Genomic DNA, 138,076 nt, shown 5'->3' with positions numbered 1-138,076 from the left:
AGACTTAATATTTAGAATTACTTTGTTAAAGCTTTTATTTTTTTAATGTCATTATGTATGTACACATTATTAATTTAAAATGATTTATCTAACTGATTCCTTTTGTTACCTGGCTAGCAGGGAAAAGGGGTCGAGGCCGGTCCTGACCTGTTACAATGAAGACTGACTTGCTATGTGGGATTACACCAGAAGCTTGCAGTGGAGTAATGGTAAGGAAATCAAGCAACCTTAACTATCTCGGCTGTATAGGAGCATATTCTATTGCAGAAGACCTTCCTATGAAGATCATGGAATCAAATACAGGACATTGAACTAATACTTGGACTTTGATATGAATTTCTTTAACAATTTTCTCTGCAGTGCAAGTTATTAAACTAAAGCTACTCTATTTTCCAAATGTGTTCCAACAGAAATTCTTCATAACTTCTAGCATGATATCTTAATAAAGAATAAAGTTCTTCTCTTTAAAAAATCTGCTCTAAGTAGATTTTTCCCCTGTTTTTTTAAATTAAGGATCCCAGCAGTGGTTTTCTGAAATATTCTCTTGAATTTGTGCATTTAAATTTTATTGCAGTGGTATAGATGAATGCCATTGTTGGTATCCTTAAATTTTATTTCTGCTCACCAAGGTTAATCATGATTGTCTATATCTTTTTTATAGTAATCACTTTTGAATTGTGTTCAGATATGCAGTTTCAGGTGTAATCATCAGAGCTGGTTAGTCAGGCATTCCAGATAGTGGTTCTTTTCAGAACCTTTTTTAAAGGGTTGGTTAACTACCTCAGTAGCAGAGGATTGAACTATACCCTGTCTGTACTGTACATAGAAAATCTTTGTAGATAAAAGCAAGGCTTGTTAAATGATATGAGGGTAAGATTTTAATATACCAAATGTAACATTCTTAGTTGCCTTTAGTTTCAGAGGCTTGTAAGACTTCCTCATGACCATCATAACAGGCCTTGCTTTTGTCGTATTTTGTGGCTGAAAAAGCAGCCTTGCTTCTTCAGATATTGTAGTTATTTGGATGTATAATAGTTTAGCAAGATGTTACTTTTGTAAGACATCAGATGTTCAAAAAAAAGTGCATCCGAACTTGTACTAAATACTGCAGTGTCCCTTTATAAAAAGTCAGACTAAAACTGACAGTTGTACAGCAAAGCCTGACATTTGGATATTTTGAAGTTTTTTCATAAATCATAGAGATTAGTATATGGCTGTAGTTTAGCTTTTTAGGTAAAAGGTATGTTTCATTAGTGCATTTCTTACTGCTGATCACTGTAAAAATGTGAATCAGCTTTCCATTTCTTTATGCAGGTCATGATAACTTGTAGAATAGAGTACAATCATTTGTGCTATGTTTTTAATTTTCTAAAGCACCTTGATGACAGTGAGTGTTCAGTGGTGAAGCATCCTCTATTGAATCACCCTCAAAAATTTTTTTGTCAAGTCCTAAATTGATAGCTTAAAGTCAAAAGTGGAATTATAGTTTAATTAGGACTTGGTATAAAGAAGTCCCTTTTCCCCTTTCCCAAAGGGATACTGCAGTTATATCACATACCCAATAGGCACCACAATGAAGATCAGAGCTTATTATACTTAATTAAGGTTTTATACACACCAGTTTCCCCAGTAAATGCAAATTTAACAAGAAAATTAGAAATGTCATATGTTCAAAATGCTCATGGCAAACAATCATTTTGCATTCCTGCAAATAAAATTGTTTTATACTGTAAGCTGGAGGCGAGTGTAACTTATTTTTGTAATAAAGTTTTTATTTTTTTTATGTGTCATTAATATAAATGTGTGTTAGTATAGAAATATTCTGGTTTAAAAACTTAGAATTGCACACATTTCAGTATGTTTATTTGTACTTACATAATTTTAGAATAGTGGTTGCCAATAGCCTGTATGTTTCACATTAATTGGTTTTTTTTTATGTTATCTTAATAAACCATTTTAGTATGTTGTATGTCAGTTACTGGGATAGCTGGGACATAGAGTGTAATTTAAAATTTGTCAATAAGTATTCATTGGAATATATGTAAATGTGCCTTGCCGGTTATTGAAACTTACCTACAAAATGAGTATGGGGTGACAAAAATTAGTTCCTGGTGCTTAATGAAACTTTCTGCCACTGATTTTATATATTACCCCGTGCTTTTTTAAAGTGCATCTCTCTCAAATCTTAGTGTAAGTTTGAGGGCTACACAAAACATTTACATTTCATTCTAACATACAATGAGTATAATAGGTTGTGGAAAGTGGGTAAACTAAATGTAGCCTTCAGTAAAATTGAATCTCAGTGTAATCCTTGGTGCTGGCATTTCCCAGTTCCAAGGAGTTAAATGATCCCATCAAAGAGGTCATTGCCATGCCTATTGGCACTTTACTGTCATACCCTTTTTAAGGGACACTGTCAAGGTGTTTAAGTTAATTCTCAGAATTATTTGTTGGGATTTTAGGATGGGTTTGTTTGGCTTAAGTAAGAATTGCTTTTCAAAGTTGAAAGATGAACATTTTTGTGAGTTCACAAATGTGTTCTTAAAACATTAAAATACGGAACTGTGGGTGTCTAAGACTATTTGGCATTCTTAGTTTGGGGATTTGGGAGGGAAAACTTATAAAAAGAACTTGGGAAGAATTGATGGGTAATGTAAACAGTGGTGATGAAATGTACACACTCAAGTGAAATTACTTGACAGTGTTCATTTGAATAACTTTGAATTCAAGCCATTATAATTTAAAAATTAAATATCATTTGCACTGTTCTGATAATGGGTGCAGTTTTTGAGCAATATAATCAGAGCTAAATATGCATGTAGTGATTAGTGATGTGAAAAATTAAGTTGAGAAGAAATACTAACTGGTATTTTCAAACTTAAATTTCTGTAGTAAAATCAGTATCAAACTTATCAGAAATCAAGGAAAACAGGCAATGCATATAAACATACTTTTGAATGTTGTGTGGCCTATAAAGCAATAATGCAATTTATATGGAATGTCATGGGATATGAGAAATGGAAATGCAAAATAACTAATCCTTTAGTAAAAATGTCAACATGTTAAAAGGGGAATGTTAACTAATGTAGGTTATTGCTATTTGTGATTTGTTTATGGGTTCTTGGCTTTGACAGCTTCAAAGAATGGACAGATGACAAGTTAAAGAAATTTTGTACATTTTGTCAAGGAATGGGTCTTAAATCTAAGAGTCAAGTCCCTTCCTTGGGGTGAAAAATGTATCCTTAAAGCATTCTGATTGTTAAATAACTTGAGTTACCTAACCAAAACAGACGCAAGATTTTGTTTCTGCAGACTACTTGACGATCAATAGTGATCATCTCTTTTTAATCAGTTTTCAGAAAGTTGCTTTGTGAGAAAATTGTGTTGAATATATTATCCCAGACATACTTTTTATGAAAGATTTTTCAGCCATTGCAGCTGAACCAGATTTCAGAAATGAAGGAGAGATTGAGCACAAAGAGTGGTTGCACACTCATATTGACAGTTGACGCATCTTGAGAAATTTACCAATTACTGCAAGTCTGATTTAACAAAATATATTTTCCTCATAAAATATGAACAACAAATGGATTGATGGGGTGATCTTGGGTATTCACTTGTATATAAAATAATTAAAAAGACTTATTTAATATCAGGGTGAACATCATGCTAGGTGGGCAAAATTGTCACATTCAGAACAGTTTTTTTGACTACTATGCCAAAAGTCACTTGATCAGAAAAAGCAAAAGATCACCTTGTTTTAGACATGTACCCTTTTAATTAAGGGGAGAAATTTAAAAAGTATAGAAGGACTTCATGCACATAAGATAGGGAGATAATCCTAGAGTTAAATGATTGCTCAGGTCCTAAAACTTCCAAGAATACCCATCATGACCATTTTCTCCCCAATGATATATAACAAATTTTTGTTTTTTTTTTTTAAATCTTATCACAGTGGCAGGTATAAAATGAAAAATTAATACATAAAATGAACAGACTTGTGGGGATGGTATATGGTATTAATTAACTCACTAATCATTACCACTCAATAGGGCATGCCACTACTTTTTTAAAGATGCTGATTATAAACCAATGTTCAAAGATTTTTAACTGTGGGCAAATTAGTAGGTGGACTTTTTGGTCTGTTCCTTTTTAAAAAAATACATGAGATACAAGTTCTGTTAGCACCACAGTCTGCCTTCAGTAATATACCTAAAATATTTTTTCAGGACTTGAAGCATTCAGTTGGGAAAAAAAATCTTTTTTACAAATGCAAAACAGTATTATAACTAATGCTCTGGTCCAAGATTAGAGTTTTAATGATATTAACAGTAAGTAGTCTGACAAACATTTAGAAGTCTGGCATTGAGAAACAAAAGCTTGTACCTGACTAGTATTTTTATTTAAAAAATAATAGTTCTGTTAGCTTATTTAAATTGTCTTTTACATTTATTTATCCATAGAATTTATATTTATTTCATTCCTTTCATTTCCCTGAAAACTGTCTGCAGGCTCTTTGATTTGGATTAGATGTGTGAAGTACTGTCTTTTGCCAAAAACCTCAAATTACCTGTTCTTTTCAACATAGTGGGTTTGTGCTTGTTTGGAGATCAGTTCAAAAACTATCTGTACTATCTGTACTGCCTCTGATGTTAAGATTTTATGTATAGCATAAGGAAGCTAGCTCTGACTATATTTTCCTAAGAATAAAGACCTATTTTTGTAGCATGTCTTAGGATCTCCAGGAGTCCAAGAATTATTGTGGGTGTCCTCCATTTCGCTTTTCATTTTAACAGCTTTTAAATAGACACTTGGAATCTTTGGAGCTCTTTCACCTTTTAATTATCCATACATTCAAAGTAACTAGCCAACGGTAAAAATAAATTCCCCAAGAACTCTTATTCAAGCACATAATGGGGCGATGTATAGAGTAAATGTACAATGTTGGTTCTCACTTAATCGATCATGAAAATATTCTGTGGTCACATATGCCAGTGGACTTGATGAAGCTGATGGTAATTTACATGCCTCTGCAGTGCAGTATTCTTTCATTGTCAGTGTCACTTGCTGAAGGGTTTGGAAATGAGATGGAGGTTGCAAGTAGTTTAGGAAAGGGGAGTGAGTAAATGTGTCTATTTAAAATGTTGCACATTTAGATGACTGCAGTTGAGGTTAGGTAGGTGAACTCAGTTTAAATGTTTCATTAAGCTAACCTGGCAAATCATCAAAGAGTGGGGAACTTGTGAATGTATTTGTGGGTGGTGGTGGGGGAGTGGTGGTTGGCTACTAGCCCTTGGGTTTATTTAAGGGAGGGGCAGTAGGGGTTGTACTGGCCACTTGAGGACAAAAATCCTTTTAGGTCACTTAGTACAGAGTTCATTTTGTATTTAGGATTACCAAAATGTATGCTGATTAATGAAAAGCCTTTGTCATTTCAGAACAGTCACAGTTTTATGCCAGACAAATTAACCATTAGGGCATTTTGTAAACCATTGATGTTGCCTACGCAGATGCCAAACTAGTACTTTTTTATTTGTTGAAATCAAGATTGCTGAGGTAAGACTTTATGGCTGAGAGAGAAGTCCTAATAAACCACAATGGAAATCAGTTCTTCAGGTGTTACCATTTCCTAAAATGTAAGATCAAGATAAGGGCATTTTACAAGCTTCAGTGAACATCTGATTTTTAATTTGACAATGAAACGCTTTAAAACGGGTTGTAATTGGAGGGAAGTTATGTAGGCTGCTATCTGTAATGTTAATTTTCATTTCTAGACTTTTTGGCATTTATCTGTGTTCTGAACATATTTTTATAACTATCAACTTGTTTTGGAGAGAATTTTAGGATATCTAAGGGAATTGCTGTTTTCTGTCACTTGTGAACTTTAACCAGTTGTACTTTTTCAGGGTAAAAGGGCAAACAAAGGTTTTGATGTGGATGAGCCATTACCATAGATTAACTAATGAAGAATATAATTAGGGCTTTTTCACAATAATACAAAATCTGTAAAAGAGTCTTAGGTTCCAAAATCCAATCTTTTAAAAAATTTTAACAAAATCTGGTCTAAGTTTCGAAACATACCAAAAATAGTAACATCACTTCTGATGTGGTTCTTAAGTTTACGGAAATTGAATATTGTGTAACAATTTTGTATTTGAACTTCAGAGTCCCAATTTTTTCATATAGGAATTATAAAATGCCAGTATTACATCATTTGAACACAAAGTTACTAAGACTAGGTGCCTCTATTTTGTTAGGAGTAAAGAAACATTTCATTTAAGAGTATCTTTAGTATGTTGACATTCATGTTGCTTCACTTGGAAGCATCAGGAATTAGGCCTCTAATAGCTTCAATGTGAACAACTAGAAAAGCATATATATTAATTGTATTTCTCACTATAACACTTGGAATGAGCTTGGAGGAAAATCAGAAATAACAATATGTCAAAGGTCATCTATCAAAATTGACGGGATACACTTCAGTTTTCTGCAGCCACACGTAATACACCAGTTTTGGCAAAATTTAATATCCCTTTTTCCTTGAAATACATGAATTTGCAGAAATTGAATTTTAGGAGTCCTTCAACACTGACAGGTGTAGTTCCCTGTAGGCACTCCATCTTCACATTCATTTGTAAATGAAATTAAAACATGATGAAAAAGCTTTTTCTAAATCTGAGTTGCTCTTTTGGTTTTCTGAAGGTGCATTTAGCATTTAGGACAGCATCAGCAAAATTAGGGGCCCAGCAGCAGATTCTGTAGGTTTTTTTGGGGGGCTTATCCCTGGTTAGTGTTTGTCTTTTGATCAGTCTATTTAAATACTGCTACTCGTTCTTTAAAGTTATTTGATTTCTCGGTTTATAATGGAAGCTCCTCAGGGCAGGGAAATAAGTAGTACTAGGCTGACATTTAAAAATATTCCAAATATATTTCAGGTTGGTGAAAATTTAGTTCATCTGGTGAATTAGGCTGAATTGTGGCATTTTAACTAGAAATAGGAATCAAAAATTTTGAACTAAATTTATATGGAAAGCTTAAAAATTAGGAGCATGAAATAGTTATGTTTTAAGTTAATCTGAAAATCCCCATTTAAACTGTCCATCTGACATTTAAAAAAAATTGTTTTGACGTTAAGGGAACAGTTTGTCTTGAGATCTCTAAACTGCTTTGTTTTTTGTATCTACTAATTATAATTATTAAAACAACCCAGCCCAGCAGTTTTCCTTCATGCTGATGTTCAGCTTAATTTCAAGCTGCTGAACGTAACAGTACTGACCTATAAACCCTGTTTATACTCATTTCTGTATGAGAAAGGGGTACTTCAAGATTAATTCTTGTTTTGCTGATGAAGAATCTAGGTTTTGAGTGCATAAAGTTTGTGTAAAGTTTTTTTAGAGCGCATTGGTGAGGATAAGTAATGAAAGCTAGATAATTACAAAGGCAACAGCTATTACTAAGAGTAATCCATACTGTATTCTTAAGTAACTTAGAGCAATGGTAGTATGCATATGAATAGACTATGTACCTTCCAGTTGGTAGGTGGTTGAAGTTAAATCACTTGGAAAGGGAAGCTCTGAATTTAAGCCATTTGGTTCACTATAATATGTATACCTCCTAGTCTGAATAGTGATGGGAAAAGGTTATTTTTTATATGCTTAGTTGATGTTTTTAACTAGATAGTACTTTAAAGAAATCTTGACCTGGAAAACAAGATATGAAAAAGCATTCAAATAGTACAGGATATGAATTTCTACTCTTTACACCCTAGTCAATTCACAGAGATGATGACTAATTTTTAAAGTGGTTACCTCTTAAATTTCTTTTAATTACTAAATTGAAGCAGTGTTTCTCTACCCTTTGTGAGGAATGTAGTTTATACTAATCTGTTCTTTTAAATTCAATTTTTACTTAATTTACACTTAAGCCTTTACTTAAATCAATTTTAATATTTTTCGTGTCTCACTATATAAGATGAGGAAGCAGCACACTTCATCTCCCAATTTCTGTTAGCTCCATCTTTTTTGTTGTCAGGTTTATGACACTCTTGATTATATTTTGTCTTTAGATTGAAGATAGCCAAAATGTAGCATTTATAATGAGTACTTAGATTCACAGATAATCCTAATTTGACCAATCCTGTGGCCTTTGAAAGGTAGAGATAATTTTTTTTTTTAATGTTCCTTCATTTGCTTAGATTCATGCTGTTGCTAAAATGTGAACCCTAACTTTGATCTTTTTGCGTTTCTAATTACCTTTTTACTGAGCTCTTCTGGTTATTTAATCATATTTAATGCTCTGTGTACTCCTGTCATCCTAGAATTCTTTTTTTTCTCATTCCATTCCATTTCTTAGGTTCCCATAGCTTCCTCTTAGATTCGCTGTGTACTTGCTGCTGCAGTATATTCTATGGTAATATTTTCAGAAAAGGGTACATGAACTGTTAACAGTCTTGCATATGGGAAAATAGTTTCATCTTCAGTCACATCAGAACTTGTGGAGGTATTGCTCCATTGTTTTGTAGTGTCCTGTGTTGCTTGAAACAGTCTGATTTGAATGTAGTTTTTCCTTTGTGAGTAATCTTTTTTCTTAGGTGTTCAGAGTTTTTTGTTAGTTGGTTTTCCAAAGTTGCGTGAGGCTGCGTAGGTCTTTATTTATTTTGCTTTTTAACGTGAAGTCTTAACAGGTGTTTCTTCATTGCTGAGAATTTTACTTTTCACTTTTTTCTGCTCTCTATGGAGCTTGGATTGGAAGAATTGGACTGGATTCTTTTATGTTTAAACTTTGCCCCTTATCCATCACTAGCTTTTTATACTTTATAGAAAATGTCACCTTTTTCTTCCTTCCAGGGCATATACTGACTTTAAATTTCAGCAGTAGAGCAGTCTGTTGTTTTTTATATATGGACTGTCTTGCTCTTTTATTCTGGAGATGTTTTGAGGTTACCAGTTTCTTATAGGATGTATTGATATATTCGCTTTGGTTATTTAGTCGCGTTTTTCTGATTTTTCTCAAGTGTTTGGTGACTATATTTGTGAATGGAGATTGATAAAAGTAGTCTGGTGTTACTGGGCCTGTTCACCAGGATGGCTAAGTTCTTTTGTGCGTGTGAGAACAGGACAGGCGTTAGTTTAGCTTTTTAGGGGGAACAGACAGGCAAGCAGGGTACCTCTTCCAATACCAGAAAGAAAAAAGCCCAACTGCAGGAGCACCGATCCCCCCCAAGCAGATCGTTTCATTCGAAGAGGGGTGGAACCCTGAAAATAGTTTTACAACCCTCAGTCACCTCAGTTTCTTCCTGTTCTTGAAAACCAGAGGTCTTGCGCTTTGCTTCTCACTCATCCCTCCCATGAAAAATGGCTCCTGTTCCTTGCTAGCTGTAGCCATGAGTGCAAAATTAATATGAGCCTCAGTTTCTCTTTTGTATCTAAATTGTGCAAGTAGTATAAACACTGCTAGTTTTTAAATAGAGCTGGGTAGTAAAATACAATATAGTGTGCATTATCTTGAATTTATTGGAAGAAACCACCTCGATCTGTATTATCACTTTCATGTCATGGCTCATTTAAAATAGTCTAGGGAAAGTTGAAGAACTCTTACTTGAAAAGAGAACAGCACCTAGCATGCTGATGGGTATATAGAAGACATTTTGTGAGTAAGGATGCAAATTTAGTTTAGATATTTAATGCAAACGTACTTCACTTGCAAAACTTACTTTAAAAGGCCTTTTTAGGAATGCTATGATAGATTTCGTTTTAGCATACAGTTTCCGAACATTTCTTTTTAATGTTCCCCCCAGCTCTCAGCATTTTGTTTTTTTCCATTTACATTTAGTACAGTTACCTTCTTGTATACTATTTTACCAGGCAATGAGACTACATTCCTTATTTGGCAGGGATCTCAGATCTGCTTCCTCCAGATTTGAGTTCTGGGATTTGATGAGAATACACGTTAATTGTGGAGTATATTATTTTATACTTTTGTCATATGCTCCTTTGCTGATTAGAGAGTCTAAATCCTTAAAAAAATTTTCCACATACATTTGACATTTCAAACATCCAAGATTATTTTGGCTATTAAGGACTTACTCAGGTATCAAAATAGAATTTTTAGTTAGGGTTTATGATATTAAAATTAATTAGCTTATATCAAGAGAGGAGCTGACTTTCAAGGTTTTTGGTACCAAAAATCTTGGGTTATTTTTCAGTAGCATCTGGACACACACACTCGGAAACTGAAGAGGAAAGTTAAGCTTATTAACTAGTATACCTAGACCCATTCAATTAAAATTGGTGGACATAGAAGGCATACTGATAGGGCTTTCCCTTTCTAATAAGGCTGATATATAATGTAGCATGTGTGTGTGTGTGTGTGTGTGTGTACATTCACTTCATATAAACAAGCGTAAGTTGCTAAAACAATGCATTAATACAGCCACAATTTCAAAGACTTAGATACTTTTTATTTCTCCAATAGATAAATATTTTTCTTATTTAGGCATTTAATGAAAGAAACTATACAAGCAGAAATTTAACCTCTTTGGTCCTGTAAAAAGAGAATGTTAAATTCTGATATTTTTCCCCCCAGCTCTCAACATTCTCTGACATACACCCTGTGTTTTTGGTAAAATTCTGTCTAGAGGATTATTTTCTTCATACTTTTATTGTGAAGGCTTAGTTTTACAAAATACAGAAAGTTACATTAAAAGACTTCATTCACCCATAATACCTTACATGTATGACTATTTCCTGGTCTATTATTTTTGTGATAGTTACTTTTTGAGCGAGAGCAGGACAAATATTCCTCTTACAGTTATGGAAATAGACATCTGTATATTCTGAGGAAGGAAATTGTATCAAGCATTCTAGTTATTCTCAAATTCCCTAAACTACTGTGTTAATATTTCACTTTGACTCATCTGTTATGAGTCAACCTGCATAACAGATGCCAACTAATACATGAGCAACATGGATTGTAGTTACTACTGTTGTAACTACTTTTTTTAATTTTTAGAATTAGTGTTCTTTTATTTCTAGTCTCAAGTTCTGAAATTCTAGGCAAAACTCATTTGGTAGAACGCTAATATACTAATGAACCTGATCAGGAAATAAAAGGCTAAATAAACTGCTACACCAACCTCTCGGATTTGCTTTATTGCTAATCAATTATTTTCTAAAAATTATAGGGCCAGTTAATAATCCAAAATAGCACTAACTGTTCTAGAAGAACCCACAATATCTTCCCCCACTCTCATACTGTTTTTAGGTTGAAACGCCACGTACGTGTTTCATTAGGATAAATAATTTTATTGCACCTTTTCCTAGACAGCTTGTTGGTTTTGGAAACATGTCCGTTTTAAGTTGATTTCCCTCTCCCTCCCCTCTTTTCAAGAGCTGTTCACAGGATAGTAGTAACATTAATTAAAAGATAGAAGTTTACTTAAGACATTTGTTACACTGAATCACTTGGAAACTTTCCTTGGCACTTTGCTGGTTCTCTAACCTGACTACCCTGTTCTTATCTGTCTTTGTTTCCCCCCTTTTCCTCTATACTTGTCTCTGATCTCACCCACACTCACAGCTTCTTATCACATCTATGTGGACCACTGTTTAATGTCAGGGCTTGAGCTCTATTCTGTGCAGGTCTATTTCAGCTGTTTGCTGTTTTAAGAGCGCTCTGTTCTGGCAATGATTATATCCTGTTAATTTATCACAGCCCGCTAGCTACATTTGATCATTTACTAAATAGGCTTGAAAACGTCTTCTCTATCCAAGTCCTCCCCTACCCTTTAGGAAGTTCAGGTCTAGATGAATTTCATATTTATACGTCTCTTAAATGGTTCCTAACCAGATTTATAAGTGGCACATTCAATTAGAATGGCTCTCCATATCTATCTATAGAGTCTACAACAGTGTCCCAATAGAAACAAAATGCAAGCGACATATGTAATTTAAAATTACATATTGTAATTTAATATGTAATTTAAATTACATATTGTAATAAATTACATATTGTAATTTAAAATTACAAATCCTTATAGCCTTACTTTCCATTGATAATGTCTATAAACAAACTGCTTGCCTTGTCTGTCTTTGGCATGCTTCACATGTCTGGTGTCTTAGAGTTTGACCCCATCCCAAGCCAACTCCGCAAACAAAAATCCTCTTCAGTCAAAGTGTTATAGTCTTGCTATAGGTGCATTAAAACGATCAACAAAAGTATCCCTGAGGAACACATACAATTAGGAGAACATCAGGATAAAAGTCCTGACTGGCTTTCTGGGGTGTAATTAAGACCATTAGCTGATTTTTTCTTCTTTATTCCTTGTGCTTTAGATTTATAACAGCTATGTACATATGTTAAAAACCACAAATCAACTGCTTAAGATAACTTTTGGAGCAAAACCATGGTTTTAAAACGTGACAACATTTAAAAATCTGTTATTTTTATGCTTTGTAACTGCAAGAAGAATCCAGAACGAATTATATTCATGATGCTACCCTTCAAATTAATTTTGTTAATGGTGTATGTGATAATTACAATTTCCCGTCCTACACTGTGATCGGTAACAGTTTCATATGCTGTTTTACATAGTAGAAAGCTATGAAATTGGTAGAGGCTGAATTAAACCAATTTAGGAGTAATACATGATATGTTACCAACATTTGAAAACTCAATACATGAAAAGGACTATTTAGATAGGGATATTTGTTGGTTTCTTAACTCTGAAGTCCTACAAAATTTGCTCCAATCCTGCCATCAATGTTTCCATGAGCATTCTTGGAGAAGCCTCAAGAAATAAAGAACAAACTGAGTTGACCTTTTTAATTAAACGGATTTTTTTTTTTTTTAACTGAGAATAGAAGTGACAGAACTGCTCTGAACAGCTGGGATAGAATTCTTAATTGAATAAAGATCTTGAACTGTTCACAGAATTGAAGAGTGTAGGCTATATGGCTTTTTGATAATGCTCAAAATTCCAACAATTTCAATATGTAGGGGAAATTTTCCAATAAAATATTTTTTTAATAAAAATTTCCAAAGTTTTCTTATTCAAGATTTCTACTTGGATATACTGTACTGAGTTTATTATAGCTGGAATCAGCTTACCAAAATAGGAAGTTTCTCTTCAGTGAACATAAAAATTGAGGTTGGTTATTTGGAAGCAACCTTATTAGAATTGGAATTGAAGTACCAATATTAGTGATTTTTACAATTCTGAACCAAGCCTAGTTGCATGGTGGTTTATATGTACCATGTCCAAGTGCTTTTGCTTTTACACTTGAGAACAGGAGTCCCCAACCTCCAGGGGGGCGGGGCGGACCGGTGCCAGTCCGTGGCCTGTTAGGAACTGGGCTGCACAGCAGGAGGTGAGCGGTGGGCAGGCAAGCAAAGCTTCATCTGTATTTGCAGCCACTCCCCAGCACTAGAATCACTGCCTCAGGCCCACCTCACATCAGGCATTAGATTCTCAGAGGAGCACTGGTCTCTATTGCAAAAATGTTGGGGACCACTGCTTTAGAACATGCCACTACCAGGAGTTAAGGGGAGGGACTGCAAAGCCTTTTCAAAAATATTTTCAGAAGTTACTAAAGTTAGGTGAAAGCCATATTTAAACACCTGAATATAGTTAGCATTTTTCTTTTTATAAAAGAAAGCCATTGCCCCTATAGTTGGAAGAAATAAGGAGGAAAGTTTTACATAAAAGGTAACTTAAAAGTAGATAAGAAAACATTGGCCGTTTTACACAAGATAATGGCGGTGTTAGATTATAAGTGCCTTTTCCAATCTTTAATATTTATCAATGGGCAGGAGACTATATTTTCAGTTTCTACTCAGTTACTAAATAATTTATATTTTCTGGTTATGACCAACTATTTCTATGAAAGTGAGGTTTGAAAGAATCTTTATTCCATCATATCTTTGAAATGACAAACAAAAGCTTAAGTTTTTGATGCTGAGACCAGCCAGAATTTTATGGTCAAAACAGCTTTTATTCAGAGAGTTTTCAAGTCACTGGTTGTACAAAATTGTAGTTCTTCATATCTTCTCATTTGAGGTTTTACTTCATTGCCATAAGAGGGGGAATTAAATATGAAAGCAATAGATGCATTTTGAACATCTCAAACTCCCATTCATAAAAATCCTTTAAGGATCTTTCTTGAATTACATATTTTCCATTGTAATAAATTCCTTTCTTGAAAATCAAAGAAAGGAACATTTCTTGAAGTAAAGAAAGTAGTTCAATGGTTCCTCTAACAGGTGGTATTTTCCAGAGGTAGATACATAGTGATAGGTTGTGGGAAGAGGGTGCTATGAAACAAGATTAAGACTAAAGATAACATGAATGTCACAAAAGATAAAAATGAACCTTGATGTTTTGAGACATAGGGGAGAAAAACAAGTTAGGAAATGCCAATCCTGTGATAGGAGAGTATGCTCTAAAATTATAGAAGGCATCTATGAGGTGGAGGGGCAAAAAATGGCTCCTAGGGTAGTGTGTATTCACTTATTTTCTTCCTGACACTCCCATGCCTTACACATAATGGTTCTCAACAGTTAAAATGGGTATATATCAGGATCATCAGAATTAAGTAGGCCTAATTACTGGTACTCAGGTATCAACCATCCTTTCATATTCCTCTACCAGTATAAAAAGCAATTTGTCCAATTTGCTGGTTGTGTGTGTGGGGGGGCAATCAGGTTTAATTAGGTAAATGCATTTTAAACTTAACAATGCCTAGTGTTATATAACTTCTGAAAATTAAGTGAAAACAGATAAATACTAGTTTTCACTTAAAATAGTCTTCCCAGAGTTTTAGCAGTTGGAAATTTCTTTTGCTATCACCTGTGATTTAAAAAAATTCTGTTGTAGTTCTTATAATATGCACTGTTATACATTATTTTTTATGTGACACGTCTCCTGCACTACGTTGTAAGCCTTTGGAGGTCATAATAATGCATCTAAATCACTGTATCTGCCACTACATGTAGTACAGTGCCTTACACTTATTTGCTAAATCAATAAATAGTCATTAAAATAATGGAGGTATTATTGGATTGTAGTTTGTTAGTCTTTTAGATGAATGCATTATCAAAGTTTTACTTTTTATAGTTTGAAAATGTACTAATACAACTGTGGCATTTGTCAAAAATTTCCATATTTAATTTTACTGGCTCTCCACAGTGAACATTAGTCTAAACCAACACTGTCTAGTAGAAATATAGTGCAAGCCACATATGTAATTAAAATTTTTCTAGTGTTACATTACAGAAGATGCATGAAGTTAATGTTTTTTTAATCCATTATTTCTAAAATATTTAACATTTAATCAAGTTTTGAAAATTGAGTTTATATTCTTGTTTTCATGCTAAGTCTTCAAAATCTGGTATGTATTTTATACTTACAGCACATGTTTATTTAAACTAGCCACATTTCAATAGCCAGATAATGGCTAGTGGCTACTGTATTGGACAGTGCAGGTCCAGAACTTCAGAGCAGGTGATAAAGCTTTTTAGACCTTAGTTTCCTAACTCTGATTTCATGTCATTGTCATTTTAGGTTATAATTCAAATAGTTAATTGGTTTGGCTTGTTTCGTCATATTCATAAATCCATAAAATAAAAAGCCTTTTTGTATTGAACATTGTACAATAGGCACTTTCCATCCAATATAACTTCTGAAACTTAGGAAGATATTACTGTTTTAGAGTTGAGGACACAGGGGTTGAGGTAGAACAAGTAACCCTTGCTTAAGAAATATTGCTAGTAGAAAGTGGAGCTGGTTTCAGAACCAAGATTGATTGAGATTATCCCATATCCCTACTAGAAGTTCAAAACTTAATAAAAGGTTCGAAAAAAATTTTCAGGATCTGTGTTAAAGTGGATACCAGAACCATAAGAGAAAACATTTTAATGAAATAAAAATTTTATCTCACTAAATGATGTCTATATTAATAGGAAACTTTTTCTTTAGGTGTGGAATTTAAAGAGTTTAAGGGAGAAGTTTATTTTTATTTTCTCTTTTTTTGAGTGTAAGAGTGATGTGAAAACTTAAAATTGCCTATTGTCTGGAAAATCATATGGGAAAGAGGTCATAGTTGGATATTGTAAAGATGTAATATGAAGAGAACAGAAAACGATCTTTAAAATGTTCTGGTTCTCAGAATAGGCCTTTAAGGAGCAAATGAACAGAAAAAAGACGCAATATAACTTCATGGACAAATTTAATATATTAACTTACCCAATTATAAAGTAGTGAAGTCTGTAGTAGGCACTTGATATATGTAGATTAATTAATTCAACACACCTCTTTTATTTGTACTTCAGTATAGCCCTAGAATGTTCATATCAACGAGGGGTTATAGATAATTCGGACTAAAAAAAAAAAAAAGGCTGCAAAAGGCTTAAATTAATGTTTAATTAAATTTGTACCTCAAAACATTAAAAGACACTAAACTTCCCAATGATGTTATGCGGTAGTCTTTTAATAGTTTAATCAGAAGTGGTACAGCATGAGTATATTTGTGATGTTAATTTAAACAATACCTAATGACGAGGATCAGTGAAATGGATGCTTTTATACACCACTGTGGCATTGGTGAACCATTCTAGGAAGAAATTTGACAGTACGTACCATGATCTTAATTGTATTGATGTTGATGCTAAAGAAGTTCTTAGAAATGTGTATGTATTTGTGATCAAGGGTGGTAATAATTACATTAATGAAATTAATTGCATTAATAGAATAATTAAAGGTACATTCTGACGGAAAATAATGCATCATTAAAGATGATCTATGTATTCGGAATAACATGGGAGATATTAATGAAACTACACATACACCATTTAAAAAAAAATCATTTCCGAGGAACATGTCTCCGCACTTCGGAGGGTAAGATGGAGGAGAAATGACAGCAAGAGCGCACCAGGTTTGGGGTTAGGACGGCTTCAAATCTCGGTCTCACTAGATGTATGATTCTGAGCAAGTTACTCTCTGCCTCAGTAATACAGCTGTAAAATGGGAGAAACCAGAGTACCTACACGATGAGGTGAATGTATGAAAGTTAATTGAAAGTGCTTAGCGCGCCGCCCAAATTTTACTGATTACGATAATGTCCTTGGCATCTCTCAGAATAGCGGAGAATACAGAAATTAAAATTTAGGGATGTGATTAGTAAAGTGAAAGCCCCCACGAGACTACAGAGAGTTTTAATCTAATCTGTCAATCCGCCTCATCCAAATACTTGGACTTTGGTTAGGCCCGCGGGGCCGTCAAGAACTGAGATCTACCTCAGCAAGAGCACGCAAAAGATGCTCCCTAGCAGGAGCTGCGGCCCGGTGGCTTTGACTCTTCCGTAATCCCGGGCTGTATTACAGGCGGCCCGTGCAAAACTAAGACTCAGAGACGTCCCTCCCTTACCCCCTTGGGCGTCACGCGAAGTTCGGACCTGTCTCCAGCCCCGCGCTGAGTCTACGGTGAAGAATAGGCCTGGGGAGTGGCGGGGGAAGGAAGCACACGCTCCATCCCTCCGCGGGTTCGAGACACATAGGCCACAGTCCTCAAGCGGCCCCGAGAGCTCGGGGTATCCCACAGGCAGGTACCGGCAACGGCGAGGCTGTAGTTTCTCTTGTGTTCGGGCACAAACCTCTCTCTCTCTCCTCCGCAATACAGGCCGTTACTGAGTGCTGCAGTTTTCCCCGGATTTCCGAAGAAGGTGGGTCGCTGGTGGAGCTGGATCCAGCGCGGAAGCCTGGCGCGCAGCTCTGGCTGGGAGGGAGGAGCGGCGGGACGCCAGGGGTGTTGCGCGGGGTGACGACCTCGGGGACGTCGTGCGACCGGCCCCTGGCCCACGGCCGCGCACGCGCGGCGGGGGCCTGGGGCGGGGCTTTGGGCGTCCGCACCCAGCGAACAGTCCGCCGGTGGGCGGCTGTGTGAGTCGGCCGGCGGGCCGGCGGGCCGGCGGGGCGGAGACGCGGGAAGTTAATGGCGGTCGCCTCGATCTCAGCCTCAGGTGGTAGCACAGCTTCGGACACGCCAGCTGAGATGGCGCCCTGGGTGCGGACGATGGGGGAGAAGCTGAAGCAGCGGCTGAGGCTAGACGTGGGACGCGAGATCTGCCGCCAGTACCCGCTGTTCTGCTTCCTGCTGCTCTGTCTGAGCGCCGCCTCCTTGTTCCTCAACAGGTAACGCCGCAGCGCTGAGTCAGCCGGGCGGCGGGCGGCCTCTTTCCGAAACCCGGGTTGCAAAACCCGTGTTGCTTCCCTTTGTGGATGCTTCCCTGGCTGCGAAGCTTGGGGACTTGGAGCCGCCTACGAGGCCTCTGCGGACAGCGGCCTCGGGGAGCTGGACGGAGCGTCGGAGTCCGGAAGTGCGGGTGGGGGCGGGGGTCGGATTCAAGTGCCGCCTTTCCTCGGGCCGCATCACATCTCCCTAAGCCAGCCGGCAGCGATTCTTACCTTTTCACCCACTTCTTAAAACCTGGCGCTCCATCATCATTGTTTTTCAAACGAGTGAAATCTCTGCGTTGGACCAATTTGAGACCGTTCAGGGCGGTCTAGTCAGCTGACGGGGGAGGAGGGTTCAAAGTCCTTTCGCAGCCGCGGTTTTAGGCAGACTCTCCTGGCTCTCACACCGCACATACACACGGGCACACACAACACACAGCCTTACAGCTGAAGCTGTCCTGCATGCAGTGTTTATGGTTAAACGGATGACCAGAAAGATTTGTTGAACCGAAGTCAGAAAGCAAATTAGTGCCCGTCTGAACATCTCTGTAATCTTAAAGGGAAGACCGAAAGTTAAAATTGGTAAATTCAGTTGATATTTTGAAATCGGAAGGTTCTGCCCCTGAGCTAAACTTGTAGATTTCCTTCATTTTGTTGTTTCTATAAATGGTAGCATTGAAATAGGCAGTAAAGGAGAATTTTTCCTTTAAAATTATTTCCAGATTTTCTTTTGGTGGAATTGTCTGAGCCAGTTGTCGGCAACAGCATCGGCATGATGTTTTTTCTGATGTGAACATGTAAGCATCCTTACTCTCTGTTGAGGTAGTTGATCCCCAAGTATAGGGAAGGGAAGGCAGTCCGTAGCTATTTGGTAACTTAATTTTGCCCTAAGGTTAACCATTTTTTGTGATTGTTGAATTTGGGTTTCTTCCCTAGCCACTTTGCTTTCTCATTAGTTTATTGTGGGTTTATATAATGTTAAGCTTAAATAGCGATTGATATATTACTGGAAAATATGCTTTGATTGTGATGGTAAGATGTCTGTAGGGGTACGGAAGTGTGGAGTCCTTAAACAGAGTGTAAACTAATTATTAAGCAATTATTTGCTTTTTGTCATCCGGAAGGTATTCCAAGCTAGACTAACAGGTTTAGTGTGAAAGACATGCATACTTTATATCATTATTAAGTTTTTTTTTTTTCCCCAGGGATTTACCTATCTCCTTTGGTAGTTGGGTCATTTTAGGTCTCCAGGGTAGGAAAGACAACCATATAAGAACAGATTGAACTAGATTTCTGAGGTTGCCTACTTAAACATAGTGATTTATGTTGTTAAGAAGTGCAAGGATACTTTCTGATTTGTATGCCATATGATCCATATCCTGTATCCTTGTCTGTATTGTATTATACAAAGAAAGAAGGAAATAACTCTTGATAGTTATCTCTGAATTGTCGGGTTTCTGACCGAAATTGCTTTTGCATACATTTGTTGGTATTTTTTGTTTGTTACTGTTGTAATCAGCAAAAGTGGTTTTAACATTAGTCTTGACTAAAAGAATGGGTAGACGCTCTTTTTTTTTTTTTAGGAAAAAGTTTTTGGAAGGTGTAGAACAATGTATATAGTGTGTTTTCTGTGTATTGTGTGATTTTCTTTAAGTGTGGATTCACATGTATGTACAAACATGAATGCTTATGTATGTTTAGACTATCTTCGGAAGATTCTTATACAAGAAAACATGGTCCCTTCTGGGAATGGAAAAGTGCTAGGCACATCTATTTATAAATTTTAAAAAAGTATGTATATATAATATATAAAAAAACATTTGGGGCATAAAATGGAAATAGAAGAAATGGGAAGATATGCTCAATATGCACTTTCAATAATTGATTTCTACTCAGACACTTTACCAGTTAGTTTTTAGAAATAACTTTAAAAGAAATTTTCAGCTTAAAATCTCCACTAGTTAGTATGAAGATTTGAAGCTTTCCCTCTCTGTGGTTAAACTTATAATAATACTCTTTTTTGAAAAATTTCTCTTATAGTTTTGAAACTTTAACTCTTTCAAGGTATTATTTAGCATATGCATATGCATTTTTTAAAAATACGAATTAAGATTATGAATCTTAGCTGTGGAAAGATAAATGGATATAAGCTTTGGGCCATTGTAAGTGATTTATGTATAGAGTAGAGTAACATACTTCATATATTTCAAATTATTTATAATTTCACCTTTACAGTATTGCTAAGACAAATTAGGAGCATAGTTACAGTTATATAGATTTATTTGCCAATCAGTGTTGAGTATTTGAATGTTAGAATAAGGAATATTTTAAGTTAATCCCAATATTATTGGTAATAGTAATAATAGTTAAACACTTTGTAAGTGCTTCGTTTGGCCCCAGCACTGTGTTAAGAGTTTTCATTTATAACTGAGGCAATTTATTGTTGTGATTGAAAATTTTGAATCTGAAGCTTAACGATAAGAATTCAATTCTGACTCCTTCGTTTACCAGTTATGCCACTTTGGATAACTGATCTGACTTTTATCTGTCACAGTTATCTCATCTGTAAAATGGGGATAATACTAGTACCTACATTAAATGGTTATTTGATGATTAAGTGGGTTAATATGTATAAAGTGCTTAGAATGTTGCTCAATAATATAGAATGTGCTCTCATTAAATATTAATTATTTTTGTCATTTATACTCACAACACTGTAAGATAAATACTATTATTAGCTTCAGGTTTTTTTTTTTTGAGATACAACTTAGATTAAAGTGCATAACACCTAATTGATTAGTTCTGTGAATTTTTAAATGTGGCTCCCCACGTAACCACCCAGAATAAGATATAAAATATTTCTAGCACCCCAGTAGGCTCCCTTGTTAACAACTTTTCTCAGTCATCATATATCAGTTTTGCTTGTTTTTGAATTTTGTGTAAATGGAATCATATGTTCTTTTTGTATCTGGTTTTTTTCTATCAACTCTTCTTTTGAGATTTATCCATATTGTTACTTATATCAGTAGTTTTTCCCCTTTTGTTATTGCGTAGTATTCCATTGGGAATATGCCACACATTGTTTTTCTATCCTACTCGTTAAAGAGCAGTCTAGTCGTTTACACTTTTTGATTGCTATAAATAATGCTGCTGTGAATGTTCTTATATATTTTTTATATATATTTCTTTTGATGGACATATGTACTTATTTCTTTTGAGTATATGCTCATGAATAGAAATGCTTAGTTACAGTGTATGCATTTGTTTGACTTGAGTAGATACTGCCAGTTTTCCAGAGTGGTTATAATTTACACTCCTTTCAAAAATGTATGACAGTTCTGTTTGATATTGTTTGTAGGTTTAATTTAGCCATTTTAGTGAGTGTATAGTGGTAGCTCATTGTAGTTTTAATTCGTAATTCCTTGAAGGTTATTAGCTCCATTTTACAAATGAGCAAACTGAAGTTTAAGTTGTTAAATAACTTACTCAGGCTCATCGATGCTAAGTAGCAGAATGGGGTTCTAATGTAGGTCATTCTGATTCAGAAGCTCAGGTTTTCAGAAAAATTACATTAAAAAGACATTAAGAATAATACCAATTATTAATAATTTTCTACATAACATTAATTTATATAAACTAAAGAATTCAGGAAATACAAATATAAATAAGATGTTAAAAATCATTCATAAATTTGCTATTCAGAGATGACTACTGTTGTTAACATTCTAATCACTTTCACCTGCAATTTATAATTTTATTATATAAATTGAGATTATTCTGTGAATATATATGGTACTTGTTTTTTAATGTGTTTTGTGTTTTGTTATTATTTATTATTTTTTAAATTACCACAACTGGCTTACATACACTTAACTTAGTATGTGATGGATTTTTAGCACTTTTATGGACTTATTTAGTCATCATAACAACCCTGTGAGTTAGGAATTATTGTTGCCCCTTTTTGTACAGGACCAAACAGGAGTCAGAGAGATTAAGTAATTTGCATTGTGTCATAGTCAGGATTTAAATCTAGACAATTAAGACACTAGAATGTTATATATTTTGTTCCCAAATTTCATGGTCTTTCACTCTATGTTCTATTTTTTTTTTTTTTGGTCCAATTTTAGACAACAACAGTACCAGATTTTTAAAAAACAGTAGTGTTATAGTTTTGTAGTATGTTTTTACATCTACTAGGACAAATTTTCCCTCTTGGCCCATCTTTTCTAGCAGTTCTTTTTGAACCTTTATTTTCACTATACATTTTAGAATGAATGATTTCTTAAAAGATTAAGTTGGACTTTTGATTGTGGTTTCTCTTTTGTTTATATATTGTCACATAACATATCATCCACAAATTTAGTGATTTAAGGCAACAGCAATATTAATTTGTTCACAAAACTGCAATTTGGCCAGAAGTTGATGGGTACAGCTAGTCTCTGTTCACTGTGCATCAGTTGGGCGCCCTATAATTAGGAGGCTAGAATAATCTGTTGGTTTGTTCATTCATAAGTGTGACAGTTGATACTGGTTGTTGGCTGTGATCATACCTGGGCTATAGGCAAGAATATATACGTATGGTCTTTGTAGGTGGCTTTTTTCCCAACATGGTGCTAGATTATAAAAGTGAACATCTTGAGAAAGCCTGGTGGAAGCCTTACCCTTTTTATGACCTAGCTTTGGAAGTTAGATTTCTGCCACATTCTCTTGGTTAGAAGTGAGTGATTAAGGCTAACCCCCATTCACTGGGAAGGAAATTAGGCCCCTGGTTTTAATGTGAAGAGTGTCATAAAATTAGCAATCATATTTAGTACTGCAGTTTTAATTAATTTGTAAATCTGGGTAGGATTGTTATCTTTACTATACTTAATGGTTTCATCCATGTACAGAAATATCTCTCCAAACATTCATTGCTGCTCTTATGTCGTTTGAATATTTTTTAATTTAAAAAAACTTTGTTTTGAAAAATTTCAATATACACAAAATATAATGAAACCTGTAAGTACCTATCACCCAGCTTCAGAAATGACGAGATCTAAGTCAAATATTCCCACCCCAATTATTTTGAAGCAAATCCCACATGACACATATTTTATCTATAAACGTTAAACATTTCATTATGCATCTCTAATAAGTTCTTTTTTTTTACATAACCACAATACTATTTCATATTTAAAAACAACTAATTTCTTAACATCATTAAATATCCATTCAATGTTCAGATTTACCTGAATTTGTTAGAACTTCCCCTCAACACTTTATGATGAAAATTTTTAAACATATAGCAATGTTGAAATTTATATTAGATAACCAATTATTTACTGCCTAGATTTTACCATTAATGTTTTGCTTTATTTACACGTTTTATTATGTGTCTGTCTATCCACTACTTTGTCTATAACGTATCTTATTTATGAACAGCTTTTTTAGTTAGTCAAATTAAGATATAAATATGATTTTTTAATCTCAAAGTTGCCTCTCCTCTCCACCCACTACTTTTTTTTTTTTTTTTTTAACTTTGCAATTTATTTTTTGAAGAAACTGGGCCTTTTGTTCTGTAGAGTTTTCCACAGTCTGGCTTGCCTGATTGAATCCCTGTAGTGTTTTTGGACATGTTCCCTCTGGGTTCCCTGAAACTAGTAGTTAGGTCAAAAGGCTTCATTGTTTTAATTTTTTCTCTTTTAGTCCATCATGGCATAGATTTAAAGATGTTGAACCGTTAAAAAAATATGCCTTATGATGTATTATTTATTTTATGATATACTGATAGTTTTAGTTAATATTTTACTTAGTACTTCATATCTGTATTCATAAGTAAAGTAGACCTAATGATTTTCTTATATTGTCTTCATCTGATTTGGGTATTAAAATTGTATTAGTCCTTTTAAATTAGCAATCTTTTCTCATTTTTCTTTTCCAAAGCTCTCTGTATAAGATAGGGATTATCTGTTTTATGAAAGTGTGGTAAAACCATTTAGGAAAGGGGCCTTTTTTTTACAGGCAGGTCTCTTATTATGTTTTAATTTCTTTGATGATAATTGCTCTATTCAAGATATCTAGTTCTTCACTTAGTAATTTCTAGCATTTTTGTCTTTTTAAAAAAATTTGTCATATAGGTTATCCAATTTATGAACATGTAGCTGTTCATAATCTTATTCTTCATTTCAGTTATAGCTATTCTTATTTCTTTTTCATTCTGCATTTTGTGTATTTCTTTTTTATTCCTTTATCTCTCTTGCTAAATCTTTATATTTTTTTATTAACTTTTGATTTTGGAAATTTCTAAACATATATGGAAAAAAGAGTGCAAGAAACCTCCAAGCACCTATCACTCAGCTTCAACAATCATCAATATTTTGAATATTTTTTTAAAAATCTAACCTTCCTCCTTTTTCAGAAACACTTCTACACAAAACCAGAACCATATGAAATTATCACTTGGTTGATATCATCTAATAACCAGTCTATAATCAAATTTTTCTCATTATGTAAAAATTTGTAGTACATTTGTTATAATCAGGATCCATATTAGGTTCACTCACTATTAATTAGATTTCCTAAGCTTCTGTACATCTCATAATCTAGAACAAGAGTTGGCAAACTTTTTCTATAGTGTAAGATAATAAATATTTTAGACTTTGGGGCCTGTGTTGGGTCTGCTCCACATCCTTTTTTAAAAGAATGCTTTTAAATGTAAAAACATTTTTAAGCTTGAAGGCTGTACTAGAGCAGGTGGCATTTGGCTCACAAGCCATAGTTTGTCAACCCCAATCTAGAACATTCCTCTACCTGCTTCCCCCCGCCCCTTGTCATTGACTTGTTGAAGAAACCGTGTCATTTTTTCACATTATGGATTTTGCTGATGGTTTCTTTATTATGTCTTATTTTTATCCTCACCGTCATTTTTTTTTTTTTTTGTAGACGTAGTTAGATCTATCTATAGGCTAAGTTAGATTTAGATTTTTTTAAGGGGATACAAGAATGCTTCAGTGATGGCGTACGTATCCTATTATATCTCATCAGAGGATAACTCCACATAAGATGGAGTAGCCTCACTTTTCACGGATTCAGGTAGTGATAGCCGATGACCTTGCAAAGTAAGGTATCAACAAAATTTTCTAAAAACCAAAACTTTTTTTTTCATTTTACCACTCATTCTGTGAATCAGTTACCTCATTATAGATTTCAACATGATTATTTTCTCATTCTTTTATTCCTTCTGTAGTTTTAAATCTGAATTCTTTATTTGTTTGTTTTTTTTTTAATAGAATTGCTTTACTCCATGCAGTAGGTATATTTAGTTACAATGAAGGGTAGCTCTAATTGGAAAAGTAGGATAAATGCTTATTCTTTTCTCTTAATTATCCGTGTTTAAACTGCTGCTGAGCTAGTAACTTCCAGTGGTTTCCAGTCAGAAGTTTGCTTATTTTATTAATTTTTCCAAAGAAGCAACTTATATTTTATTATCTCTTGTCATTGTTGTCTACTTTGTTGATTTATGTTCTACTCTTTACTGTTTCCTTCCTTTTCGTACGTTTGAATTTGTTTTATTTTCTCCCAGTTTTCTGAATGCTTAGTTTTCAGTATTTCTTTGTCTCTGGTTAATGCAGGGTTTCTCAACCTCAGCACTATTGATAATTTGGGTCAGATAATTCTTTGTTGTGGGGGAGTGTCCTGTGCATTATAGGATACTTAGCAGCAGCCTTGGCCTCCAGCCACTTGATGTCAGTAGTGCACTTTCCCCTCCCCCCTTCACGTTTGTGGCAATCAAAAATGTCTCCATATACTACCAAATGTCCCCTGGAGAGCAAAATCACCCTTAGTTGAGAACCACGGGGTTAATTCATTTAGAGCTATAGATTTCCTTCTTAAATGATTTCTTAGTTATTGTTTGCCTTAGTAATAGCCCACACATATTGTAGTGTTTATTGTCATTCATTCTAAATACAGGTCTGCGATTCCTAATCTGTAATTCTGAAATTTAAAAGCTCTGAAGAAGTAACTTTTTCCCTAAGTTTGGCACCAATTACATTTTATGACAAAACCTGACCTGAACAGACATATTATATATAGTATTTATTTCATGTTTTACTACAGAAATATTAATATCTGAATATAGAGTGCTGCATCAGTTCTCATTGGGTGTGTTATATATAAAATATGTACTATATAACAAGAATCCTAAAAATTAGGAATTCTGCGTCATATCTGTCTGGCTCAAAATGATTTTTAGTAAGTGGCTGTGGACATGAATTTTATTATTTTCTCTGTGAATACCTCTGTTATCTGAGTTAGCTTCCAGACTTAAGATTTTTTTTTAAGGCTTGATGCCAAGTATACTGTTTTGATTAGATTGAAGCTTTGTATAAAGGAATGGGAAGAAATATGGGTATAAAGTATAAATGTGAGTTGGGACTAGATCGAAAGGGGCCATAAACATTTAAGGGTTTTATATTTCATTCTGTAGGCAACTTTAAGCCATGGAGGTTTTTTAAGTGGGTGGCAACTATGTTTATGTTTTTAAGTACTGAATGAAAACATTTAATAGAGGTATGCAGTCAAAAGTTCTTCAAGTATAGAGCCTGGGGTTGGAGGCAATTTCATCTGGTTGGGTGGCTCAGCCTTTATTTCACAGCTTTTGTACTTACTTGGTCACTGTCAGCAATTTATAAACTCCTCTAATCATCAAACTTCTCTCTTCTTACTGCTTGGTGCTGTATCCCCAATTCTGCACTCTCAGGTCTTCACAGTATCTTCTGTGACTCTTACTATTCCATGATACACTTGAGAAACTGTCCCTAGTCAGAGACTGGGATGGACGAGAAACTAACTTATGTGCTTCTCTTCCCTTTAAGATTACAGTCTTGTCCTGCTTTTTGTCCTTGCCTATAGACAGTTACTGCATATGCTTTGTCCAGTTTTATAATTGTTTATGGTGGGAAGGCAAGTCTGGTACCAGTTATTCTGTCAAGGAAGCCAAAATCTCTTACTCTTGGAAACATATGTCTTCTGTTTTCTCATATCTGTCTACAGGTCACTTGTACTCATTTAGAGAATATTTTGGCCTCCAGTTTATAGACTTTCTCTCCATTTTATATATTGCCATTCTAGGTGACTTCAGTGCTTCAGTTATTCTAGTCCAGCCTTTTTGGCTCCAGGGACTGATGCTCCTATGAGAATCTAATGCCTGATGATCTGAGGTGGAGCTAAGGTGGTGATGCTAGTGATGGGGAGCAGCTGCAAATTCGGATGAAGCTTTGTTCGCTCTCCTGCTGCTCACCCCTGTGTGGCCCGGTTCCTAACAGGCCACAGACCAGTAGCGGTCAGTGGCCCTGGGGTTGGAGACCCCTGCTTTAGTCTGTCTCGAGGTGACTCCTCTGTAGCCTTCCAGTTAATCACTATACAGTGGCTCTTTCATCACCAAAAAGAGCTCTACTTCTGAAATCTTAAAAATCACATATCCTACTTGCTGACCAGTGTCTGATTCAGCAGTGTACCTGCTTCTTGACTTCTTAGCCTCCTAACTCTTCCCTCTTCTGCTGTCACTTTTCTATGCAATTTAGAGTCAGTCTAGTCTGGATTCCACAGTCTTATTACTTCAGCCACTTTATTGCCATATCTTTACCGCCCTTCCATTCTATTCCACTATCTGACAAAATCCAAATCTTGGATTAGTGACGCTTTTTAGTGTTTGTATTCCTGGTTATTGAATACTGCTAGAGAAGATCCCACACCTGTAAATTTAACTCTTTAGCCTTAATACTGCCCAGCAGTTCCCCAGGATACCTTTCTCTTTACTTCTCCCCAGAAGCTGTTTCAGAACTTCCCCAGTCTTCTATAACTTCTGATCATGCCACCTTTGCCTTTTACTCTCAGCATCTCCTGTTTTACTTAACGGCTATCATGCGGCTTTTAATTCTTGTTATTAGATCTACAGGCTTAATTGTATTCTTATCCATCTATTCTTTCTCTATGGTATTGGGGAAGAGATGTCCTTCCCTTTTAGGACTATTTCTTCTGTTACTCTCTGAAACCCGACTACTCTTACCTTCTCTAGGATATTATCCACTCAATTTATCAGTTCTCTACCTCTTTTCCTCTTCTCTCCAATCAACATTTAAATGTGATCAGGTTTTACTAACCACCTTCCCTCATTTTCTTCCTCCAGCTACTACTTTAGCTCTTCTTTCCTTTAAAAGGAAAATATCCACATTGACCAATTCCACACTTCCATCTCACTATTCATCCACTGCATTCTTTTGCCATTCTACTAAAATTGCTTTTGTTAGTTCGTCGGTGCCACTTGTTGCAAAAGCTAATGGACACTTCTCAATCTGTCTCTTTTGTCAACCAGTGATTCTTGGCACCAATTCAACACCAACAGGAATCCCCAGTTTGGGGTGTGGAGAGAAAGGAAACTATATTCAGTGCAAACAGATCAATTGTGATACAGCATGGTTGTGAGGACAGCTTAATAGTGATAACACTATTAGCTCAGTTAAGAGACAGCGTGTCAGCTCTGCTGTGCTCCACTCTAGTTTACTCCACTCTGCCCTGCTCTGCCTGCTCTTCTCTACCTGGTCTTCTCTGCTCCAGTGAGACGTTGTCAGTATTTTGTCTTCAATGTTTCAGCTGCAGCCAAGGAAACGCTGTCTACAGTGGAAAGGGAAAAGTGTGCTTTGTGAGCCTGCATGGAGCAGCTGATTATATAGACAATCTTTGGTTGGTCCATCCTCACGTAAATGAGGACTCCAGATCTTCGTAGTTTGATTGATCCAAAGGTCACTGTCTTGATTGGTCAGAATGGAGCCACTCTGATTGATTGGTGAAGATGGGGGTTTATAGCTGTGCAGCTCCAATTGGACAGGGAAAACCTCCTGTTGGTTGAAATACAAGTCCAGGAAGTCCTTTATAAGGGCTGGCTCAGCTATCAAGAACACAGTGCAGGGAGGCAGGTCAGTGTGGGAAGCAGCCATTCAGTGCAGGATTCTCCCTGAACTGTTTGCATGACAGACCCCTGTTTAAAAACGGCTTCTAGGCTCTTCTTTTAAATTTGAGCCCAAGTCTATGGCCATGCCACCCTGAACATGCCCGATATCATCTGATCTCGGAAGCTAAGCAGGGTCAGGTCTGCTTAGTACTTGAATGGGAGACCACCTAGGAAGACCAGATACTGTAGGCGTTAAAAAAAAAAAAAAGGAAAATAAATTTGAGCCCAGTTAGCAACCGGGAACCCTTCTCAGTAGATCTTTTCTTTCTCAGGGTCCACACTTTATTTTACAAGTATTCGATTCTGGTAACTGCTTTATCCCTGTTGACATATTTCCTTCCTTTATCCCTTTCTCCCACTCTTCCTTCTTTTCTTAATTAATTAATTTATTTTTTTAACCTTGACAGCCTTTGTGACTTGTCCCTTGGGTTTTCCTCCTAGCTCTTCTAATTAACATATTTGTTTCTAGATTTCTCCTGCTCTGCTTATTTCTTACTTAAGTGTCTTATATTCCCTTCTTTTTTCACTGTGCAGTTTCTTCCTAGGTCATGTTATTTTTTTCTCCATGACTTCAGTGATCTTTATGTTGGTAATTCCCAAATCTTTATCCTTAGACAATATTCTCTGCAGAGACTTAAACTAACCAGTATTTAGCTGCTTATGGGACATTTCTACTTAGACCCTGAAATTTAGCATATCCAAAGAGAATGGATTTTTTACTTCTCCCTACTTCTCACATCTAATCAACTATGGAATCCTCTTAATTCTTCCCTACAATATCACAAAACAATCAGCTTCTTTTTGTCTGGTCTCTTCCCTAGTACAAGCCATCCTCTAACTCTCTTAAATGACTTTCAGCAGCTTTCTAATGAGCCTGTATATTTCCAATTTAAGCCTTTCTCCATATTGCAGCCAGAGTGGTCTTCTGATTATATAATCTAATGATACTTGAAAATTCTTAAAATCTTCTTAAAACTCTTTATTGTCTCCTGGGTATTACTCGTGACTCTTGGTAAATGACAGGAACTCTACATTAGGTTTGGCAAAGAAGGAAATCATTGGAAGGTTATGTAAGTACAGAAAGAAATTGAGTGTAGCTTGGGCCTCAGAAATATATAGAACTAGGATTTGGAATACTGCTAATACTTTCTTGACCTCCCTTTTCCTCCTCTCTGTGGACTGGCCTTATTGTCTTCTCACTATGTAGTGACTCGTGGACTGAAAATCTAGTACCAAAGTTTGTACTTCATGTATTTATTCACAGTTAAACATAATATAGACATTGGAATTTGAACTGTGTTGTTGGGGGGCTAGTGCTTCACAAAATCATGGTAACTGAAATTTATACATATCAGAACTGTGGAATGTGAGGACTGCTTGTATTGAGACATCTTAATATGATTTATATGACACTATATCATCTGGTTTCGGCTTGGTTTGTTTAGATTTATCTCAAAGCCACTTCTTCCTTGTAACTATACTTAGATCTTAGCCCACGTAATTCTCTCATTTGAATTCCCCTGCCTTGTCCCCAATCCCTCATTACTTTAAGCTATCCTCTTTTTTTTTCTCTTACTCATTCATGCTTTCTCTGAAAAAAGGACAGCTTTTCTGTCCTTTCAAAGTGTGGTTGTGTATTCTGCTTGTGGTGTTTTTATATTATGTGTACTTTCTCTGTCAAACTATAGGACACATGATCACACTATATTGTATTCATTTATTTCTGTTATACCTACCAGTTTATTCCATGCAAATAGAGACCATGGCACTGCTTTTTCCTACTATATCCCCAGAGCCTCGTACTGTGTAGCATGACATAGGCACTCAGTAAATTTTTTTTTAATTTAATGAAAAATAACCAGAATTTTGGTGAGATATGACTAGTACAGTATCATTAGAAGGTATTCTGGAAGAATGTAGTTATAGGCTAGTTAAACATGACAACCTATGTACCAACTTATGAAATATTGAGAATTTATACTTCTTATACTTTATTTTTCAAGCTTTCCCTCCATTTTGTGTATTTTTAAAATTTATTTCTCAATTACATTGACGATACAATATTAGTTAGAGGTGTACGACATACTAGACATCTGTATACCTTATGAAATATACTTTCTTATGCTTTTGATAGCATACATTCAAAGATTCTTATAGTTAATAAATACATTACAGAAAATCATGATTGGAGAAATTGCTTCAGTCTGATATAGTAGTTGCTTAATAAGTATTTGTTAAATCAATGAAGGGACAACTTTGTTGTTGTTTTTTTGTTCTAATAATAATTTTAATTTATTTCTAAGGTATCTTCATGTTTTAATGATCTTCTGGTCATTTGTTGCTGGAGTTGTCACATTCTACTGCTCATTAGGACCTGATTCTCTCTTACCAAATATATTCTTCACAATAAAATACAAACCCAAGGTAAAACTTATTTGTTATTATTTTTAAAAGTCAGTATGTATGGACTCTATGCTGTTTGATATTATTATTGAAAGCATGTTAAAGCAGTGATTATTTTTAAAAATTCATCTGCTATTTAATAATGGAAGACATCAGAACATTTTCAAAGTAAAATTTACAAATGTTTATATTTTTGAGGTCTGCAGTTCCCATAAGAGGAGCTATAAAAAGAAAATATGAAATTCTTGGAAGGTTGGAATCCACAATTTTAGAGTGTCCTCTTAACTGCCTATTAACTATGAAGACAATAAATTAAAACAGCGGTTCTGAAAGTTGGTTTTACAGTAGAATCACCTGGGGAATCTTTAAAATTAAAGATCCCTGGGTCCTACTACCAGATTTTGATTGCATAATTTTAGGTTAGGGCTTTGTGATCAATACTTGTTAAAAGCTTTCTAGGTGATCCTGTGGCACAGGTACAATTAGGGAACTCTAGGTTAACACTGTTCATTTCCTAAATGTCTCTTTGCTCCACAGAGAAATAATTACTCAATTTGCTTTACCAAAATAATATGTATTTTTGAAATTAGATAAACATGGTAGCATATTGAATCTATGGTAGGCAAAGACCCTAGTGTGTAGATCAGGATTTTGTGGGCTATCTTGAAGTCTTATTTGATAATTCTTCAAGTTGATGCAGTCCCTCATCCCAGATTTGTTGGTATTTCTACTTGAAGAAACACAGCTCAAAGTGGTGCTCATAACCTCATTAGTTGTCACATATCTTCTCCCTCATTGAATTCAAGGTTTTGGAGAAATAGAAAATAGGTTTTTAAATATACGCTTGCAATAGAGTATTTTAAAATATACATTGAATTTTCTTTCTATAAGCGAGCAAGAAAATTGAATCATAAACTTGGAAATTTGGCTTAGGTAGCACTGGTCCCCAAACCTTGGGCTGCAGAACAGTGCCAGCCCATGGCCTGTTAGGAACCAGCCTCACGGCAAGAGGTGAGTGGCTGATGAGCAAGAGAAGCTTCATCTGTATTTGCAGCCACTCCCCAGTGCTCTAGCATCATGGCCTCAGCTACACCTTAGATCATTAGGGATTAGATTCTCATAGGAGCACCGTTCCCTGGTGCCAGTAAGGTTGGGGACCATTGTTGTAAAGGATTTCATCAGGCATTTTTTCTCTGTTGTCACTTTAATTCAGCAAATATTAATTACAAAGAATGGCTTCCGTATTAAAGCGCGCACACACACACACAAAAGTCCTTTGAATTCATACATTGCATAACAAGCTTTTAAAGAATTGATTCTCTTTAGTAAAGATAATATGTAAAGACAAATCTCCCCCTCCCCTGTTTTCCTTTTTTAGCAGTTAGGACTTCAAGAATTATTTCCTCAAGGTCGTAGCTGTGCTGTTTGTGGTAAAGTGAAATGTAAACGACATAGGTGAGTTAAACGTTTTCTATTTGTTGATCCTTCTAATTACAATTTGGATTTCAAGCTGTTTAATTGTATGATTTTCTTTAGGCCTTCCTTGCTACTTGAAAATTACCAGCCATGGCTAGACCTGAAAATTTCTTCCAAGGTTGATGCATCTCTCTCAGAGGTAACTAATTTTGCCAGATATACTGAAGTAGTAAATATTAAATACCTATAGAAAATTTAGTTATGAAGCATCTTAATATATGCCACCTCATCAATTCTTGGCTAATTAGTTGATTCGATTATGATGAAATATGCAACTTAAATGGTAAGCTAGAAATGTTTTTTGGATCCCATGTCTAATTTAAGTGGGCATTTTAGCCAAAGGAAGCACTGTTTTACCTAGTTATCGCTTATCTCTTATAAAAACAGCCATTTTTATGATAGAGCAGTAGAAATAACCATTTTGTAATTTCAGAAAGAGGGACCTGAGCTGCAAGGAGCAAATGTATATTACTGAATTATGTATGACCTCGGTTTTGACACTAACTGAAGAGTAGAGCAGAGAATGGAACACTTTTCATATTTCTGCATAATATAGGAATAAGAAGCATATTCTCTTATCTTTGTTCTAGTCACATTTTACATGTACCTTTTTGATAACAGATTGTATATTTTAGTTATTTTTTTAAGAGACTTGTCTTCTCCATTGATTTGACAAAGCAATCAAGTCCTGGAAGGCAGGTAGTGGGGTCTCATTTGTTTCCAGCACCAAGTGCAGGGCCAGATACATTATTGGTAGCTGATAGATATGTACTAAATTAAATTGAATGCCAAAGAATTAGTTAAAGAATAGCATTAGACATCTGAATCCTGCCTAATTATCCCTTTTCCCATTTTGCATCCTTCTGTGGCTAAAAATATGCTGCATAAATGCCAAACTCTTGGCTCTTTTCATTTCTTCTGTAACATCTTTTTCTTATCCTCAAGTTTCCCTGATTTAAGACTGCTCTCCAATATGGTAGCTATTAGCCACATGTCACTATTAAGAAACACTTGAAATATGTTGAGATTTACTGTATATGTAAAATATATATGGGATTTTGAGGACTTAGTAAGGAAAAAGGAATGTAAAATATGCTCCTAAATATTTTATTGATTACATGTTAAAATGATAATATTTTGGATATTTGGGTTAAGTATAATATCATTCAATTAATTTGACCTGTTTCTTTTTTAAAATGTAGCTACTAGAAAATTTAAGATTACATATTTGACTCACATTATTATATTTCTTTTGGAGAGTGCTGATTTGAGGTCTGTTGAAGATAAAACCTCTAGCCAGAGTATTGTTTGTGTCTTTGACACTTCATTTATTTCTTTTAAAAAATGAAACTTATGTAAAGCTCTTTGCCTAGTGTCTGGCACTTATTGGTGTTCAATAAATATTAGGTCCAAATTTAAAAACATTTTTGAAATCTTGCTATAAGCGAGAACTGGATTAGGCCTCAGAAATAAAAAGAGAAGATATTGCCCTGTTTAGAAACTTCAGTCTAGGAAGAGAGTTAGACATATAAACAGGTAATTATAATATAATGTATTTCAGGGAATAATAGAAGAAATGTATAAGCTGTATTAGTAGTACAGAGGAAGAAGTGTGTAACTATTGAGAGAGGGCCAGTCAGGAAATATGACTAGAAATTTGCCAGACTGATAGTATGGGAAAGGGTATTTCAGGGTTCGGGAAGAGCTTTTGAAAGGAAAGAGCATCTTTGAAGCAAGGGGTAGTGTTCACTAAGCTGTAGGGTAAAATGTGAAGGAGGATGTGGACAACGAAGAGACAATATTTTAGTACTAATATTTATTGATCACTTTCTATATATTAGGCACTGTTAATTACAGTACTCGCATTATTTTACATAATCACACCACCTGTAAAGTAGGTGCTGTTATAGATGATTTAACCAAAAGTGGGGTTTAGAGTTTTAGTAATTTTCTCAAGTTTCATAGTTGGTTGGTAACAGAATTCAATCTAAAACTCAGGTCTGGCTTAGTTCTTAACCAGTTTTTATGTGGCCCTTTAGAAATCACATCATCAAAAGACTTACGAGGCCATGCTAAAGGAGTTTAATTGATCATGGAAGCTGTGATTTTCAACTGTGTAACTAGAGTTTTCAGATGTGACTCACAGGATGCAGTGGGAGGTGAAAAAGGAAGTAAATAGGCATAGTTGCTGGTAGGCAGCTGTCTCTTGCCCCTTCAAAATCAGTTCAGCTCTACTTTTCTTACTTTGATATATTGTGGTTTGATATATTCAAGGTTTCATGCAAGGGAGTGATGTGGTCAAATATGTTTTAGATCAGGGTCCCCAACCCCTGGGCCATGGACTGGTACCGGTCCGCGGCCTGTTAGGAATTGGGCTGCACAGCAGGAAGTGGGGCCAGCAAACGAAGCTTCATTTGTATTTGCAGCTGCTCCCCAGTGCTAGCATCACTCCCTCATCTCCACCTCAGATCATTAGGCATCATTGGCACTGGTCTCTGGTGCCAGAAAGGTTGGGGACTGCAATTTTAGATCATTTTGGCAGCACTATGGAGGTTGGGGAGGAGAGCTAGCCCGTGAAGAGGGAGTCTCATTTAGAGGCTATTGCTACAATTTGGGGTGAGAAGATGAGGACTTGAAAAGTGGAGCTCTAGAAAAGAGCAATTTAGAATATAGAATCAGTGGGATTTGGTGATTATCTTTACAGGATATGGGGGATAAAGTAAGACCAAATGTTTTAATGGTAAATTTTCTAGTCTCCTCTCTGTGTCCTCTCCCTATTTATATCCCATCTGATATCCCTAATGCTTTGTTTTTTTGGTAGAGAGTCCTAATCTTGTTGCCTTAATATTTAGAGAATCCCCGACCTTCATTAGTGCTGTCAGAGAAGGTATATAGGTTTATAGTCAGGTTAGGTACATTGTTTTGTTCCCTCCCTACTGCTTTTTAAAGTTACTGCCCCCGCTGCAAGTCCTTTTAAAAATTGATACATACTGCTACACCCAGACTCAAGAAATGGAAGGTTAAATACCCAGGGTTTCTTTTGTTTTTCATGTATAACTTATATACTGATTTTAAATGTATAGCTAAAATTTTCACAAATGAACATATCTGTATAACCAGCACCCACATCAAGAAACAAAACATTATCATCAACCCAGAAGTTCCCCTCATGCTCCCTTTTATTCACTAGCCTCTCTTCAAAGGAATCATCAACACCTATTTTGATCCCTTTTAAAAGTCTTATCTATTTGTTTCTTTATTGTATCCTGGGAATACTGACTTTCAGAGAGAGTTAAGAATATAAAAGATTAGCCTATTATTTTCCTTCTTGTGGGAAAATTTAGATGTATGTTATTTTAATAGTAATTTTTCTTTTTTATGGAATTTTATAGTTTTCAAAGTATTTTCGCATATGTTCTCTTTGATCATCACAACAATTTTGTGAAGTTAACATGCATTTTGTCATGTATGTGATGTTAAAAATTGAGATAATAAAATTGGTTCTTGGTATATATATTACTTAGTAGTAGTTTATTTTCCCAGAAGTAATTATTTAATTTTTTTTAAAAATAATTTTTATTTAGGTTCTTGAATTAGTGTTGGAAAACTTTGTTTATCCGTGGTACAGGTATGTTCTTTTTACAGGTATGTTCTTTCTTTGCCTTCTTTGTTAGTATAGTGAATATCATTAAGTGAAGTGTGCTCATGATGGGTTTTTAGTGTAGGCCAGGATTTCTCAACTTTGGCACTATTGACATTTTAGGCCAAGTAATTGTTGGGCAGTGCTGTACTGTGATTTTATAGGATATTTAAGCACCCCTGGCCTTTTCCCACGAGGTGGTAGTATCACCCCCTCTTCCTCCTAGTTGTGACCACCAAAAATGTCTTTAGAGATTGCCAAATGTTACCTGGGAGGCATTAATGGCTTCACTTAAGAACCATTGATGTAGGCAATCAATTAACAGTTTAGTGACAGCAAAGAGGAACAATCCTAGGCTGCTTTTTTTTTTTTTTTTTTTTTAGTTTTAGATAAACAGTATAATGGCTAGACATTTATATAATTTATGAGGTGATCCCTCAGTTACTCCAGCACCCATCTGGCACTACACATAACCATTAGAATAATACTGACTATTTTCCCTATGCTGTACATCCCCATGACTTTTGTAACTACTAGTTTGTACTTCTTCATCCCTTCACCTTCTTTACCCAGCCCCCAGCCCCTAGGCTTCTTTTTGAAAGAAAAGTTATTTGTAGAATTTTTTTTATTATTCCTAAATATAACAATTTACTATTGTGTATGCACTTGGTAACACTTGAAATAATAATTTATGTTCAAATGTGTCCTTAAATTGAAATATAATTTTAATAGAATTTTCCTGGAATATTAAGATTTTTTTTCTAAAGTAATTTTGTTTCTGGTAACTGCTGTGGATGTACAAGTATCTAATACCTTGCAGAATATGGAATAACTCTAGACCTGAAAAAAATATAGTTTGAGGATAATAAATCCAAGTTATATCATTTAATAAACACATTTCCTTACATAAGCATCAGGTATTTAGTTATATTTTTGAACACTTATACCTAAATGACTTATAGACGTAATATTTAATGACACCTACCCTAATCTTATTTTGATTTAGTATATTTTGAATTTTCCAATTAAATTTTAGTAGTTGAATTGATTTATAGTTTCTTAAAACAAATTTAATATCCAGTTTATATGCCATATGTTCCTGAAAAGCTATTTTAACTTAGTTTTTAAATGTTAGATTCTGTCTTAAATATGGGGAATTTGCCATTTAAGTAAAGCTAATGCTGAAGCATTTTGTAAAATAAATCCTGTTATAAAGACTCCCTTGGCCCCAGCCCCCCTGCCAATGTTATTTATGACTTTAAGACCTAAAATCTAGCTGTATTTCTAAATGTTATAGCTACCGATGCTGTAATATCCCCTTCCCTGGGGTAAATAATGGGAAACATGGTCAGTAAATTGTCTTATTCTACCAAGGGATTTAATAGCACCATCTTCAAGGATGTCACCATTATGCATCCTTTCTTTTCTTGTTTTGATTAGGGAAGTGTCCTAATTCTTCTAGGGACCTCAAGACCTCAGGATAGTGAAAAGTAGCTCCTCAGAAGAAGGTTGTCAAAATTTCCTTTTAAAAACATTTGAATTTTAGTTTTTCTTTTTCAAGTAGAACACATTTTTATTTTTACCATTGGAATTAGTTTATATCATTAATCTATAAATATTTTAAACTAATTTAAAAATGTATATTAATTCTATTGTTTTTCCAAAATGATTCTTTGTTTTATTTCTTAGAAATTTCTTTGCCGATGCTTAGAAAATGATCTTAGTATTATAAAAATATGGCTACATATATGTGGATATCTACAGAGAAATGTATAACATGATTTTATTAATAGTGATATCTTGGTACCACAATTATGGGAGACATTTATTTTCTTTTATATATGTTTCTGTCTTATTTTATAATAAATGTGTTTTTTGTTAAACAAAAGAAAAATAGCATAAATAAATGGACAAGAGGAAGCTCTAGACTCCTTCGTTTCTAGAAGGTGAAGCTGTGTGTTTCTCTGAACTTCTGAATGCTTGCTTTTCTCAATTTGAAGGGATGTAACAGATGATGAGTCCTTTGTTGATGAACTGAGGATTACATTACGGTTTTTTGCATCTGTTCTAATTCGAAGGATTCATAAGGTATGTACTTACAATGAGAAATTTGGGAATTTCAAAATTTGTTCCCTTTCAGTCAATTTACTCTGTAAATGGTAGTGATTATGACCCACTTAAAGAGTTTTTGAGCCATATTTTGTGTATGTTAGGGTCTTTGCCTATAGATATACTTACAGTATATCAGCAGTAGATGCACATACTTGTCTACTGTTGTATCAATTCAATAGAATTGACCATATTGACAAAAATTAGTATGTAATATCTCTGCTTATAGTAGGTAAAATAAAGATAAATCTTACTAAATGTTTCTAGACCTATTTGAGAAATGAACAATACAGTCACACACTGTAGAAAAGAAATGCAAAAAATATGAATAAGCAGTATGTTCATAAATTCATTGCAGTATGAAACACTGATGTTTACTTAATATGATTGTTGGTTAATTAAATGTAATAAATACCAACTATAGAATTTTATGCAGCCAGGAAAAGGCATTTTGTAAAATAGTACTTATTTACATGGGAAATTATCTTAGATAGTCAAGTGGAAGAGGCTGGAAAATAGTACATGTAACATTTTTCCATTTTGAAAACTAAGCTTACATATTAAAGCTAGTTAATACGTATATTAAGGCCATGTTTATCTTTATAATACTTATTATGGTGGTGAGTTGATGCTGATATTTGGTTCTTTCCCTGAATTTCTTTCTGTTCACCATTTTTTTTTAGTGCTGAGTATTTGTCATTTTTGTAAATAGAAAAGAATTGATAAACATGAATCATATTATTTAAAAAAAAGGTTCTGAGGCAGTTATCGCAGTAGACAATTTAAGTGGAATAAATGATTTAGTAAGAATAATAATTTGTTGATGATAAACCATTTAAATTATAACTTAGAGTAAGTCAATAAAACTAAATGATCCAAAAGCTGATTCATTGTGAATTCATCTATAGGTATTAGTTAATAAACAACTCCGCTATATTAGGCTTTGAGATAGTGTAGTGATTTTAAAATCATAGCACCTTATACTCAGCGTGTGCTATATGTATTTTTTGTTAATAGCTTTATTGAGATATAGTTTATATGCTTTAAAATTCATTTATTTATGGTGTACCATTCTGTTTTTTCGAATATTCCCAGAGTTGTGCAGCCATCACCACAATCAATTTTAGATTGTTTTTATCAAACCAAAAGAGACCTCTTAGCCTTTAGCCATAAGCCATTGTTCCCCCACCTCTTTAGCCAACCACCAGTCTGTTTTCTATCTCTGTAGATTTGTCTGTTGTGGACATTTCATATAAATGGCCACATATAATATGTGGCCTTTTGGAACTGTTGCTTTCACTTAGTGTAATGTTTTCAAGGTTTATTAATGTTGTCACATTGTAGCATGTATCAGTACTCCATTCTTTTTTATGTCTGAATAATATTTCCTTGTACAGATATGCCACATATTGTTTATTTATCTGTCAGTTGATGGAACTTTGGATTGTTTCCCCTTTTTGGTTGTTATGAATAATGCTGCCATATAGCATTTATGTACAAATTTCTTTTTAGGGTGGGAGATAACATGTTTTTATTTGTCTTAGGTATATACCTAGGATTGGAATTGCTGGGTCAAATGGTAACTCTCCGTTTAACTTTTTGAGGAGCTACCAGACTGCTTTCCAAAGTGGCTGTACCATTTAATATTCCCACCAGCAGTGTATGAGGGTTCCAATTTCTCCATATCCTTGCCAGAACTAGTTGTTATCTTACTTTTTAATTCTAACCGTGGTAGTGGGCATGAAGTGGTATCTCATTGTCATTTTAATTTGCATTTCCCTGATTACTAATGATGTGGAGCATATTTTCATGTGCTTATTGGTCATTCATGTATGTTTTTTTGGGGAAAATGTATATCAGATTCTTTGCTCATTTTTTAATGTGGTTATTTGTCATCTTATTGAGTTGTAATGTTCATTATATTATAGATATAAGTTACAGATAATTTATCAGATATATGATTTGTAAATTTCTTCCATTTTCTGGATTGTTATGCTATATATTCTTTCTTTTATTTTATCTGTGTCACTATCCTGGGAGATGAATGGATCATTATCATACTCATTTTCTAGAAAGTAACTTTGTCAAAGCATTAGAGGTAGTTAATGGGCAAAGAATGAAGCTTGTTCCTAATACAATGTTCTATCCTCATACCATTGCCTGAATATCGTAAACTGACAGTTTGAGGGTAATGAAAACAAATCACACAGGGTCTAGATTTTTTTTTTTTTAATCTAAAACAAATCCATTATTTTCCCATTTTGATTCTGACCTGAAGTCTCTAAAGTGAAACTTACGTATGAAAATTTTCATGAGTGTTCTCAGAGACAAGATTTTATGTTTGAAAACTAAAACATATTGTTTATTTGATAAATATGAGAATAATTTTTAATCATGGAGTACTAAGAGGCCAGGGATAAATGAAGAGTAGAGTTATTTTGCAACAAGGCATTCTGCTAGCAAAATAACCCCTCTTGTTGAATGTGCTTGATCTTACATAGCCAAGAGGTATCTGTAAACTGCTCTGGCTTTTACTAGTAAATCACTAAATATTGGGGGTTTATGATCCCCAAAACTTAACATTGTTGTGATGCAATTTTCTCATGCCTTTGATAAAGGGAAAATATAATATGTTGAGTTTTGTGGTGGAAGATAAGCCTGTCAAAGTCCAGTAAACACACTTTTTGGTGATTTATTTACAATTTATTTTTACTTAATTGTTTTTGTCTCTTTTATGTGTGTACATATAAGCCTTTAACCCTCTCTCAGTAACCTACCATAGTCACTATAGTTTCCAGCCTTTAAGTTGAAAATTGTGGGGAATAATGAAACTTATTATTATTCCAAAATAGAATGCTTCCATATATTGTAAAACCAGAATTTATCTTGTAAGCTGTATGAAAAAGTTCATTTTCAAATAACCTTAGTAAACAAAAATTTACAGCCTCAAAGGGATACTAAGTTACTTGAAGTTTTTCCTTGAATACATTTAAAACAAAACACATTAAAGAAATGTCATGAATGAAGATTATTTTGTGAGAAAAATTTGGTATCCTTATGCATATCCTTATGCATATTAAAATGTTTTCATTACTGTGGTAGCAAGGTTTTCTAAAGGTTAGTATGATCCAAGAATATTAAGTGCTTTTAAATTATATTTTTGAAAGATTACAAATAATAGCTCTAATTTTTAAGACCATATATTCTCATATCTTAAACATACAGTTTCTGCAATTGTAACTTAGTGATAATTACTTTAAAAGTTTTATTTTAATGTTGAATTTTCTAGGTGGATATTCCATCTATTATAACCAAGAAACTATTAAAAGCAGCAATGAAGCATATAGAAGTGATAGTTAAAGCCAGTCAGAAAGGTAATACAGTTTTCTACTACGAAGTTTGAGTGATTTTGTTTTTATACACCAACTTTTAACTAAATGTCTAAGTACTCATTAACTGATATATTATTCACAATTTTAAACTGAAATACTTTTCAGTAGTTTGTTAATTGTGTAAATGATTATGAAAACTCAAGAATCTATGAAAACCGAATTATAGTTAGTAAATTTTTAGATATATTATTGATTACTTTTGTCTTTTTTTGAATGATAGTCTATTGCCTTCATTACTTCTTCAGGGGTATATTTTAATCTCTTTTCTCTTTCTCAACAATTTCAGCAGGTTTAACCTATCCTACATATTATATATCCTATTTACTGCCCATCCTATAAATTGTTACCGTGCTAATTTCGCATTTCCTATTTGTTATTTCCCTACCAAACAAAAATTAATTACTGCTATAGAGTCTAAACTGTATATTTAATTCTTTCCTATCTAGTCCAATATTTTGATCTACTTTTATGTTTCACTGTGTATTATGCTATAGCCAGAATGACCTATTTACAGTTTCTTGGCCTTTATACTGTCATGATTTGCACATAGCACATGTTCAGCAAATTTTTTCTCATTGAATGAATGAAATTGGGAGTTTTCTTGCTCTTAGAACAAGCTGAAATGTTCCTATTTAATAGAACTACTTATGTGCTCTATGTTTGGTTCTTTGCCAAACTGAATTTCTTTGTGTTTTCATTTGGTATTCTTTGTCAATGTTTTCCCAGTATCTTCTCCAGAATACTACTCTATGTAAGATGACCATGTAGGAGAGGTTTCATGGTCATATTTTCTGGTAATTATTACATATTGTATTCTCCTTCTGGAAATTTCCAGTAAGTATTAGCATACCAAAATCTCTGAGCAGTCCTGCAGCAAAGAAATAGCTTTAACTTTGTTTAACTCAACATGTTCCAAACTCATTTGAGCATAAAACCAGTTTTCCCTTCCTCATAATATCAATCAGTATAGAGTACATTTGGGAAAATTATGTTCTAGGCAGAGTTGAATTTAAAGTAAATTATTAGTTTAATCTTTGGTATGAATAATTCCTCAGGTATGAGAAATATTTCAAATTATATATTTAAAATTTTCTGTGTTCATCTTATAATAACAAGTAAAAGTAGTTTTACTTCAACATAGCTAAAAAGTGTGTTTGAATATATGTGACTTAATTGTTAAATAAAAAAATTAACTTTTAAAATTATTGTCCTGTTACTGGCAAAAGCACAGTAGAGACAGTAACTTCGCTGTAGCCATTTTTACCCTCTCTTTAATTCCTCCCCCACCCCCCACTTCCACCCCTGACCTATGGATGTTGCTCTTTCTCCTTAAGGACTGAATCTATGAAGGTGGGGCATCTCTCGTGGTGTGCACCTGTGGCCTGGTGCACCCGGGGTATGGTCCAGTATGGTCTGTAGCTCCACCTGGGGCACGAAACCAGGACCTTTTGCGTGTAAAGCAGACGTGCTAACCACTACACTATGGACCCACCACTGTAGCCATTTTTTAAAGGTTACTTTACTGTTAAAAAATATAGGAAAAGCTTTTATTACTAAATATTATTTTTTTAGAGAAATTTTAGGTTTATGGTAAAATTGAGCAGAAAGTATAGAATTCCTGTCTGTCTCCCCTTCCCCTATTATTAATATCTTGCCGTAGTTGGTATGTTTGTTACAATTGATGTACAATAATGATACGTTATTAAAGTATAGTTTTTATTAGGATTTATTCTTTTTATTGTACATTCTATGAGTTTCGACAAATGCATTCATAATGCAATCTATCCACCATTACAAATATTGTCCTGAATAGTTTCACTGTCCTAAAAATCCTCTTTATTTCACCTATTCATCCCTCCCTTCTTTATTTTTGAACTGCTGGCAACCACTGATATTTTCATTGTCTTTATGGTTTTGCTTTTTTTAACAGAATGTCATATAGTTAGTCGTATGATAACCTTTTTAGACTGGCTTCTTTCATTGAGAAATATGCATTTACGGCTTCTCCATGTCTTTTCAAGGCTTGGTAGCTCATTTCCTTTTATTGCTTGTATTATCCATTTACCTATTGAAGGACATCTTGGTAGCTTCCACATTTTGGCAATTATGAATAAAGCTATAAACATTTGTGTGTAGGTTTTTGAGTTAGCAAAGTATTTTTTAATATAGTTTTTATTCTAAAGACAAATACTTTGAACTCAGCCTGTGAGTCATCTTTTTATTGTTAGTCGAATTGATGAGTTTAATAAAACCCCCCAAAATTTTGTCTCTATGAGAACGATGATACATAGACACACTTCTAGACAGTCCAGTTTGACTGTAATTTATTGTTGAGTCTTTGCAAGATAAGGGTTGCTAATTTGCTACTGTTCATGTAAAAATGGCCCTCAACTTAAAAAATCACTACTAAATGCTAGATTGGATTCATTAATAACATTGTTATTAGTGAAATCCATATAATTAAAAGGCCAAAGAGTTGAGGACTTTTACTTTGTCCAAAGGTTCTGAGGGTCTAAATATTATGACAGTAAATTAGATAAACATGTAAAAATGGTTTTCAATTTTAATTTTTCATTTCTTTAATGTATGAATCTATTCTAAATTTTTTGGCCGCACAATTGTGCATTACTCAGGAAATAAAGGTTTATCTCTTCATCCATATTCATCCTACTCTCTTGATACTCTCTCCTTAATCTGCCTCTTGAGAATAATAGGGATTCTATGACGTTTTCTATCAATGTAAGTACTTCTGTGGCCCGTAGAAATGTTGAATGCGTATATACACTAGAGGCATTGATTAAATTTAAATTTAGTAATAATTATGCATAAGGACCTTTTTCATCTTGAAGATACCTCTTTGTCATGAATTCTGGGGACTTTTTTCTTTGCAGTCTGAAAACTGGTGACTGGTTAGACAATAGATATACTGGTGATTAGTGGAAATTAATGCATTCTTTGTTTTCTAGCATCTATATTTTGTTTATATTCTTAATTAAGGTTTTTCCTCCTCTCTATATTCTTTTTATCTTTTGCATGATTCCCTTATTTTCTCATTACCTAGGACTACAAATACCTCTCACATCTGGAGATGTTGAATAGATTCCAATCTAGTGATTTAATTTATATATTATGCATGAATGGTTAATCACACTAGATATTATAATTATTTACATATTATGCATCACAACTTTTCAATGTTGATAACTAATAACTACTGATACAGAAATTGAGGCTCAAAGGAGTTATACATCATTTGTTCAAGATCATAACAGTAAAGAAGTAGAGCTGAGATTTAGCATAGTTTAGTATTCTTATTTTAAAATTGCTTGTGATAGAAATTTTTAAAAGACTTTGGGGAATAATGTTTGGCAAATAATTGCATAATTATAAAATAAAATACATGTCTTGTAAAATCTAAGTCCTTCTTTGCCAATCCTGCTTTAGTACCTCAGGCACAGGTAGCCTTCATTTACCTTCTTAGTACTTACACTATTAGAATGCATATGTTGTTTTTTTGGTGAATGTGCTTGCATTCTCTTTCAATAAAAATAGGAGTAAATAGTCAAAAATAAATACTGTTGAATTAGGGTTAAGATTCCCTTTACAAACTCCACAATTTTAAAACATGGCACAGAATGCAAATAGGGGAAAGTGTGACTTGTTTTTCTCCTAGTCTTTTGAGGTCTGTAAAAAGGAGTAGCAGTACTATTACTTTTAAGTTTTAAAATACTAGCTTAGTGCTTAGCCTTTTAAGAAAACTGTTACTGTAACTAATCAGTTAATATTTAATAACTGTATATGGAATTCTATACCTCTTATGTCCTTATCCTCTGGGCAGAAGATACAGAATTTAAGCAAGAAAGCTAGTTTTTATACCATAATTACTTTAAAAGGTTAACCTGAATGATTTTGATGTGAAAGTGAGACAATAGAGAATTTTAAAAAGAAGAGTTTTGTATTTGCAGAGAATGAACAAGATGTAATATTTGATAACAGAAGCTATGTGTGTGCTAGATGTTTTCTGTATTTTTTTTTCCATTAAAAAAATTTGCTTTTGTTCAATATAATTTGTAAGGCAGTGACACAAGTTTAAATTCTTATATGCCAAGAGGCTAGGGGTCTCTTTATTTCAAAATTTAAAGATTTCTAACCAAGAAGAAAATTGCTTTCTTTTATCCTGTTTGTGAAAAATTTCCCAGTACAATACATATTGGAAAGAAAGGAGAGCTAGAAAGGAATCACTACATTTAATGATTTCTTCGTTTAATGGAAACGGCCGAAGTTATTTAATGTTGCTTAAATTCTTTCAATATTTATCTCTGTTTATAGTGGAAAATACAGAGTTTTTACAGCAAGCTGCTTTAGAAGAATATGGTCCAGAGCTTCATGTGGCCTTGAGGAGTCGAAGAGATGAATTACACTATTTAAGGAAACTTACTGAACTACTTTTTCCTTATGTTTTGCCTCCTAAAGCAACAGACTGCAGGTATAAGTAGACTGGATAATGTCATAGCAATATTTGTATACCATGCTATGTGTATATTGCTATTCTTGATCATAATAGAAGTACATTAAAACTTGTAGTAACTTATGATGTGAATAATTTTTCATTTAAGAATTATAATTGATCAGGCCTTAAAATGCCATTTTAGATGCTAAGCATTCATGATATTTTGTGGTGTTTAGAATTTTTTCTTAGAAATTGACCCTGGGATATTAGAGATAAATATGAATAAAATTAATTTTTATGTTTGAGATCATTATGCTTTGTTACTTCCTTTTATACCATAAAAGGTGGTCCTTTTAAAAGACATGTACATTATGACTCACTGGCAGAAACAATTTGAACAAACTATAAGGACATGTTTGGGTTTGAGGTTATCCACCTGTGAAGAATAATTAGAGGTCATTTGGCCCATCTTCCCTTGTTCTGGCAGGAGCATGTTTAGATTATTTCATAAATTTACTTCATTAGTCTTACCCTAATAATCCTTAGAGTAGAAACCATGGCTTATTTTTATGAATATACTTTAAATATTAATTTTATTTAAAATCTTTAACAAAATTTTTATCTTAACATTTTTAATGATTTTAATGAAAATATTTTTTTATTTTAAACTAATTTATAAGATAATTTAAATATTATAATTTTAAAATAATTATACCATTAAATGTATTAGTTTTAAACATTAATTTAAATATATTAAATGTTTTAAATATTCCAAGTTGTGAAATGTTTTCTAATGTTCATCTAAGTCTCTTCTGCTAAGAAAATGTTCTTTTCTCTTAAATAGTATTCTCTTTTAGCCAATTAAGGATTCTAAGTGTGGTCTGTGAACCAGTAGCATGAGCATTACTTTGGAGTTTGTTAGAAATGCAGAATCTTGGGGCATACCCTAGACCTGCTGAATCGTTGTTTGCATTCTAACAAGGTAAGAACTGATGTAAATCACTAAATATATACATTGTTTCTTTTTACAGATCCCTGACCTTACTTTTGAGAGAGATCCTCTCTGGCTCGGTGTTCCTTCCTTCTTTGGATTTCCTAGCTGATCCAGTAAGACTTAAATGTTTTTTCTTTATTTGAGATTAAAATTTATCATCTTAAATATTTTCGTATGTACAGTTCAGTGGTGTTAACTGCATTTATAATGTTGAGCAACCATCACTACCACCTATCTCCATAGCTCTTTTCATCTTAAAAGACCAAAACTCTACCCATTAAACAATAGTTCATTCCTTCCTCCCCTCAGCCCCTGGCAACCATCACTGTACTTCCTGCTTCTATGAATTTGACTGCTCTCGATAGCTCATATAAGTGAAATCATCTGTATTTGTCTTTTTGCTACTAGTTTATTTCACTTAACATAATGTCCTCAAAGTTAGCCCATGTTGTAGCATACGTTGAAATTTCTTTGCCTTTCAAGGCTGAATAATATTCCATTGTAGATATATAAAACATTTTGCTTATTCATCCATCCATTGATAGACACTTGAGTTGCTTTTGATCCAGTAAGATTTTGAAGAAATAGGAATATTTATAAACATTTTAAATGCCAAAGTCAGGATAACTTTTTTTTTTTGCCCATTTTCATAAAAGGTGAGACTATTCATTGTAGATTTTTTAAAAGTCCTTCTATACTACATAAGTGCAGATGCTTTGCCACTGCTCCATTTGTTTCTTCATTTTTTTAGAAACTTTCATATGCTAAAAGCGTATGAGAATTCTGGACAGAATATAATAACAGAATTATTTTGACCTGTGTTTATGATTTTCCATTAGGATACTGTGAACCATTTGCTTATCATCTTCATAGTTGACAGTCCAGTGAGTATTGAATGTATTAAAAAATACTTCACATTGCCCTGAATTTTGATTCATCTGTCAAGTCAATGACAATCTTAATGAATTAATTCTCTTTCTTCAAAGCCTGAAAAAGCAACTGAACCACCTTCCCCTTTGGTTCCATTCTTGCAGAAGTTTGCAGAACCTAGAAATAAAAAGCCATCTGTAAGTATTTTCAGCAATAACTTATATTAGTTTTGATACAAATAATTTAATCATATTTAGATAACCTTAATTGACTCCTCTCATATTATATCTAGGTGCTGAAGTTGGAATTGAAGCAAATCAGAGAGCAACAAGATCTCTTATTTCGTTTTATGAACTTTCTGAAACAAGAAGGAGCAGTACACGTGTTGCAAATTTGTCTGACTGTGGGTGAGGCTTACCGGTGTAATTTATGAAAGTCATTTTATAACTTTTTAATATATTTGATGTTATAGTTGTCCTCTACCATTGTACTAAATTTCACTTACTAGATATTCTAAGAGCTCCTGTGAGTTGTCTTTCAAGTATTGACTCCTTTCCAGATTGGGACATAATCTTTAACTGATTTCAGTTAGATCCTATTATTGGCAAAGAAAAACTACTGAAAATTGATTATAATGAAAATATATTAGTTTTTGTTAAGGATTATTTTGATTAATCAAATACAAAAATGTTTTATTTTGATTGTAAGCTCAATAATATCTTGCATTATTGGATTTATGAGACATTTATGGACTTTGAAAGATTATTTTTTAATGTACCTAAATTCTTTTTTAAATATAACTTTTAAAAAATTTAAGTGTAATTTACACATGAAACTCATAGAACTTAAAGAACAATTTGATCGGTTTTGACATATCTGTACATCTGCATAACTTACTTCTTTATCAACATATAGAACATTTAATCACCCCCAAAATTTCCTTTAGAGCCCTTCCCAAATGACTCTCCCCTGCTACCACTCCTGCCAAAACAATCACTGGTCTCATTTCTCCCACCATAGATTAGTTTTGCCTGTCCAATTTCCTTATATAAATGGAATCACATAGTATGTACTCTTTTGTGCCTAGCTTCATTGATTCAGAGTAATGCTTTTTAAGATTGACCCATGTTGCTGTGTAGTTGAGTAGTTTGCTCTATTTATTACTAAGTAATATTCCTTTATATGACTATACCACAGTTTCTTTATCCATTCTCCTTGTTGTTGAATATCTGGACTACTTCCATTTGGGGTCTATTATGTATAAAGTTGCTGTGAATATCCCTGTACAAGGCTTTTTGTTGGGCATATAATAACAAAGTAGAATTGTAGGGTCACAGAATGGATATTTGTTTAATTTTATAAGAAACTGCCATATTGGTTTTCAAAGTGGCCTTACTATTTTTTTCCCTTTAGCAGTGTTCGAGTTTCGGTTGCTCTATATCTTTACTAAAATTTGGTGGTGTATATATTTTTTAAATTTAGGCAGCTTAGTGGATATATGGTGATATATTATGCTTTTAATTTGCACTTCTCTATTGACTAACGATGTTGAACACTTTATCATATGCTTATTGGCCATGCGAATATCTTCCTATGAAAGCATTTAAGTCTTTTGCCTAATTTTTATTGAATCGTTTTCTTCTTTATCATTAAATTATAGGAATTCTTTACATATTCTAAATACAAGTCTTTTGTCAGATATGTGTTATCAATATATTTTTCCAGACTATGGCTTGGCTTTTCATTTTTTGAATAGTGTGTTTTGATGAGCAGTTTTTAAATTTTTAAATTTTGGTTAAGTTCAGTATATCTATTTTTAATTTTATGGTTAGTGCTTTCTGAGAGTTCCATAAGCAATCATGGCCTACCCTAAGTCAAGATACTTGTCTGTTTTTCCGAAGATGCATTATAATTTTATTTTTTGCATGTAGGTTTGTGATCTCTCTAGAAATAATTTTTTTGTTGGTAATAGAGATGAAGGTTCATTTTTTCCTCTATATGGCTATCCAATTTTTCTAATACTTGTTTTTTGAAGAGACATTTCTTTCCCATCTTGAATGATTTGGCATCTTTGTCAAATCATTTGATCGTATATGTGGGTGTATTTCTGGATTCTGTTCTCTTTCTTTGATCCATATGTCTTTTGGGGGGAGGTTCGATACCATAGTCTTGATTACTTTGGCTCTATAGTAATCTTGAAATCAATCAGGTATTCTCATGCCTCCTACTGTGTTCTTTTTTAAGATTGTTTTGCCTAGTTTAGGTTCTTTGCATTTCTGTATAAATTTTAGAATCAGCCTCCACACACATAGACACAACACACACACACCCACACCCACCCACCCCCCCGCTTGGATTTTTTTGGTTGGATTGCATTGAATCTATAGATCAACTTGGAGAGTAATGATGTTTCAATGATATGTAGGTTTCCAATGCATGAACATGTTACATTTTATTCATTTAAGTCTTATTTTATTTCCATAATGTTTTATAGTTTCCACTTACTTGGGTTTTTATGTTTTTAGAAGTATTTGCAGGATGTGGTTCCATAGTGTAGTGGTTAGCACGTCTGCTTTATACACAGAAGGTGTTGGGTTCGCACCCCAGTGGTCTATGACCATGCCACCCTGAACAAGCCCAGTGTCTGATCTCAGAAGCTAAGCAGAGTCAGGCCTGGTTAATACTTGGGTGGGAGACCACCTAGGAAGACCAGGTGCTGTAGGCATAAATAGTAATTTTTTTAAAAAGTATTTGCAACTGGTATTTAAAATAATTTTTCAAATTGTTTGTTGTAATATACAGAAATAGAATTAATTTCTTGCATATTGACTTTATATCTTGCAACATAGCTAAATTCATTAATTAGTTCTAGTAGCTTTTTTGTAGATTTCCTTAGGATTTTCTACGTACACAATCATGTCATCTGCGAATACAGTTTTACTTTTTTCTTTGTAATGTTTATGCCCTTTATTATTTTTTTTCTTGCCTATTGCGATGATTGGGACCCTCACTTCCAGTGGTGAGAGCTGCCATCCTTGCTTTATTCCTGATCTTAGGGGGAAATCATTTAGTGTCATACCATTAAGTATGATATTTGTCTGTTTTTGTAGATTACCCTTTATCGAATTGGGAAAGTTTCCTTCTGTTCCTGGGTTGCTCAGAATTTTTATCATGAATAAGTATTGAATTATTTTAAATGCTTTTAGTACATCTCAGTAACGTATTTTATTGTCACCAAGTTGTTCCTAATAGTCCCTTATTATGGAGTTATAGTAATGTCCCCACTTCATGGGTAATTTGTACTTTTCTTTTTTGCTTATCAAATTTATTAATATTTTTGATTTGCTTATATTCTCCTTTTTTAAAATTATCATTTTCTTTTACTAACTTTGAACCTAGTTTGCACTTTTTCTGGTTTAAGGAGGAAGCACTAATGATTAATTTGTACAGCTTATCTTCTTTCTTAATATAGGCATTTAAACTTATAAGTTTCTATGAATTGCTATAGCTGAATTCCAAGATTTTTGATAGGTTATGTTTTTTATTGTCACTCAGTTTGAAATATTTTCAAAATGTCCTGTGACTTATTTTATGGTTTATTTTATTCCCTTGGGTTATTTTGTAGTGTATTGTTAAATTTACAGAGATTTGGGGATTTTTCAAATATGTTATTATGATTCATTTCTAATTTAATGCTATTATCAGACAATATGTTCTCTGTGATTTCAGTAATTTGACATTTATTGCTTTATGGTCTGTCTCAATGTATGTTCTATGTGCATGTGAGAAGAACATCTGTTTTGCTGTGTCGGGTAGCATTCTATAAATATTAGTTAGTTTAAATTGATGGATTTTATTTAAATACTCTATATTCTTTTTGATTTTTTAATGGATTTGGAACTTCTCCCTTTCATTTTGTTAATTTTTTTTCATATATTTTGAATACATGAAAAATACAGGTGCAGACACATTTAAGATTGTTATATCTTAATGAATTTATCCTTTTATCATTAGAAAATGCTTTTTGTTTCTGGCAATTCTGTCTTGAAGTCTACTTTGATATTAATATAGCTATACCATCTTTACACTTGAGTTTACACTGCATGTCTTTTTTATTTATATTTCTTGTAAACAGCATATAGTTCAATCTTGCTTTAAAAAAATCTAGTTAGACAATCTTTGCTTTCTAATTGCAATGTGTAGTACTTTTATACTTAATATAATTATTGTATGTTTATTGTTAGTTCTTCTATCTTGGTGTTTTGTATTTGTTTCATATAGTCTTTGCTCTTTTCCTTCTTTCTTACCTTTCTGTGGGTTACTTGAGTATTTTTTTAGAATTCCATTTTATCTCCTCTGTTGAGTTTTTATTTATGTCTCCTCTTCTATTTTTTAAGTAGTTGCTCAGAGATTATATTATGCATTTTTCATTTATCACGGTCTTAAAAATATTTGACTGCTTCAGGAACAATACAAGAACCTCACTATGCCTCAAATTATTCCCTTCATAGCTATTGTGCTTATCATATATTTTAATTCTGTGTAAGCTAGAAGTCTACAGTACATTGTTATTTCTTTCTTTAATAGCCAAGTCTCTCTTTCTCTCTCTCTCTCTCTCTCTCTCTCTCTCACACACACACACACACACACACAGCCAGTAATAGTTACTGGCATATTTGCCTTTCTGGTACTCTTTATTCCTTTCTGTAGAACCAGGTTTCTGTTATCATTTTTCTTCTGCTTAAAGAAATCTTTATCACATTTCTTAGAGCACTAATCTGCTGGAGGTAAATTCTCTTAGCTTTTATCTGTGTGAAGAGATGTTTATTTTGTTTTTAATTTTGGAGGATATTTTCATGGTATATAGAATTTTAGGCTGACATTTTTTTTTCCTTTCTGTACTTTTAAGTCATTCTTCCGTTGTCTTTTAGATAATACCTTTGTTTCTAATGAGAAATTAGTGTCCATTCTTAGATTTGTATACCTTTTCTCTCTGACTGAGTTTACAATTTTCTCTTTAATTTTGATTTTTCAGCAATTTGACTATAATGTGTAGTTTTCTTCTTTTTCTTTTTTTTTAAAATTCTCTTTGGATTTTACTGAGTCTCAGATATGTGGATTAGTGTCTTTCATCATTTTTGAAAATGCTTGGCTGTCACCTCTTCAGATATTCTGCCTCATTTTCTCTCTCCTTTCTTTTTGAGACTCCAATTAATTATATGAATTTTCTGTCATCCTAAAGACTTTATATGTTCCAGTATTTTTCTTTGTTTTTTTACTCCTTTATTTCCTCTCTGTTTCAGTTTGGACAGTTAAGAATTACGGGGTAAACTCCATATGAGCAGCTCTTGTCATAAAAGAAAGGTTGTCAGTATTTTGGCTATTCAAATGCTATTACCTGTCGTTTTAGAAAAAAAGATTTTTTTGTTCAGACTCTCAGCTCCATCACTAGTTGTAGAGTTCGTGTTTCAAGGAAATATTGTTTAAAAACTTAAGTAACTAAAAAGAAAAGCCTTAGTTTTTCCTGTTAGTGAATCAGATTTCAAAATATTAAAGATTCTTGGTATAAGAAATTAACCCAATATGTTTTTTAAAGAATACTTTAGAAATTTGTATTGCTATGTAAATATTTACATATTTTTTATTAGTGTGTAAAATATAGGGTGACCGAGTTTCTCTTTCATCTGAGTAGTTATTTTACTCCCAATTAAATCTTTCTAAAGAGCTTTAAAATGATGAATAGTTTGTATATAATTGTTGCTTTTAATATTGATTACAATTAAACTATGAACATGAAATTTTCATGAATAGTTATATGTTAAAATAATTCATTTTTTCTTTACTCTTGTCTAATTTGCTAGAGGAATTCAATGATAGAATTTTGAGACCAGAGTTATCAAATGATGAAATGCTATCTCTTCATGAGGAGTTACAGAAGATTTATAAAACATACTGTTTGGATGAAAGTATTGACAAAATTCGATTCGATCCCTTCATTGTAGAAGAGATTCAAAAAAGTAAGTCAAAGATGATGATGAAAATGAATTCTATAGCTTTTTACTGTTTTCAGAGTTTTCTCATGTATTCTATTATTGCAATAGCCATATGACACATGAGCAGCCATTATCCTATTTTACTAACAAGATGAAAGCTTTGATGAAGAAACTTATTCACAATTCACATAATTAATACTTGCCAGACCTGGAGCTTGAATATTTCAGTTCCTTATTCTAGGGTGAATTCTATATCTTATAGTGGATTCTCTACAAAACATGGTTTTAGGACTTTCTGTGTGCTCTTTCACTGTCATGCATTTAAACTAATTTATAATGTATTTATGCTATTCATAAATAATTTCTACAATATAATTTTTTTTTAAATAGTTGCTGAAGGCCCATATATAGATGTTGTGAAACTTCAAACTATGAGATGTCTTTTCGAAGCATATGAACATGTACTTTCTCTGTTGGAGAATGTGTTTACGCCTATGTTCTGCCACAGTGATGAGGTACATTAAAATTTTAATGTTGTTTGAGGATTTTTCTGTAAAATTTAATAATAATTTGATATCATTAGGTGAGTGATTAAAATTATAAAATAAACAAAACTAAAATATGATTAAGAAAATGAATACTTTTTTACTAAATAATTTAATGGAGATTAGAAGTTGATTGTAAATATAATTCTCAATACCAAAATCGTGTTGCATATATGCGACCACCTGATTTGCCATTCACCTAAGTAGCTTTGTAGATACTGTGAATATTAGGAAGCACTTTCTTCTTATATATACATTATTTATAGATCCATGAAAATTAAATGGCTTGAATATCTCTATTTGCAATATTTTAATTCTTACTCTATTTGACTGTGGTTGTATTCACTTGGTTTAAATAACATTTTCTTAATACTGGCAAGTGCCGTGGTAATGTTTCAATATTAAATGTTAGTTTAATAAATCAATTATTTTTGAAGTATTTCAGACAACTTTTAAGAGGTGCAGAATCACCAACACGCAATTCAAAATTCAACAGGTAGGTATATTTAATCATAAATATGTTTTATTTTTTTACTTGGTGATGCTGATCATTATTTGATAGCACATTGTCTTTCTTAGCTATTTTTCTGTGACTATATGTATGGGTTCCATTGCTACCTAAGTAGACATTTTACTAAGGAACTGTAGAACTGTACTATATACAGTAACCAAAATGCTTGAAATTCTTTTAGAAAAATTTAGAGAGATACACACCCTTGCCTTGTTAATCTTATAGTTAATACACATTAGTACTTGATTACCTGTTTTATTAGAGACTGTGGACTGCATGCACAAATGAAATTCACCGATAACTCAGTTTTTTTCCCCATAGGGAGTACTTTTTATTAGAGTATTTGCTGGTTAGAAAAGTGGAGGGGTTTTTCTCTCTTTCCTTTCTGGCTCTCCAGAAATAAAAGTATGCAGTTAAATGACCTAAAGAAAGGTAACAGAAGAGAGAAACTTGATTCATTTATAAACTAAATAATTAATGTCTTGATTTGTCCTTTAATTGTTATAGGTACGAAAATTGATACAGGTATCAAATCTGTAAAGCTACAGGGTATTCACATTGCTTTCAACACCTAGTTTGTTAGAGCAAGGATCCAATAAATATATAAATAAATTGGAAATGTGGTGCAAAGAGAGAAGTAGATAGAAAATGGAGTAGTTCTTTTAGATGGAACAAAGAAAAATCTGAAAACCTTAGCCATGGGGGAATATATTACATTTTTTGACATAACCAAGGGTGTAGAAATAGATTTGAATTTTTTTGAATGTTAAATATTAATACTTACATAATGCCTCAATATAATAGTATACATGTAATAACTTCTGAGAGGTGGAAAATGTGTTTATGCTTCTGTGTAAAAATATCGCTTTTTTCTTAAGAGTTTATATATTACAGCCATGAAACACCGACTTTAACCAAAATTGCATCCATGCTATTTAAAATAGCAGTTTTTGCCCAATTCATGTGCCTTTCATTTGAATACTTTTCCAAGACTTTTATCATATTTCCCAGCATCAGTTGAGAGGCAGATGAAATTTGTTCCTGTTTATAGACTTAAGATGTTGAGATTAATAGGACTCAATAGAAACTCCTATGTATAAGGCAAAATGGTTCTTTGAATTTATAAATCTGCTGAGTAGCTAAATTTAAGGGTCTTCACTTAGAGATGGAAAGCAAATAAAGTAAGTTTTTCTGTATATTTACCTGACTCTAATATTAACTATCAGTCTTGTCAGGACTCTGCTTCTGTGATACTTAATGACTCATTTACTGACTGTATAGAATAAAGAAAAGACTTTCCTAACATTCTTTCATTGAATAGAGTAACATTACTGTTAAATGACTTAAAATATGTAAAATATATATGTATTTTATTTACGTTCTATTTAATTGTATCTTAAAAGTAAAATTTTAATGCATATTCTGTTTCATTTCATGCTCAAAGCACAACTTAAAAAACAGAGATCTTTTAACTTTGCTTCTTAGCTTAAAATATACTTTTTAAAATATGCAAACTAAAAACATGCAAAGCATGCATAATTACATCTCATGTGGACATGTAGTCCATGATGTGGAAGGCACAAGTTTTTTTCGTGTGCCAAGTTTTTGGTGGCTTAGTCTCTGCATACTTTCCACTATGTCAAACAAATGGTATGCCTAAATGAAGGAAAAAAATACAGAATTATTTCCTGACATATTGAGTTTTAAGAACTTCCTTTTAATGATGTAGAATTCATCCTCCCACATCCCTCAAAACAGTTAGTACTTTGTTTACTTTACTGTATTATTCATAAGACTTCCTTAACTTTACAAAAATGAATGCTGTCTACCTGTGTAACTTTTAAGCTTTAAATTTTTGTTTTGTGTTTTAAAGTGAAACTTGTTTAATGCCTGGGCATTCCTTCCTTTCTTTATATAATTTCACATATCTGTTATTGCAGAGGTAGCCAAAGTTTGGATGATTTTCGGTAAGTTTTGAGATAGCATGTGATTCTTTTCTGTATAAGTTATCTGTTTAAGTCCAGAAAGTACACCCCAAACAATTAAGTACAACTAAGAAGAAAAATAATGAAACACTGTGCTATTTCTGCCTTTATATCACCTGTTTGGGATATCCTTTTAAAATTAACCTCTGCTTTGATTCTAGATATCTCCTTTTTGAAATAACATGATATATGTCATCATAAAATAAAAATGTTAGTATAAAAATAAAATGAGAAAAAGCCTAGATTTTCTACATTATTGATTTTTTTTTTTTTTTTACTGATTTTGCTATATTACTTTTAGAATTATTTGTATTTAAAGAATTTTTTAAACCAGAAGTGCAGTATTTCTGTATTTCTGGACATAATCATAAGTAAGATATTTTAAAAATGTCATTTGAAAAATCCCAATTGTTTTATAATCTATCTAGGTCCTAAAGACTAGAATAAATCTATCTAGATTCTAGATTTTAATAATTTTTTTCATTTAATGAAAACATTTTAATATTTGTTTTTGGAAACATTTCTATCAGAGAGAATTGTGTTTATAGTTCTGGGTTTTAAAAAAGCACTAATCGTATGCTTGCTTAAATAAAATAATTTTCTAGTTTAAATATGCTTTTTATTACTCACTACTTATTAGAGTTTTTCCAGTTTTAAAATAAGTTTGTTTTGCTTGTTGAACATGTATAATATGCATGTTGCTATATGCCTGGTGTAGTTGAAACTTGATCAGTTTACTTCTATTTCTTTAATCATATTATTTTAAATAAATTTTGCTCAGACGAATAATAGCTATCCATTAAACATTCAAAATAAACTTTCTTGATTTTTAAAATGGCCATTTTTATTTGGGTATATCTGTCGTAAGGGCAGTATTACATAGTGAGCATGAGGTAAATTAGGTAAAAGCTATGTTTTTACTTGTTGAAATGTAGGGCAGTAGGCTATAATGGAGGAAATTTTTGCTGTTTTTGGCATATTTTTTTTGTTGTCATTGCTTTCTTGCTATTTCTGCTTTTGGAAAATTGCTTTTGAAAAAAGTTACAAAACAAAACAAAATATATAGATCTATTTATAGTTACTATTAATATATATATGGCAGAGCAGGCTGCTTCCTTAGGCTACATTTGCTTTTATCCTTATATTCATCACTCACCCTTACCTGTGGCATTTTATAATTCTTTTTATTACTTCGAAGGTAAGTAAGATCCATTTTATACTGCATTCTTCTTTTGACTATATGATTAAAGTTGAATTTTGCTTAAAAATTTTATAGAGGACAGAATAGTTATGTTGAGTTTTTTCTAAAAATGAAGTACTGAGAAGGTCATAGTTTTGCATATTTCTTTTTCTGTTATGTTATTTTAGCAGTACAGTTCTAAATGGATACTTTGTTTTGAATGTAGATCTTAACCTTATTTGTTTCAAAATATGTAGGGCAGTAAGAGCTATGTACCACAAGGGGGCTCTCATCTTTTAAACATTTTAGTTCAGTTAAAGTTTTAAAGTAAAACAGCAGGTAAATTTCAAATGTTTGTTAATAAATATTGTCCCATTTATTCATCCCCCCATATTTAAACTTTAAATTTTCTGTTCCTTTTGTTTTGAGATGTTGAAACTTTATGACCGAGCACTCTAAAAAGTTATGTTAGCTGTGTTACTTTCAGTTTACCATTTTCACAAGTTTTTCTTTTTTTTATTGTTTATAGTAAACTAGACTGTTGAGATAATTTACTTTGTGCTTGATACATTTTTGTTTAATATTTAGGAGTTCACAGAAAAGAGGAGAATCATTTGGAATCAGCAGAATAGGTAGCAAAATTAAAGGAGTATTCAAGAGCACCACCATGGAGGGAGCTATGTTGCCTAATTATGGTTTAGCTGAAGGTGAAGATGACTTTGTAAGTAAAAATTCTTTAACTTGATATGTGTATAAACTTCAGACTTAACAATGGCATTAAAAATTGGGTGCGCTCTTACTACTTATTTCAGACTTCTTTATATTTCTCATTTTTCCATTAGTTGTCATAGTTTTTGTGGTGCAATCTAATTTTTAAAATTCCTGAGCACTAAGTTACAGTTTACTGAGGCCAGAACGGTTTCTGTTAAGCTGAGCTACGTCTAATGGTCAGACAGTTTACTATCTTTTAGTTAGGCTTTTACTTCATATCCTCATCTCATTCCCAAGGTCCAGGCAAATGAAGTTGTTAATAGATGTCCTAACCTCTTGCTACTCAAACTGTGATGTGTAGATTAACAGCATGAGCATTACCTGAGAGCTTGTTATAAATACAGAATCTCAGGCTTCATCCTAGACTTACTGAATCATAATTTGCATTTTAATAGGGTACCCAGTCAATTTATATGTGCATTATACTCACTACACTATTTTATTTCTCTGTATCTTTACACATGCTATCCTTCTTGAAATGCCCTTCTCATAAACCCTTACCTGAATTCCCAGGTGGAATTGAACATTTCCTCCATTGCGCCCCTATTAGATCATATGTTAAAGCATGTACCATGTTGTATTTGAAATTATAGGTTTATGATTGTCTTCCCTACCAATTAGTAAGTTCCATAAAGGCAGATATTGTCTCATTTGCAATTTTAATTTGTCTAGCAAATACTGAATTCAATGGAGATCCCGATTCCTCATTTTGCCTTTTAATGACTCTGCACTGGAGATAAAGAGATGCTTAAGACAGACTTTGCCCTTAAGAAATTCACTAACCTAGGTATAAAAGGACAAATAGTAGTGATTGAATTGGCATTGACCAAGGATGGGGGGAGAGAAGAGTAAATAAACTCATTTTTCCTCTTTACCTCCGCTTTTTTTGACCTCTGCCTCACTGTGTTGATGAATTAAGATTTACTGCTTCTTCATTGTAATTTAAATGGAAGAAAATCTTATTTAATCCTTTTTCTCCTTATTAGATAATCCAGATACAACATTTTTGCCTTCTTTATGCTCTGTTTTTCTTTAAAAGTGGAGGTAGAAAAAGTCAGTAGACCAGAGGAAGGAGTTTTTGTTTTTGTTTTTTTTTTTCAAAATAATATGTATGTTTTAAAATTTTAAGCATATTATAATTTCAGTTTTTTAAATAATATAAAAAGTGGGAAAAATTTAAAGTACCACTCATAATCCAACCACCCAATAACCACTTCTATTAATATTTTCTTTTAAAAATATCTTTGCCATCTCACCCCTATTGATTAGGCTATATTATATATCTATAATTTGCTGTCCTGCTCTCTTCCTACTTAATACTATAACAAAAGCATTTATCTATGTTACTGTGAACTTTTCAAAATATAAGTTTTCTGGGGAAGATGAACTTTTAATGTTTTGTTTTTCCCAGTTACTTAAAATACGAGTTGTATTTTTGCTTCAGGAATAGGAGGGTATCTTTAAAACGCTGAGAAAGTTCTGTTTTGTAGTGACACAAATAAGGAAATTCTTGACTGGAAGCAAATATATTAGTAATAGAAAATAGACTTGGGCAAACTCATCTCTAATGCTCTGAAAAGAAACAGTAGGGGAATATAGGGTGTTGACTCAGACTAAGATGGTGCCATTTAAGATTTAGAGGACACTGTGCTAGTTATAAGCTGTGGGACCTTGTAGAATCTTTTTTGTCTTGTTTAGGAAGTTTAGGGGAAAAGAAAGTAAGGGAAAGGAAAATGGTTAAAACGGTTTGTGATCCAAAATTGGAATCTCAAAGACATTTTTTAGAAAATTTGTTGAGATCATTTAGTGGCAGTGCCTCTTTGCTATGTGACCTTGGATGTATTGCTTAAATTTAAATTTAGTTTCTTCACACATGAAATGGGAATAATAGTATCTAGCTTACATAGGGATGTTGTGAAGATTAAACAAGTAATATATATGAAGTACTTGGAATGGTGCCTAGCATACAGTAAGCATAGTAAGTATTATACAGTATTATATTATCTTTCTCATATATGCGTATAAATTATGGATTAAATTGTCATATGTATGCTGGCCTGGGAACCAAAAAAATCCACTATATGAGATTAGGTCTGTCTGAAAATGAAGTTCTGTTCAAGTTCAGAACTGATTTGCAAATAAACTTCTGGAATGTAATATGCCTATTGGTGTGTTGGCAGTTACCTCCATATAGGAAAATGTATTAATGAGGAACATTAATATTTCTCAAGGAAATAGGGGACATCTCCTTGCCTTTTATCCTCCTCCTCCCTTATTTCTCGTCCTTTTTGTGGAGGGAACATCTCTTTGAAAACAAAAAAATACTTGGTTTTTCTTTTTATAAGGTTTTTTAGTTTACAGTATTTACTTACTTGAAAATTTTTACTTTTTATTTTACCCTCTTTTCAGAACCTAAATCCATTCACAAAAATACAGTTTAATTTTGAGGAAAGGGCCTTTCATATTTTGGTGGGAGCATAAATTGTTTAAAGGGAAATTTGATAAAATCTTTCAAAATTAAATGTGAGCTTATCATTTGAAAAAAAAATGCAGATTAATAACTGTGGAAAATGCTACTCTATACCTCAGGGTAGCCTAAGCAGCAGACTGGGAGTTTTCCTCACATGCTTTTCTCTGTTTTTCCTTCTAGGTTTATAGGGAGTTATCCTTGTCCCCAAAAAAGGCAGAATGCAACACCCATCATCTATCTCTATAGCTTCATGTTTCTTAGGCCTTAAAGACTTTTGTGTTTTCAACAGAGCATTAAGAAGTCCTCCTGATATCACTGGTGGTCTAATTAGGGATTATGAAAAGCCATTTTAGGACAAGAACAGAAAAAGGGATAATTGCCAAGGGACTGTATGGGGAGTAAAAGAATTCACTTAGAAGAGAGGTGGCTTCCAGGTGTGGGAAGAGAGTAGAATCGAGAGTGAAGGTAGGGTACTAGAATTCCAGAAAGAAATTGCTCTCCATTACTGATTTGTTCTTACTAGGCTCTTCCGAATTCTCTTGAATGCTGCAGTCTTCAACTCATTGCCTTAAAAAGTGTCTTTATCTATAATATTCTTCCCCCTTTAACATGAATTGGAGATATCTAGGTGCCCAGGTGTTTATAATGAGCCAATTCAGAAGTTCTCGTTCAATTTAATGAAGTAGAGACAGTTATTTTCCTTCTAAGTATATATTTCTAGAATATGTTTAAAATTTATTTTTAAAAATAATTGTTCCTCAAGTAATGTTTAAAAAAATCTTTATTCTTTTAAATATTTATTAACATTTTAGAAGTCAGGAGATAAAAACAATCTTAATTTTATAGAGGTGGGTCCCTTTTAGACCACTTTTCTAATTTTATATTATTTAATGTTGCAGTGGATATATTTATACTTGTGCCATTTTCACAGCTTAAAAAAATTTATTTGGAATAAATACTTTCATTAGAATAAATCATCAGAAATGGAATAATTTGGTCAAAACTAGTTATGGGTCTTTATAAATCATTGCCAAGACATTTTCCAGAAGAGTTGTGTTCGTATATCTAGTAACCAGCAGTATAACATAGATCCAGTTTATTGGTAGTCTCCATCAATGGCTATTATTATTTGTAAAATTTTACATCCCTAAATGAAGAAAATATCAGTACGTTAATTTTACTTTTTATTACCTAAGCAAAATATTTTTCAATATTTGTGTATTTTTAATACCTTTTTCAGTAATCTGAAATTTCTGTTTTCTATTGAATTTTCACATATAGGTGATGTAACAAAACCTGGAGCTGATTCTAGTAACTTGTCAGTTTCATTTTTTATCTTTATGTTTTCAGTAGAAAATTTGATATCACCTAATTTCAAAAGCATTAAAAAATTATAGAATTTATATGGACATATTATTTTATAGTTGAATCTCATAGGTCTAAAGGTCTTGGAAATATTACATTTTTCCTGGTAATTTTTTTTTCCCCCCCAGATTGAAGAAGGTATTGTTGTAATGGAAGATGATTCTCCAGTGGAAGCTGTGAGCACACCTAATACTCCCCGAAACCTTGCTGCATGGAAAATTAGCATTCCATATGTAGATTTTTTTGACGATCCTTCCTCTGAAAGGAGGGAGAAAAAGGAGAGAATACCTGTTTTTTGTATTGATGTTGAAAGGAATGATAGACGAGCAGGTAGGAAGCTTTATGAGTATCTTTATTAAAAGGTTCTCATTAATCTATATTTATCAGAGATGGCAAACATTTTGTCTTTTCTAACTATTGAGTATGATTGCATATTTAAAAGATGATTGTCCAGAACAGAAAAGTAAATAAAAGCTTAGGATTTTCTGGGTTATCTCTATTAGTTAATTTGTTCAACCAACACTTATTGAGTAGATTCCTGCAAGATACCTGACAATCCATCAAGGCATTTTTATATAATGACCTTTTAATGGTTTTGCTTCTGTCATCATTAGCTATTAAACTTATTTGACCATTATTAATACTTATAACCCTATATCAGGTATTTTACCAGTTTAATTAAGATAGCGTTTCTGCTCCGCCATCGTTGTCAGAAAATAAGAATTAATAAAAATATGATCAAATACAACTTTACAAATTTTCTTCATATTTAACATTTTTTTTTCTTTTGATTGTTCTAGGTGTGGATTATGTAATAGTGATAGGGGCTAAGCAGCATCCATAATGAGATAAACAGTCACCACCCTAGGCTTTGTCCAAGAGGTGGAGCAGTTGGTGTAAGCAAAAGCATATCAAAGTTATACACATTTTAAGAATGATGAGCAGAAAATAAAATTGAGCTTAGGAGGAGGGAACTGCCCCTCCTCTGTGACGAAAGAAGGAAAAAACATGGTAGTATTAGGAAATGGTTAAGAGAGGGGAGTGACTAAGTGATAATGTAAAGGTCAGTGGTAATGATTCCCCTTATTTATTTTTCAAAAAGTATTAGATTTTTAAATTTTTTTCAGAAGCTGATCCTATTTCAAGAACATAAAGCATAGGAATGGGTAGCTGGCTATTTTTTTCTTTTGTAGCTAAGTACCAGGCAGGGTCTTGCTCTGTCCAGTTCTGAGTCAGTGCTGCTTGATTTTCTTATAGTCACCATTCAGTCTTGCTAGTTGCTGTTCTGTCTCAACACTCTTAATAGGTGTATAGACAAACCATTGTTAATATTATAGTCTGATTCTAGTTTCAAACATAGTTTTGTTTACGTCTTTTTGTCTGCTGTCTCTACCGATTGGTATTTTAAGTATTGGAAAGATTTGAAAAGATTCTGGTTAGCTTCTGGGTTTAATTCCTTCCTGTGCGTAGTACTTAAAGTCTGACTCTTCCCACATGGTTCTTGTTTCTCAGGAAATTATTTAAAACTTTTGACTATTCAGCTATAAATGCCTATCAATATAGTAGATAATAACTTTTGTTTCCTTTTAAAGGATATATAGATTTATATGTGATATACTTTTAAGTATTTTTAGAGTATACGTTTGTTTTCGCCTTTGGAAAACCATCTTTCATTTCTGCTCTTTATTTTTAAAAGTTTGGCTTAATTATTTAACCCTAAAATTAAAACCACAAAAGTCTCAAAATTTATATTCCAAGGATAATTTTTGTCAGCAGGGTTGTAGACTTTTTATAGTCAATGTAATGTGCTCTTAGGAAAAGGCCTATGAGGAATAAAAAGTGTATCATTTAAATGTTACATTGATTTATGTGTGTAGCAAGATAGCAATTTCAGGATTTTAAAAACCAAAACTAGATATAAAACCTGACCATATCAGGGTTTTTTTTTGTTTGTTTTTTGAATACAGTTACTGCTTTGGGGTTGTGGTTTTAGTTAACTTGATCCATTGCATCTCCAAAGCAATGCTACTCTGATGTGAGATGTAAATAATAGCAGTTAACATTTTTTGGGTGATTACTCTGTGCTGTACACTATATAAAAGTGCTTTTGGCGGATTATTTCATGTAATAGGTACGATTATTTTTATTCTAAGCAAACCAAGGCACAGTGAGGTTAAGTTATTTGTTCAAGTTTACATAATAAAGGGAGGAACCAGGATTGGAATAGGCAATCTGACCCGAATCGTTTGTTAAACATTAGTTTACATTGTCCAGTTTGGTGGCCGCTAGCCACTTGAGGCAATTTAAATTATATTAAAATTTCAGTTTCTTATGTTAGCTACATTTTAAGTGATCAATATTATGTGGCTAGTAGCTACTATATTGGTGCAGATAATACAGAATTTACAGAAAGTTATATTGGATAGCACTATTCTGTAGTGTATTAGATCAGGACAATTAGAAAATATTTGAGAGATCCAAAATTGATAATAAATTTTTTATGCAATACATCATATTCATGTCACTTTAAAAATGATCATAATTACATAATTGTGGAAGTTGCTGTCAGCTCTTTGAGTCTTTGTAGAAAAATGTGTATATTATTGAGATAACTTCATAAATAGGTAAAATTTTATCAGTCTCTTCTAAATAATTTAAAATTAACATGTAGGATAAAATATGTTAACGTGATATGAAGAAATAAGATATTATTAAAACTAGAATAATTTCAAGCTTTGTATACTTAATGTCTTAAATACTTTATCCTTTTAGTAGTAGTTTATAAAATTATTTGTTACTCAGTATATACTTATTCAATTTACAGTTGGGCATGAGCCTGAACATTGGTCTGTCTATAGAAGATATCTTGAATTCTATGTACTTGAATCAAAACTAACAGAATTTCATGGTATGTTGTTCTCTTTGTATAAAACATTACATTTCAAAATGAGCCTTTTTGAAAGGTGTTGAACCAGATTAATTTTTTTCATTTTAAGTCATGGTATCAAGGAAATGTAAGTGACACTTGTGTATACTGCTATTGATAATAGGAACATAACTATTTTAATCTTGTTTCTGCCTGATTATATTTTTAAAGTTTTTACATTGTACAATGCTTGGTTTTTAAATGATAATAAAATGTAAAAGATAGCTATTCCTTAACTATATTTTAGAAAAGTTTGTGTTTCTAATTTTTTTTTTCTCCCCTCAAGTTTTTATCTTGACGATATGGATACTTTAAACCATGCACTTCAGAGTTGCTCTGTTTTTTTTTACCATCATCTTTCTTGGTTAGACATGTTTATGCATTGTGGCAAATGTTTTGATTTAGTTCTTGGATTTAGATATGGAAACAAAACTTGTAGATGAATGCCTTTGAGGGTAGATCAATCAGAAAAGGAGAGCACTTTTTTTTTTAGTTCTTCCTCTCACCTGCTAAGTCTCTCTTATATATCCATTTATTTTAGTTAATATGAAGGATATAGTCATGCAGTATTTTCAGTCATTTTATATATAGATTAGTGAGTTTGAAATGTGTATTCTGAACCTTTTTATTTTAGAACGGCTTTGTGGAGTGTTCCCTGATCCAAATTCAGTTTGATTCTGAATTGAGTAGCTCAGGGAACCTTCTTAACCTTGCTATAAGAACAGAATTCCTGATAAGGAGAAGATTATAGGAAGATTACAAAATATAAAGACTCACTCCATACTTTTTGCCTAGATTTTGAGTTTGTACTTCTCTTTAAATGGTTTTTTCTTTGTCTCTGCCAATCTGATGCAGTGCTATTCTTGTCATGTTCTTTCTCTGAGAATCTTTTTTTATTGTTGTTTATAGTCGAAAGATCATTAATCTCCATAATTTAAAATTCTGGATTAACTGAAGTTGGTTGGATTCCCAGTCGTGTTTTTCCTTTTAATACCAAAATTTCTGAAATTAGCTCTAGCTGAGAGAGCATGTCCATGATTTTTAAATTTTGTTTTTAAGCTTATATAGCATTGTCAAATTCTACCTGTTTTCTTCCATGAGAGATTAGGTGTTTCTCTAGTAAAATTTTGTCAAATAGAATCCCATTTGAGATTTCGAAATAATCTCGTGATAATTTTTTGAAGCTTTTTTTTTACTAGTATAGAAGGCTAAATATAACTATGTCAGTGAAGAGTTGCGCTATTTTGGCTATCAGTAGACTCAGGTTCTTTAGTCTGGGCTTCTGTGTTGTCTGAGGTTGTCAGGATTATTTAAAGGATAATGCCACATCTCTACAATGCAGCACTGTGATTCTAAATTTGCCATATAAATTATAAAGTAGATTTTTAAAATACTAGCAGAACATAGTAATAGCTTTAATGTATATTAATTTCAGGCACATTTCCTGATGCCCAGCTTCCTTCCAAGAGGATCATTGGCCCCAAAAATTATGAATTCTTAAAGTCTAAGAGAGAAGAATTTCAGGAATATCTACAGGTATAGCACTAACTTAATTTAAATCATTGCTAATCATAGCTTTCTCTAATTTGTCTCTTTTTCTCTTGTATGTATATGCTTTGCTTCACAAATACCTGTCAGTGTGGCTTTCTAAAATTCTTTAAAAAATTTTTTCTTCGTGGAAATGAATTGTCAGGAGGATACTTTTTTTTTTTTAATTGGTAACCAATGAAACACCACATATTTTCTTGGATGGAGAAAAAAAGTCTTATATTGGGCTTAGTTTTGATGTAGACTGTTAAAGAGAGAAAAAAACTTTGGTATAAAAGATTACATTCTGAGAACACTGGGTAGTTTTTGTTATTTTTGTTTTATTTTTTATTTGGTTTTATGTTCAGCACTTTCTGAACCTTGGAATCTTCCTTCCTATTTTGTTCCTCAGTTCTTTTCCTTTTGCAATTTGAAGATGTTTTTCTAGTTTCTTGGGATCTCCTGACTCTCGACCACTTACCGCTTGTAATTGAATTCTGTTTTTTCTTAGTGTGTGTGTATTATGTTATATAAATAATGTAATTGGTATATTATTTTCACTATTGGTACAATGAGCTTAAAAGTAACTTATTCGAGATGCCTCCAAAATTAATGACCATCTTTTGTTAATCAAGTGCATAGGACTAGAGGGGATACTTTTGTTTTATTTTAAAAAATCTTTTTGGTCATGGAATTTTGTATTTTTTATTAAGTGTTAATTCAGCTAGATTTGGTTACCTGATAGTCAAACAAGTACTTTTTAAATGAAGATTTTCAACAGTATAAAGAGATATTTACATTTTATTTCTTACATTTGAACTTGAATACTTTAACCCAGAAAGTAGTTTTTATATAATTTTTTGGCGGTGTGAAAATTGAAATATGAATTAAGTATTAACTACTACAAGGATATCTGAACACAGCATTTGCTAGTGTTAACCTGTGTCTTTATCGATGTCATTAACCCATTATTTGAACTAATTCTAAGAATTAGAGTACCTTGTTCTATAAGAAATATTTTCTGATACAGAGTTAAAGGTCATTGTATTGGTATTTTGTTTATTTAGATTTTTGTTCAAGAAGTAATATTAGGTAAGACTTAATTTTAGCTTTAAAAAGTCAGTTTGTCTTCTAAGAAAATAGTGTTGGAAGAAGGACAACAGATTTTATAGGGTATTTTACATTTCTACATTTAGTTTTCTGCAAAATCCTTTTATGCCAGCTTCTTTTAATTATCAATGAAGTTGTATGATATTGGAATACTTGTTTTGTCATTGAGAAACTGAGAAATAATATTAGCTATTGTTTAATTTTCCTTCAGGTGTATTAAGTAGGTGCTGAATGCTTTATATCAGCGGTCCCCACCCTTTTTGGCACTAGGGACCAGTGCTTCTGTGAGAATCTAATGCTCGATGATCTGAGGTGGAGCTGAGGCAGTCAGTGATGCTAGCTCTGGGTGGGGAGCGGCTGCAAATACTGATGAAGCTTTGCTTGCTCGCCTGCCACTCACCTCCTGCTGTGTGGTCCAGTTCCTCATAGGCCACGGATCTTAATGGTCCAAGGGCTGGGTATTGGGAATCCCTGCTTTATATAACATTATAAAGTAGGTAGTGTTATTTTCATTTTACGCATGAGGAAACTAACCCTTAGGCTAAACTTAGGAACTTTTCTAGGGACACCCAGCTAGCAAATGGAAGAGCCAGAATTCAGACCCATTCATGTCTCACTGTAGAGGTTAACGTCTTATCTGCTAAGTGTTACTGTTCTTTCTATAAATATAATTTTGTTATTTATTATGAATATAAAATAGCTTTTGAGGGTTTAAAATTGTTTTCTTGGTTTAAAAAAATCATTTAAAAATAGTTTTGATCACCTTTCTAAAATTTTAAACACTTTTTTTCCTTTGTTCATTTAAGAAACTTCTACAGCATCCAGAACTGAGTAATAGTCAACTTCTGGCAGATTTTCTCTCCCCTAATGGTGGAGAAACACAATTTTTGGATAAGATACTACCAGATGTAAACCTTGGTAAGACAATTTAAAGAATTGTATGTAAGAGGCTAAACTGAAAAGGATCAGCATTAATTTAGAAAAATAGTTTATATAGTGAAGCCATGTATCAAACTCTAAAGGAGTTCAATGGGAGGGTTGGGTAGTTTGCACGTTGTAAAATAGTCTCTATATTTATGTCTCCTGCTATTGCTATAAGTCTGCTTTTTCTAAATTGAACTGAAAGAAATTTAAGTGGTATTTATCAATTTTGACTATTTTTCGTAGTCATTTCTAAATGCTTGAGAAAATCTCAAGATGTTCGATATTTTATAATAAGGGAATCTGGAGATAAAATCAAGAATAAATTTTGGTAAACAGGATTAAAATATTTTTAATCCAAAATTCAGAATATAAACTATTCAAATAGCCAATTTAAATGTAGCAATTCTTAAAACTTTCTTTTGATAAACTTTTGTATATTTTTAGATGTCTTTTTATATTCACCATTGTTTAAAATCTTTTGAAAACATTTCTTATGGAAAATTTCATATATTCATAAAAGTAGAAAATTTGTATAATGAATTCTTTACTCTTTCAACAATTATTAACACTTGACTTGTTCCACCCCTTACCCTACCTCCTCCCCCACTGGATTATTTTAAAGTAAATCCCAAATGTTGTGTGTATAAATGCTTAATAATACCATAGTTATCGTACATTTCTTTCTGTTCAGTGTAAAATTGTCAATTATAAATATTTTTTACTTTTCGCTTGACTGTTTTAGTATTTAAAATTACCTAGTGAAGTATTCATAGGAGCAATTATGAGGTATATGATATACCTTCATAAAATTAATATTTTACTTTTAATTGCAGGAAAAATTATAAAGTCTGTTCCTGGAAAACTAATGAAAGAGGTGAATAACTGATTTATGTATATTCTATAATATGATAGTTATAAGTGTGTTTAAATATCAGTGAATCTTAATGGGTTATATGAGACTAAGAATTATAATCTCGATTTTTGATTTTTATACTGTGATCTCTGTATTACCACAGAAAGGTCAGCATTTGGAACCTTTCATCATGAATTTCATTAATTCTTGCGAATCTCCAAAGCCTAAACCAAGTAAACCAGAACTGACAATTCTAAGCCCTACTTCAGAAAACAACAAGAAGGTATTGCATATTGCCTTAGCCATTAAGTTTGTAGTTGTCTTACTTGAGGTGACTTTTCTATTGTAGGGAGAATCCTGTGTGAATGAAATGCTTAGGACTTTATATTTCCTTTATATGGATATTAGTTGCACAATGTAAGGGGATATATAGTTGCTTGGTTCTTTGCTTTAACAGGGTAAATATTTCTTTAGATAATATATTTGCAAACTTCTACCATTTCTGTATTTGTGGGATTTTTTAAAGTGCTTTTCTTAGGTAGTGAATCACCAACTTCCAATAATCTAAGAATTACTTACTATAAAGTATTTGTTTATTTGATGGTATTACTAACTTTAATGCTTATAAAATATTTCATCTATTCATGCAACAACTATTTTATTGTGTGCCTATTAAAGAGTGTTAGGCACTGGGTATGTAGAACTACAATCCCTGTCCACGAGCTCAGTTTAGTGCCAGAGTAGTGCCCAGCCTAGGGAACTGTGTGAGCTAAAGGACAGCCTTGTTCTCCCCACAAACACTTTTATTTTTGTTATTACTATAAAAGATATCTTTAATATTTTTTCACTTTATCACTTTATTGTTGGTAAACAAATACAGTTGATTTTTGTGAATGATTTTTTATTCAGTATTCATGCTAGACTTTTATTAATTTTTTTTAAACACCTATAGCACCTGGTATTCCCAGGTGGTCTCCCATCCAAGTACTAACCAGGCCCGACCCTGCTTAGTTTCCAAGATCAAATGAGATAAGGCATGTTGACTTGTATTAATTTTAGTAATGTATCAGTTCTTTTAGATTTACTCTGTGATCTGCAAATAATGGCAGATTTTGTTTCATATATGGCTAGACCCTATACAAAGGTAATTATTTCAGTGTTTCACCATTAAATAGTATAGTGTATATCTTTATTCGTAAATATCCTTTATGTGAGGTTAAGGAAGTTTATATCCATGTTTATGGGTGGACTTTCTTCTTTCTTTGTGGGGTTTTGGTATCAAGGTTTTATTAAATTTTTTTCTATTTGCTATTGAATTATAACTGGAATTATTAATTCTTTAAGTAATTGATAAAACTTGTTGGTAAGGTCATCTAGGCCTTGTTTTGTTTGCAGGAAGGTTTTTTCACAACCAAATTTAATTTCTTTAATTATGATATTCTTCAGGTTTATTATTTAATGAGTCAGGTTTTAATAATATTTTTTCAACAAATTTTCCATTTTATCTAAATTTGAAAATCATTTGGCCTGAAGTTGTCAATAATATTCTTTTTTAATTTTCTTTGACATCAGTAGCTGTCTCCTTTTGTTCCTAACATTGTATCCTCTTTTTCTTTTATTTTTTGATCAATCTCACCAAAGGTTTTCTCCATTTTATCTTTTGGCCTTGTTGATCTTTTCTGTTAGACTTTTACAGTTCCTTAATTTCTGCTATTTGACGGATATTATTGAAAATATACTTTTTGCTTATTTTTGGGGTAAGTGGAGCTGAGATTTTGTTGCATTTCATCATTTTTACTATAATTCTTCATATCTTATTTTTTTCACATTGTGAAAAATCACTTTCTGGGCTTTGACTATTACTGTCCAAATAAGCTTTGCTTAAGGCTTAATATTCACCTCTAAACACCCTTTAATTGAACAGCAATTTATAATTTTCAAATCATATTAGTTTTGAAGTTAGCTATCCTTAATACATTTATACATTTTTATATGTTCATTCGCTACTTTTGGTGTAAACAGGGTTCTTTATGGATAATGAATTATCTGTTGTGTCTAAAATGAATGCAGACTTTTATGTAATATTTTGGAGAGCACTTTTTAAATTCAATTTTGGGTATAAATGTGGAATTTTAGAGGCAGATCTTAACCTATCTGATATTCTACTTTGTTTGAAAAAATTTAAATGACTTTGCTCTTCATTTTAGCTTTAGTGATTTTTATCAGCAGGTGTAATATATTACCTGTCTCTTTATTATTTTACTTTTACTTTAGCTATTCAATGATCTGTTTAAGAATAATGCAAACCGTGCTGAGAATACAGAAAGAAAGCAAAATCAGAATTATTTTATGGAGATGATGACTGTAGAAGGAGTTTATGATTACCTGATGTATGTAGGTAAGTCCCATGTGGTTACTGTTGAAACCTGTTTTTTATTCATCACATTTCTGTGATGCCAGTTAATGCCCTTATGTATTTTCCTATTGTAACTTTTTTTTAAATTGAAGATACTTCTTTTATAAAAATTCAATACAATTAGTCTTGAACATTTAAAGTTACTAGTATTTACGAATAAAATATTGACCATTTGTATTTTTTTTATATTGGAAAATATTAAAATATATGTTTATGTTAACAATGAAGTATTCCATGTAATCTTCAGGACGGGTGGTTTTTCAAGTTCCTGACTGGCTTCATCATCTCTTAATGGGAACTCGAATACTCTTTAAAAACACCTTGGAAATGTATACTGACTACTATCTTCATTGTAAACTAGAACAGCTATTTCAGGAGCACCGTTTGGTCTCACTTATAACACTTTTCAGAGGTTTGTATTTTCTTATGTGTTTGTTTCATGTTTTGTGTACTCTTAATGATTTTAATTGGATATAAAAGAGTGAGAAGTCTTGTTTTTCTTTAGTTTATTAGTATGTCCACTCTGAGGAAATACTTTGTGGGTAATAGGTGAAAATTTCAGTAAACATTTTTTTTTTCTCTTTTTAGATGCTGTATTCTGTGAAAATAGTGAACCTCGCTCTCTCCAAGATAAGCAAAAACGAGCAAAACAGACTTTTGAAGAAATGATGAATTACCTTCCAGGTATAATATTTAAGAAGTAGTTTAACATAGATTAATACTCCTTCGAGGTCACAATATATAGTAATTATCGAGGCTGATATTTACTATGAGTTTTCATTTTAGAAATAGTTGTAAGGGCCAATTAAAATTAACTCATTAGTTAAATAAAATTTGGTTTTTATAATGTTAGCGCTAAGAACTTTAAGACAAGGCTGTTTCTACTCACACAAAAATAGCCAGATTTTTTTAACGATGACTTATAATCATACTGATTAAAGTGACGTGTTTGCGAGACAATTAGAGTCCTGCTGCCTACTATACCTTGAGAAGAGCTACACTAGTGTGTATGACTAAAGGATCTTTTTGGTAGTAACAGGAGTGATAAATGACAGCTGTGCAGTCAAACATGAATTGGAACTTTTGGACCTTGAATTAGGGTTTAAACAGTTCCCTAAATGATTGTTCTGAACATGGTTAATAGTAATTATGCAAAAAGTACAGAAATAAAGTAGTCATAGTTATTGAGGAAAGTCTTTGTTAAATATTAAATTCAACTTTTTTTTTTGATATTAAGATATTCAAAATTAGGAAAATACAAAAAGTAAAAAATAGAAGCCGTCCTCTTCCCATTACGCAGAAATAGCCACATGGTCCAGTTTGGTGTTAATCCTCACAGACATTTTTCTGTGCATTTCTGTACATGTATTTATAAATGTACAGACGTAATTTTAGGGTTTATTTTGTTTCGTTTTACCAGAATGGAATAATACAATATGTATGATTTTCCAACTCTGTTTTTTCACTTAATACAATATATAGGCAGATTTCTTTACTGCAACATTCAGTAGGCTTGCAGTATGCTTTGTGCATTGTGAATCCCCAAAAAGAGGATGCACAATACTGCATTTCTCAGCTTAACCATAGAACCCTTGTAGAAACCCTGATTTAGGAAATTCCGATTTATAGTTTTTGAATATCTGGGAAACAGGGTGGAGATTTTGTTTGATCCAGTTAATGATGAGTTACTGTATAATATGTAATTGTTTCACATGTGGCTTTCTTGTATAGACCTGATTGTCAAGTGTATTGGTGAAGAAGCCAAGTATGAAAGCATCAGACTTCTATTTGATGGCTTACAGCAGCCAGTTCTCAACAAGCAGGTAAAATTTATTAAAGCAGGTTGACTAGAGTTGGCTAGGTTTAGTGAATGACACAGTAAGGTGTCTAGTATATTATTAATTGTGAAGTGACACTACTAAATCAAGGCAATGTAATTCCAGTGTTTAAATAGAAAAAAGTTTTATTTGTGTTCCTTTTTTGCTGATAACCTTTTTTTTATGATGTGAATTACTTTGATTTTAAAATAAACGTTCATTGTAGAAAATTTGGAACGTACATAAAATTTGTGAATTAAAGTCAAAATTTGCAAATCAAGAATTACATCATTCAGATTACATAGAATAACCACAGTTAGTTAACATTTTTATGTTTAGAGTACATATTCTGTTGAGATATTAATAGAGTTGCAATTTTGTATCATGCTTATTTTTTATTTTTGTTACATGTAAAATATCTAACACAAAATGAATTATGAGGTATAATAATAAAATGTCCACATGTTTATATACTCATCTTAAAAACAGAACATTATTGATACTGTTGAAGCTACTTTTGTACTTGTTTTATATTGTCAGTTCTAGTCCTTGCCTTCCCATTTAGGAGTAACTATAGTCTTGAATTTTTTTTTGTCTAATGCTTTAAAAATTATTATTTTTTAGCTGACTTACGTTTTACTGGACATTGTGATACAAGAACTATTTCCAGAGCTCAATAAGGTAACTGAAAAGCAGAAAATTTCTTTTTATATTTAATGGGATGCTGATATTTATTTTAATAAGGACACAAAAGTTAAGGAAATTCTTGTGACTGTGATTCTTTTAAAAATGAACAACCTTAACAAGTGGCTCTTTATATTTTTTTATTTAACATGCTCAAACATAGGGTGGATTTTGGGGTCAGGAACGGAATAGCTTCTGCCTTGACTTTATCCCCTCCTCATTACAAGCAGAAAGGGATATTATACCCTGTAGAGTCTTTCCAGAGGAAGATGTAAGGTTAAGTCGTAGCTTAGAATGGGCCAAGCTCTTCAGGCTATCATCTGTAACTGAATGCTGCGTAAGTCAAGCTTGAGTATTTTTGAAGTAGTTGAGCTTATATGAACTCAAGAGCACAAAAAGAATTGGAATTGGAGGATGGTAATATGATTGTTATATTAAATCTTGAGGACTTTGAGGTTTGAGCAAAAATTTATTATTTTTTTCTGTTTTTATTTTTTGACTAATATTTTTCGGTCAGATGAAATAACTACTCTTCAAGGTTGTGGTATACCAATGTCAGTTTCATAGAGTAGAAGAATCTAGGTTTGGACTATTTACCTATTAATTATGAGCTTTCACATTATGCTACTATTACATATATGTTAAACAGTGGGATAATTACAGACATTTTATGTTCAATTTATATGGGAATCAGTACCAGGAAGCCTTCAGCTCTCTGTTTAAGACTTTGTAAGGTCTGTCACTATACTTTCCCATTTTTCTCATCTCTAAAGCATAAATGTTGTCTGTGGCATAGGCCACCTAATTTCTTTGGTTTGATTTTTTAACATAATTTATATGTATATGTCTTAGGTTAAAATTTTAATACACTAGAACTGTGGAATCGTTGGGCAATTTATAAATGAACCTACTTCGTCTTCAATTAAATAGATTTATTTTTACTTATAGGTACAAAAGGAAGTTACCTCTGTGACATCCTGGATGTAAACATTTGGATTTGGGATAGAATAACCAGTTGAAATTTCCTCTGTGCTAGTGTAATAGATACTGTTTTTTTCTTTTAACTTTTGTATATTCTTGTATATATCATGTAATTCAGTGTCTGAAATTTTGATTTTTTTTGTCTTAATAAAGACTAACATCCTTGATAATGATTAAAAGTGACTGGGTTTCATAGCCTTTCATTTTACACCTGTTAATCAAATTTTATTAGAACATACATTACTTGTTATTGTCATTTTTTAAAGAGATAATTTATAATCCCCTTAGAGCAAACATAAGACTGATAACACTTTTTATTGTATCACCTTGAAAATAATTATGCGAGATCTGAGTCGCTTTCTCATTTGGAATTCATACATTTTAGTAGATCCATTTTCCCGTTTTTCTTTGTTTTCTACATAGTTTACTGTGTGTCTGTAAAGAAGATATCCTTTATGAGTTTTTGAGAATGAAGGACTTCTTATTCTTGCTGGATTATTGACAGGTTATAGCCCTCAGGTGTTAAAACTGAGTACTTACAGATATTTGTGATTGTGTGGTTACAGCTACATTTTACTGAATGTATGTAATTATATTTCAAAAGCTTTTATAAGTAACTTAGTCAAGTAGATTTTTGGTTTATGTTATCAGTTGTTTCTCCGAAAGAAAAATATGGAATTAATAGAATCTCTTTAAAAAAGTTAATTTAAATGATTATTTTTAAAGATTCAGTGTTTGAAATTCTGCTTACAATTCCTTACCATTTTATGCTTTTCTTCTTGAAAAAAAATTTGTCTTTCATGATTGAGCATTTGTGTTTGGTTATTAGTTGTACTGTTCATTCAGAATATATTTTTTGAGTTCCAGCCATGTATTAGGCACTCTGAATTGTGGGCACTTTAAGTATAATTTGGAAAACTAACCCATTTAATGATATTGTTATTTTTCCCAAGGTTTTAAAAAATGATCATTAGGTGTTATAAATTTTTGAAAAGGTTTTGTTGGTAGTTCTATCATATTTTTAATTACTTGAAAATTCTAGAATGAGTTACTGAGAATTAGTGCTGTAATACCAAACCTTAAACATTAGCTAGTTTCTCAGGGATGGGTAGAAAAATCAGGCTTATTTTTCACATTTAAATCCATGGCATTTCGAACATTATTTTTTCAAATGTCATAGTGAGCTGGAAAAATAAAATATTTTACAGCCCCTTTTATGCCATTCTCATTATTCTCCTACAAATTGTGATATTCTGTTTATTTAGATGAGAGAAAAGTTATTATGGGTCTGTTGGCCTCCTTGGGTGGCCATTACAAAATACCATAAATTGGTGGCTAAAATAACAGAAGTTTATTTTCATAGTTCTAGAGGTTCGGAAGTCCAAGATCAGGGCACCGGTAAGGTAGGTTTTATTCTGAGGCCCCTTTCTTTGTTGCAGACTCCACTTTCTCACTACGCTTATGACCTCTATGTCAGTTGTGGGAAGAGAAAGAAAAAGAAATTTATTTCTTCTTCTTATAAGGCTGCCAGTCCTATTGGATTAGAGTCCCACCCTTATGATCTTATTTAACTTTAATTACTTCCTAAAGGCCCCATTTCCACATATAGTCACATTGGAGTTTAAAGAAAATGTGATGTATAAAAATCTACACATATAAAATTAACCATATTATAAAAGGGAAAGGAACTAGATGCAGTACCTATTTGCTAGGCATTTTATATATATATCACATTTCATTTTCCATCACAGTAACTGTGAGATGGTGTTATTCCTATTTTATAGGAGAGGATATTGAAGCCAGAGAGAGTGGTGAAGGTAGGGTTCAAACTTAGATCTGTCTCTCTAGTCTTAATGTTCTTATCATTGAGCTTTTATTTCTAAAAGTAGTCACTCTCTGGATCCCTTAAAAAGTATGTGCGACTGGTTTATTGTAAATATTTTACTTTGTGCTTTCCTTTTAGTCTATCTTTTTGTGTGTCTTTTACTGCATGAGCTTCACATTTTGAAATATGATGCGTCCCTAGAAGATTGTTAAAGCCAGTGAAAATAGTTTTTTTAATTTCACTATTTTTTGTTAATTTGATATTTATGATTTATCAAATTATATTAAAGTAATATCTTATTCCAGGTAATGCATGTGACTGTATTTCAGTAAAACCTTATTTACATAAAGTAATGGTAGGCAGGATTTGGCCCTCAGGGTATAATTAGCTAATCCCCGATGTAGAACAAAAGGGAGAGGGAAAAAGGATATTATTAGAAAAATTATAATCACTTTCATATTAGGGAGTAGGAGGAGGAGGCTACCAAATGTTGTCTTTGGAGACAGGCGACTGTCCTTTGTGGAGAACTTAATTGGCCTTATGGTTTTAGAAGGGTTAGAGTAAAGAATGGTTAAACTGCTCTGCATAATGAAAAGGGTTTTTTTTAGGTAGAGAAGTTCTTTTGATTGTTTCCTCTGGTGGAGGTGATGCTGGAGAAAATGACTGGCTTTTAGATGGAGTAAGGAGGGTGGCAGAGAGGTATAAGAGAAGGAATTAGGCACGATTTATTCAGTTTATTCAATAAGTGTATATTGAACACTATGTGTCAGACTTTTAGATAATAGGGCTATATCTGTATTTATAAGCCTACATTCAAACTGGGGAAACAGACAGACAAAATAAGTAAGGAAATGGCATGTTAGAAAGTAATAAGTGCTCAGAAGAAAAACTGAGACAGGAAATAGAGTGGTATGGGTAGAGAGTTGCAATTTTAAATAGTGTAGTCTGCAACGCTGAAGAGAAGATCTGAAGGAGGTGAGAAATCAAGTCATACAGATATTTAGGGCCCCATGTTCCAACTAGAGTAAAAGCAAGTGTTAAGGTTTGAGTAGGAGTGTGCCTTTTTTGTAGGAAGAATAACAAGGAGATCAATGTGGCTACAAATGGTGAGTAAGGAGAGAGAATGTCAAATAAAGAATGGGAAATCAGATCACAGAGGGCCTTGTAGGTCATTGTAATAACTCATTTTTACTTAGAGTGTGATGGAAAGGTTTTAAGTAGGCGAGCAACATGATCTTGCTTATATTGTGATAGAATTTCAGTGGTTGATGTATTGAGAATATTGAAAATAGACTAAAGTGGAGCAAAAGTAGAGACAAGGAGCTCATTTAGGAGTCTGTTGAAATAATTCAGGTGAAATGGCAGTGATTCAAATCAGGGTAGTACTTGGGGAGTTGTCGAGAAGTTGAAGTTTTGTTTTCTTTGTTTTCCTTTTCTAAGTTAGGCAGCAGGATTTACCACTGGATAGCATGTAAGTTTGGGAAAATGGGACAGCCAAGCAAGACCACAAGGTTCAGCCTGAGCAATAGGAAGGATGAAGGGTCCATTAAATGAGATGAAAGAGATTGTGACTGGCACATGTTTTGAGGAGAGATCAGGAACTCATTTTTGGACATGTAAAGTTTGAGATGCTTATTAATCATTCCAACTACAGATGCCAAGTAGGCAATTGTAGTTATGAAGCTGGAGTTCAGGGGAGAGATGCAGACTGGAGATATAAATTTGGGAATCGTCAGCATCCAGATGTGTAAAGTAATAAAACTGGATGAGGCCACCAAGAGATTAAGTGTAAATAGAAAGAGAAGCAGTCTAAAGACTGTGCTCTGGGGCTCTCCAGTGCTTAGCAGTAAGGGAGCTGAAGAGAAACCCTCAAAGGAGCTCATTGTGATAGGTTTGGCCAGTGCTTTTTAGGAGCATTGATAGCTCAGATTGGGTTTTCTTTTTCATCGTAACTTCCTCCAGTTATGCCCACTTAGTAAAGCTTTAAGACTACAACTTTATGCTAACTATTCTTGGGAGTAAAAGGAGTACTATATCCATATTTTGGGACAATGCAAAGTAGAGAAAACTGGTACAGCTTGGAGAGTTGACAGTGAGGTTCCTGAACAGATTGCAGAGAGGACTTAAGCAGCTTCCAGCAAGATGCTGGCAACTGAGACATGTTGTAAGCAATTCTCAGAAAGCCTCACAAATAGGGGATTGCCAAGGTATTTTCTTTCGAGACTTAATTTTTAAAAAGTGGCTCAAAAGTCTGAAAAAAAAAAATAGGTGACCGAAATTTTTTATAAGGAAAAAATTTCAGATAATTTTTAGATAATTTTTACAGATAATTTTTAGATAATTTTCTAAAGTTTGTTAAATCTGTATTAGTACTAGAATGAAAACTGCATAATTTTACCTGAGGGATTTTATACATGTTACTTGTTTATTTTTATTAACAAGTACCTTATTTCTCATTCATTCATTCATTCATTCATTCATTCATTTTTCCACCTCCCTCCTTTCCTCTCCCCTCTGGTACATGTTACTTAATGTCTGGACTGTTCCTCTATTTAATTTCCCTCCTTCCTTACCTCCAATCCACACACACGTGTGCACAGGGAAACTTTTTGACATGTTGTCCTAGTCTGGGCTAGTTTAAACTTTTGATTTTAAGTGACAGAACTCAATTCAACTTTGCTTTAAAAAAAAAAAAAGAAAAGTAACGTATTTGTTCATGTAACCCAGCTATTGAAAGGCAGTAATGGAGTTGTGCTCAGTATGACTTATCCACACTTGAATAGTATCAAGATTCTCTATGGAGACATGTCCATTTCTTATCTTAGGTTCTGTCTTGTTCCGTCATTCTTACAGATGCCTTCATGTGGGGAAGGACAGTTATAAGCAACTATGGAATCGCAGGATGATGCAAAGTGGCAAAAACAGGAACTTGTCTCTACATCCTTGTGTATATAAAAGCTTGCGGAAGGATTCTTATTGTCTTGGCTTAGGTCACCTGCCTGTCCTTAGGCCAATAACTTAGACCAAGACAATCAAACACTGTATTGTGAGTCCTAGATCATATATTTTTTTCTGTAACTGTCCTAACAGAACTACCTGGGATAGGAGAGAGGAACTATCTCCCAAAGAATGGAAAGATATTCTGAATAGACAAATAATAAGCATGCATTTGTGTTTTTAGATGTCAGTTTTATCAGTCTCTTCCACTCAGCTGTGAACAGTCTGTAAGTGCAGAGATGTGTCTTACTCATTCCTGTATCACCTCTGTGTAGCCCAGCACTACCTGGCACTAAGAAAGTGATCAATATAAAGAGAATCATTTGTAGAGAGTGGTGAGGTGAGTTGAGTGAAGTGTACGTGAAAGGTTTTACGCAGGGCTGTAGCGTGTAATATAGGTCCCTCACCTTCTGTATGACTGTTGCTAGAGTGAAAGAAGTGTTGAAGACACCAGGGCACATGCCTAGGTAAGGTGATCATGCCGACCAACCTTAGGATATGGTGACTTATGCTCAGACTCATAGATTTCTGAATCAAATCAATGTTTCAAGAGACGGAAGAAGCAGAGAGGGAGGGATGTTGGAGAGAAAGGGACAGGGCCATTGTAGAGTTATAACTGTTGAGAAGTTATAAGACCGATGTTGACTTTTTCCCTGCTAAATAACCAGAAAAACAAGATATTCTGATTGTGGCCAAATTTTGAATAATTAAAAGACGATAAGTGCATAAGAGATGCAGCTATGTGGACACTGACAGATACAATTAAGTTTTGGGTGGCAGGTAAACTGAGCACCAGAGTGATAGAGAATGGCATTACTAAGGCATCGCATACTATTGAATTGCACCAATGCACAAAGTTTTCTGTTTTAATTTTCTGTATTGATGAAAAGTTATTCATATGGTCTTATAATAGATTAATGACCTTTTATGAATCATATGAATTTGTGTTAATTTTTACAATTTACTAATAGTTCTAATAGTTCTACGTTCTTTTCCCTTTGTTAGGTACTACCTCCAGCATCAAGCTTATGGCTGGTATTTCGTGGAGATGAGCAGTTGTCTCAGCTCTGGTATTGAGTGCACTGTTGTGTCTTGATTAGTTTTGAAGGAGATGAGTAGTAATTGTTACAGTGTATAAATTTAAGTACTGCACTGTCTATGTGATTTATTTTTATTTATATTTTAAATGTGAATGATACTGCCTTGCCAGTTAGCCTTGTAATGCTGCTCTCGTTCACTTGCCTTTCCTGAGTGGCATAGGGACCGGTAGAGTTAAACAGTGATCAAGTATTCAAGGAGCTAGCAGCCTACTGATCTGTGGTGTAGTTTAAGAAGACAGTCATTACTGAGGTTACATTGCTAGTTTGTTCACTGTGACTTGTTCTCCAGTAGTGTCTGGGATCTCTGATTTTATAATCCCATCTTTTCTTTTCACTTTACCCAAAGTGTTCAGTAAGGAATAAGGCAGGACTGCACAAAGAGAACAGGAGTAGAAAAATATCTGTGTTGTAGGTGAATGATGCTATAAGCATTTCTTGGTTATGACACAAAAGTTATGATTACAAATTAATTTTATATCGTGATAAGTTAAATTTTCAGGAAAGCTATTTGTATTAATGCTAATATATAAAGTTAACATATTTTGATTTTACTGGTAAAACATGTTTATTCTTTAAATATATTGATTTCCTTACTTCATCTGTAGCATGTATGTCTGAAAAAAAATCAAATTAAAAACTTAAAGCTAAATTAGAAATTTCATTAGCCATATTTTTCATTATAGAGTAATATCAACAACATGTCTTAGGGGATGATTTCATTACTAATATTTTTACAAATTAATTATTGTCTTACCAAACGAAAGTTGTAATGTTAATTTTATGGTGTTTTTGGGTTTCATAAAAATCTGGATATCACACATATGAATGAACAGTGTTGGAGAGAAAGTTAAGAGCTCAGTATAGTTTTCAAGACAGACTTAGAAGACAGTGTTTTTGTTTTTAACATACTATTTTGTGTTTATTTGTTGTGCTTGAGAATTCTCAGAATGTTCATAGAGGCCATTTCTCAGTTTTGATTGTCCTGAATGAAACATCCTTATTTGGAGGAATTCCAAGGTAATTGGGAGAGAGAACATTGATATGTCTGTGCTTATAGAATTTTTTTTTTTTTGTAACCAAGAATCCTGATGAATAATGAGTCTGTAATTTCCATTGCTGCTTTGAATATTCCGGCCATCTTTGTCATGGATTTGCTAACTTCATGAATGTTTCCATGAAGTATTTCATTCAGGTTCTTAGAGGTCTCAGTACTTCTCAGAAGAGATTTAGGATCTCTCAATTTAATAAAAGTTTAAAGCTTTTCTTTTTGATTTCGTTAGATTAAAAAAAACTGGTTCCTTTTAATTTGCTGTAATTGAGCCAAATCGGCTTCTAAAATGTATCCCATTTTATCAGCACAAAAATTACATTAATTATAATTTTTCACTTGCTAAACAATATAGGACACGAAGCTACTGATTGCTTTGGGGCTGCCCCAGCTCTTTATGCAGATCATGCCAGGTGACTATTGTGGGTTATTTGTGTCCCCTGGAACTATGTAGAGGTCCTTTGTTAGGACTTCAGTCCTGAACCCCAGGACCTGCGAATGTGACCTTATTTGGAAATAGGGTTTTTGCAGATGATTACAATGAAGTCATTAGAGTGAGCCTAATACAATATGATGACTGTGTCCTTATAAAGAGGAAATTTAGATACAGACATATGCAGAAGGAAAAGGACATGTAAAAACATGGGGAAAAAGCCTTCTTAGAGGCAAAGAGAATGGTTGAGGCTATTAGAAGCTAGAAGAGAGGCCCACAACAGTTTGTTCCTCTAGCCTTCAGAAGGAAGGAACTCCGCTAACTTGATCTCGACTTTGAGGCTCCAGAACATGACATGATAAATTTCTGCTGGTAAGCTACCCAGTTTGTGGCACTGTTAGAGCAGTCCCATGAATCTGATCAGGGACCCTTCCTAATTTTGGCAAGCCTAGCCACACATCTGTGGGACTCCATACTCCCTGAGGGAGCATCTTTTTCTAATGGACAGTTATGAGCAGTCTAAATTTTCTTCTAAGAAACCCAGCTTACTGTTTGTTGCAAAACTCTGAAGGTGACTCTGCCACTAAATGGATTTAAGATGTCTGATGGATCAAGGTCTATTGTGTCGTGTGTACTTGAGGAAGATTCTTAGATTCATAACCAGTTCAGATAAATAGTTAAAATCCCCAACACTCACTTGGACATTTTTTATTTTTAGGAGACCATGGTAGACCTCAAAACAGTTTCTACATTAGATTCTGTACACAAAAGCCGAAAAATTTAGTAGTCTTACTTAAAATACTTTATATAGTCTTCTTACCTACCTAAAAATTACATGCATTTTTCTTTTCATCTTTTGGGGGATGAGAAGTGGGATAAGGAGAGTTATCAGGTGGCAAGGGAAATGATATCAGTGGTAAATTGTCATAGAGTTTTCCTTCAGTCATATGGTCTTGGGTTATAGTTATTTGCTTGAGAAAAGAAGTAACTACCAAAGACAAAGAGTATATCTTCAATTTTATTGTTTGGAATCTACAGTAGCAAAGTGTTTTGAGGTCATTTCTTAAACCACACTGTACAATACACGCACACATATTTAGAAAACTTAAAAAATGTTTAAAAATTTGTACTGTAATAGGATTTATCCTATTTTACTAGGCTAAGCATAAAATATAAAATATTCCCTAATTGCACCTTACCCTAATTTTTCTTACAATCTTACAGACATTTGTTTATAGCTAATCTGTATATGCATAGAACTGAGGGGGTTATTTTCCTGCAACAACCTTTATATAGTTTATTATATTTAAAAATATTTTTTTTTATCATGAGTACTTAATATTTGTAAACATTAAGAAACAAACATACTCCCTCTGCAAACCTCTAGCTGCTGTTTGCTTACTATTATTTTAAGGTGAAGGCTCCCATTTTTGTTGGGTCATTTATGCAATGCTGAGTAGGTTCACATGCTCCTACTACCACCTTAAGCAAGTGTTTGTTCTTGGGACAAAAATCTCATCAGTCTGGGTATTTCCTGAGCACCCACTCAGAGGGGCTCATTCCTAGGCAGTTTTCATATCTGTACTTGAGAATGATTTAAGAGGATTGTTTGTTTGATTTGGAGGCAGAGCTGACTTCAAAGTTCTGTTGTATATCATTTTAAAAGTCAACCCTTATCTCCCTTCTAGGTTTTCCATAACTGAGGGAGGGTGTGTGTGTGTGTGTGTATGTGTGTGTGTGCGCGCGCGCGCGCGCACGCATGTGTGTCACGACCAGAATAAATCCAGTGCCGGCACTTGCTGGCGAAGGACAGCTGCAGGTTTAGAATTATACCTTATCTTAGAAGGTTCCTCTTATGAGACTTTTAGGAAGAAAGGAGGAAAGAGCATAGGGGCAGAACTGATGAAATAGCATAAAATTATCAAATCTTAAATACAATGTATCAGGCACTGTGCTGCTACTGCTTCAGCAAATATCTATCTAACATCTAAATATCCTTTAGGTCTTTCTCTTCTGTAATGTAAATCATTCCTGGGTGCCCTGTTCTTCCCTTTCTCCCTGCCCCTTGACTTGCAGCCTCTGGCGTTTCCCACTATCTGCTGCATCATCTGCTCCCTGACTTATCAAAGGTACATGGGTGGTATAAGAGAGATGCTACCCTGTGTTTAGTCCATTAAACTTGCTATAACAGCAGGAGCTAAAAAGGAAAAAAACAGAGACCAGAAATAAAGCAGAGACTTGCCATTCATGAGCTTGGGGCTATTGCTAGATATAAAGAGACAAGACCAACTATCATTCTGAACAGTAACTGGATATAATTGAAGGAGCACCAGACTTGCGGTCAGAAGACCTCAGTGCAAGTCTTAGATCTGTCTCTTTTAACTGTATAGCCTTGAATAAGTCAACCTTTTCTGAGCTTTAGTTTCCTCATCTGTCATGCGGGAAAAACCACCTGCCTTGCCTACCAAAGTAAGTTATGGGCATCAAATAAGATGATGTGCTTAAAATGCCCTTGTAAATGATAAAGTTCTTTGTAAACATAAATTGTCTGCTGTATTAGAATTGTTATAAGGGAGAAAAATGATTTCTGAGGTTTAAAATTGTTAATAAAATTTAATTAAAATTTGCATGTATAAACTAAAGATGGTTGGCCTTGCCCTCATAGCGTCCATTTTAAATTCTTTGCCTGTGTGTTCACTAAGTTATTGACCCTGAGTGATCACTTATGACCCTCTAAGCTCAGCTTCTAGGAGCCTGAGAGGATGGTCTGGACCATCGCAAAGCCAGTTCCTAAAAGGCAGGCTTAAATCTCATTTGAGAAAAAACGCAATTCCACACATTAATGGCAACATGAGTTTTTGGCTATTGGTATGAAACAATGATAATTTCCAAAAGTGAGAGAAATATTAGAGAAAAGCTTCCATGGTAATGGCTTCCTGTAGAAAACATGATCCGACCTTCAACTGCTGGATAAACTACTTTCATTTTTGAGATGTATTGAGAAACCACGTTGATATCTTGGTCACCTAGAAAAATAGAGACATAATTTTACAGAAAAAGTACCAGTTAACAGTAGGAGGAGGAAAACCAATGTATTTCTCTAAAGTTCTTTGTAATTATAAGAGTGAAGATATTCCTTTCATAAGCAGAGATACAGTATCACAGAAGACCAGAACAGTGGTGATCATAAGTGTAAAGAATTGGTTGCTTTTTCATGTTCCAGGTGTGAAATGTGCCCATTATTCAATATGGGATAATTGGAGGAACAGAGTCGTCTCAGCTGTGGGATGACTCAGAAAGAGGTTGCTGACATTACTGCCTTTACACCATTCCGGAGCAGAGGCATTAGGGAACTGGGTCAAGAGCAATTAGTTGAGATATAAAAGTGGCTTTCTTTTGCTTGCCTGCTTCAGAATCATTTTCACAAAATTGCTGGAGAGAGAGTAGAAACTTCATTTCCAAAAGAGAGGAGAGCTGATAAATACTAATTGCCTGTAACTACAACAAACCCATAGGGACCCGACAATTTTATTTTTAAGACACCATTCTATAAATCATATATCTGATAAGGGGTTAATAGTCAATATATAAAAAACTCATACAACTTAATAAAAAAACATCCAATTAAAAATGGGCAGAGGATCTGAATATTTTTCTTAAGAAGACATACAGGTGGCCAACAGACACAAGAAAAGATGCTCGAAATCACTAATCATCAGGGAAATACAAATAAAACCACAATGAGATATCACCTCACACCTGTCACAATGGCTGTCATCAAATAAGACAAGAAATAACAAGCGTTGGTGAGGATGTTGGTGGGAAAATAAATGGAGCCACCATGGAAAACAGTATAGAGTTTCCTCAAAAAATTTTTTTAAAAAACCAAACTTACATGTAATCTAGCAATTCTACTTCTGGTATTTATTCAAAGAAAATGAAAACACTAATTCGAAAAATAAGCATCCCATGTACATTGAAGCATTCAGTAGCCAGGATAAGGAAGCAACCTAAGCGTCCATCAATGGATGAATGGATAAAGAAATTGCGAAATATCTATATATGTATATATGTAGATATATATACACACACATAGGAATACTTTTTAGCTATAAAAAAACGAAATCTTGCCATTTGGGACAATACAGATGTATCTCGAAGGCATTATGCTAAGTGAAATAAGTCAAAGAAGACAAATGCTGTATGATTTCACTTATATGTGGAATTCAACAACAACGAAACCAACCTAATAGATACACAGAACAGACTGGTAGTTACCAGAGGCAGGAGGTGGTGAGGGGTGGGAAAGATGGGTGAAGGGGATCTAAAGCTACAAACTTGTGGTTATAAAGGAGTCTTGGGGGGTGTAATGTATAGTCTGGTGACTGTAGTTCATACTGTATTGTATATTTGCAATTTACTAGGAAGATTTTAAAAGTCCTCATCACAAGAAAATTTTTTTTTTGTAACTGGTGATGCATGTTAACTAGACTTGTGCTCATTTCACAATTTTCACAAATATTGAATCATTATGCTGTACACTTGAAACTAATGTTATGTCAATTATATTATTTAAAAAAACCCTTATCACTTGAATACTTAAGAACTCTGCAGTTGTCCTTCACCCCTGGGTATACATTAGAATCACAGGAAGAGACCTGCCCCAACCCAATTAGAATCTCTTAAAAGTTGGGCCCAAGTGTTCCCCTAGTGATTCTAATTATAGCCAGAGTGGAGAACCCTTAGGGCCAAGGCTTCCTCTCCTTTCTGTGTGAGTTCTTTCTCTCCAACACCCATCAGTCTGGGCTTGGGTGTTGCATAGCCATCAGCCTTTTTGGACAACTTTTTAAGCCTGCCCTTCCATTTCCTATCATGGAATGGAAAGAATAAGCCAGTGCTCTTTGCCTTGGCTCTGCTCTCTATCCTCCCTGGAAAAAAAACAGCTAAACAGCTAAATTGACAGGTCTGGTTGAGAAGGAAGTTGGCAGAGATCCATCTTGGTGATTCAGAGAAGCTGTGCATAAGTCTTGTAAGCACACTGGTTTCTGCCCTACAGAAAAGGAAGGGGTAGTGTATTCTGTCAATGGACTTTATTAACATGAAGTGGTTCTCAAATGGATTTTTAAAAGTGAGACTGGGTGTGTGACCCTCAATGCTGCCAAAAACATTGACTGAGGTTAAGTGTGGTTCCTCTAACTTGCTATACCAACCCAGTGTGCTGAAAGCAGGGGGCATACCTCATCCACTCCTTGACCTAGTCTCACTAAGAGCTTCTTTAAGAAAGTTTAGATGATTTAATATGATGGCTTTCCACATCCAACCTAAAGTTCTAGAGGTGCTTTTTTCCTATAAATGCAAAGCTCATCTATATTTCACAATTTAAATAGTTGTTTATATGTACTAAACAGAGTTTTAAAACATTTTTGATTTAAAAATGTTCTTCCCTGGGCTTGGATGGATGGGTATGTGTGGTGAGGAGAGACATGGTTCCCCCAACGCCGAGCTACTGTTTTCCAACAAAGAAAGAGTCAGTCCCACGGGGCCAGGCTCTGGTTTTTGGCTTTGCCTTCCTGGCATCATGAGTAGTAACTAACTTCCTTCTTTGGATCAATTTTGTTGTTCTTGAGTATCTTTGGGATATGGAGAGGAAGAGACACTGTGTTTACCTGAATCATATTGTAACATTTCGTCTTTTATCATCTGGTATCCATCTCCACCATTGGCAAGGAAGTTCGAGAGGATCACTTTATATACCTCATCCATTTTGAGAGGTTCGTAACTGGGCACTCGACACTGGGTGCAAAGAACATCTAATGTGACCACTCTGTCCCCAGGTTTTCGGGAAAGATCATACACCACGTGAATTCCTAGAAAAGAAATGAGTCTATGTTTTCACTGGATCCAAAGGGAAATTTCTGTTTTCTAAGAAAGGGATTTTGGCTCAAATCTGGAATTGGGGCAGTGGGCTTGGTTTTCATTTAGTTTGAGCTTGAGTGAAGTTTCGGCAAGGAGGGTGAGGTGACATTGCAGCTACCCTTTCTTGTTAGGTTTATTCTTGAGTCCTGGGAGGTCTGAGAACCACTGGGAGGAAATTGGCTCTGGCCCAGAATGGGCAAGGGATGACTGCAGGGAGAAACCACATGTTTTTAAAATCCTGAATGAACTGGTCCAGCAACTTGGTTCAGAGGCTTTGGAAGGTGAGAAATAGATGAGGGGTGCAAAACATTTGTTAAAATTTAAAGACTAACTACTATGGTAATAATCGGGATGTGCATGTTTTCCACAAAACATACAACTACCCAGCACTGTGCCAGAGCATCAAAACCCTGCTGTTCCCTCCACTCTCTCCTAGAAAAATGCAGAATGTTTGGGTTACCCCACAGGCAGCAGGCAAGAGCCCTACCGCCTTCTTCAGCCCCTCAATCCCAACAGTGGGGTGTTCTACAGAGGGAGGACTTAACAAAACAATCATACTCATCGAGTGAGGCCCACCATCAACAGCCAAAAAAAAATGAGGCCAGAATACGGTTTGAAAGTCAAATAAGAATATTCATTTAAATATTAACTCATTGGACTGGAATTAGTTATGGACAAAAGTATTTCAGAAGTCTTTGGTAATCTGGGGAGCATTTATTTTTATTCAGTTTTCACTGGGATCCATTAAATGAGCAGGACAGGTTTTCTCAGGACACTCAGAGACATTGAAGACTTGTCCCAGGTCACAGTGGAACCAGAATCAGGTGTTCCAATGTGTCTATGCAGCAGGCTGCCCCTCCCAGAAACCATCTGTATTAATTAATACTGATTAGATATGTCCAAATCAGGCATGGCAAATATTACTACTCATTGCCAGAGCCTCAGGGCTTTGACTCTGACCTAATTTCAGTGGTCTGGGAGTCCACAGCCATTAAAACAGCGGCCCCCGACCTTTTTGACACCAGGGACTGGTACTACTTCTGTGAGAATCTAGTGCCTAATGATCTGAAGTGGAGCTGAGACAGTGATGCTAGTGCTGCGGAGCAGCTGCAAATACAGATGAAGCTTACCTCCCTTGCTCACCGCTCACCTCCTGCTGTGCAGCCTGGTTCCTAACAAGCCACAGACCTGCGCTGGTCCACGGCCCACAATTGGGGACCCCTGCATTAAAAGACTATGCACTGGTGTTGGGTTGTGAAAAAAAAACAAACAAATCTGGCCCCAGGTTCTGGGGAAGGGGGTGCTAAGCCAACCAGCAGCAGAGTCCAACTCCCCTGGGAGGGTTACTTACCGCCCACCTGCAGGAACTCCCCGGTGGACTGGCCGTAGCGGCGCACACTGTGCTCAAAGGCCTTCTTCAGGGTGGAACCTTTTAACTGGACCAGGTCAAAGGTACCTCCAAAAGGTAACACGGCAGCTAGGTTTTCCCAGGTGATCGTGCCTGAGGGTAGTCACAGAAGAGGCGAGAAGGAAAACAGCATGACGACACGCTTACCCCAAGACCAGTTTCCTTCAGGACTGGCAGAGGAGGTGAAGGAGACACGGGGCTGTGGAGGGCTATTAGGACAGAATCAGCCATGTCTAAGTGGGTCCTGACATGTAGGGAGGAAACAGATTCAAGATGCCTCTGGCTGTGTCCTCCACCACTGAGCAAGATGGTGGGAGCTTATAAATGGCTGTGGCTCCAAAGTCACCTGTGGCCTGCCCCGGGTCTCCCGGTTTGAGGCTGGATGTTCAGTGGGTGTTAAGGATTGCCTCGTTCCTCCAGTCAGTCAGTTTGTCCCTGCTGTCTGTCCCTGAGACGAGCTTGGGGCTTACGCTGAGACTGATTGGTCTTGACAGGATTTCAGGGAAGACTGCAAGAGTATCTGGAGTATCCATCTACTTGGTTTATTTTGCCATATGATATGATCCTGGATTATCTGTAAATGCACTAAAAATTTAACCCAGTGGTACATTATCCAGCACAGAAGACAATTTTGCCTTTCTTTTTCCAAATATCCAGGTGAGGGCTGTGAATATTTTGCATAAGTCAGCAGCAATTCGTATTTAGCTTTGTGAGTCAGAAGTTTAGCTCAAGCTTGGGTTCCACTAACCCTAGCCTGCTGCTTCCATGTGCGTATACGTACTAAGCACACACGAGTGTGTGCGTGCCCTTTGGGCTAGGCACTGACTTGAATGGCTGTTAACCCAAACTATGGTACATGGCTGGTGGCCGAGGTCAGCTGAGGCTGCCCATGGGTGTGGTCAGAGAGATGACGCTGAGCCTGGGGAGCATACCATTGTTCCGCTCGTCAATGGGTGACCGAATGCCACCTCCATTTAAAATGCACATGGACACGTGGTTCCAGGACGTTTCATCCAAGTGTCTAAGGTTGTTGTTAATCTGCAACAGTAGCAGGAATTTACATTAGTTATTCTGGGTCTTCTTCCTTAGAGTCAGTTCCAGAAATTTGGTTAGCGCTATTGAGGAAATAAAACTGCTTCTCCCCTGCTCCTGTGTTTCCAGAGATTTCTCAAGTACAGATAGAACTAGTTTTATGCTCTGAGAAGAAAAATAAGATATTGTGACCAGTCCCGTGTCAGACTCTGAAAAGCAAGTAGCTTTGAGCCCCCTCTCCTAAGACTCCCATACTCCCAGGCCAGTGGGCCTTAGTGAAAAAAAAAAGTGCAAAAATAAGTTTTCTTACACTTGCCCCAGTTTCTTAACAGAAAGGTAAACACTGCTTTTAGCCTGGGGTGTTCCCTTCAAGACTCTTCGCTGAACATCCACACACTAGCTTCTCTTTAACTACTTCTCTTGCAGCCTTGGTCTTACCTTGGAAAGCGTAAACATTGTTTTACTTGGCAGACATTTGTTGAGTGTGGCTGTGTCCAGGCACTGTGCAGAGCACAGAGAAATGGCCCCCTGGGTGTGGGCTTTGAGTCTGACCTGGCAGACCTTGGCTCAGCATCCATCCCCCAGGCGGCTGCCACGCCAATCTGTCCGCAGACAGGTGAACAGAAGGCTGCTTTTCATGGGTGACTTATTATAAATATGTGTTGCCATGCTCTACTTGTGAAGGAGGTTTCAGTCACACTAGGCCTCATTCTCTGGAGCCAATAAGACCAGTGAAACATGGTCTGGCCAAGTTAGTCCCAAGCAGATGTGTTTTATCTACTATGTCTGCATCTTTAGAGTAGTACAGTTCGTGTATTCCGACCATCTTACAAAAGGAAAGCAACATCCGACTTTCAGACATCCAGAAATGAACACCTTAAAATAAATGCTTCAGTTCTTGCAAATCATTAAAGCGATGGTCAGCACCGGTCTAGTTTACGTTCCTTCCGAAGGTGCTCAGTGCGAAGAGCTTTAGTCTAGGCACTCAGTTTTTAAAAAATGTTCACAATGCTATAACTATCAGGTTGTCCCTCCTTGCATCTTTCCTCTCTCTTCTCCCTCTCCTTCCTCCCTGGGACTAGGCCCTGCATTCCTGTGGACCACTCACCGTAGCATCACAAATCAGGTTGCCCATGTTGCATTCTTTAAAGCGGCATGTTTCAGTGGAGCCATCCAGATAGACAATCGTCTTCCCCAATTCCTGGGAAGAATAATTATCTAATTTTACCCGCCATTTGTTAATGTCTGCTTTTATATTTGGATCTGGGGAAGAAAAAAAAAAAAAAAATCAGCCCGCAGTTAAAGCAGATCTCACTTCGGCCTAAATTTTAGAGAAGGAATCACACGTCATTTCGCCTACCTGTTGTGAGTATACATTTCTTTACCATATTTACGTACATTTTCTGGTAATAAGAATGGATCTTAATTTAAAGACATGCTCAGTATTCGAACATCAACTCATCACATCTGTCTGGGTACCCGTTGGCCCACCTGGGATAGCATTAGTGGTGGTGATGGGTGATGAAAGGCCCAAGGTCAAGTACAAAGGGCTCACTGAGGTTCTCCTGTCCGTGTGGTCCCAGCCCCTCACTGCTCATCCACCCCTGATTTGATTGTGGTAAAGCAGTAAATGGCAGGTGAGAAAGAAGCATAGAAGTGTGTTTATAATTTGAATCCCTTTGCTTCCATAATCGGCTCTCCCCTGGACATGAGCTGAGAGTGGCTTTCCCATGCCAAGGTCAAGCTTGACAAGGTACAAGAAGCAGTGACACAGTGTCTGACACTGAGAGGACTTGAAGGAGCAAATGGAGATTTTTGGCATTTGAGTGTGTTTTAAATTTTATCCACGAAAGGATAAACTCAAGGGAGAAGCTCAATTCTTCAAATGTATTACAGTCTTGTCCTGAAACTAACAAAAGAAAAAAAGAAAAAAAAAAAAAGAGTGAAGGGGGGGGGGAGGAGAGAGAGAGAGAAATCCAGCCATCTATGAATTAGTGGAACATTGCCGCGAATTTCAGGTACCTTCAGGAATGCTGCTGTTGAGAAGAATGGGATTTCCATGTGAAGTGATGACGTTTCCTTTTTCATCAAACTCGACCTTCAGATAGCCTAGGTATTTGCCAAAAGCATAGGCCTGGACCACAGGAACCTTCCGTCCATCATCGGAGGTGACTATGAATGGGTACTTCCCAACCGGTACCTCTTTGGAAGGTGGATTGCCTAAAATGAAGGAGCCAAAGTGGATCAAGTCAGCACTTGTAAGGCTGGCCGCAGGCCGGCAGGCCACTGGCCAGATGACAGTGAATTCTGAATTGATGACTTGCCAGTTGCAGCTCTACACAACTGGTCTTTCAGAGCCCAGCTTGGGCACCTGCCTTTTTGGCACTTGAATCCTTCTATTCTCAATTCAGCAGGCATTTGTTAAGCTCTTCCTGAGTCCAGGGCACTGTGCCTGGTGCTGTGGGGGACATGAAGGTACAATGCCACTAAGATGACCCTACCCCCATCCTGACCCTGGCCGTTCTCACTAGCCAGATGGACAGCCATTTCACTTCACTATACTTCAGTTTCCTCAGCTGTAAAGTGGGTGAAATAACAATTCCTCCTTCACAGGGCTGCTGAGTATTACATATCTAAACTCCCTAACATAGTGCCTGGCCCGTGGCAGATACTCAGTAAATGAATGTTTCTTTCTCTCCTGAGGTGATGGCAACCTCTGGAAACCCTGGGCACACATTCCAGTGCTTAGAATCTTTAATGGAAGATGAGTAGACATGACAAAAGGCTGTTCCTCAGGTTTTGCGGCTAAATACTGTGTCCTCTCAGGTGCCTTTCGGAAGAGCCACATTCACCCTGGTGGCTGACTGGCATGCACACTACCCTCTCCGGCCAGATCTCACAGTGGCCCCGTCTGCTGACTTCCATCTCAAAGGAAACTCCTGGGGAAGAGTGTGGGAGCCACTCATGACCGAGAGGCTGAGAGGACCACCCCACCGCTGCCGCCTGGACATGGGCCCGCATGAGGGTGGTGAGACCCGCCACACGGGGGAAGCCATGTGGGCTCTGGCCTCTAGCTAGTTCTGTGACTGCACCCCGCCTTCAGGCATGTTGCAGTTCATGTCTTATCTCCACTGAGACCTATTTTGGGCTGTTACGAATCACAGACCAGAGGGCAGATATCCTTGACCTGCTACTGTTCCTATCACCTCCCTCACCACGGCCACGAGCAGTTGTTTCAATCAGATGTTTACAGAGAGCACGCGTTGGTTCCTCACGTGGACCAGTTAGTTAGGAGAGCTGGCCAAGAGCCAGGCCTGGGGCTATAATATCTCATTTAAATCTCCAAGCATCCCACGAGGCGGGTCCTGTTACTATCCCCACTTTATAGACTAGAAGATTGATTGTCGCAGGCAACGTGCCCAAGGACACACAGCGGGTATGAGAAGTAGAGTGGATCAAAAAGCAGGGCTTTGAGGCACTGGAGCTTATGTTCTCTCCACTACATAACACGGCCTACAAAGTGCTATTCTCACAGAGCCTGAGAGGGCTGGTTGCCAAAGGCCCCTTACCAGGTCAGATGCAAGCCTGGGACAGCACCTTTGAGCCCCACGCTGTTTCTGGGCTTCTCTTTACAACCAAGACAAGCTGCAGTGAATGTTATGAAAAATCTACTCTGCTCTGCTTCTGTGCCAAGAGCAGCCCCCTTCCAGCTCAATAACCACAGAGCAGAAGTGCTGCAATACCAGAACTTCACAAACAGGAAGTAGCTCTTGCCAACCTTAATTTCCTTATTTTCTTGCTCCCTCTGGAAAAAAAGAAAAGGTCTTATAACTTTATTCTTTCAAAAGCACCTGACTTGAGATGCAGTGCAGGCCTTGTCCCATCTCTGTTTGCCTCATAGGCAACAAGCAGAGTTGGCTAGGGCGGTCGTAGATTGTCTATCTGATGCACTGTAGAGGATCAGGGAAAGTTTAACATCCTCATTCTCATTCCATTTTTAGCTGGTCTTCCTCTGGGCAAGCCCAAGCCTGGTCTTTACTTCAGGGAACCAGGGACTGTGGCCACCCCTTCTAACATTTTCAGCTGGGGTTCTTACAGAAGGTGGTTCTCTGAGCCCTGAGAAGCTAGGGTGATGCAGTTCCCAATAAACCCACAAGGTGGCGCAAAAAACACACCCAGGAAGAAAGAGCACTAAATCAGTTTCAGAAAGGAAGCCTTACAGTTTCCTGGAGATCCATGAGAAGGGCACGGCTGACTTTTTTTTTCAGCCAGTATTCTTCTGTCTTCCCTAGACATAGCTGAACTTAAACAGAATGTAAAAGTTAGGAATCTGATGATCGGCAGAATGCCTCATCAGATCAGCACGTACTTACAATAGGAGCTACAAATCCCAGTGCCCATCTGACAAAGAACATTCTCCAGTTCTGAAAGGCCTTGATGTTCCTGTTGTGAGAACACAAGACTTGTCATCTGCATTTTAAGAGGATTTAATCAAGAACCAGGAGGACACGTCTCATGTGGATGAGGCAATAGCTAGTTTGGCTAATCCCTGTCTCCTCCACAGCTAAGCCCTTTCTCTGCTCTCCCTCAACTTGGCAGCCCCAGAAAATGACTAGCAGAGGAAACAATCCAGGGCTTCACATTTTCCACACCATTCTATTCTGCCAAAGATGCTCACACCCCAAATATTCTCTCTACACAGAGCCACACATCTGTCTCTAGAAACCTGACTTGTCATCTTGGCAGGAGAGAAATTATTCCCTTTCTTCCAGCCATCTAGCAAATAGTCTGGGAACCATATTTGGGGAGGCCGAGGCATTGGTAAATGGGGCATTTCCTAGCACAGTGTGGGTGCCAGGGGGAACCTTGAGGGGCCCTACCCTGGGAATCCTGGCCAGAGCAGCCTGGGCAAATGCCTTCCTCGTGGCCAGAAGGGTCTGAGAGGGCGGAGCATGTGGTGACAGAGGTGCCAGGGGGCAGGCCTTTGACATGGTTTTCGATGAGCTGAATGAGTTGTACTGTGTTGTAAGACAGTCCATGCTATGATTTTAATGTCTATTGGAACCAGTTTACTTACTTCCAAACTCCCTGTACAGGACTAGATACAAATAATTGGTAATTGGCATATTTCACATCATTGCTTCTAAGGGACTTGAGTCTCTTTTTTAAATTACTTGGAAGTGCTTGCTTCCACCAGACTGTTTTAAACTGTCTACTTCTCTACATCTCTTCAGGCAAGCCACAGTTTTGGTCACCATTATTTTGTGCCTGGGCTACTGTGACAGCCTCCTACCTGGGCTGCTGAGACAGCCTCCTAACTGGTCTCTGTACATCTCTTCTTCCCCTCTTTCTAATCCAGTCTTCACGCAACAGCCTGAGTGATCTTTCTAAAACATAAATATGATCATGTCTCAGAAGTTTAGCAGTGTCGGGCTTGGTTAGTACTTGGATGGGAGACCACTTAGGAAGACCAGGCACTGTAGGCATAAAAAATAAAAAATAAGGGATTATAAGCTGACAAGGTCTTTGCAATCTGTGAGGTCAACCAAGGGTTGCCTCATCTAAAAAAAAATAAGAAATAAATAAATAGATAGATATGATCATGTGCTCTTCCGTTTAAAATATTTCTTACTGGCCTTAGGTAAAACACAATTTTTGACATGAATATCATAAACTACCACATCTACAGGATGTGGCCCTTTCTTACATTGCCAGCTTCCTCTAGATCATCCCACCAGCACTTCAGCAATCTTAGCTCCGCCCATTCCTAGGCCACACCCACCTCCATAGCTTTGGAATACGGAGTAAGACCTGGAGCCTGAGGTCTACATGTGAATTACATCATTTCGCTTCAGTTTATTCATCATGGAGAAAATAATACCCGCCTTACAGGGTTGTTGGGAAGATTAAAGAAGTTAATGCAACAAAGTGAAGCCTGACTCAGATACACGCTCAAAAGATTAGGAATAATTATGTACCATGTTAACTCCTGGATATCTTTCTGATCTTAGTCTAAATGTCAGTTCCTCAGGAGAACACTCTCTAGAGGGCCCCCAGACTTGGTGGAGTCCTCCTATACATGCTCTTACAATATCACAGCATGCTTTGTAATTATATATTGTTTGGGTTCAAAAGGAGTTTACCCAAAGTTGGGCCTCTGTGGTATGTGGCTTATTAAGCTAAAGGCAACTGAGACACTCTGGGCTCAAGAGAAACTTCTGCCCCCAGCCCCTACTACCTAGGGGAGTTTGAATTAGAGACCTTGCCCATAATAAGAGATTATCAGAGATACCCTTTTATTAACCCATCTACAGGGCAGGGCAAACTTCTAATTACTGAACATCTGCTCATTTTACTATCCTGAAAATGACCTTCTCCAGAAGGTGCCTTACCTCATCGTTAGCTCAGAATGTCACAATGCCTCGTTTCTTCATTCTGTCTCTGAACTTCTCATTTATGTGGGTCCATGTTAATTAAATTTGGTTATTTTCTCTTGTTAATCTGCCTCATGTAGATTTAACGATTAGACCAGCTGAAAGAACTTTGAAGGGGAGAGAAAAGTTTCTTCTTCCCCACAATATAATATGATTGATTTATTTGCATGCTTTAAGAAGAATCTGATCAGGGTCAATATGGAGGAGAGACTATTCCATAGAGGAGAGACTATTCCATGATGAGACTACTGCCAAACCAACCAGCTAGATCAGGCCAGAACAGAGGTTACTTTTCCAAAATCCCCTCAAAGACTGATTCACCTCTCTGCCACGCCCCAGGCTTGCAGGTTCCTGGAACAAGCTGTCACCCTGCCTCAGGCAAGTATGTAGGGCACCTTCCCCTTAGCTGGGGCAGTCATGCCCCAGAATCCTTATCCATCCTGCCTTGTTCTATATAATCTTTTGGCACCTGCCACACTGCACAACGATGATATCCACCATTTTGCCACTACCCAAGACACGCGTCACGTTAAGTTCTCTTAATAAACTCGATAAATGATGGAGTTATTGACCTCTTTCTTGGTTTCTCAGCCCCAGGGAATCTTACATAACAGTCAATATCCCTTTCAAAACAATAAGTTCCATGAGTACAAGGGCTGCTGTGTCTCTGGAGTTCGCCTAGCACATAGTAGGTGCTCAAGAAATGTTGATTGGATGACTGAAGCTTAAGTAGTTTCACTAATACTTTTCCACAGATCAGACAAGATTTCTATGTTTTCCCTTTAGTGGAATCCATTTTTAGAAGAGAGCATTGGTCCCCTCAATTCATTTTCCTCAATTCATGAGCTCCGTGGGGGTCCTAAATTGGAACCAGAGCTGGGAGTGAAGAGAATGGGTTTTGGTGCTAGCTCAGTTTCAATCTGCTTTCACGACCTTGGGAGAGTCATGGAGCTCCTGGTGCCTAAATTTGTTTCCTAAATTTGTAAAATAGGAGATTTAATTAATGGTTTACACCAAAAGTGGTTAAACTTTTTTTTTTTTAAGCTATAAGCTTGTTTTGCATACAGGAAATTGTGTGGCAATGCCAGCCATACAACAGGTTGTGGAGGGTGCGGAGGTGTTGGGGCCAGAGTCCAGCTTTAGGCTCCTGGCCACAGGTGCTCTTCAGCACACAGCGTGAAGACTGCTAATGGAGATGGCCTCTGCGCCCAGCCAGTTGGGCCAGCTGCCACGTCCCTTGCCTCTTGCACAGGAGCTGCTCCAGGTGTCCAGGCTCTCTCCCATCTTCCCGGCAAGAGGTGGTTGGCAACCAGAGGGGTTAGTCACGGTCTCCCCGGCCATCTCTGCACCTTCCATCATGTCCCCTTCAGGGAACTCAAGAGGCCATGTAATACTCTCCATATTGGGACTACGTCCCTCCGTTTTACACATGCTTCGAGTTACTGATCAAATTCTTGCTCTTGGACATTCAGTGACGACTGGAAGAGCTAAAGGAGATTATGCATCTTCGAGTAGTATCCAGGGCGGATGGTCTAGGTGAAGCTGGCCTGAAATCCAATCCAGGCTATCTGCTGTACCTAGGACTGACTGGCTGGGGCAAGTCAGGGGACACAGCAGGGTGCAAATGGGCAGTCACACCTCACTCACTCACTTAGCAGACATGTACAGAGCTCCAACAAGTGCCCTGTGTTTTGGATCTCGCTGCTCTGAGGAGCCAGGCCTGAGGTCTTTGCTTCATCTTTATGGGGCTGGGAGAGGCTGCTCAACGGCAACAGAGCAGGGAAGGAGTGATACACCCGGCTGTGCGTCACCCTCTCCTCTCCCGTAGGATCTAGCCGTCCCCATGGTTTAGTGGCCCTCTGGATCCCAGACTTACCATTCACTTTTTATATTACAGAATGGGTTTTATCTAACAAATGAAAAAAGTGAAAACAAAAATCAAAACACAACCATCCTCTGGTTCCATCGCTATGGCCTGTTAAATTGCAGAGACCAAAAAAAATAAGATGGAGAGAGACTGATTTTCATCTTAACATGCCCGTGTAGTTCCATTCACTAGCAGTGTTCTTTTCAGAAGTGATACCTAATTTCTTGAGATTAAAAAGGATGTACACGTGACCATAGAGTCATGTAAACCTAATGTATTTTTTAGGAGAAACCAGCATTTAGCTGGAGAAGGCATTCCCAGGGTGGTCTCGTCCAGCGGCCCAGTGGGAAATGCTGCGTGTTTTGTGTTCAGCTGATTCCCACAAATCACTCCTTTTCATCACGCTAGTGAGCAATGGAGGGTGCAGGACACAATTCAAATAAGCTTATCGAAGAGAGCCTGGAGATCGTCTGGTGTGGAAGGCCAAAGCCCCGCTTCCAAATCCTGGCCGTATTTAGGAATTCCCTTACGGAGGAGCATGCATTCACAGCTGTATGTGTTTGCTGGTCCAGGGAAAATTTATAAACTGAGAACGAGACAACTGTGGGCTGCCTGGGAAGCAGCACTGCATGCCTGGTTCCTTATCTCTGCAACGTAACAAGGTACATCTGATCATTTCTGTATTTAGGCCAGATTCTCGAAGTAAGTGTGTGTCTTTTTGCAAATTTAATAAAAATATTTAAAATAGCTTGAGTTGTTAACCAGATTAGTCCTGCGTCAGCAGACCAAAACGTGACCACGTTTATATGCTCAGCTCTCCCAGAAGAGGGAGACTGAGGCAGTCAGCACTTGCCTGCCCAGCTCGAGCTCCCTGACCTGACTGAAACTTCCTGTTGCTCCACTGAAGGAAAGTGGCCAAGCCTTAACCAGTCAGCACACCCCAGGTGTGACTTCCTCGTTCTCCCCCTCACTTTGGTTCACAAAACTTTCTGTTCTTACAGTTCTTCAGAGGGAGGCTCTTTCTATCTGCTAGAGGGGATGCCACTCGATTCAGGAATCGCTGAATGAAAAGAAAAACCTACTAGATCAGTAAATTGTGGAGAATCTTTCTTTTAATAAAGTTTAGGATTAATGGTTAAATTTGTAAGGTTTAGAGAGGCTAAAAAAAATTTTTTTTTAAGTAAAGCAAGCATAACAGAAGATTTGGCAAATGGAGAGGAAAAAAAATTATTTGTTGTCCCACTACACTGTGTCAATGACCAAAATAATTTCAGTGAATTAAAAAATATATATGGATAGCAATGGGGCTGGGGAGAAATGGGTGGCGAATCCATTTTAGGGAGAAACCACTTTCTGTTTAGTAAAACGCCTGGGGGAGGAAGGCCTGTCTGGGCACACAGGCTCCCAGACAAGGCCCAGGCTGGGTGGTGGGGGTGGGGGTGCCTGCAGACGCAGAGGGTGCTTAATCGTTTGCATAAGAGAAGCAGGAGAACGTTTTAGTTTTGCGTAGCTTTAGAGTAAGGAAAAGAACAGGACGGGGAGATAGGCGGGCCTGGGAGGAGTGGGCCGAGGAAGAAGAGCAAATCAGTGCCGCCTGCCCTGTGGTGGGGCCGGCAGAGGCTTTGAAGATAGGGGCTCATGCCAGGTTACAGGCTGTGCTGTAGGGTGGCCAACTCCCCCGTGGTGACCGGCAAACTTGGAGGGAAACTGACTTGTGTAGATGGGAGTTTGGAGAGTTCAAAAAGAAAGGTCGGTTTTCCATATTTGGGTCTATGCTGCATGGACAGAAAAGAATGGTTTGAGAGAAGCAAGAGGCAACTTAAATTCTCGGAGGCAACTGAGAATTTAACAGAAGTCGACATTAGAATCCAGGGGACCAGGACAAATGTAGGGTCCTCAAGGAATGATCAGATTTTGAAGGGAGGGAGTGACATGAGCCCCCCGTGCTTCGAGTTTTGTGTAATAAAGAGCCTTTTTATTTATTAAAGAGAGGAGTGATCCCATAAGTTATCTCGAGGGTTTGTGACTCTCAGGTGGGTACACTCTGGATAATAACTTTTTACACAGTTGTAAAAATTTTTTGTATTGTCTTCTTTTTCATTTAATGTTATGTTTTCCCATGTTGCAGAATATCACAGAACTGATGTATTTACATTGGACCTACTAGGCTGTAGGGCCTAGTTTTGTTCATATATTACCTCATTTAATACCTACAGCACTCTGTCATGTCACTGTAGCCATTTTTAAAATTAAAAAGCTGAAGCGCAGAATGGTTCAGTAACTTGTTCGAGGTCAGACAGCTGACAGTGACCAACCCCAGGAGGAAACGGGGTCAGTCAGAGTCCAGAGCCTTTCTACAACCCATGCTGGGTGGGAGGGTAGGAGAAATGAGGTCCTCCTCAGAAGACCATCGGGCAGCAAAATTAAGGCAAAACGAACAGTAATCCTGGGAGGAGATTTGTACCTTGAGGTAGGAATGAGCTTACAATTTTACAATAGCTGGCCGTCAGCTTTCCTTATAACTCCACCCTGTCAAATGACCTTGGCCGTGATTTATAGTTGTTCTTGTTAGATTTGGGGTTTAGTCAGTCCCACTTTACCTTGGAAAGCAGTTTCCTTAGGCGTAGCTAAAACCAATCAGTGTTATGTGGTTGCAAAAATCACTAACCAGAAGGCCCTGGACTTTGCTCAATGAAAGAAGCTGGTACCGAGGCTGGGGTGTGGCTAGAATTTGACTGAAAGGTCCCGAATGAGTGACCCACCACTGGAACAAATAAGTCCCTGTGCCACCAAGGACATCATCTTTGAAGCTACAGACCACACCTGTGGCCTTTGGAGGAGCCTCCCAGCTCACTTATGAACCACAGGTGTCAGCAGTCCTTACTGACTTATAGGAATGGTTCTTTCTGGAGAGTGCTTCCTTGTCCTGCGGATGTGGTGAGTAAGAAGACCGTCTTCTTGTTCTAAAAGGCCAGATCATCTCAACTGCAAGAGTGAAAGTTAATGAAGAGACGAACAGTCCTTTGCCCTCCCTTGCTCATTCTACTGAGGCGGGGAGGGGTGTATCCCTCTGCACGGCACACCCACCTAGCCGCTGGCTGCAGCATGAAGAACAAGCTTTAGCTTTTTTGTCTGTCTTATTTATATTTACTTTATGAGCCGCACTTGTTTTGAGAACAAAATTTCATGCTCATTAAAATTATTTATGTTCCATATGTAAATGAAAGGTTTGAATTCCATAATCAACAAATGCGTGCCTACCCCCAGAACCAAAGAAGATTAGTACTTAATAAAAAGACTGATCAAACAAAGAAATCTTAGTTTCAAAGGAGCTGCATCTCTTAGTCATTCAACAACCCTGGGTACCTGCCTTCTACGTGTCAGCTGCAGACACGGTCAAGAGTCTGTAATGGACACTTCCGGGCTAACGAGGAAAGGAAAGTGAAACCTGCTGGACTGGGAGGAAAAGAGGAGTTCATGAGTCTGAGGTTTCAGCGAGGCTGGAAGAGGCCAACTCTCCAGGGAACAAGTGGTGAGAAAGCTTTATGGCTCGGAGGCTGTGACCAGCGAGGTGGATCGTGGGTGTCTGGAGATGGAGGCGTTCTGGACAACATGACCGAGGCTCAGCCTGTGGCCCTGGAAGCGAAGGTGCTGGAAAGGAGTGAGGGTGACAGTCGCCAGGATCAAGGGGCTCTGAACCCTGGGGTACTGGATTAGCCATCGGGTATGGACACAGCCCAGATGAAGGTAGGAGCTGGAGTGGAGAGGACAGGAAGTTCGGTGCTAAACTCTCAGTGATGGGGAGTGGCTTGGAGACCATTAGATGACACAGATAAAGAGGGGCGGAGGGTGGTACACCCAGGAGGCGTGAGCCTCAAAGAAATTAGAGGTAAAATTAAATTCACTGCAGCAACCTCAGGAAGTTATAAGGTGTTCAGCCAAAAATCAAACCAAGAAACAAAATATTTTATTTTCCCAAATTTTGTAACATAAGCAATCCCGCTCTTTGCATGGATGACTTTCTAGGGAACAGTACGTTAGAACGGAAGGGGCCATCGACTTACCACTTCTAACCCCGTCATTCTGCAGATATAGACACCGACGTCTGGACTCAGCCAAGGCCGCAGCTAGTCAGACTGGCCTGCCTAACCCAAAGATCAGTTAAAACAGTGGGAGGGCAAACAGAGGGGCAGCGTCTGAGAAGTCTGTGTACCTTCACGGTCTGCACCCAGAACAGAGTCCCCTAGGGCACCTGCAGCAGCTTTTAACCTGCACTCACTTCACCACTTTTTTTTTCTCCAAAGACAACAGACATGGATTTAATTCTTTTAGAGCAGATATTTTCATACTAGCCCTCATCCTTGTCCTTGCAGCTTTAACGTTTTGTAGGCCTGGCAGGGGGAAGCCCTCTCCTCTTCATGTGGATGTGACGGGTGATTCTGCATGTGCACAGCGGTTGTGATCAAAAAACCCTAGGATGGGGTTCAACACCTGCAGGACAGCCATTCTGTACTGCTTTGGTCATGTCTCATTTACAGCTGAGCTTAAAAAATTTTAAAATATTTTTTAATTTATTTTTTAAATTAAATTTATCAGGGTGACGCTGGTTAATAACATCATATAAATTTCAAGTGTTCAATTCTGTAATACGTTATCTGTATAGTACATCGTGTGTTCACCACGTAAGGTCTAATCTCCTTCTGTCATCATGTACTCCACCCCCTTTACCCTCTGCAGTCTCCCCCCATACCACCAAAGCTGAGTCTTTAAAAATATGGGCTAGCTAGCTGTCCTAGAATGAAATTCATTTAATAGGTGGTAACTGGCATTAAACAAATAAATAACAAAACAAAACAAAAAGTGGGTGCCATCCAGATGCTTTGTGACGTTTTCTTTCAGGTGTACGTGTGTGTATGTGTGGTGAGTCTGTGTGTGTGCTGAAATGATTCTCGGTAAGACTTAAAATTTCAAGGGACATGTTACTTTTAACTATTTTTTTATTAACTAATAATATTTGACTTTATGCTAATTCAATTCAAACAATTCAGGGGAGGTGGGTTTTTTGTTTTGTTTTGTTTTGTTTTTAAGGCTAAGAAAATTTACTTAAATAAGTAAATATGCCTCAGCCCTATTGTGTTCTGGAATTACCTTATTACTTTTCTTAAACTCATTCTTCTAAATGATGAGTATCAAAATTGAATAATTCATGAGAACAAGTTTAATTTTGGTAAGTAATCAAAAAATGTGAAATAAATGACTAAGACTATATAGAGGCAGTTTTTTCCAGAGACTATAATTATCTGTTCCCAGATTTATGGATAAGCGAATTATAATTTTTATGCATGCATCTTTCTTTCATCTAGTCATTCATCATTAGCCTTAAATCCATCCACTCAGCAAAAGCCACATACTATTTTGCAGGATTTCATTGGCTGGAACCAAGAGCAGAAACGAAAGGGCAGGCTGCAGAATTAATGGGAAGCCGGGCACAGTCACGGGCCCTTTTCGGACCCACCAGGGCACACTAACTGAGGGCTACACACCAAGGCTGTGGGTGACTAGCTGGTGCTGTAAGAGGGCATCCCCGAAGATGGTGTTAAGACAAGTCCCAAAGGACACGGGAATGACTTTAGCATCTGACTGGAAAGGTTAGAGTCCTGTGATTGCTCATGCACTATGTTAGTCATACTTCACTTAAGGCTAAGTTTTTAAAAATATAGGTAAGTTAAAATATGAAGAAATTAATTTAATGGGTGGTAACTGGCACTTCAAAAAAGAAACAGTAGAACAGAAAACATCAGGGTACATTCCAGATGCTTTGTGAAAGTTTTTTTCCAGTGTGTGTGGGCATGTGCATGTGCATGTGCAAGCTTATGTGAGAATGCAAACACACACACACACACACACACACACACACACACACACACACACACACCATGCCTTTCTTACTGTGGATCATAGTTGAAAACCTTTGACTCCAAAGGATAAGGGGGTAGGAAGCAGATATCTAGCTTCTGCCCTGTGTCCTAGGGTTCTGACATTTTCTCAAAGAAAAGGCTCCAGAGAGGGTGTTTTGTGGGTCTTATCCACAGAACCAGGGCATAACTGAAAGAGGAACGGCTAAAGTACTAGGCCTCATTCTGAGGCTCTTCCCCTACATCCATTCATTACACACACAAAGTCACAAAGAGTGTTTATAATAGGTACTGCTGTTACCACCCTCATTCTACAGGTGAGGGAAATCAGTCAGAGGCAGGATCAAACCCGTAGCTTTCGGCACAGCCAGAGTCAGACACCGGAGCACTCTACCCAGTGCTGCTCGATGCTTCCTGCTCTTGGCACAATCAGTCTCTCTGGCTCTCTGAAGTGACTTAAGTGGCTCTCTGAGGTTTGCCTACATCGCCCACACTAAGGAAGTTCACATAAAAAAAAAAAGGTTCACATCACTGTCACTGTCCATCATCATCCTCATCACACTTATGTATTGCCTGGTATGTGCCTGGAGCTGTTCTCATCATTTTATTTAAGTCTTTTTCCATGAAACAATATATCCTTCATGTGAGTAATGTTTAAGTGCCTAATCCATAAGTGCCTAATCCATTTTAATCTAGTCCGTTAAAAAAAACAAAACACTTTTTTTTTTTAAAACCACTACTACATTGATTTCACAACCACTAATGGGTATAATATAGTTTGAAATTATTCTTTAGCCTGTGTCTCTCAATGGGTAAAATACTTGTGAAGGGCTTGAATTAGCCATGTAAATTCTGTTATTATTTTCTTACGTGAAAACCAGCCCCAGCATGCAAGACAGTTCACCAGCATCACTCTTCTGATTGGCATGATTTTACTGATGAACAGTCTCCATACCACTACAGGCCAGGATATAGCTATTTATAAGTATTTCCACTAAAGGCATTCAGAACAGGCCTCCCTTAGATGTACCACTCTGGCTTGTGGATCATTTTGAACTGAAGGTAATTGAGACCCTGAGGACCTGGGAGAAACTTTTACCTTTCCCTTAAATAATTTAAACTGGGGGACTTGACCATAGTAAGAATTATCAGTAGAAATAACTTTTTTATCACTTATGTATAGGGCAGGGCAAAGTTCTAATTATTGAACACCTGCTATTCAATAAACTTCTTCACCTCTGAAGGCTTGGGCACCTTAGCTCATTCCTAGCTCAAAATGTCATGGATACCTCACTTTACCATTCTGTCTCTGACTCTCTCATGTATGTGGGGTTCTCATATGTACACATGTAATTAACTTGGCTATTTTCTCGTTAGTCTCTCAGACAGATTTAATTATTAGACCAGCCAAAAGAACCTTGAGGGTAGAGGAAAATTTCTTCCTGTCTGACACCCATACACCATCTTACATAATTTTTACAACAATGTGGCACTTCAAGCATTATCATCCTTATTTTGAAGCAAAGCTAGTACATTCAGAGGGTGAGTGACCAGCTCAAGGTCTTCCAAGTGAACCAGAAATAAGAACTCCTGACCCACTCTTGTACTTCTTTTCTTTTTATAATGTATCTCTTTTTCTGACTGCAGAAGCAACATGCACTCATTGTATTAAAATGCTGAAAGGTGCTAGGAAAATACAAATTACTTGTATGCTTTTGTGGGGGTTCAGAACGAGCCATCCCAAGATGTGCCTCGGTGGTAAGTGGATTATTTTGAGCTACAAGCAATATTAGCTTTAGGCTCAAGAGAAACTTCTTCCAGTCCCTTAACTACCTAGGAGAACTTGAATTGGGGAACTTGCCCATAGTGAGATTATCAGTGATAACTTCTTTTGACACACCTACATGGCAGGGCAAACTTCTATTTACTAAACATCTCTTATCTTTCTGCAAGGACCCTTTGAAGTCCCCAAGGCACCTTACCTGATCCTTAGCTTGGGGTGTCTCACATACCTTTTCTATCTCTGAACCTCTCCTGCATATAGTCTCTGACTCTCTCAAGTAGGCAGGGTTCCCATACGTACGCATGTATTAAATTTGGTCATTCTCACTTGCTAATTTGTTTCACGTCTATTTGATTATTAGACGAGCCCAAAGAATCTTGAGGGTAGAGGGGTTTGTTCTTACCCCATACTTTTCTTAGCGATAACCTTTTTAAAAACTTTTTTGGGTATTTTATACTATTTGGGGTATCTTCTATTTTTGCTTTTGTAAAAGTAGGATTGCCTTAGATAGCCCATATAGAGATGTGCGAAGGGGCCACCTCTTCAAGGGGAGGGTTGTTCCCCCCCAAAGCCAGTTACCAGCCAGGCTCTTTTCTTGGAAATACTTCACAGCTCCATGTAGTCGGGGAGGGAGACATGGTGGAAAAGACTCACTGAGCCAAACTCAAAAGTTTTGGGACATTATGAGTTAAAATTTTTTCTAACTAAAACTACTTAACACCAAGGAGAGAGGGGGAGGGAGGCAAAAAGCGGGGAAGGGGAAGGAGAGAAAGGCAAGGAGAGTGATGGAGGAAGGAGAGGAGATGGGGCCTTGCCCATAATAAGAGATTATCAGTGATAATCTCTTTTGCGGGGAGGGAAGGCGAAAGGTAGGGAAAAGGGAGGAAGGTATGGATTAAAACGGTATTCTATGGAAAGTAACCTCACAGGATGATCTGATCATAAATTCTCTACATGGGTAGGTCATGGTGGGTAGTCACGCCCCAGGCCTATAACTCTTTAGGGAAAGATTTTAAGCCAGTCCTGTCCACTGTTTTTGTGCATCTAGGTTAACACACCTTTAAAATACCAGAAGCAATACCCCTCCAAGGGAGTATTAACCCACAGGAGAGCACATAATCCTGTTAACTATGTGTCATCCAATCCCTGCTGTGCTCCTTCCATGCAATCCATAAAAGAAACAGCAAAACTTTTATTTTCTGGAGTACCTGAGATCTTTTCCCTGGCACGTGTCGTCAGTTTGGCTTGAATAAACTTATAAAAATTCTCTGCAGGTTTGAATGTTTCTTATGTGGACAAAGGGAGGGAGTTAGAGGGGTGAGGAAGGACAGACGAGAAGAAGAGAGAGAAGAGGAGAACAAGGGGGGAGGAGAAGGAGGGAGGGAGGGGAGAGTGTACGTGCTCCAGAGTGCCCGGGGCGGTGTGACTCCAGGACACTCACTGTCCTGGTATGCAAGAGAGTCAGGACCTGAGCCCAGGGTTCCAGCTCCTGCTACCTATGAACCTACAAATCAAATCCTGTGAAGGTCTTATTTACAGTATATTGTTTATGCTTAAAAATTTTAATATGACAAGTTGCTTTTTGATGTTAATGGATTTTTGGTTGGGGCTCAGTAATCTTTTGGTTTTATACGTATTTTTAATTCATATGTTGTATATTATTTATAAATTATTCTTAGCAATGTTTGAGTAAGATTTAATATACATGGATATACAATCCATGTATTTTATATACATATAATGTATATTACACATATTAGACAATGTGTAATATTGTATGTGTAATATTGTATAATATGGGTAATATATGTTATATGTTAAATAGTAGCAAAATTAACAATAATAGTTGCAAAGGTGAAAGAGACAAAGTAAATTATATAGACATCTCGCTGGTACAATCCTTTTGAAATAATTACCTGTGTAAAGAAACGTGTTGGAGTGTCCTCCCACCACGACGTCTACTCCCTTCACTTTCTGAGCAATGAGTTTATCCATTTCGAAACCAGAGTGTCCCAGTGCAATAATTTTGTTCACATTTAGAGTCTTTAGCTTATCCACTTCAAGTTGCAATGCAGTGATTTCATCTTCGAATACTAAATTTGTTCCTAAAAGGGACAAAACAAATAAAATAAATATTAACAACAATTTTTATTATACTGCTCATTGTATACACTACATGCCAAGTAAAAAACACTTTAATCTTCTAAAGTTCTTGAATTACTAAGGTTAACACACATATTTATAATTAAATATAAAATCCCTACCAAGCCAAAAAACCCCAAGGATTTTGATTCTTTTATATTCTAATGCTGCATTAGTTTAAGGTTGTGAATATTATATTTAGACTTCCATTATGCCATGCAGAAAATGCCTGAACACAAAGCACGAAGTACAAAACAGATTACTAATCCTAAGGCTTCGTTTGCAAGTTCAGAATAATCAATCTTCAAACTTAAAACTGTCAGCAACTGGTCTTTGAATGCCAATCTTAATACACTGGTTCACAACTCTGTGTTGTTCACTTGATAAAGTGAGCATTAGAGCATTGTTGAGTTCTGCATTAGACGGGGGTTCTGTCTGAATATTGCTGCACTGGGAGCATGCACATTCTTCACTCGCTGCTCACTCCCCACGTGGTGGTACCTGACTTGCTCATGAGTACCAGCTGGCAAGTGTGGGTGTGACTGCACAGCCCAGGCACTCTGTGTGCTACAAGCATGTGCTACCCAGTGTGGTAAGACCACCAGTCTCTCCTGCCGTCTCTGTAGCCAAACCTCAGCAAGCCTTGAGGTCTTAACGTTTTTACTGGTGACAGCAAACAAAGACAGACACACTGCCCTGAAGTCATGTCCAGTGCTCGGTGATAAGGGAGTCCTCTAGATGATCTAGACTCCTTTATGCGAAATTTCTAAGAATTATTGCTAAAATCAAATTGCCAAAACATAAGTATCTCGTAAAGAATTTTCAAAACTGTTAAACACACCCTTTGGGATGCTGTGATGTTTAAGAGTCTCTACGTGATCCAGTGGAGAACTCCTGAGTCCTTAGATAAACAGCATGGCTGACGGCCAAGCCAGGGAGGCCCAGGCTGACAGCTTAAAAATCAGTAGCTCACATATGTGTTGGATCGGACTGGCAGTGTTGACAGTAACACAAAGGCGACATTTAAAAATCAGGAATTAAATGAACAGCTTTGCACCACTGACTGCCATGAGAATGTAAAGAATAATCTGCTTTTTGCTGGTCACCCCAATTAACGCAGGGCTCCCCAGTCACCTCTCAGCACCAAGTCACCTTCTCTGAAGGCCTCTCCCAGAAACTCCATGTAAGACAACAAGGTGTGCCCTTCCCCCATCCCCATGCCACTCTCCCCACTCCCTCGCCTCCTACTAATTGTCCACAGCATTTAACACCTTCTGACACACCAAACATTTCATTCATTGATTTCTTCTCCCACTAGACATGTAAGCTCCACTGGGCAGAAATTTTAATTTTGGTTAGTATCCCTGGTGCCTAGAACAGTGCTTGGCACGTGAACAGGCACTCAGGGGATGGGAAGGCAGGCAGGCAGGAAAGAAGAAAGGCAGGAAGGAAAAATTGAGAACTTCAGAGGAAGCTACCATCCTCTGCTTTAGTTTCTCTGGCAAGAAGGAATGAAAAAATTCAGTGAAATGCCTCTGAGGACAAAGGAATGTCTTCTAAGACACCAGAAATCTCACAGGATTAGTCATCACATATATAGAAAGCATGAGATCTATTTTAGGAAATCATGAGGGAAGTTGTAGAAATTTCATTTATCTAGCAGAAGTAAATGTGCAGGAAACACAAATTGCACCTGTGGGCACCAGGCCACCAAGCCTGGAGAAATGGGGCAGGATTAGGGGCCAGAGATGTGGAGGAAGAATGCACGCTGGGCTGCTGGGCCTGTGGTCTTGGAAGAGGCAAGTGTCCTCAGAAAAGACATTGTTCCACCCCTCCTCAGCTCCTGCCTAAGTCCCTACACAATCCAGCTGTCCCCTTCTGGGAGCTGCTGCAGATTCCCCTTTCCATTGTAACCTGGTAAAGGAATAATGTGGGATGCTCTGAGTCCCGGCAAGGGCAGTCTGATTTCTGGAGCCCCCATGTCTTTCCACTAACACCTCTTGCTCCTTTTACCTTCTTATTGGTGACTATTAAAGAAGGGATAATGTATTTTCCAAATCATGCCTGAACTCAGCCAAGCATTTAGGAGCCTCTACAATGCAGTACTCAGCCAACTTTCTAGCCTTCCCTACTTAGAACCCATGTTCCAGGAAACTGAACTACCTGCTATTTTGTGGTTGTGGTCCCCACATCCCCTGCTCTCATATATTCATTCTAGGAACATTTACTGAGAACTTCCCATATGCTGGGCAGTATGTGGAACATAGAGCAGCACATGAGACAGATAAGACCTCTGCCGTCACGGAGCGTGTATCCTAGCACGTGACTCTGACCCCACCTCTGGAATGCCCTTGGCCTCAGGATGCTTCCCATGACCTTCAAGGAGGCCAACGGGTTCTTCACCAAGTCTGTCCGACCCCTAACTTGGCCATCACTCTTTTTGCCCTTTCCTCCTCTGTGTCTCTGCTTATGACTCTCTGATGTCATTTAATTACATTCTATCTTAAATGAACTAAAAAAACCTGTGGATGAAACATAAATTATGGAGACACATAATTATTCATTTATTCATCACATCTACATCTTTACCCAAAGATCCCAAGCGAGCCTCTGTATTAGGTTCTAGACGTTCACTGAAAGGGGACCTGGGCTCTGTCCTCGTTCTCAGGCCAGTGCAGGACAAATGCGGTAAGGGTGTGGTATTTTCTGGTCCTGGAGACCCAGAGCTGGTTCTGATGGGGACTGGCAGCAAGGGCGGCAGAAAATGAGTCTTGGTGGTAACTGATGTCATCCCAGCCCTACCCTCACTGGCAACTGGTTTGCCAGAAGTCGGGAAGCCCGCTTCACTCTGTAATCTCCACCCTTTCCTCTTTGCAGAAAAGTACTAGCAGGCCCAAAGCGGCCTCAGCCCCATACCCCAGGGGAAGTCTGATCAGCTGGACAGCCCAGGCTGCAGCAGGAGGGAGAGAGGACCGGTCAGGCTGGGTGGGGTGGAGAGCAGCCTGAGACTGTCAGTCATGTTCTTTCAGTGGGACCACATCCTTCTTAGTCAAAAGCCAGTGACTTGGATGTCTACAGCCACCCTCTGGCTCCACGATGGCATCAACAACAGCAGCTACTGTGTGTCAGACAGTATGCAAAGGCTTGGTCACCTGTGCACCAGCTGTCTACCTGCTGCCTGGAGCGCCTGACACTCCCACCTCCTCTCAGTGGAGAGCACCCAAGCCCATGCCTGTCCTGCCCCAAGCTGGCGGCAGGCCCCTCCCCTCAGGAGTAGTCATGCTGCTCAGGGTCAAGTATAGCTGGCCTTTGTTGTTGTTTCCAATGACCTGGACCTATTTTAACAACAACAATAAATATATTACTTTTCTAATTGTTAAATAATTAGATGTCCTTTTATCAGTTAATTCTTACTAAAAACACTTGTTTCTGCCAGCTCCTAGTTTTCCTTTTTTTCTTCAAGTATGGAAAGAAAATGAATGTGGATAATGTAGAAAAATGTCATTTTTTGCTCTCACTGCCCAAGTATTTTGGTGAAAGTGTTCCTGTAAAAGTGGCTCAAAAATGTTTCTTGAATGGTCTTAGGATTATATATGAATGTATGTGTATAAATAGATATACAGATATAGTGATATATATCATTAGACCATTCAAGAACATGTATCTATTTCTCAGAAAGCCAGATATGACAAAGTCATTGAAGCTACAAGAGATAAACAACACAAAAAAGGAAAGGAGAGTTAACCAGACATGGAATAATAATACTAAAAAAGGAAAAATAAAGTAAATTGAGGTAAAAGCCCTGTCCCTGGGTGCCCTGGTCCTATAGAAAAAGGGCGGTGAGTTACATGTCTCTCATTCTCCAGTAAATGACTTTGTACTGTTTTGCCCTGGATATAAATGGACTTCCTGTCCAACTCTAAACACACTGAATTAAACAAAGATACTGTTTATGTCAACAAAGTAGTTCACTGAGCAGAAGGGCAAATGTTTGTAAGAGGTAACTTAAGACAATGTGGAAGCCACCAGCCTGGTTTAACAACATTATCCTAAGTACACTATTTGCCCAATACCATGTGTGGTTCTTACTTTTACCTACAGTCCATAAAAATAACACTGAGCTCTGATTTGGTGCATCTATTTTCAAGCAATGAGTGCTATAAAAGTAGAAAATACCTGGATTTGAGAGAAAAGGGGTTTCTTTTGAAGTATATCCAACAATTCCCACAACTTCACCACCAACAGAAAGATTTTTATATGAAAAATAAAGTCCTGATATTTGAGATGCTAGCGGCCCCTTTGCCTTAATGTTTGCACTCAAAATTGGAAATCTGGCCTTTTTGAGAAGTGGATCAATCAGACCTTCTGGACCATTATCAAATTCATGATTTCCCAGTGCCTAGCAGAGAAAGAAAAGAGAAAAAGAATTAGGTACTCTTAAACGTCCAATAAACGCATATTTAAAGAATATTAAATATTACATTAGTCCAGTGGCTCCCAAACCTGGTGGGGCTCCAAGAGGCCAATTGCATGGCCTCTGGTCTCCTCATGCCCAAAGTTTTACTCAGTTGTCCTAGGGTTGGGTCCAGGGACATCAAGGTCATCACTCAGGGAGAACTGTTCCCTAGGTCCCACACCACCTACTATACTGAAGGTGGCACCAGTGTACCTAAGAGTCACCTGGAAAGCTGACTAGACCATCCACTGTCCTGCCCTCCACAGGTCTGGGGCAGGGTTGAGAGTCTGCATTCACCAGGTGCTGTCCAGCCTTTTGCTTTTTCTTTTCTCTCGTAATTCCACATTTCGACCCACCAACCCAACCTTTCCAACCTCTATCTGCCAGGGAGAACCGCTAAAAGCAATAGGACATTAGCAAAAGGCGACTGGAAGGAACAGCACTGTGGACAGAGACCAGAGGCCTCTCTTCAGTCATCTTATCTCCGCATCTCCTTGGTTATGGTGCCCTTATGTTCCCACAGCTGTTTCTTGCTAAGGATTCAGTGGTCTCTAATTCTTCTGGGGAAGTGAAGATCCCCACAGGCAAGACGGAGATGGCATTCTTTGCATTCTACAGTGTGGCCCTGGTTTCTTCCTTCTGTCAGCCCTGGGCCATCCTGTGTTTCATTCTCAGCAGTTTCCCATCTGAGAAAAACAGGATGGTGAAATAATTACACCACCATCAGGAGGTTCTGAACCCACTCTGAGCACAGGGTTTTGTCAGCAGCTGACATGGTTTAACACAACCCTCGCCTCCGTCTTCTTGGCTCTCTCCTATCCACCACTGTTCTGGCTGTTGTTACTGGGTGCAAAACCACCATTTCGACATTTGGCGGCTTCCACCCCACTGGGCAATACTGACAAAACAAGACATTCCGGCCACCTCCCCTGGAAAGCCTTTCACTCTTTTCTCCACTGCCTTCCTGGAATTAGCGTGGCTGCTCTAGGCACCTACCTATCTGTTCTGGCTGCCAGGGCCCTTTCGCTAACTTAATATTTAAACCAGCGAGTCTCAGACTTTCTAAATACCACATCCAATTTGGCTTCACTTTGGAGGGTCATCTGGGAACAAGCCTGGAAATCCTGGCTAGTGACCCCTCAATCTAAATTAGCCCCCCATTCTCTTATAGTCCCCAACCTCCTCCCTCCTAGCACATTCCATACTTTAAGAGCATGTTCAGAGGTTCCTTGCCAGACTGAGTGCTGCCACCTTTGCCCTGCTCTGAGTTGTAGCTCCTTACCTGGCACACCTGTCCTCCTTGAGTATCTGCTGCTCAAATGACTGTGCATTATGTCTTGAAGTGTGTATGTTTACACAGAGGAAGCAACAACGTTTTCACATTCTCACCTATCCATCGCCTCAACTGAACTCAGACAAATTTCTGAATTTGTCTTTTCCCCCATCTCCGAGAATCTACTCATTTTTCTCTCTTCCTCTTACCTATTGCTTCTGTCTTAAAGGCTAGGCTAGTCTTAAAGTTTCTCCCAGTCTTGGGTAATTGTCTTTTTCTCTTCTATTCTAAGAATATCACTGGTGTATTCCTATGGTAAAATAAGTCTCCCTTCTGTAAAGATTTTTTTTTAAATGACTATTTCTATAGTTCTTCACAAAAGACTATCCACTATGCCAGCCACCCTGCAGTTTACCAACAGCTTTATATTTCTGGCATTCAGTAATAGCTGAAGCTTTATTTTCCATTTACTCCGTCTTGCTACCACATACCTGCTCAGTAAAGCCAGAAACCCTGGGGCAGTCACATCCTTCCCACTCGCTCCCTCCCCCGCTCCTTCCACTGGCACCCCTCCCCTTGGACCAAAAGCCCAGTTCCTGCCCATCCCACTGCTACGGCCTGTGTGCACTCCTGGCCTTTCTCCCTGGACTAGCTCGACAGTTTCCTCCCTGGGCTTTCAGCTACCGTCAGACCATCCCATTTATTGCTGCCAGAACAATCTTTCTAAAATGCAAATCTGGTCTTGTCAATCTTGACCTTAAGGTCCCACAGAGGCTCTCCACTGCCTCATTTCTAACACCTACCCCATAATGTGCAAGGCCACCAGGCAGGGCTGGCTCCATCACTCATGAGCAGCTTTCTGGGCACATTTCTAAACCACAGCTCCTTCTGGGAGGGCAGTAAATGAAAAAAACACAAGTGGTAATTTAAAAAATGAGCCAGCTTTTATCGAGTGCTTGCTACAAGCCCACAACACGCGAAGTGATTTCATATAGAAAACCTGGTTTTGTGTTGTGAGGCTGGAATTATAACTACCTTCATTTTACAGATGAGAAAAACTGAGATCTGGAGACACTAAATGAATTGTTCAAAGTCACAGAATTAGTAAGTGATGGAGCTGGGACTAGAACCACTTTTGTTTGACTCTGACCTTCCTGACCTCGATGCTTGGATGCAAAGGGCTTTGCATAAGGCCTAGTATACAACGAGTACTCAAAATTGAATCCCAACTACTTGCAGTTTTCCATGCTCTCGCTTATCTCTGTCCCTTTGTATATGGCAGCTAAATGATGACTGATCAATTGATAAGTAGATAGGTAGAACAGAATAATCCCTTTTTCATGCCATGCCTTTACTACCTTATGCAACTCTGGCTTTAGCTCCTGAAGTCTGATGACCCTTCTAGAACGGAGACTTCCCAAGAACCCTTCACTGCGTTCCCTGAGTTAATGTTTTTCCTCTGCTCTGATGACCACCTCTGTGCAGCCCTGGCAGCCCCTGCGCCTGCCCAGTGAGCCTCCCTAATGCCTGGCAGGGTCCCTGGAGCAGAGCAGGGACTCATCAAATGAACAAATAACTAAACAGAAGAGTCTCTAACGAAATTTCCTTCTTCTATACACAGCTAACTTTTCCTACCAAAATTCATGCAGAAAAATTCCTTCGTAAATTTTCTTTAGAAACTCATATTTTCATTTCCCCTCTGTGACCTTCTCCTACCTGTTCCTCTTCGATGGCACTTAGTACAACTTCCTTATTCCTAAGCTCTTCAAAAGGAGGATCGTGCCACTCACTGAGCATACCACGCTCCCACCACACTGCTGGGATACAGCAGGCATTCAAGAAATGTGTTAAATATTTATTCATTTTAAAGATTTTCATTATTAACGTGAGAATACTTCAGGAAGAGTCTGCTTGAGAGAACGTAAAGCAGCAAAAGAAAGAACATAATAGAGCAGATCACATTCCATGTTCCTTTATATCTTATAGAGCAGGGGTCTCCAACCCCTGGGTGGTGGGCGGGTACTGGTCTGTGGCCTGTCAGGACCAGGACTGCACAGCAGGAGGTGAGTGGCAGGTGAGCCATCAAAGCTTCATCTGTATTTGCGGCTGTTCCCCAGTGCTAGCATCACTGCCTCAGCCCCACCTCAGATTATCAGGCATTAGATTCTCATAGGAACACCGGTCCCTGGTGCCAAAAATGTTGGGGACTGCTGTTATAGAGCATTTGTACCATAAACATATGAGAATTTAAAAATTCATACTGCAGTACTACTCTGCTTTTTGTGGTCTCTGAAAATTCCCATCCACTTTCCTTTGTGTGGGCTTGTCAATTTTCTTGCCCACAATTTTTCTGCCCACAGCTTCTCTTGTGCCTTTAACAACGAATCCTGATCTGAGCTAAACTGTTACTTGCCACTTATTGAAGTAATCCTCACATCGAGCAAGTGATTTCCTTGACCTTAAATCATATTCTTATGCTCTCTACTCTCTCTTTCTTCTTTTTGTGGGGGTGGGGAGGGGGTGGGAGATGGGAGGGTTCCCAAACATGTCATTTCTACTATTGGGTTCATTCATTCATTAACCTTATTTGTTCACTAATTTCAGTCCTATGATGACACTGCATATTTTTACTACAAACACTAAATTTCACTGCCCTACATTTTCCTGTCCATGGCCGATGCCAATGAACTCTTCTGTAATTTAAGAAAGCTGAGCCTAATAAAATGACCTTCTTCAATACCTCCAACACCAGACACATAGAAATATAATGTGAGTAGCTAGTCTAGCCCCAGCTCCTCACCCTCACTGCTTTCTTTGTGCAGGAAAAGCCTAAAATACTATGAAAAACCCCCCAAACCTGATGATTGTATATGAAAACAATTTTCCACATTCTCCATCTAGTCCAGCCCAGTATTTCTGATGATTGAAACACCAAAAAGTGTTCCCTGCTGTTTAAAACAAGAAACAAATGAAAATATAAGGACAAGAGATTCCCTTCTTCTGTGACTCAAAAGCCTGATGTTGTCATGAAGTGAACTCTGAGAAGCAGTCTGATGTTTTAACACCTCTCGCAGGTACTTGTTAATGTTTACATTTGATGTGGGTAGCTTGTTAAAGTCCAGTGGCTTTGGAGAAACTCTGGTGACTAAGGATAAGGCCTAAAAGGCTCCCAAGGTCATACAACTTGGCAAAAGAAGAATAAGAATATTCTAAGACTTCTGACTCCAAGTTTCTTATTTTGATTATTAAAAATACCCTGGCATTAGAAGTGAGAAAAAGCTTGTGTCTAAACTTTGGTTTGAAATTCTCATGACTTCTGAGCACAGGTCAAATTCTACCTTCCCTTTAGGGATCAGCAATTTCCTTACTTAGACAAATTTTCAGATTTTTATGAGGCGATCATTTCTCTAATCATTTATTTCTAATGTACTATGTGCTAAAAAGAATTTAACCTAACATTTGATTATCATCTCTTGGATACCAAGTTAAATGAAAGGTACCTAATATCCACCCTAGTTGAAGTGCAAACAAATGCATGATGTCATAATGCCACTCTCTGCACCTTTGTTATCAACACCACAATCATAGATATATAATGCCTATGGCAGGTGCTCATGAACTGATCGAGTCAGTCTTTCCCCAGTGAGTTTGGACTGAGCCTCAGAATCCTGCTTATTTTGGCCCTGCAAGGAGTTACTGTCAATCAATGAGAGACTGATACTTGAGATGGAATTGGTTTTCATGCTCGCACTATGATAATAATTATGTGTGGCATCTCTTTGACTTAAAACAGCAAAACGTGTCCTCGGTGAGTAACAAATGCTGGAAACAATACTTTCGAATAAAGAGGAAAGAATTCTGACTGTTCTCTCTTCACCGTATTTGTTCCATGAATAGTGTGGATGAGATCTGCAACTGAATTCAGTAGTCACAGAGAAAGTCTGCTGCCTAAGCACACTGTCCTCGGCGGCTACATGCCAACTTCTATGTTCCTTCATTCTCAAAGCTCTTCCTAGGAGGAGCTGCCATTAAATTCATTTCCTGCTTTCACTCATAAACGAATGCTGCTTTGGTATCAAGTAAATGGGTGAACAGAAGAAATAGTGAGGGTACTCCTCAGGGTATGGTAAGGACTTAGTATGAGAATGGGTGGCTCATGCCTGAGTCTTGACACCAGTATTTACTCATGGACTGTAAGAGAAGACATGGAAGTCAGTGGCCATCCGATGGCCTTCCATGAAGGCCTCTCATTATTTTGGAATATTTTGCTTTTAAGGAGAAATCTTTCACTTTCTGATTTCTCCAGTTACAACTGATTGCATTATTTAGCCCCCCAAATTCATTTAAAATGTGCCTTACTGAATGAATGAACAAGTAAATAAACAATTGGTGAGGGGGAGGAACAAAAGAGTCAAGAGAATTAACATCCGCAAGGCTGGAGTTACTGGTCCCCAGCCCTTGGCCAGTTGCCGCCACAGCCTCTTCCATGTAACCGGGAATTCTGTGTCTGTGCCATCATGTCTGAGTGCTGCAATGGGAAAAAAGGCTACGAGACACAGTCTCTCTGGCCTCCGGTACCAACCCAGTGAAGAGTTCTGTTTTGAGAGCCTCTCATGAATGGCACAGCAGCCACAGAGTGATAATTTTAGTAGGAAACTGGGTCACTAAAGGCAAGCTAGCCGCAAAGCCTCAAAAGCTGAAAAAAGGCTTCATAGGCGAAACTGTTAGGCCTTGCTGAGGACAGAGCCTGCATTCTCAACTGAGAAATGTGTTCTCAAATAAATAAAGCTGTGAGGAGGTCCCAGTGGCCCAGCTTTGGCGAACTCCTGATGCAGCATCCTTGGTTATTGTGACTCGACCTGTAGCAACATTTTTATTCCAACTGTTACCTGAAAACTTAGATTTTTTTTCCAAGGTTTGAAAGCCTCCTCCCCTCCCTGCCCCCCTGCCCGCTGCCTCCATTTTAGACTTGTCTGGCTTGAAACTAGGCCAGGTGGGTTACAGACACTGACAATCCGTGGGCCTGGGAGGGCGCCAGTGGGGCAGAGGCCTGGACCACTTTCCTGTTTATTTCAGGAGGCACTAGATGGAATTGTCTGGGAGTGAACTAGGGGTCACTGCCCTTTCTCCCTCAGCCTTCCCCATGGTGCCCTGCTCCTTCTTATCTGCTGGTCAGGAGAAATACCAGCAGAAGACACTCGGTCACGGTAACCCATGAGAGAATGAGGCACTTGTGAGGATGCGAGTGGCCTCGGATGTTGGGAAGGGGCCTCCAACCCCATTGAGAAACATCCAGAGAAGTGGTGAAACATGCCGCCAACTCTCCCCTTCTCCCCTGGGCCCTCCCCTCATTGCCAAACAGCCTTGAAGTCTTGTTGCTTCTGCTCCTGCACTAGTCCCTCAAGTGGTCTTCACCACACTCCAGTAATCCTCTCTGCTTCATCATTTCTCACTCAGCCCTTTCCAGAGTCTTCTAGCCAATCTCCTGGCCACCACCGGGCATGCACATCACCCACCCATTTACCTCAGGCCACCAGACTGCCCTTCCCCCAAACCCAGCTGCTTCTTGTTTCAAGTCTGTCCAAGGCTTCCGACCTCCCACCAAAACCACAGTCCTAACTCCGTGGACATCACACAAGCCCCTCCCTGAGTTGCCTCACTTTTTCCGCCAAACTTCAGGTGCCCCGAGGCCCAAGATCACCAAACCACCCATATGTAGTGAGCTGCCTCCGATGCAGCTCAAGCGGCACTTCCTTGAGAAGCCCTCCGTGAAAGCCCCACTGTAGATGCACGCCCATCTCTGTGCGTCCGTCATGTCATACCTTGCACACATGTCTGGCAGCACTTATCTTTGCCACAGCTGTCTGTCCTCATGTCTTTCTCCTAGAGACAGTAGAAGTGTCCCTTGCCCTGTATCCTCAGACACCAAAGCCCAGCAGATGTTTACTGAATGGATAGTAAAACTATCCACTCCTCCTGCTCCTTTTAAATCATCTCCATTTTACTCTACCATTTGGTTATGTGAGCAATTAAAACTTCTCGAAAGAAGGCAGGATACAAAAAGGAACCTGGTAAAGTAGTTAAGTAGTACCTCGGTTGTAAAATGAGAGAAACCAAGTTGCTTGGAAGCAGGTGAAAAGCTTGGCCAACTGCATCACAAATCACGGCACGACCCTCTGGCAGCCCCGCTCAGGACAACTGGCCTGGTTCTCTTCTTTTCATTTCCCGTATTTTTATTTATATTTCTACTAATATCTTATTGGCACTTGTTTGTTAATGCAGTAGGTATAGTTTAAAAATCTGCTGACTGTTCTGTGTGTCTTGTGTGTGCTCATGTGAACATTATTTAGCTTTCATGATGGCAGTGAGGGAGAAAATGGGACTTTTTGAAAAGTCTCTTTCTATTGGAAATTTGCCAAGGAGACCAATTACTGGGTCTATCAAAGGACACTTGTATCTGAATTAGAAATGGGGCATTTCGTAGCCTCAGCTTTGTTCAAAGAGGACTGTAAAAATTACCAGGAATTTGACATAAAGGAATTTCAAGAAAGAAGAGTTTTTCTTTCTAAAAGACAAAAAACAACACAAGGAAATATTAGTGGTTAAAATTTTCATGCTTCATGGCCAGGCCCTATTGACATATTAACTCACTTAATCCTCACACTACAATGAGGCAGGTGCTATTATTTGTTCTTTTTGTCAATGGGGAAACTGAGGCACAGAGCTCCCACAACTAGCAGGTGGCAGAGCACAGTAGTGAACATGGGTGGTGAGGTTTCAGTATCCAGGGACTTAACTGCTCTGCCAAACTGACGCTGATGCAAATACTTGGAGGGCATGGGGATCATTCAACACTAGATTCTTACAGGGTAACAGAGTGCCCAGTAACCAGGCCACAGTTCCTGTCCTCAGGAAACCGATGGGACCCAAAGGGAGAGAGCACACACAGCAAATCCATCCATGCATCCATGTGTACATAAGACCCATGGGAACCACAGGGAGGGGCTCATGAGATGGCCCAGCAAAGACGCGGGCACACCCTGCCCATTAAGGACCGAAGAGCTCAGGGTGTGAACGTCACTCCTTGGTGCCAGTCAGGGGAAACTCACAGGGAAACAATATCAACTGTATAAACAAATGAGGGAATAAAAACACGAGGGTTGAGGCAGTCAGAAATGTTCCAAGTGATGATAAGAGGCTTAAACATGACATTAGAAGAAAAACAAAGGAAAGAAGAATTGATTCAAGAGCAGCACAGCATGCATGATGCAGAAGGAAAGAATGTTTCAATCCACAGACCCCAACTGCAATTACGTCAAAAAGGCATTTGTCAGAAATTTCTAGCACTTGAATCTGGTTAGTCATTTACACACTAGCTCACCCCATTAAAGACTGGAGATTGTAGTCCACCCCATTACCTAAGGGTTAGGGCTCAGCTGCTAGGTGTTCAGGGAGAGGTGACAGTGACCTTAGGAGGGGAAGATTATAAGTTACGTGTGGTTTGGTCGATGCATTTCTGGCATTGGGGGCCGCTTCTGGTGTGGGGTGTGCTCCATCCTCCAGTCCTGGGCCAGGGCGTGTCAGCCCTGGCAAGCAAATGCGGCGTCTGGTTGAATGACAGAAAAGATCCCGGGGCTCAACCCAGCTCATGTGCACTTCAGTGTTTGTGGAACTAATAAACGAACAGGTACTGAACAGGCAGCATTTCATATTTTCCACATCAGATGGAAAATTTTACTAACTCTCCATCATGCAAAATATATGCGTCCATGTTACATTACAATTACCTGCTCAACTAATTGACTAATTGGGATCCGGCAGGTTTCACTACATCTCTGAGAGGCTAGAGGGCTCCAGCCAATGCGTGGATTATATACAGCAGTAATCACTCAAGGGAAAAAAGAAGTGTTAAGAGAATTTTCAAGTTCCAGTGATGGCGTTGAAGGAAACACACACAAAGGAATTTGCGCAGCATCCAGATGTACTTGTGAGTGAAGGATGGAAAGCTGCCAATTCGGTGTGTGATCTACTTGGCTCTCTCCAATTTTCAGTTAAGCGAAGATGACAGAATGAGGACAAGAAGAGCTAAGAAACCACCTTTTCTGTCTCCTTTTCACGCCTGAGGTCAGTCGCAGCCAGCCCAGCGCTGGCGTGGAACTCAGAACGGAACAGAGGAAGCAGAAGGGCTGCGACCACGGCCACAAGATCACATCGCTGAGGCCTGGGGACCCACAAGCCCCAGACACTCGCAATTCCTGAGGTCTGAGCTCTAGACATAACAACAAACCTTCTCTGCCTTTTAAAAAATACCACTGCCCGTTAGTTAACTTGTGTCGCCATTAAAAAAATAAATCAAAATTAAAAAAAAAAAATTAAAAAAATAAAAGTTACCACTGCCGTCAGAATAGCTCTTTCAGGCCACCCAAACTCTGTCTTCCTTGAACCCAGCTTTGTTATGGAAGATAAAGTCATTCTGAGAGTTTCCCTGATATGAGAATATCATGTTTCTTTGTAAGTGCTTAAATATAAGGGGACTTCTCTTTGCTTAGGGATTGGTCTTCTGGGGAGGTGCGGAAACCTGCCCGCTATCAAACTGGGCACACGTGGTACCTACGAGGGCCTGATGTCGCATCTTCTGCAGACCAGATCTTTAGCTCTACAATCCCCTGCAGAAATATTGAGTTTCAGTCATTTTTGCTTGGCTTGGCTTATCTCCCCTCCTTCATAGGTCTTACCCGGCCTCATTACATCGTTAAGAAGGGCTCAAAGGGTCACTGCTCCTTCCATCTACTTAACAGTTAAGTTTTACCATAGCAGGTCTTGTTCACTGTCCTTAGCACTTAGCACTGAGCCTGGCACATGCCGGTGCTTAGTGAATATTTGCAGACTGACTGAATTCATGAGCCTTAAAATCAACAGTCTTGAAATTGAGCTCATCATCCTGCCATTCCTTAAGCCATCATTTTCTCTTACTAATAGAGTGACACTCCACCCCAAGTCCTGGGACCCTCTTTATCTGGAAACAGTGGCCACCTGGAGGTACCCGGGAGAAGACCCGAGCCATCTCTCCACAATGAAATAGCTACCATGAAAGTAATTGTGAGGAAGCAATAAGAGAGTTGTCAAGCCAGCTTAGACTTGTGTGCAAAATTAAGTCCCAGGGAAAACCAAGTTATGTTGGCAGATTGGAAGCAAGACAGAAAGCTGGACAGCGGCTGAGGTGCTGAGAAATGACATGGAACCAACCGCTTTTTCCAATTCCCGCATCTTACAGACAAGGAATCTGCTGTCCAAACTTACATAGCTAATGAGTTGGAAGAGATAAGCCATAAAACCTGGGTGTCCTGACATCCTGTCCAATAAAACCTGGGTGTCCTGACGTCCTGTCCAAATCTCCTTCCACTGCCACAGCTGCATAGGGTCCAATCATGGCCAGTAAGCCCTAGATAAGTCTTTAGACTGAGCTTCTATGTGCAAATAGCATGTTTCTGTCAGAGGTATGCTTATGTAGAAGAACCCACCTTCCTGTATAGTGGTGACAAAGCCTACTGACTCTTTTTGGTGCCCCAGCTTGAACCTTGTTAGTCATATCTTGATTCCTTCCTTTCCGGAACCACTCTTGCCAAGAGAAGGTGAGCATGGCCGGCACTGCTATCCCTTACTGTGAGCCGGCACTGTGCTAAGCACTTGACATGCATCATTATCATCTCCTTTACACCCCACAACAACCTATTGGATGAAGGCTACCATCACACCCACCTTACACGTGTGGGACTGGAGGCTTTGTGAGATTAAATGACCTGCTCACAGTCCACAGATTTTAAGTGGAAGAGAGGGAACTTGAATCCAGAGTCACCTGAGAGTTCATCTTCTTAGCCCTAGGCCACACTGCCTGCCTGAAACTGGTTCTTTTGGATTCAGCGTTTCTTTTCTCATCACCACAGTTCAGCCCTTAGCATCTCACATCCACACTGCTGCCCTGCCTCTTCTCCCGGACTCTTCTGTGGTGTTTCCCCTTCCCATCCATTTCTGCTCATCTTCCAAAACAGAGTCCCCTATGTTGCTTAGGGTTTTTTTCTCATATCAACCAATTTTCCAATTCCATGCAGACGCCAACTAGCTGTCCAATTCCATTGTGACACTATCTATTTCGAATGAGCATCAGATCCCACAAGGTAAGGGCTTAGTGCCACTAGACTGTCCTCACTTCAGATGCCAGTTACGAGTCCGAGGTCACCTGTACTCCTGACCAACCAGCTATCAAAACTCCACAGGTTTTATAATCTGCTAGAATGACTCACAGAACTCAGGAGAGTGCTTTAGTTACTACAACTGGTGTATTATAAAGGATACAATTCAGGAACAGCCAAACGGAAGACATGCATAGGGCAAGGTATGAAGGAGGTAAGGGCGGACTGTGGAGTTTCCATGCCCTCCCTGAGCATGCCACCCTCCCAGCACTTCAATGTATTCGGTAACCCAGCAGCTCTCTGAATCTCATCACTTAGGGTGTTTAATGGAGGTTTCATTACACAGGCACAGTTGATCTCAAGTCATTGCCAAGGATAACCAACTCAACCTCTGGCTCTTTTCCCCTCGCAGGAAGTTGAGGGGAGTCTGGAAGTTCCAACCCTCTAGTCATGGCTTGGTCTTTCTGGTCTATCTAGGGGTCCTCGGCCATCAGTCATCTTATTAGCAAATAAAAGATACTCTTAGGAACTGGGGACGAAGACTGAATATTTTATATTATACCAGAGTCACCCTTTAATCAGAAATCTCCAGTGGCTACCATGATAACAGGGAGAGCCCAAACTTTTCAAGGGGCCTGTAAGCCGGACACATCTCCCATGGTTCCTGCAACTCTCAAAGGTTCAGGCTGGTCCAACTTGCAGATTCCTGCCTCTGCACCTTTGCCCCACTTCTCACATTTCTTCTGCCCTCAAATCATTTCTTAGGACGTCATTTTGTTTAGAGATGTGAGGAACCTCAGAGATGAGCTGGTTCAAGCCTTTTATTTTATAGATGAGGAACCACTGACTCAGAGTGGTAATGATGCTGCAGCCCTAGATGATAGATTACCTCTCAAAAGGCAGAGAAATAGTAATCTATAATTTGATCTCTGAATTTCTGCTGAGAATAAGAAGCATCAAATGAACAAACTCATGCAAACTTTCAAAAACACAAACCACGAGGCAAGAAAAGATCAACTTGACTGTACCAAATTATTGGATTTATGTTCACCAAAAGATACTATAGACAAAAGTTAAAGGACATAATCAGAAGACATTTTTAATGTTTAAAATTGATCACAGATCAATACCTAGAACTTCTGAAAATCAAGAATAGAGCAAACCCAATTTTTAAAAAGGAGCAAAGGATGTAAACACGAAATTAGGTATGTGGAAACCCAAAAAGTCGAAACATGTCGAACTCACTCTTGATTAGAAAAATACAAGATCAAACAATGATGTCATTTTACACCTACTGGAAAGCTGTGTACAAGGTATGGGTAAGGATATGGGGATTCACATCTACGTGGAGGTGGGTGGGGGAAGTAGAAGGCTCCAGTCACTCAGGAATCAATCTGGCAGTCCTTTTTCAAAGTATGTATACAAATGCCTGTGACCTGTAATTCTGCCCTTGGGTATGGATCCCAAAGAAATCCCCACAGGTGGGACCTGCAAGAAGCTATTCGGAGCAGCATATTTGTGAAATTGCATCATAATTTGTGTGATCTCCAAGTGGACCATCACTGGGGGACCAGATGGTAAAATCTGTGGAGATCTCCGAGGAGCATGATGCAGTGTCCATACATACATGATACACACAGAGTGACAGGGACAATCCTACAGACAACCAGCGTAGGACAAAAGTAGGAAACAGAATGAGCTGAGTAATAGGATGAGTTACATGATTTAAATAATAAAGGTTCTGCAAGTACTAACAGAAACAAAATATCAACATATTAGAACGTTGCCTATGTGGGAGGTGTGGACCTGACTACTGGTTGATCTCCTGTGTGAGTTAAACACAGGCGTCCTGGTCCCCACTTCAGCTGTTATTAGTTCAGGCATCTCAGAGCAATTTGTTTAGGCTAAGGTTGCAGTCTTTTGGACAGAAAGTGGGCTCAGGAGCCAGGGCCTCAGAAGCAGGACCAGCTAGAGAGGTGGCTATCCTTCACTACCAAAGCTATCATCCTCACAGCCTACCCATCTCGACAGCAAGAATGTCACCTATAGAGATAAATCCCTTTGGTTTTGTGCTTTGCAGAGATTTCATAAGTCTGCTCAATGAGCAAACATTAAACAGGGTTTAGACAATGGGACTTAGAAAAAAATGGTGGAGGGGGTGGAGGAAAATGGCAGATCTTGCCAGGCTGTCAGAATCAGATAAACTGATTCTCTTTCTTCTCTTTCCTTTCTGGTGGGGGACGAGAAGGGGGGGCAGTGAAGGCGCATGGAACTAACATCTACTGAGCACTTACTATAAGCCAGCAGGGTACTGGGGAGTTTTACATTTATTATCACATGTATTATTCACAAAAATCCGACACACAGGCGGGGGTTATCCCTCTTCTCTTATAGTTAGGGAATATGAAGTCAGAGAAAGTGACCTGGCCACACTCACGCTGTGAGTGCAACTGTGCTGTCTTCCGGCTGCCTCGGGGGACACTAGTCCTTTCTCTCAGACAGCAATACCAACCAAAGGCTTCTGACATCCTTCCTCTGGAGTTTTCTAGCTATCAGTGGGTTCAGGGGTTCACCAGGCTTACCCTGGGGCCTCCAGAATCATCAGAACTGCTCCGGCAGCAATCGCTGGGATATGGCAGGTCTAGAAAGTCTATACCTCCTTGGAGGCTCTTGCTGGAGGGAACTTGTAGGGGTTAAGATAGATTCTAGTAACTTCCTTTTTTTTTTTTCCCTTCCACACCCTCGAGTCCTCAGACTTGGCTCCTCTAACTAGAGAACTGGAGATGCCCCTCCACACTGTTTCAACCCTGATCTGAAACTCTGGCTTCCTAAGATTCAAGATATGGTGTGCGGGTGGGTGGGGTGGGGGAATCTTTATAGCAGAACATTAATTAATTCCCAGAGAGCAGTATAATATAAACAAAATGACAGTGAAAAATCTCTGTGAAACAAGAATATGGCACAGCTAAAGCATTACAAAAACTAATATTTTATGCAGGTCAAATCATGTTTGTCGAACTCCAGAACTGCTCAGAGTTAAGTTCTGTGTTATTAGGAATGTGGCTATCAACCAGTCGTACCATTGCAGCTCTCTCCTTTTTCACTATATAAGTAGCCTATTTTTCTTCGAGCCCCACTCCAATTACTGAAAAAAAAATTTAAAAGAAAATAATTCCATCCAACAAAGAGTATTCTAAACATTTCCAGTGGTGATGTGCTGTAACTTGCAGCGGATTGTCCCAGCCTCACCCAGAGTCCTGTCATTAATACTTGATAAGATGATTAACACCACAAGCTCGATTTGACTTAAAGAGGAAACATTATTATTAGAGAAAACTAGGAATTCACTTTTTTTTTTTTAACACCAAAAAGGGTTTTACACACTGTGGAGAAAAGGGTGTTGCAAAAAGAAAAGTGTATAAAATGGTTTATATGTGAAATCAAAACAAATTCATGTAAGGTTTAGTCTACCCTTCTGTGGAGGAAATGAGACATAGGCTAGTGACAATTCAATTCAATAAATATTTATTCTGCCATTACTGTGTGCAAAGCATCAGACAGATCAAGCTGCGGAGATACCAGCACTAAGAGGCCACACAGAGTTCTTGAGACCCATGTTTTTTTTCTGTAGACTCCAAGGCTGGTGAGCCCTGGAGATAAACTCTGGGACTCAGGGTTCCCTCTGAATTGCTGCTGCTTTGAGAGGTCCTGATATCCTTAAAACCAACAATTATAATGGAGAAGAGCTCCCTTTCCTTCTCAGTTTTCTTGTTGGGGAAAAAGAAACTAAACTACTCTACCTTCTTATCATCTTTTCCTGTCCTCTTTTCTTTAAGCTTCCAGAGGTAAAAATAAAGCATTGTGCTTTGCTGACCTCTGTGCTCTTCTCATACAAAGTGCATTGCTAGCTCTCTGTATCCCAGCCTGGACCACACCTCTCCTCCCCTTCCATATGCATGGACTTCACAGATTTCCCTGTATCCTTGCTCTGTTCTTTCTCTTCTAAAGCTCCTAAGATTTCTTGTCCCCGGTTTCTCTACAGAATCGCCTTACTCCAGGATTTTCACAGGGTTAAAATTGGGTGGTGGTTTGATTAAAACAAACAAAAAACTCCCCAAAAACCATATATATGTTTTGGTTATACTTATTATTGTATAAGCCCTCTCTGCTCCTTTCCTAAAATTTAGTCCAACAAATAAGGCATTGCCTTTAACAGAGCATTGGGGAGCTTGAACTTAAGCTCTCGCTCGTGTTTTAAGGGTCCCTGGTCTTTTAAGTTGGATTCTTCCTAAATCTCAGCTGCCAAACTGCTTTTATTGAAATCCTTTGAAACACCAGTGTTTCGGCATTTTGGTCTTCTCTGGAAGTTTCTTTCTTTTCTTTTCTTTTTTCTTTTTCTTCTTTCTTTCTTTCTTTCTTTCTTTTCTTTCTTTTTAAACTGCACATCTGGTAATAGTAGAAACTAACATTTATAGAGGTTGTACTACATGCCAGGCAACCCTCTGAGGTAGATACAATTATTATTCCCTTTTAATAGAGGCTGGAACTGAGGCACAGAGAGAGTAAATAATTTGCACATATAAGGTAGCTAACCTGGGAATCCAACTCAAGCCTGTGAGCTTAATCAAGGTCAATTTCTAGGGTCAAAGGGATCTGGAATGCACACTTACCATGTCTCCCTCTTTTGGAGCTGGTAATCTGGATAATGTACTCAGCCTTTGACCCTGAGTTTTCCTTCCAACAAAATTGAGATATTCTTCCATTGAATGAGAGTAAATGAGAAGGACGCGTGACAGGGGTCCACTTGGGTCCCTAGCACTGGAGGGTTGCCAATGCTCCCACGCACCCCAACGCAACCCCCTCATAGGCATGACTGGGTTCCGCTCTTTTAAACATTCCATTTCATAGTGGGGGCCCAACAACATCAGTACGTTTAAGACACATCATCCAAGAGATTTCTGTGTCTGCACCCACATGGCACTTTGGCCAAAGAGAGTTTTGCTTTCTCCCCAAATCGCTCCCGGTCCTAGGCTTGCCCCGCTTTGCCATGCTATGGGCTGCTCCTCCACCCCGACTTCTCTCTCAGTCCTAACTCTTCTGCCCGTGCTCGCGAGCCTCCCGGGCCCGGATGCCGACTTACCATGGCATCGTAGCGCAGGGCGTTCATAAAGTGCGCTACCTCAGCGCCCTTGTACACTGTGAACCAGATAGTGCCCTGGTACTGGTCGCCGGCGTCGAGCAGCAGCACGTGGGGCTCGGAGCTGCGGATCTGTTGCACCTTGGTGTAGAGCCGGGCCACGCCGCCCACGCAGCGGCTGGCATCCACGCACTTGCTCGAGTCCTCGCTGGTCTGCTCCAGCCGGCTGTGCACGTCGTTGGTGTGCAGGATGGTGAGCTCCCAGGCGCCGGCCGCGGGCCAGAGCAGCGCGCCCAGCGCGAGGAGCCGCAGCGCGGGCGCCCGTGGGACTCGGGGACACATGGCTGCGGCGCGCGGACTGGGCGCGAGTGTAAGGGAGCCGGGCGAGCGGCGGAGGCGAGCGGCGAGTGTCAGCGAGCGCAGCAGCTGGGCGCACAGGCGGTCCCGGCAGGAGCGGGGCGGAGCGGCGCGGGGCGGGGCCGCGGCCGGGGCGGGCCCTCCTTTACCCCGAGGCCAGCCCCGCGGCCCGGAGCAGCCCGCTTGGTCACCTGATCCAACTCCGCTCGCTCCTGCAGGAACAGTGGGGGAGCTGTCCCCGCGGGGAGCTGTCCCCGGGGGGAGCGGGCGCCCGCCACCATCCAGGCTCGACCAGGAGCCTGGGTGCCCGCAGTCCGACTGCTGGTGGGGCGCCCTTTCCCGGGCGCGAGGGAAGCAGAGGAGGGTCCGGGTCCTCGCCGATTCCTGCCTCTTTTGGCAAGAATTTTTCTAAAGAGAAGTGCTTGGTTTGTGTTGGACTTGTGGTTGTGCGAGCTCATCACTGGAAAGAGCGAAAGAGGGTGAAGAAAAGAGGTGGACAAGATGGGTGACAGGAGGTGGGGGGGATGAGAGAGAGAGAGAGACAGACAGACAGACAGACACGCAGGGGAGAGCAGCGCTTTGCAGCGCTTTGCCTTTTGTGTTCTGGGAACCGAAAACGGGTTGTGAGACAACCAACCGCGCTTTCCTGTGTAAGAACACATTCGGTGTTCGTTGTTTAGACGTAGAGCCTCAGAAGCTAAGAAATCAAACCAATCCAGTCCCGTGTTTATCCGCGATTAGAATCTTATCGATAAAACAGCAGCGGTGCGTGGATAGCTATTGGAAGCTAAAACAGCGTGAAGAGTAAAACCATGAGTTATCAGGGCGTGATGCTTCCTTTTGTTGGTTTTCTAGGCATTCCCCCCCCCCCTTTCTGCCCTATTTTCGAGGCTTTAATATTGTAAGGATGGGGTGTGTGGAGGGTGAGGGTAAGGCAAAGCTTTTGGCAAGGAAGGCAATAATAGGAACGGATTGATTCCTTAGTGATCAATAGTCTAGATGCTTTGATTGCTGGAGTGGGGCGGGTGGGTGAAAAAGGTCAAGAGGATTAAGAAGTGCAAACTGCCAGTTGTAAAATTAGTCACAAGGATGTAAAGTACAACATAGGGAATATAGTCAATAATATTGTAATAACTATGCTGTCAGATGTGCACTAGACTTTTTGTGATCACTCCCTAAGATATATAAATGTCTATGTTGTACAGCTGAAACTAATGTAATATTGTATGTCAGCTATAATTTTTAAAAAAGAAGCTAGCCACTTTGAGAAGCGGATCAGTTTGGAGCCCCTACTTGGTGTCCCATGATTTATGCTTTGCTGAACAGCATAAGTAGTCCTCACACTTTAAAATGCATCAAGCCAGTCCTGTTTATTTTTTCAAAGCGCTTTCAGATGGACCATATACATAACATAACTATTTTAAGTGTATAGTGTAGTGGCATTAGTATGTTTATATTGTTGAGCAACCATTACCACCATTCATCTTTAGAACTTTTCCATTTTCCCAAACTGAAACTCTCTAGCTATTAATAATTTCCCATTACTCCCCACCACCCCCCACCCCCCACCACTCCTGCCCCTGGCACTTGACAACCACCATTCTATTGTCTGTCTGTGTGAATTTGAGTACTTTAAGTTTCTCATATAAGTGGAATCATACAATATTTGTCCACTGGTGACTGACTGATTTCATTTACCATAATGTCCTCAAGGTTCATCCATGTTGTAGCATGTGTCAAAAATTCCTTTTTAAGACTGAATAATATTCCATTGTATGTATATATCATATCTTGTTTATCTGTTCATCCATTGATACTCACTTGGGTTGTTTCCACATTTTGGTTGTTGTGAATAATGCTGCTTGAACGTGGTGTACAAATATCTATTCAAGTATGTGCTTTCGATTGTAAAAAATGATACAAATGGAGCCACTTTAAAATGGAGCTAGAGCTGTAATCCCAGATAAACTACCTTGTATGTTAACCTTTAGAATGCTAAAACTGGGCGAAATGATATTTGGACTAGGTCTAAAGTAGTATTGTATCCCAAACCACAGTTTGCATAGATAACAAGAAATCTGATATTATTACTATGGAACTGAAGATTAAAAACTTTCTTTTGAATTAGCATCACTGTTAGTTTATCTGTACCAATAGAAATGCCTTCCTTCTATTGATGTCATTGTTCCCCTTCCCTTTCTCATAAATACCCTTTGCCATCAACTCTTAACTGGAACATTATTTGTGTTTCTGCCGGAATCAGTGTTTCCCCAACAGCCATTCTTTTGGATTTCAAATAAATGTTTGTTGCTTCTCCATTTGGTTTTTATTTTTATGTTAACACAATTTCTTGGGGAATATACTCAGAAGTGGAATTGTTGAGTCATATGGTAGTTCTATGTTTACTTTTTTTGAGGAACTGCCATACTATCTTTATAATGGCTGCACCATTTAACATTCCCACCAGCAATACAGGGTTTTAATTTCTCCACATTCTCACCAACACTCATGTTCTGTTTTTGATAATAGCAATCTCAAGGGGTTTGAAGTAATATCTCATTGTGGTTTGATGTGCATTTTCCTAATGACCAGTGATGTTGAGCACATTTTCATTGGCCATTTCTAGATCTTATTTGGAGAAATGCCTGTTCAAGTTTGCCCATATTTTAGTAGGTTATTTTTTTTTTTCTTTCTTGAGTTGTATGATTCTGTATGTTTTGGATGTTAATCTTTTGTCAGATATATGATTTACAAATATTTTCTCCCATTCTGTGGATTGTCTTTTCAGTCTGTTTATAGTGCCCTTTGGTGCACAAACTTTTATATTTCGATAAAGTTTTATTCAATCTATTTTTTTTTTCTTTTGTTGCCTGTGCTTTTGTTGTAGCTGCCAGCCCCCGAAAGACACACGGACCACCAGAAACTCAGTGACTTATAGGGAACACACTCTTTATTTAGCCTGCTAGGTCTGCCAGGGGTATGCAGACCCCAAATTAAGCAGCCCCGAAATGTAGAGGTACAGGGTTTTTAAGCCCAAAATCCCATTCTTCATTCTGTCTAAACACAAAGGTCTATTTTTCTTTTACTCACTACCTGTCAACCCACAGGGCAGTTGTGCAAGCGGGGGTACAGAAGCAGAAAGCTTATTGTTAGAATGTTATGTTCTTATGGGCCACAGCCTAAGTTCCCATGGTGATAGCCATGTTCCCATGGGCACTAGCCAAGCAGTAATTTCCTGCAAGTAATAAATTTCTAGCAGTCATTTTTCAGCTACCACATTCCCCATTGGCCTTAGCAGACAATCAAATCTTTGATTCTTCATGTGGAATTTGCTCATAGCCTCTATTCTGTAATACTAAAAGTCTAATAGAATGAATTCTCTTCCTTATATATGCAAACAAGAAATTAAGGAAACATGGGCCAAAAGTTAACAAGAGGAAGAGGATGATTAAAGGTCCAGCTATAGCAGATAGAAGGGTGGTTAGCTATGGTGACCAACTGAACATTCTATGAAACCAATTACTTGATTCTAGTCTCTGTCTTTCCCTGAGATCTAAATTTCTCTGCACTAGTAGTGAACTTTTTCTAATTATTCCAGAGTTATTGGCATTGAAGCAACAGGTTTCACCTAGAGCCATACATAATCCATCTTGTTCTAAAAATAATAAATTTAAACCTCTTCTATTCTGAAGAACTATTTCTGCTAGTGAATCAACTTGAAGTTCTAGCCTGCTGAGCTCAGTTAAATTTAGGGGAGTTCTTACACCAACATAGTAAGGGGGTTTTGGGTTTAGGCACAACCAGCGATCTTGTCCTATGTCTGGGGTGGTCCTATTTAAGTTAAGACCTTGTGTATTGTCATTAGTAAAGTTGTTACTGCTCATTCTGGTTCTGGTTGTGGCTGGTCGAATGCCTGGGCTAAAGAGGATAAAAGGAAGAAACAGAGGGTTAGACTTATGTACGCTTGAGTCTTAGTCGTAAGGTCCCGTCTTCTTGAGCAGTACACTCTCGTGCTGCCTTCACATAGGAGTGACGAATCCATGATGGGATGCCATCTACTTTAACTGCAGTGGGCGTCATTAGGTAGACAGTGAAGGGTTCTTTCCATTTGGGTTCTAGTCCCTTGGAAGTGAACTTCCAGATCCATACAGAGTCCCCAGGCTGAAACTGATGCGGAAGTCTGTTCCCTGGGGCTGAGTGGACAGCATGAACTCCGGACCAAATCTCCTTCTGTATACTTTGAAGGGCCCATAAAGACTTAAGTAAGACAAAGCTACACATTTCTGCCTTTTTCTCATCTTCTATTCTAGGTACTAAAGGTGGGGGTTTTCCAAAGAAAATTTCAAATGGGGTGAATCCATTAATGTACGGAGTATGCCTGGCTCGGAGAAGAGCAAAGGGGAGAAGTTCTACTCAGGTCCCACCAGTTTCTAATCCTAACTTGACTAATGTCTCTTTTAGGGTTCGATTCATTCGCTCTACTTGGCCTGAACTTTGGAGTTTCCATTGCAAATTTAGGTAGCTAGCCAATTGTTGTGATACCGTTGCTATGAAGGCTGGCCCATCATCCGAACCTTAAGTTCTGGGGAGTCCAAATCGAGGGAGGATTTCTTGTAGCAGTTTCTTAGTAATTACTAAGGCAGTCTCTTTCCTGGTTGGGGAAAGCTTCTACCCATCCTGAAAAGGTGTCTATAAAAACAAGTAAATATTTGTAGCCCCCCATAGTCAGGGTGACCTCAGTGAAATCAACTTCCCAGTGGTCCCCTGGATAAATTCCTCTTTCACTATGCCTAGGTTCTTCTATCTCCCCCTTCTTTGGATCAACTTGGGCACAAGGTGGGCATCGTGAGGCAACCTCCTCTGCAGTTCTTCTCCCTTCTAACAAGTGAAAGTAGGGGTCTAAAGCTTGGAGCATCTTAGTTCGCCCTAGGTGTGTGGTCTCATATAGCTGGTGGAGGAGAGTCCTTCCAAGTGCCCGTGAGAGCCTGATTTTTCCATCTGGAGTTGTCTGCCACTCCTGTTGGTTCCTAGTGGCTCCCTTATCTTGAAAAATATATGTCCTCTTCCGCTGTATAGGTCGGAGACGGAGGGAGTTCTGGATAAGCAACAACAGTCAGTAGATGTGGTGGGGGCCTCCCTGGCCTTGTGGCCGCTGCTCTTGCCTCTGCATCGGCTGGTTGGTTTCCCTCAGCCTCAGGACTATTACCTTTTTGATGCCCATTATCAAGAACAATAGCCAGAGCCTTAGGCATCTATAAGGCTTCAAGTAAGGCTAAGCTCTCCCCCTTGTTCTTGATGTCCTTCCCAGCTGAAGTCAGAAGCCCTCTTTCCTTGTAGATGGCAGTGGTAAAGGTGTATCGGCTGTCAGTGCATATTGTGACTGCCTTATCCTTTCCCCATCTTAGTGCCTCATTGAGGGTGATGAGTTCTGCCTTTTGAGCAGAAGTCCTATGGGGAAGAGCTTGTTACCAGATGGTGCCAGTTAGAGTTATGACCCCTGCCCCAGCATACCTCCTTCCTTCCTACATGAAGCTGCTCCCGTCCATGAACAGAACTTCATCGGCCTCAGGCAGAGGGGAGTCTTTGAGGTCTGACCGCGAGAAACACACAGCATCAGTGAAATCTGTGCAGCCATGAACAGGGGCCTTGAACAGATTGGCTGGGTTGATGACAGTAGCTATGGATTTTAGCCATACGTGTGGGGTCATCTGGTGCCTCCCTGTTGTTGAACACCTTCTGGGCTATCTCAACAAGTTGGGTCAGATTCATCCCTGCAAAACCTTCTAATTTTTGCAATTTACGCTGGATATCAGGGGCTGCCTGAGTAGCAAAGGCTATATTAATTGCCTGCTGGTTCTCAGGGGCCTCAGGATCAATGGGGGTGTATACTTGGTACACCTCATTCAAGAAACGCTCCAGGGAATTCCTGAGGTCCCTCCCTGTATGACCTCAGTTACCTTAGAAAGGTTAGTTGGCTGACGAGCAGCCATCCTAATTCCCCCAATTAGAATCTGGTGGTACCGATCTAATGCTGTTCTCCCTGCCTGAGAATTGTGTCCCCAGACTGGGCAGGTGGAGGGAAATTCCTTCTTAATCTGTTCCCTGTTCTTCAACTCTCTTTCCTCCCGCAGCTATCTTTTGTGTTTCAGTCTGAAT

At 37.3% G+C, this 138,076-nt stretch overlaps 3 protein-coding genes and 1 pseudogene across 11 annotated transcripts in view; 3 read left to right on the top strand and 1 right to left on the bottom strand.

Annotated features, from left to right (window-relative positions):
• LOC107517411 (synaptotagmin binding cytoplasmic RNA interacting protein) overlaps window positions 1-4,730 on the top strand; it is a 28,045-nt gene extending 23,315 nt beyond the window's left edge. For 3 of the 5 annotated variants that reach the window (XM_016158096.2, XM_016158100.2, XM_016158093.2), the window contains one exon: window positions 118-4,730. In XM_016158096.2, the coding sequence (XP_016013582.1) occupies window positions 118-159 (42 nt within the window). In that variant the 3' untranslated portion in view covers window positions 160-4,730. The remainder of the gene's footprint in view (window positions 1-117) is intronic. The other 2 variants (XM_016158097.2, XM_016158095.2) reach the window with 1 other exon arrangement.
• Window positions 4,731-17,868: 13,138 nt separating this feature from the next.
• SNX14 (sorting nexin 14) lies at window positions 17,869-76,790 on the top strand. Of its 5 annotated transcripts, none has more exons than XM_016158090.2 (29): window positions 17,869-18,183; window positions 31,519-31,639; window positions 32,997-33,073; window positions 33,155-33,233; window positions 36,679-36,722; window positions 38,735-38,822; window positions 42,133-42,217; window positions 46,565-46,721; window positions 47,717-47,792; window positions 48,519-48,563; window positions 48,666-48,746; window positions 48,842-48,956; window positions 54,411-54,566; window positions 54,933-55,057; window positions 55,525-55,583; window positions 57,539-57,565; window positions 59,352-59,484; window positions 63,498-63,699; window positions 66,194-66,277; window positions 67,731-67,831; window positions 69,739-69,850; window positions 70,690-70,730; window positions 70,873-70,992; window positions 72,984-73,107; window positions 73,373-73,537; window positions 73,714-73,809; window positions 74,857-74,948; window positions 75,567-75,623; window positions 76,575-76,790. In XM_016158090.2, the coding sequence occupies exons 1-29, from the start codon at window positions 17,984-17,986 to the stop codon at window positions 76,611-76,613; spliced, it is 2,901 nt and encodes a 966-aa protein (XP_016013576.2). In that variant the 5' UTR covers window positions 17,869-17,983; the 3' UTR covers window positions 76,614-76,790. The 5 variants fall into 5 exon arrangements, with proteins under 5 accessions (XP_016013576.2, XP_036075789.1, XP_036075795.1 ...); XM_036219896.1 differs by having other exon boundaries at window positions 17,907-18,183; window positions 33,000-33,073; XM_036219902.1 differs by lacking the exon at window positions 57,539-57,565 and having other exon boundaries at window positions 17,907-18,183; window positions 33,000-33,073.
• LOC118606776 lies at window positions 29,289-29,407 on the top strand (annotated as a pseudogene).
• Window positions 76,791-83,327: 6,537 nt separating the features above from the next.
• On the bottom strand, window positions 83,328-131,973 carry NT5E (5'-nucleotidase ecto). The gene is made up of 9 exons (XM_016158101.2): window positions 131,567-131,973; window positions 114,684-114,906; window positions 110,282-110,470; window positions 94,389-94,586; window positions 93,475-93,629; window positions 92,267-92,372; window positions 91,278-91,427; window positions 89,677-89,877; window positions 83,328-87,036 (listed from the first exon to the last, which is right to left on the bottom strand). Exons 1-9 carry the CDS (start codon window positions 131,903-131,905, stop codon window positions 86,873-86,875), a joined length of 1,725 nt encoding a protein of 574 aa, XP_016013587.2. The 5' UTR covers window positions 131,906-131,973; the 3' UTR covers window positions 83,328-86,872.
• Window positions 131,974-138,076: the final 6,103 nt, after the last annotated feature.

This window comes from Rousettus aegyptiacus, unplaced genomic scaffold, assembly GCF_014176215.1.
Source record: "Rousettus aegyptiacus isolate mRouAeg1 unplaced genomic scaffold, mRouAeg1.p scaffold_m13_p_1, whole genome shotgun sequence".
In the NCBI taxonomy this organism is placed as follows: domain Eukaryota; kingdom Metazoa; phylum Chordata; class Mammalia; order Chiroptera; family Pteropodidae; genus Rousettus; species Rousettus aegyptiacus.
The sequence above is the reverse complement of the archived record's forward strand: the minus strand, read 5'-3'. Positions and strand labels throughout refer to the sequence as shown.

Bases quoted from the DNA above. Each gene is read 5' to 3' on its own strand.
- SNX14 (XM_016158090.2), top strand. From the start codon at position 17,984: ATGGCGGTCGCCTCGATCTCAGCCTCAGGTGGTAGCACAGCTTCGGAC. The intron at 47,793-48,518 runs GTAAGACTTAAA...ATTTTCCATTAG, and splicing joins TGGATTTCCTAGCTGATCCA to GATACTGTGAACCATTTGCT. The intron at 66,278-67,730 runs GTATGTTGTTCT...TATTAATTTCAG, and splicing joins AAAACTAACAGAATTTCATG to GCACATTTCCTGATGCCCAG.
- NT5E (XM_016158101.2), bottom strand. From the start codon at position 131,905: ATGTGTCCCCGAGTCCCACGGGCGCCCGCGCTGCGGCTCCTCGCGCTG. The intron at 114,907-131,566 runs GTAAGTCGGCAT...TTTCTCTGCTAG, and splicing joins CCCTGCGCTACGATGCCATG to GCACTGGGAAATCATGAATT. The intron at 92,373-93,474 runs GTGAGTGGTCCA...CTACTGTTGCAG, and splicing joins ACCTGATTTGTGATGCTACG to ATTAACAACAACCTTAGACA.